Source organism: Lygodium microphyllum, chromosome 23 (assembly GCF_053477565.2).
Source record: "Lygodium microphyllum isolate KBCC chromosome 23, Lygodium_microphyllum_v1.1.10, whole genome shotgun sequence".
Classification (NCBI taxonomy): domain Eukaryota; kingdom Viridiplantae; phylum Streptophyta; class Polypodiopsida; order Schizaeales; family Lygodiaceae; genus Lygodium; species Lygodium microphyllum.
In genome coordinates, this window is record NC_141157.1 from 61,418,506 (window position 1) to 61,562,684 (window position 144,179).

At 41.3% G+C, this 144,179-nt stretch overlaps 1 protein-coding gene across 1 annotated transcript; it reads left to right on the forward strand.

Moving 5' to 3' along the window:
• The first annotated feature begins 12,584 nt into the window (after nt 1-12,584).
• LOC148016245 (ACT domain-containing protein ACR11-like) lies at nt 12,585-76,934 on the forward strand. The gene is made up of 10 exons (XM_087664114.1): nt 12,585-13,037; nt 27,725-27,779; nt 27,860-27,985; nt 29,508-29,602; nt 30,281-30,365; nt 30,484-30,540; nt 31,257-31,312; nt 76,176-76,281; nt 76,389-76,457; nt 76,538-76,934. Exons 1-10 carry the CDS (start codon nt 12,835-12,837, stop codon nt 76,598-76,600), a joined length of 915 nt encoding a protein of 304 aa, XP_087520240.1. The 5' UTR covers nt 12,585-12,834; the 3' UTR covers nt 76,601-76,934.
• Nucleotides 76,935-144,179: the final 67,245 nt, after the last annotated feature.

A 144,179-nucleotide genomic window follows, 5' to 3' on the forward strand; every position in this document is an offset into this window, starting at 1 on the left:
TCAGCACCTTCATCAATCAAGGCGTCGAAAGAATACACCGCTCCTGCTGCAACTGTGATCCGCACGTATGCCGGTGCCACTACTTCTTCGTCCTGATCTGTCAGGTCAGTTACAGTAGCCATGTGGACGTTCAGTGGGGGTTCTAGCATGGGTGGCTCGTGCAACGGATGTGAAGGAGGATAGTATTTCTTAATCCGGCTGCCATTAAAAAAGCCTATTCCCTCACCGTCAAGTGTCTCCAACTCGACATTTCCGGTCCTACCGATTACGTGTACCCTGAAAGGCCCTAGCCCCCGAAACTTCAACTTTTGTTTATGTCCTTTTACCGAGTACAGCAGAACAAGGTCCCCTTGTTCGAAATCTCGCTGCGTGACATGCTTGTCAAACCACATCTTTCGTCGAGCCTTTTCGCAAATCAGAGAGTGAGTGGCAAGGAGTCGGGTCTCCGTTAAGCGCTCAAGTTCTACTAAGCGATTAGTCCAAGCCTCTCTTCCCTCCCAACGTTCTTGGACTGCTAGCCTCAAACTAGGGATGAAGAATTCTACAGGCAGAATGGCTTCAGTTCCGTAAGTCAGCCTAAAGGGCGTCTGTCATATAGCCGTTTTATAAGCTGTGCAATAGACCCACGAGGCCGCCATTAGCTTGTTATCCCAGTCACTTCTTGAAGTAGACACAACTTTGGTAAGCGCATTGACCAGGATTTTGTTCGTGGATTCGGCTTGGCCATTAGCCTAAGGGTAATAGGGAGAGGACTTCCGATGAATTATTAGGAAAGTAGAGAGCAAGTGGGCAATCACTTCATTAATGAAGTGTGTGCCTCGGTCGCTTACTAGTTCGATTGGACAACCAAACCGTGAAATGACCTGCTCCCACAAGAACTTTGTAGTGGTCCTAGCATCGTTCTTCCTCGTGGCTCATGCCTCTGCCCATTTTGTTAAATAGTCGGTTGCCACTCTAATGTATCGAGCTTGGGAATATTGTGCTGCAGGGCTGACAGGCCCAATAAAATCGATGCCCCATTTTTCAAAGGGTTGTCGGGCTATGACAAGGATACCCAAAGGTAGTATTGTAGTATTATAAGAGAGTTATTATAATTGTTTTAAGCCACAGAGAGAGAGTGTGTGTGTGTGTTTTGATAAAGGTTCAAAGCTATTAATATATATGAGAAGTCCAAATGTATATTGTGGTATTATAAGAGAGAGTTACTAGAATTTCTTAAAGCAACAAAAGGAGAGAGAGAGAGAGAGAGAGAGAGAGAGAGAGAGAGAGAGAGTGTGTGTGTGTGTGTGTGTGTGTGTGTGTGTGTGTGTAAAGATCAATGGCTGTTATGTAGGAAAGGGTCTGAGGTAGTATTCTAAGAGAGAGTGCCAGAAATTTTTGAAGCTAGAGAAGAGGGCCTTAGCTTCAAAAATTTATGGCGCCTCCTTCTTTGGCTTAAATTTTTTTTACTACTTTTGGGCCTCTCCTACATTGATTTGAAAAATGTACCTTTCTATCTAAAGTACTTTTTACATTTCTTTCTCTTCTCTCTTATCAATGATTTTTAAAAAGACACCTCTTTCTTGTCTCTCATCAATAATTGTTTTTGTCTCCTCTCTCTCATCCACAAGTTATTTTTATCTCTCTCTCCTCCCTCTCTTCTCCATTGAATCCTAATATCCTTCCAATTGAAATTCCTTACATTCAAAGTATCTAGAATATATTTTTTATTTTAAAGACTAGGCAAACCATTGATGAATTACTTAGTCAAGGTGGATTAGAGTTTGTATGAGCAATAATATTTAAAGCTATGTCTTTAGTTCTGTAATACACACTAGACAAACCTACCTTGATTTGTCTCTCTATGTGTATGTGTGTGTGCATGCATGCATGCATGCGCGCGTGTGTGTATCTCATTAATCATTAAGAACTTATTTCTATATCTCTCTCTTATTCAAAAACTATTATCACTAAAACACACACACACACACACACTCTCTCTCTCTCTCTCTCTCTCTCTCTCTCTCTCTCTCTCTCTCTCTCTCTCTCTCTCTCTCTCTCTCTCATTAATACATATATATATGTATGTATGCATGTATTTATGTGTGTATATTAGAAGTCCTAACACTCGCACACACACATGTATACACATATGATTAGTTCAAAGAAGAGTCACTATATTTTATAGCCTAAGAACATTAATATTACAATAACATGATGTCAAGTTAGCAAAGACATGCACAATGAGAGATCAAGATAATAGTCACACACACACACACACACACACACACACACACACACATTAGGCATATTGATTGAGCATCAAATTTATACTTATTTTGATCAATCAATACCCCTTCGTGCCACCACAACAAATAATCCACTAATGTGCAAGCTTTAATAATGAGTTTTTATTTTTTAACCAATGTTTAGTGAGGTTGTTAAAGCCATGTATAAATATAAATGTTTAGTGAGTATTTGGGATGGATATAAATGTAGACATGTTTATACACTAACCCATGCTTACCAAAGAGGACTTACACCTCATATTTGGAAAGAGAAGAACTTTCCCAACATCGCCCACAATGTGACTAGCAAAGCAATGACTTTGCTAATTCTTAGAGCAAATGCATTTTATTTTGTTGAGAAAATACAGATATACCTCCCTTGGTTAGGTATTATCGAATTATGATAATCTTTTACTAACATTGTTTGTTAATTTGTGGAACAATAGTACACTTGTTGGAGGTCAATGTAATACAAATCTAGATCTGGATTGCTTGTAGAAATTATTTTATATTGTAAATGAATGAGAGAGAGAGAGAGAGCGCGTGATGCCAGGAGGCATATTCCACGGTGGATTCCGTGCCACGGTGGATTCCGTGAGGTTTTACGGTGGATTCCGTAAACTTAGATGACCGGGGCTCATACACAAAGAGGATTATTTGTGCGAGAAGTTGATGGGGACGCCTGTCCTTTTCGGGCGTTTCATTAATTTAGTGTGTACATGGGTGATTCCATAGCGGGTAATTCCGCAAAATGCATATTAAATTAATAAACGTTTATGAGTTTAGAGTGCGCACTCGTAATAAATTAAGGTTAGGATTTATTTCTAACCAGTTGATTTATTTATGTAGCTGAAGACTGCTAGGTATTCACTTTTGTCGGTTTAATTGTATTATTTTACTAACGATTGTGAATGCTTCAGTTGATGTGTAGAGATAGCAGCAGTGGCGGAGGAAAGCATTGGAGTCTAGCGGGTATTCGACCTTTGGACTATATTTTGATAGGCGCCACGCCTATATTTTGTTATGTCTATTGAGACATCGATTATTGATTATTATTTTGTATGCGCCTATGCGCCTGGATATGTTATTTCTATTTGGACATTGAGATTGGGCGTGCCAGACTCTATGGGCACCGTCCATTAGCTTTATTTTCCTATTTTTGTAGAAAGCAAACTCAAAAGCCAAAAGCTTGTCATATTTTTGTAATTGGGCTATTATTGAGCATGAAGATTGGAAATATACATTAAATACATGCTTTGTGAAGCACTCACACAAGGCATGGGGGAGATTGAACCCAATTTGTCTCTTGCCTCTTGTCGTGCATGCTTTTACATTGTTTTTTGTGCAAAAAGGTAGAGTTCATTGTTCTTGGGGACCTTCAGGGATTCACTACGTGAGCTATCTGCGACCGATCTGCGCACTAGTGGTATCAGAGTGGAGCAGAGATCAAGAGCTTCCAATCGCTACCAATCTCGGGCGAAGGCGGAGCTCCAGGAACAAACGGGCTCTACAGTCAATCTCATCGCGAACCGTCGATACAGGCAGACTTCTGGCGATCAAGAACCCCTGTTTCTACTGTCAGATCGCGAAGGACCAGGCTCTGTAGGCGGAGGACCACTCCCTCATCTCCATAAACAAGTCGTGGATAAACAGTAAGAAGCTCATATCTTTTTCTTCAAAAATCTTAGTCTACAAGCTTAAAGGCTTAAGGAAGTGAAGAAATTTCACAAAATTCGTCAATGAAGTAACTGAGGATGCCCGAAATCTTCGCGACGTCAGCAAACGTATACTCTTGTCCTCCACGAATTGCGCCGTTTCCTGACGATTCTCCCTCCTTAATAAGCCTAAGTCACTAAGCTTATTAAGCTTAAGCTTAATTACTTAAGCTAAGTCACTCAACTCTCTGCAAGTCTGACAAGACAGACAAGTCGGCAAACTCCAGGTCCTGCGCTGCCAAAGTCAAGTTCTACAAGTCAGGTGGAATCAAGTTCTGCAAGTCGGCCTAAGTTCAGCAAGTCAACAATTCTGCAAGTCTGCTAAGTCTACAACTCTGCAAGTCAGACTAAATCAGAACTGACTAGTGCTTAAAACTCATAGAAGACTTGTTCGTATGCAAAAACTCTGAACTAGAAAGTTGTTCGCAGCAAGGTATTCTACCTATCTACAAGTTCGTTGAAGTACTTTCAGCAAACGGATACAGAAATATTGCAGATTTTCTGAAGATATACAAAGAAATACTAAAAAATACATAGCCTTGTAACCCCAAATTTGAGCTACGCTCATCCCGCTAACCTAATTTTGAGTGAGAAAGGTTTGTTGAGTTTTACAGGATGACTACCCCACATATGGATGATCCTATGGCTGAAGACGACCTACCTGAGTCTACCATGGAACAAAAGCTGGATCTAATCATGCTACAATTGGAAGAAGAGCGAAGGGCTAGGCAAGCATTGCAAGCGCAATTGACAAAATTACAAAGAGCGTCTACCGATAAAGAAAAACCTCAAGCTGAAGATTTGATTCGACGTACCATCGACGCCACTCTTGAAGCACAAACCATTCGCAAGGAATCCAAGATAAGTAAACGAAGTTTCAAGTTTCGCACTTTCAATGGTATACGAGAAGGAAAGACTATTTTATCATTCATTAGCCAGTTTGATGACTATTTCCATGAGGAAACTTATCCCGAAAAAGATAAAATCAAGTGTGTTACTAATCATCTGATAGACAGAGCATCACTTTGGTGGACTGTAGTCCGCAAGAGCATAGAATGTCCTGCTACGTGGGACGATTTCAAGAAGAAGTTCATGCAGAATTTCCTTCCACCGCGATTTCATGAGAAGGCTATCAAGCAATGGGATTTACTTCAACAGCGAGATCGTGAGCCTATTCCACAGTATACAGAGCGTTTTTGGAATGCACTCCTACAGCTACGCATACTTGAAGACGTACCACAGATGACACATAAGCGGAAGTATATGTCTGAACTTCTTGGACATTACTACGCTGAAGTGAACATGTTCAAGCCTGCTACCCTTGAAGACGCCATCTCCTTAGCTCACGACACTGAAGATAAGTTACGCGGAAGAGACAGACGACCACAGCAATTCCAAGCCAACGGTAATTATGGATCTAAACAATTCAATTCCAATTTTAGAAGGTTTAATCCAGGTCATTTTTCATCACCATTTTTCTGCAAGAATTGGCCTAAACCACCTGCATTACCATCCACTGTCAATCCAAATCCTAAGCCTATTCCACAAGCAAATCCAAATGTACCCAGACTTCCAGCCATTGCAAATAATGTAACCAAAGCCAAGCCAATAGTATGCTACAAGTGTCACCAGCCAGGGCATCTCGCAGCAAATTGTCATTCAAAGAAGCCACCAGCACATATCAATTACCATGGAGCCATGGACGAAGACGAACATGAGGATATGCCGGATTTTACTAAAGATGAGGATGATCCTACTACTACTTCCGACACTTTACCAGGTATGCCTACTCCACATTCATTGTTGACTACGAAATGTATGGTGCATGGAAAGGAAAGAACTATTTTGCATGATGACGGTAGTACCCATGACTTTATTTCAGCAAAATTAGTAAAGGAATTAAAATTGCATACTGTACCTACGCATTATCGCATAAAAGCTGCATTTTTAGGCACTAGGTACATGGCACACAAGAAGTACAAGATTTAGAAATTCAAATTGGTGCATACATTGAAAGAAGAAATTTCTTAGTAGTCCCATTACAGTCAAGCGACATTATTCTAGGAATGCCATGGAGACACCAGCATAATCCAAATATAGATTATTCCACACACACAATGAATATTAATTTTCAAGGAAAATCTATTACATTATATGGTATGCATGCATCTCATATTTTTCCACTACTTTCGCATACTCAAGCAAAACGTGCACTACGCAAGAATACTAAATCATATCTCATTTGGGTGAATAAATTGCACGCAAAGGAAAATCATATGCACCCTAGGCATAAGGAATTTCTTGCATATTTTAAGGATTGTTTTGCAGAAGACCTACCACCAGGTTTACCACCTTCACGTCCAGAAGACCATAAGATTGATTTAATTCCTGGCACACAACCACCTTGCAAAGCACCATATAGGCACAATCAAACAGAGCAAAAAGAAATCCAGAGTCAAGTTGAAGAATTACTAAATAGAGGCCTAATTCGACCTAGCAGTTCCCCATTTGGTGCACCTGTACTCTTAGTCAAGAAAAAGAATAATACCTATCATATGTGTATTGATTACCGAGCATTAAATAAGATCACTGTAAAGAATAGGTATCCTATACCTAGAGTTGATGACCTTATGGACAAACTGCAAGGATCTTCTATATTTAGTAAAATTGGCCTTAAGTCTGGATATCATCAGGTGAGGCTAGATAGATCCGACATATTTAAGACCGCATTCAGGACACAGTTTGGCCATTACGAATTCTTAGTCATGCCATTCGAATTAACTAATGCACCTGCTACTTTCAGTAGAATGATGAACCGTATCTTTCTGAAATATCAATATTGTGTGATTGTTTTCTTTGATGATATTTTGGTGTTCAGTCAAAGTGAAAAAGAGCATTATGAGAATTTATCATTAGTTTTTCAATTACTGAAAGAAAATCAATTGTTTGCAAATCCTGACAAGAGTGAATTCTTTAAGACATAAATAGAATATTTAGGTCATATTGTATCAAAAGAAGGAATTAAAGTTGATCCTAAGAAAATTGATGCAATATTACATTGGCCTATTCCTAAAAATGTACATGAATTACGCTCATTCCTTGGTCTTGCTAGTTTCTATAGGAAGTTTGTACGTAATTTTTCATTACTTGCTTTACCATTAACCAAACTTCTTAAGAAAGGAATTGTTTATCAATGGACTGAAACTCAGCAGAAATCCTTCGATTTATTGAAATGTGCATTAACTAATGCCCCTGTTTTACAGTTACCTGACTTTAATAGACCATTCTTTCTAGTTGTGACCGATGCTAGCGGATCAGGAATAGGAGCCGTATTAATGCAAGACAACCATCCAATAGCATATTCTAGTTCTAAGCTGAAACGCTCTGAGCTCAAATATTCCACTTATGACAAAGAACTATTAGCAGTTGTACAAGCATTAAAACAATGGAAGCATTATTTAATGGGTTCAGAATTCATGATAAAGACCGACCAGCAAAGCATTAGACATTTACTTAGCCAACCTCAAATTTCTGACTGTCATATCAAATGGGCTTCCTTCATTCAAAGTTTTCATCCTATCATTCAATACCAACCTGGAAAAGAAAATGTAGTTGCTGATGCATTGAGTAGAAGACCTGCAATTCATAATATTTCTATCATATCTTTTGATTCTTTGATTGCTATGAAAGACACATATCACCAGGATATTACTTTTCATTCTAATTGGCAAAATTTAGTTCAAAATAATTTCATTCCTGTTGATTCATTATCATATAATGATGGATTTATGTTCTTTGAAAAGAGACTGTGTGTTACTATTCCATTCTGATCTTTTGTTTTGAATGAAATTCATTGTCCCCCATATCAAGGTCATAGAGGTATCATATCTACATTACGCATGTTAACTGAAGATTTTTATTGGTCGCATATGGATGCAGATGTATCTAATTTCGTTTCTGAATGTTTGATTTGTCAAAGAATAAAGAGACATCATGGTAAACAGTATGGATTATTAATGCCTTTGTCTATTCCATCTAAACCTTGGGAACATATTTCTATGGATTTCATTACTGGTTTACCAAATACTAAATCTAACCATGACATGATTTGGACAATTATAGATAGATTTAGTAAGCAAGCATATTTCATTGCATGTAAGAAAACTTTAACAGCATCACAAGCAGCACAATTATTTTTGAAAACTGTTTTTACTAACCATGGATTGCCAAAAGTGATTATTTCAGATCGAGATTCTAGATTTTGTAATAATTTTTGGATTACACTGTTTGCAAATCTAGACACAAAGATTGATTTCTCATCTGCATTTCATCCAGAAACAAATGGACAAACAGAAGCCACCAATAGCACCATTCTAGATCTTTTATGTGCATACACTATCTCTAAACCTCAGACATGGGATACTCATTTGCATTTATTACAATTTGCATATAACAATACACCACACACATCTACAAAGAAAGCACCTTTTGAAGTTATTTATGGATATAGATTATCTACACCTGTTGCATCTTTGTCTAATAGAATTCACAGTGCTGATGATATTGCCACTATGCATAACAATATTTTTGATGAAGTTAAGGATATGATTGCTAAAGCCCAACAATCATATACCAAACAAGCCAACAAGAAAAGACAAGCTATGAATTTCAAAGTTGATGATTATGTTTGGCTTAGAATAGAAAAGCGTAGACTGCAAAGTGTAGATAGACATCCAGTTGTCAAATTAGCTCCTAGATTCTATGGACCATTTAGAATCATTCATAAGATTAATGATAATGCATTCAAGTTAGAATTGCCATCTCATTGGAAAATTCATAATACATTTCACATTAGTTTATTGAGACCATTTAGAGGCCAATTACCTATCCACCCTGTTTATGAAAACCCACCTTTATTAGAGAAAGAAACCGAAATACTTGAACTAGAAGCCATCATAGACACTGACTACATGATGACTAGAACTGGCCGAAGGTATTCTAGATATCTAGTAAAATTTAAGAACCATCCTGTAGAGGAAGCACAATGGATGCACGCTAGAGACTTAAATGCTTTCCCCACTCTGTTAGCTCCATATTGAGCTAATAGCAATTGAGGTCAATTGCTATCCCACCCCGGGGGTATGATGCCAGGAGGCATATTCCACGGTGGATTCCGTGAGGTTTTACGGTGGATTCCGTAAACTTAGATGACCGGGGCTCATACACAAAGAGGATTCTTTGTGCGAGAAGTTGATGGGGACGCCTGTCCTTTTCGGGCGTTTCATTAATTTAGTGTGTACATGGGTGATTCCATAGCGGGTGATTCCGCAAAATGCATATTAAATTAATAAACGTTTATGAGTTTAGAGTGCGCACTCGTAATAAATTAAGGTTAGGATTTATTTCTAACCAGTTGATTTATTTATGTAGCTGAAGACTGCTAGGTATTCACTTTTGTCGGTTTAATTGTATTATTTTACTAACGATTGTGAATGCTTCAGTTGATGTGTAGAGATAGCAGCAGTGGCGGAGGAAAGCATTGGAGTCTAGCGGGTATTCGACCTTTGGACTATATTTTGATAGGCGCCACGCCTATATTTTGTTATGTCTATTGAGACATCGATTATTGATTATTATTTTGTATGTGCCTATGCACCTGGATATGTTATTTCTATTTGGACATTGAGATTGGGTGTGCCAGACTCTATGGGCATCGTCCATTAGCTTTATTTTCCTATTTTTGTAGAAAGCAAACTCAAAAGCCAAAAGCTTGTCATATTTTTGTAATTGGGCTATTATTGAGCATGAAGATTGGAAATATACATTAAATGCATGCTTTGTGAAGCGCTCACACAAGGCATGGGGGAGATTGAACCCAATTTGTCTCTTGCCTCTTGTCGTGCATGCTTTTACATTGTTTTTTGTGCAAAAAGGTAGAGTTCATTGTTCTTGGGGACCTTCAAGGATTCACTACGTGAGCTATCTGCGACCGATCTGCGCACCAAGAGAGAGAGAGAGAGAGAGAGAGAGAGAGAGAGAGAGAGAGAGAGAGAGAGAGAGAGAGAGAGAGAACTATTCATTGCAACTCATATCACAATCCAATGTAATACACGTTCTATAGATTTGGAGTGCTTATACAAATGTTTCCATATTGCAAGCATGAGAGAGAGAGAGAGAGAGAGAGAGAGAGAGAGAGAGAGAGAGAGAGAGAGAGAGAGAGAGAGAGAGAGAGAGCTAGCTATCAGTAAAGAGAGAACTATTCATTGCAACTCATATCACAATCCAATGTAATACACGTTCTATAGATTTGGAGTGCTTATACAAATGTTTCCATATTGCAAGCATGAGAGAGAGAGAGAGAGAGAGAGAGAGAGAGAGAGAACTATTTGTTGATACACCTTTCGTAATATAGTATAATACAAATTCTATCAATCCAGAATGCTAGCACAAATTATTTTTGGGTTGGGAGAGAGAAAGAGACATAGAGAGAATGAGCTACTTACATGGAGAGAGAGAGAGAGTGTGTGTGTGTGTGTGAGTGAGTGAGTGAGTGAGTGAGTGAGTGAAGGTGGTGGTGAAGGCAATGATGGTGGTGGTGGTAGTAGAGCAAGTGACGGTAGTGGCAGTGGCAGTGGTAGTAGTGGAAGTGAAAGCGGAGGTGGGTACATGTAAGGTTGGAATAAGTGAACTATGTGGAATAAGAATAAAAGGGCTGTTAAAAAAAAAACTTGCTCAAAAAATTCGCTTCTTGCTTTCCCCCCTGGATTACCTTTTCCATTCCTTTTGTGAATTAATCTAATAGCCCCTTTATTAATGTTAATAAGGAGGGAACCAAACCTCATAGCTTCTTTTAGGGAAAAAGTAGGGGTCACACAAGGAAATCATTGAGTTCTTTGTAGAATTCATTAGAGAGGCCATCAAGGATTGTCTTTTTCATTCAATCTAAGAATATAAGGTATAACTGATTTTTAGCTTTGTGAGGTTCTCATCTAAAGTGTCTACAAGGACTTGGATATCACCTTCTTTCTAATTCTAGCAACGTGAGCTTTGGCTTGAGGAGTTTGTGGGTTATGATGGGTAGTGGAACTGAACACATTTGCAAAGTACTCTTTAGCCACAAAAATATTCTCAATATTATCCTATCTAACTTAAGGAGGCAAGAAATTGTATATTCTTCTTCTTCTTATGAATGAGAGCAAACATCTCTTCGGTAGGTTTATGCACTTTTCTTGGCCACCAAATCCCAATGGAAATATGGGTATTATTGGCTTCAGGCTTTTGCATCTCGAAGTTCTAACTTAGCTTGTCTAAGGTCCTCTTGCAACAAATGGATTTTCCTTGATCTATCATAATCTCGTACTAGAGGCAAAGAGCATAATTGGCATCCCTTTCATTTCTTCTTTTAACGATGCTATAATTTTTAGTTTTTCTTATGAGCTCCTAGGCATTTCTAATAGCATGGCATCATGCTTGGGCTAGCTAGGAATTTCTTGGAAAGACCACCTCATTCCTAACAATGTTAATCTTTAATAAAGAGGGATCTATGTGAAATCACCATGATTTAGTAGTCTTATCGTAGATAGAGAGAGAGACAATTAAATAAATATGGTTTACTAAACTTTGCACTAGACATTTATAAAGCTCGATAGCAAACTAGTGAATATATAAGCTCTATCGAACCTTGCATTTGTCAGAATTTTCCCTTGTTGAGTATTGGCCCATGCAAACCCACTATAGTTGCTAACATCAATAAGGACTTGAAAAACTTTGCAATTATTGCAAGTGTCTATTTCCTTACTTACAACTATTAGAGCCTTGTTTAAATTCCTATATAGGATAATAGGGCACTAGAGGTTTAGGAGAGAGTTCCAAATATTATATTAGCTAATAGCACTGTTGACAACATAGATAGAAATGGTTGCAAAATTTTCTTCTAAGTTGATATGGGCAGTCATTTGATGATTCTCAAGATCTTTACATAAATGAGAAACAAGCGATGAAACTCTATTGTTCACAATAATAGCTACCCCACTAGTCCTATCATCATCAATGCAATACCAAGTAAATTTCATAAAAATAAGATTCAAAATCTTATTGAAGATATCATCAATTGCTAACAACACTTGTAGACAAAGAAAGTTCTTCATTCACCCCTTGATCACTTTTGTCCTATTATGGTCATCGGCCTGTATACGTTGAACAAAGATTACTTTGATAGTCTTAATCATGATTAATTCTTTTTATGGAAGCTGTGACCACTGCTACGCCGATTTCAACTCTCTTCATATGCCTCTCAGTGAAGGATGTCCATTGTCGTGGTTGTATTGTTGTGGAAGTGGTGACCTCCCAAAACCACATTTTGCTAGTAATATGGGATTCGAACGTGCAACTGAAATATTCTTTTTGAAGCTAAAGTTTGGGACGTAGGTATTATGTAGCTTCAGGTTTCTTTTGCAAATTGGCGTGACGTGGAAAGCGTGGCGGAATCAGGCACACAGTATTAAGGCGGATTTGAATCGCAGCTAGAATCCGGACATGCTTTGTATCACCCGCTTCAGATAAGACACTTTTGCATTTTGCTCGATTTTCCTCTCTGCCGGGGGGGACGAGCCCCGACGCGGGGAGAGAGACTGCGTGTGGTGTCCCTTTGGAGAGAGAAAAACAAAATCTCTAAAGAAAAGGGGAAATATCTGTATAAGTAAATGGGAGCTTGAATGGAAGCTTCCATGGAATCATTGCCTGAGCCTCCCGATTCGTGAGCCGCTTCTTCAGAGGCTGTTTGAGAGAAGAAGAAGGCGAGAGCCACAGAGAGAGAGAGAGAGAGAGAGAGAGAGAGAGAGAGGTAGTTGGATATGTTTCAGGGTTCCTCCAGCCTCTGTGCGGATATGGCTTCCATGATGGGGGCTTTCCGGTTGTCTGCTGCACCTATGGAGGCTCCATTTGCTGGCTGCATGACTTTGCATCGTCTCATTCTCTCTCCAGGCTGCAGACGTGCTTCAGACAGCGACTCGTTGGCAGGTTTTCACAAAGAAATGGCATCTTTCTCCCAGAGAAGGTATCTATATGATCCTTTGCCACGCTATTGTGGCATAATTTTGCCCGTTTGTGCACTCATTGCTGCGTGATTGACTCAATTTTCCGATTGGTAGATCACGTTCTTTGAATTTATTGTCCGAGTACATACCTTTACTGCAATAAAGGTTGGCTCTAATCAGATTGTGGATAGGCAATGTCAATTATTGTTATTATGATGTGGAAATGGCATGAAATTGAAGTGCTAGGGATATGTACTCTCCTGTGATGGCTGATGGCTGACACGATGCATCCATTATACTTCTCACTGTCACAAACTAAGATTTAGTGATAAATTAGGATTGAAAGATCACCTGGCTGAGGTGCTCTCTTCTTCTGGATCGATCAATTTATTGGAAATTATCATCCCTGTCTGTATTCCACACATGTAAAGGCCACAGTATATGTAAGCTGTTATTTGGGCTGTATTTTGGTGTTCATACGCTGACTGTCCCAATGTTACGTGTCTCATATTCTCCTGTTATCACAAAAGCTCTTCTACCTGTGTGCCATAAATTGTGTACGCACCAGTATGTTCCAGAATGCTTACATTGAAAAACTTGGACTTTAGAAATTTTGCTTTTCAAAGTAGGTCACGTGTGTTGGACTGGAATACAGTAGACAAAGCTAGAACTTTAGGTGTCACCCCCATCAAAATGGGGCAACAAGGAATCAGTTGCAGTGTGTCTCCCATCTGGTGCCATTTTTGCAGACCTTTGCACTTGGTGTGACTGACTCTTGTCCTCTCATCTGCATTCATTGGGTCGATGATGCCAAGATGAATGCTGCTCATCTTTGGCATGTAAAGAAATGCTAGGGCAAACACAAAGGATTACAAGTGTATGACACCACGATAAACACTATGTGATGAATACTCAAATGAAGCGAGGTTTTATATAGATGAAGATGATAATTTTCGCAGACCTCTGCACTTGGTGTGACTGACTCTTGTTGTCTCATCTGCATTCATTTGGTCGATGATGCCAAGATCAATGCTTCTCATCTTTGGTATGTAAAGAAATGCTAGGGCAAACACAAAGGAATGCATGTGTATGACAACACGATAGACACTATGTGATGAATACTCAAATGAAGTGAGGGTTTATATAGATGAAGATGATACAAGGGGCCTCGAAGCTCTGTGTCTAGAGGACCGCCCTGGGCAGAGGTGAGCTGGGAGTGGGGTGGGAGACATTGAGAACAGCTGTAAGAGTGTTTCGTACTTGAGATGGATCCTCAAATGCAAAAGCAGCAGTCCACTGTGTAGGCTGATGACTTGGGCAGCCGTCGAAGGAGCAAAACACAGTTTACTGGGATGTCAAAGATGACTTCAGGCTTCAAAGATATGGGTTATGCTGGCTAGATAGCAGCTCCGTGAATAGACAGATGATCAAGAAGACAATGACATCAGCTGCCAAGGCTTTGGAAAATGCAGGCTGTCTCCAAAGATGATGGCAACATGGTAGATCAATAAGGCTAGACTATAGGACAGCAGGCGATGACCTCTACGCTGATGGCAAGAACTTCAGACTGACGATGACAGCTCTTAAGGGCAGCAAACAGGCTGGGTGGCACCTCCAATACTTGGATGCCGCTCCTTTAGGTTGCAATAGCTCTTGATGAAAGTGTGGAAGGCTAGAGAAGTAATGAGTGGGTGATGGGTAAATAAAGCTGTCCAACAGCCTGTGGCTCTTGTGGGAGCGGGCTGAGGGAGGCGCATCGTCCACCGGAGATGGATCCCCAGTGCAGTGACCACCACTTGGAGCAGAGGTGGATGAATAAAAGTGCCGAAAACACAGATATGACTGGCTGTAAATGCAAGCACAAATCAGGGTGATGCCGGAAATGGATGGACAGCAGAACATAGTCATCTTTGGGGCTGAAACTGGTAAGTGCAGCAATGTAACTGCCTAAAGATGATGGCAGCTGATCACTGGTAGTTGTGGGAGGCTGGGTGATAGTTGTAGACCATGTAGCAGCAATCATCGGGGGCTGGACAGCCAGCTGAAGAGGATTGATGGTGGCTGAAACCTTCAAGACAAAGATGGGGCTGAATGGTGGGCAGCTTGTCTATTTATAGATGTAGAATATTCTCCCAAATTAGGGTTTTGCATGTGGGACACAAAAACTCTTTAGAATTGCTCCCCCCCTTTAATGAAACTTCAGGTAATTTACATGTTTGGGGCTGTTTTAAAGAGTAATTAGTATGGAATGAAATGGAACGAGAGGGACTGGAGAAAAAGCTTAAGCCCATTTTTCCGTAAGGTATCCTGTGCGAAAACAACTAAGATATTGGACAAAGGGTGCATGATAGTTGCCTACTGGCCTACCAAGACTATAGACTCTAGAGACAATGATTATCTTACCAAGGGAGTCCAAGTGGTCACACTAAAGAGACCAAGGCATTGGACAAAGAGTGCTTGTTAGCTGCCTAGTAGCCTATGAGGATTTGCAAAGGTGGATGGAATCACATTGAACTTCTTTCTTCTTTTTTTTGGGGTGGGTTGTTTGAAGAGAAGACATGGTTTGCGACCTCTTAAGTAACTATGCAGGGTGAAGAAGTATGGTGATGTGGTGTTAAAGAACCATTGGTGGAGACATCTTAGGATCTGCCTAGGTGTGCTTTGCATAATGAGATGCATAGAGTAGTGCACTACAGGATGAGAATGTGCATGCAACAGGTGGTGCCACTTGGATGGTGTCCATCATGAAAAAATTGTTCACTTGCCCAAGTGCCCTTGATTGATGATGATTATGCAATAAAAAGGGAAGATACAATAGGACAGGGAGGTTGATGTCGAAGACAAGTGCTGAAACCTGTAGAATACCAAGAAGTGTAGGAACTCTCTCTGAACCTTGGATATTGAGGCTAGAGGAAGAAGAGTATTGAGAAACCACTTTTTCCTTGTATCTACCTGAGTTATGGTTTCACATTGAGAGCCCCAAAAAAGGCTGGTGCCCTCATTCTGGGCACTTTATCAATGGGCGCTCTTTGAGTGGTAGACCACCCTAGATAGCTGAGGCCTATATACAGGCCACCTCTCCATTCATTCCATACGTTTCTTTTTCATTCATTTGACACTCTCTCCATCCACTAACATCCTTCTTTTTTCTCTCTAGCCTCTCCCTTGCTGTTGACACCCCTTGAGGAAGACATTGTGGTCCAAGGCTTGTGGCTGGCTTACACCATCTTCACCCTTTGCTTCAAATGTTGTGTTTCTTATTATCAGGCTTTCCATTTGGAGCTCTCCCAACCTGGCGTCAACATCCGTGACATTGGCATTAGCTCCCTCCTCTTTCAGGCGTTACTCAGCATTTGCATGTGGCAGTCTGGAGGTCTTCTCCTAGCTTGGTGTCATAATCTCTAGCTTGGCATCAACATTCTCCATCTAGTCGTCAGTCTCCACACAATTGGTGTCATCCGCATCTTTCTAGGCATTTGTGTTTGCAGCGTGAGGACACTCCACACATTTAGCGTCAGCATCTTCATCCGGGTGTCAGGATCTAGGTTGCTCTCCTTGCATTTGATAGCTCCTACATATCCATGCATTTGCATTTTGCAGGATGGCTTATTTCTTGGCGCCAGAGGATTGCGCTTCGCTCCCTCGATAGGTGGTGATCATCTTTTTCCTCCTTGATAACATCAGAGGACTACACTTTGTCCCTCGTTAATTATCCTTCATCTTCTAGTGATTACTTTGATAGCCCATTGCCTAGAGGGTTGTGTTTTGCTCCCTTCATCGCGTAGATTCCCCATAGTGTTGCCACCTGATTTAGACAGGGCAATGTAGTCATCTTCTGAGCTTTGGCTCTGTTGTAACAACTTTTCTTAGGCATTTGCATTTGCAGTGTGGGGACACTCCACACATCTGGTGTCAGCATCTTCATCGAGATGTCAACATTTGGGTTGCTCTCTCTACGTTTGATAGCTCCTACACATCCAGGCATTTGTGTTTTGCTATGTGGCTCATCTCTTGGCGTTAGAGGACTGCGCTTTACTCCCTCAATAGGTGGTGATCATCTTCTTCCTCCTTGACAACATCAAAGGGCTACACTTCGCTCCCTTGACAACTATCTTTTACCTCCTAGTGATTACTTTGATAGCCCACTGCTTGGAGGGCTGTGTTTTGCTCTTCACTGTGCAGATTCCCCATAGTGTTGCCACCTGATTTAGATAGGACAATGTAGTCATCTTTTGAGCTTTGGTTCTGTTGTATCAGCTTTTCTTAGGCATTTGCGTTTGCAATGTGGGGACACTTCACACATTTGGTGTCAACATCTTCATCCAAGTGTTAGCATCTGGGTTGCTCTTCCTGTGTTTGATAGCTCCTACACATCTAGACATTTGCGTCTTATAGCATGGCTTATTTCTTGGTGTTAAAGGATTGTGTTTCGCTCCCTTGATAGGTGGTGATCATCTTCTTCTTCCTTGACAACATCATTGGACTACGCTTCACTCCTTCGATAGATATCCTTTATCTTCTAGTGATTAGTTTGATAGCCCACTGCTTGGAGGGTTGCGTTTTGCTCCCTTTACCATGCAGATTCCCCATAGTGTTGCCGCCTGATTTAGACAAGACAATGTAATCATGTTCTGAGCTTCGATTGTGCTGTATCAACTTTTCTTCACATAGTATGATTCAATGTTTCATTATCTTGCTCTTTTGTGGTTTTGAGTTCCTCTTCTCTCTCAGTGTTTGCCGAGAACCATGATGAGAGATGAAGATGAGGGTGAAGCATCTTGACTAGAAGAGCAAGGTAGAAGTTGATGCCCTAATAGCATCAAAAGAAATATTGCAAGATCGGTGTTAGGAGGGGAAGCCTCCATGGTGGTAGAAGAGTAAATCTCCTAGGAAAGATGAAACCATGAAAGAAACGGTGCATATGCCATGTCTTTAGCCAAGGAAGGATTGATTCAAACTTGTACGTTAGCCCTACACTGAAATAGAAAACCCTACAAGATATCAGAATTTGCAATACAAAGGTTACCAATGAGATTCCCCAAAGTAAAACAAAACAAAAAAGCAAAGCTAAATGAAAGGTTTACAATGAGTGTGTGTGTATTAGTGAATGTATGGAAGACTAAAGAAGGAATAAGCAAGGATATGGCTACCATCGTGTTCTTCCATTAATAGGTGGCTGCCAATGAAAAGCATGACAAGGTGGGAAAGTGTGCCTAGGGTCGGGTGCAAGGGAAGATCTTAGAATGAATGCAAAGAGTGCAATGGGAGAGGAACCAGTAAACCAATTAGCTAATCCTTTAGGGGTAGTGAAAGATAAGGTTGTTGAGATTGCCCATGTGCCACTTATCCAGTGGCAACTATGCCAGAAGGAGCAGATGGGTAGAAGTGAGAGGCATAGCCCTAGGGGATTGTCCAATAAAAGTTTAGGGAGTTGTAGTGGTTTGTTGTGGTTTCTTAGGTGGGATATGGTGGGCCTTGGTATATCCCAAACACCTTCTTCTCCGGTTCCAGTGATGTCTTATCAAGCTTCTCCATCATTGAAGGGCCTGAGACGGCATTATGGACTCTGTGAGGAGGAGGACACTCCACCTTCACCTGATATCACTAACATGACAGAGGAGGACTTTAAGGAGTACTATTGTAACAAGTACGGTGATGTTTACACCCCTCCTGCCAGTTTTGCTACCACATCGCGACCGGTTGGTGAGGTTGGCCACCTCTCCGATCACGGAGGACATAATGACATTTTGAACATCTGGCAATCCATCTTCATCATCTCAGCCGGGTCCAATGCCAAGTTTGTACAATTCTTTTGTGTTGCATGAATCAAAACGCTTGCTTGTTTCTTCTTTTGAGGTACAGGATCCAGATGGCTATGCATATGTGAACTTCAATAGTGGGGGCTCACGAAGCATACGAAATTCAGGTACATCTACATCTTCTATTTCATTTGAGCATATCACACACACTTCTCACTTCCCTCCCATCCCACCCTCTTCTATATCAAACCTTGATAACCTCTCATCATCTTTTCAAAACCTTGGATTACACTCCACATCTGCATCACACACCCTAGGGGTTGGATCTTTTATCTCCACTCCTAGCACCTTTTCCTTTTCCATGGTACTTCGTTAGGGGGAATGCCACCCTTTAACACAGTGCTTCTCACCTTTCAACAAATGAGCACATCCATAACTCCTGGGTCGACTGTAATGGGCATCCCCCTCACTATCCCTAGCTTCACATGTCACATGACCACTCATACGCAGGGGTTTCCATCCTTAGCTTATGGTATGTCTTCATACTCTCCTTGGGTTATACCTACGGAGGGATTTCCATAGTCTTTGCTTCTCGTGTCCCTATCCCACCTCCTTGGGTTTCTCATGTGGCTACCATGCCCATGCCTAGTCAGCCCATTCCTATATATGGATCCACCTTGCACACTACTCGTATGCCTGGTGGGTACTTTGGGGCCCATTCCCAAGTGTACTCCACTTGCAGATTGCTTTGGTTCTACCTGGGCTAGAGACGTGGGGATGCACACCATTCCTTTCACGGTTTCATCATCCTAAGAGTGCTTGCTCTTTTTCTAGCATGGCGGTTTTCCCTCTTGAGGCGGATCGTGCAACATCTCTCTCAATGCTATCATGGCGATTACTTCTACCTTGCTCTTCTAGTGGGGTGCTTGTCCAGTTCATCTTCTTTCATTCCTCAAGGTTCTCAGCACCACATGAAGACCGACATCAGGCTCTTCCTTTTTCGGCATCCATATCCAGGTTGAGAGGGGGTTTCTACCCTGCTTGGTATTCTACAGGCTTCAGCACCTTGTCTTCGACATCGGCTTCTCCCCCCTGTTGTACCTTACCCTTTGCATTGCATGATTTCATCATCTTTGTATTAGGGTGCTTGGGGAAGTGAACAATTTTCCTATGAGGGACACTGTCCAAGTAGCACTTGCTGCATGAGCATTCTTCAGTATGTAGCATACTTTGCATCTCATTGTGCAGATCACCACTTGAGTGGATCCTAAGTTGTTTTCACTGGTGGCAGTTGTCACCACACCACCATCCTCCTTCATCACATGACTACCTCATCACCTATTTTTCCTCGTCATCAACTCCGTGAGTGGATAGGTTAGCTTGGACTGTTTTGTGATGTGTTGGATATACCCTTCCTACTCCTGTCTTTTGGGTCACTTTTACTCAATCGGCCGCATCCCATAAAATTTACTTCACTTCAAAAAAAAAAAAGTGCCATGTGGTTCCATCTGCCTTTGTAGGGCTTGGTAGGCCATTGGGCACCCGATGTGCATCCTTTGTCCGATGCCCTGTCCTCTCTGGGGTGACTACTTGGATTCCCTTGGTAAGATAACCATTGCCTCTGTAGTCTTTGTAGGCCACCGGGCAGCTTACGTGCACCCTTTGTTCGATGCCCTGACTGCTCTAGGGTGGGACGCCTTGGGGTAAATAAACATCACAATGGCTGGCCTAACCTTTCGGCTTAGTTTTGGGCCTGAGAGGGGGTGTTGAGCTAATACATGCATTACTTGTTGATTAGCCTCTTAAGCAGTCCCAAAACACACTAAAAAATGCTCTTTTAGAGTAAAACCCTAAAACAAGGAGCGGTTCGAGAGAGTTCAGTGGGAACCCTAAAACGGGGAGTGGTTCGAGAGAGTTTAGTGGAAACCCTAATTTTTGGGGCACCCTTTCACATCTATAAATAGACAGGCTGCCCCCATTTAGCCTCATTCCGTCCGTGTAGGTTTCACTCTCTCCAGTACAGATTTCAGCCATCAATCTACCTCCACGTGGCTGTCCAGCTCTAGCGACTGCTAGCACCTCTCCCTCCAGCCTCGCAGTGCCCTGGCGCCTTCTTCTAGCTGTCGCCCACTGTCTGGCGCCATGTCCTAGGCTGCATTTGGCCTCTAGCTGCTATCGCTAGCATCTCCAACATCAGGCAACATCCTATAGCCTGCGTTTGCATCCTTTTGGAGCCGCATGGTGTCATCTTCCCACTCTCCAACTGTTGCCTCCGTCTGTGGCTGCCCTTGGTGTCAACGTTTTGCAGTTTCCTCTCTCTTCACTCTCCGATTGGTGGTCATAGACTTGGGATCCGTCTCCAGTGGACGTCACACTCCGACATTGATTTGCCCTTGAGCACAATATACACTCTTACATTCATTTACAACATTCATTCACTTCAGAGTTGTGTTCTCTCTCTCCTTTCTTTTGTTTGTGTTTGAGTTTCGAGTTTTGCGTTTAGGGTTTGAGTTTTGAGTTTTGCGTTTAGGGTTCGAGATTTGCCCTCTATGTCCGTGTCCGTCTCTTTGTGTTTCTGTTGTGGTCGTACACTGTGTGTGTCCTTAGTGCAAACCCTAGCAGTTTTCTTCACGCTAGGAGCAGAGATGGAAGTCCAAACTCCTAGTATGTTGGATACAGAAGTGGAGTGCAATCCTAGAATAATAAATGCAAAAGAAAGAGATTTGGGAGATGTGGGTGGAACGGGAGGGAAGTGTGAAAGAGAAGTGCTAACTCCATGTTCAAAGATATATTTCTAGGTATAGCTATAGATGTATATATGCGTCTATATCCTCCTTGATTCAAATTGAGATGCTGAAAATTATCTGGATTTTGCACACCAAAAGGAGAAATTGAGAGATGGTTGTGAACTCGACACTAGGCTTGGTTGAGATGAAGAAGATGGTTCATTGGTCGTTGCAAATGCTGTACGTCCTCCTTGATCGGGAGAGGTGGCGAGCCTCACCAACTAGTTTGGATGTAGGAGAAGAGCTAGTAGGAGAAAGGTAATTTACACTAAGCACATGAATTCTTCAAACTCCTCATCTGTCACATGAAGCCAAGAAAAGGAGAAAAAAGCGAAGGTGAAGCATTGTCTTCCTCGTTGAGTCCATAATACTTCCTCAGGGCCTCGAGCGATGGAGAATCCTGATAAGACATACAAGGATCCCAAGGAGGAGGAGTTTGAGACATTGTGGAATGGTTAAGTGTTGTCTAGGTATCTTGCTCAAAACCAAGCCTCCACAATACCACAAGATACTCTTTAAAAGAGTACTGGCTTTGATACCGTGTGAAGATATGCTAGGGTTTGCACATAGAGAACACAAAATGTATGAACAAGATTGAAACACAATAACTTAGACAATATTGCAATAAATGCGAACCCTAAAATAAAATGCAAAACTCAAAACACAAAATGCAAAAACCCAAACTCAAACAGAGAAGAGAGAGAACTCTAAAGTGAATGAATGAATGCTGTAAATGAAGGAAAGAATATACAAGATGCTCAAGGGTAGAGCCATCCAATAGCTGATGGCTCTTGTGGGAGTAGGTTGAGGGAGGTGTTGGTGTGTGTCATCCACTGGAGACCAATGGTGAGTGTAGTAACCACCAATCGGCGTAGAGACTGATGAAGAAAAGTGCTGAAAACTCAAAAACGACTTGTTGTAGATGCAAAGGGAAATCGGGTCGATACTGGAGATAGAAGGGTAGTAGGATGGAAACCAAAATGGAGTAGTCTCTGGGGCTGGAATTGGTAAGCAACAATGTAACTGCTTTGAAGATGATGGCAACATATCATTGGTAGTAGTGGGAGGCTGGGTGATAGGTGTAGACCATGCAGGGCTGGACAGCTAGTGGAAGAGAGCTAATGGCTGAAACTTGCAAGGCTAGGTTGGGGCTGAATGGTGGGCAGTGTGTCTATTTATAGATGTAGAATATCCTCCTAAATTAGGATTTTGCATGTGGGACATAAAAACTCTAGAACTACTCTCCGTTTAATGAAACTTTTGGTAATTTACATGTTTTGGGGTTGTTTTAAAGAGCTAATCAATATGCAATGATTTATTAGCTCAACAAGCACGGGCACATGCTCCCTCTCTCCAATAGGACTTGCAAGTAACTAAGTATGTTGACCATGATTGAGGAGGACGAATTAGTGGCCAATAAATAATCCACAATCAATAAAAAGGCAGTCGATTGAATAATAATAAGATAATCAGGTTAGCTAGCATATAATGATCAAAAGCTCATAAATTAGGTGCTAGAAAAACAATGCAAAAATAGTCTTTTGTGTTTTGGCCCCTAAATCCTACTTAGATTAACTCATGAGATGACTAATCTACTAACATCCTCTCTTAGATCATGGGTGATGTGATACGATGACTCATCATGATTAGTCCATGCAATAAAGTCCGTTAGAATAGGACCATGGATACCCAAGTATTGGGTGATTAAGCCACCACCAAGGTGCCTCGAAGAAAACTGGATGTTGATGTTGATCACACCGGTGTGTGAAAATGGAGAAGAATCATAGTGGCTCTCACATTTTGTCAACAATGCCTCGTAGTATACATGGCTATCGTGTTTGCAATGCCTTTCAGCATATGTGACCATGGATTCCTCACCTTTGGCTAGATCATTGAAGTGTCCCCTCATGTGAGCTTAGACTAGAAGCCAATCCCACTCTCTTGTCAAGAAACAACCCATCATGAACCTGGATGTCAATCGCAGCTCCAGGATTTCAAAACCTGCTAGAATTCAGTTGATATGGAAGGGATGTCCCTCTTTGGATACTTTGCACTTGTATACTTGTATAGATAAGGCTCATTTGCCCCACCTCACCACCCCCTCTCACTCCCTCTTTGACATTAGAGAGTCAAGAGGGATGACTGCATTACTAGTACTAGAAAGAAGGAGAGGGAGGGGCAACTAGCCTCTTCTCCTTCTCCGAGAACAAGGACCCCTTCCACGCCTTGGTTAGAGGATGTGAGTCCAAGTCGGAGGAGGAGGATGATTCACTGAAAGAATCCATATCTTGCTTCTTCTTCTTCTTCTTGTTCTTCTTTTGTGAAGCCGCTAATGTCCCTTCTTACCATAATGTTAGCCTTATAGTCCTTGCGCAAGTGTCCCTTCTTACCATTGTGATAGAATTGGGCCTTTGACTTCTTCCTTTCACCCCTCTTTGAAGTTGTGAAGGCCTCATCATGACCACCATGTCGAGATAGGAACCTCCCTTGTAATCTCTGACATCTCATGCTTAAGTAACATCAAGGACATATGTGTGAAACTGATAGGTGTTGATTAGATTTGGGCTTGTAAAGCATTGACTACTCTATCAAACTCTGGAGGGATCTTAAATAGAGCATAGTCCCCATGAGATGAGCCTCTAGAAACCTGGATTGCATGTGCTGAAGTTGATCTAGTACTTGTGTAACACGAAGCAAGAAAGATTGAATAGTATTTTTAGGCTCAAACTTCATTTGTTGGAGCTGGCCATAGAGGGTCGTTGCACACATAGTCAATGGATTCTCCCATATTGCTGAAGCTGTTTTGAAGGATGTAACTGCCGGTAGAACCTCTTTAGGATTGCATCGGAGAAGAGTGGAATATGTACGAGCATCATCGGAATCCCATGTATGCACAATTTCCTCATGGTTGTTAGGGTCCTAATAAACTAAAAGAGGAGTGGGAGGCTGGGGCTGCTCAATAGCTTGTGAAACAATGTACCATAATTGCTTTTGCACAAACCATATTTTCATGACAACACTCCATGTGAGATGGTTAGGGCCATGAGGTTTATCATAAGTGGAGTAGCATGGAGGTGCCATTTGGAGAGCATAGGATGAGAAGATACATCAAAGAAGTGGATGAGAGAGAGAGTACAGCTAGAATACACACAAACTACACTTGGCACGAGTTCACATGCAGTCCAAAGACAGCTGATCACAAAATGACTGCTGAATACAGAAAAACCTGATAAAAAACAGTCAAAGAGTTTGGGAAATTTAATCCCCCAAATTGCAGGAATAACAGAACTGAAATGTAGTTGTTGGACAGCCAAAATGCAGACAGTAGGAGCATGAAATGCATCGACAAATACTGTTGAGCTGAAAATACATTACATTCTAATTAGCTCTTTAAAACAGCCCCAAAACATGTATATTACCAAAAGTTTCGTTAAACAGGGAGTGGTTCAAGAGAGTTTCTAAGTCTAGCTTGCAAAACCCTAATTTTGGGAGGAACCTTTTGCATCTATAAAAAGATAGGCTGCTCACCATTCAGCCCCATCCTTGTTTTGCATGTTTCAACCATCAGCTCTCTTCACTAGTTGTCGAGCCTTGAGCAATTGCTACTACGTGGTCTGTTGCTAAAGCCTAGCCTCCCACTGTTGTCGGTGATCAGCTGTCATCATCTTTAGTAGGTCGTTTTTGTGTTCCAACACTTCTCTTCATTAGCCTGTGTTTTGATTGGTGGCTATTGCACTCGGGATCCTTCTTTGGTGGATGAAACACATTGACACCTCCCTTGGCCACTCCCACTGGAGCCACTTGTGGTTGGACAGCTCTACTCTCGAGCTTCTTGTACATTCTTTACTTCAATTGTAGCATTGATTCATTCACTTTAGAGTTCTCTTTTTTCCCTATTTGTGTTTGTGTTTTTGTGTTTTGAGTTGTAGTGTTTGAGTTTTGTAGTGTACTATTTGAGTTCGTGTATTTCAGTTGTACTTTCTGTGTTTCTTAGTGTAAACCTCAGTATATAAAGATATGGTATCAGAGCTGGTGCTCTTGTTAAGTGTTATAAGGACATGTATTTTTGAAACCTTACTTAACATATGGATTAATTTTTAATCACATGGTTGTTGCACATGTGAGGTGTAACTGGGGTTAGAGTAAATTTACGAGCTCGAGGCCTGAGGAAATCATAGGATGTCAAAGGCAAAAGTTGCTATAAGTTATGTTGCATAGTCTACAGGTACTTGGTGTATTTGGTGCTAGTTGTTGGTCTAGATCATTCATTTGGCCATAAGTGTCAATTGGTGATACTAGAGAAGTGGTGTTTAATGGTACTTAACATCAATTTGATGGTCAAAGATGTCGTAAAGATACCCGGGAATGGAATTTGCCTCGCCAATTCAATTATTGGCCAATCAGATTATTGTTTAGGGCACCGAAATAATTATTAGATTAATTTTCAGCATTTAAAGACTAAAAATTAATATTTAATTACAGATAATGTTGGAAAAACCATTTAAGAAGATTGCCACTTGTCAAAAATGCCTATGCAAGACTGAAAAACGTCTTTAGAGGTTGGAGTGGCATTTTTAGTATATTCAACTTGCAAGAGAGAGGGAGAAGATGTTGCTGGTCTGATTTGCAGCCATTGGAGGACCTTCTGAGGCAGCCAAGGGTAGAAGAAGTCCAATCAACAGCAGGTGACAGCATCTACAAGCTGTTGAGATAGGGCAATAGCAGTAAATGACTGATTTTTTTTAGTTCTTTGCATGTACAAGCTGTTGAGACAGAGCAACAAGAGTAAATGATAGATTTTCTTCAGTTCTCCGTGAAGAAAGTCTGAATTTTCTCTCTCCTCAGCATTCTCTCTCATCTCCCAGCCTTTTTATAGGCTTGCTCTGAAGATTACAACATTGAGATCACCATAGGCTGAGAAATTTCAGATTTTTATGTTATAAACCCTAATTTGTAACAGAAATTAGGATTTAGTAGTAGCCTCGGGAAATGTGCTCTGAAGATTACAACATTGAGATCACCAGAGGCTGAGAAATTTCAGATTTTTCTGATATAAACCCTAATTTGTAACAAAAATTAGGATTTAGCAGTAGCCTCGGGAAATGTGCCAGAAATTGGAAGCTATGACTTACAAGACTTGGATTCAATAGGGCTGAAGCTGTTTTTAGCCTATTCAAGTGGAGGAATCGGCAAACCATTGAATTTGGGGCATTTTCCATCTCTATCAAAGCAGGTGAAGGCCAATTTATTGCCCGAATCAAGGGACAAATTAGACTAAAGACTTGCTGGTCATTTTGGACAACAAGGGAAGTTGGAACACCGAAAGGGATTGGGAGAATCCCATTGTACATCAACTTCTTTTTCAATTAAGTTAAATAAATACCAAAAGGGGCGCTAGTTTTGGGGCCAACAAGGTGTCCAATGTCCAAGATTATATGGTAAAGTGTGCATTTCAGTTTTGTAAATTTGTTAAGTGCTGTAAATAGTGCTTAATCAGGTTATTTACCACCCTATCTGAGGAGAAAGGCTGGTTTCAAATGCTACCCCTTGCAGGCGATTGGTTAGGTGCATGCTCATTGTTACTCTTTGCTAATTGTTGTGAGCCTCGTCATTGGGGTAATGACAAATGTTGTTGGGGCTCAGCCCTTGGGCCTTTGTTAGTTCATTATTCATTTCATTCATTGTTTGATTTTTGGTTCTCATTGTCTTTTTGGATTTTCCTTGTTGGGTGTCCATCCATCTATTTCTAGGCAGCCTGCCATTTTGCAACTAGCTTAGTTTATGCTGCACTGTTTAGTCAACATGTCTTCCTTCCTCACATCATACATGGTTGTGTTTGTGCACTTTTTGATTCAGCTTGTTCATGCAGCAATTTGCTTCCTTGTGCTGTCATTCTGACAGAAACAAGCAAATCCAAGGTCATTTATAAATTTTCTGTCTTAGTAACAATGTCTCAGACTTTTAATTCTCTTGCTTTGGTGTTCATATTTTAATGTTCAAGTTTCTTATGTGGTTCTGGGCAAATTTATCTTTGGTCCATGTGAGTAGCCAGTTTGTTTTCAAGTTACTAAGAAGAGTTTTCCAATAAAAAAGGGAAACTAATGCATTTTGAAATGACATAGTTCTAAGGGATATGTTTTGATAAGCTCTTTATGTGGCTAGATGGTTCTCACAAGCTGTTAGTGATACAGCGAACACTCTTCAACCTGATTTGCAGGTATGCTTCATTCCCAGTTCAAGGCATTTCTAGTCTAGTCTTCTTTCATTTTCTTGCCTTACAAATAATTACTTTAACAGAATCCAGAGATAACAGATGACAGTGAAGTGCCAACACCAATAGTTGTGATAGACCAAGAGGCAGATCCTGATGCTACAGTTGTTGAACTTAGTTTCGGAGATCGACTTGGAGCGCTCCTAGACACTGTATGCTATTTAACCTGTATGAAGTCTTTTTTGACTGGAACTTGTTTGTATTTGCTCTTCAATCTCAGCGTATGCTTTCATACATGGATAAAGTCTTATTGATTTGATATGGTCTATTTAACTTTGCTATGCAATGCAGGCCAAAATTCAAGCAGTTAATATAAGTCTGTACATACCCTGGAGCTCAAATTTCATGGGTGCGTTAAAAAATTGGTGGGTGATGCAGTGATATTACACTGCAGAGGCGTAGGCTCACCCACTCTGCACCCTGAGGTTTGAACAAAGTGGCTTGTCCCTACAAATCTTTGCACATGTGGCATGCTATCAACTGGGGATCAGGTCTCTGATTGTAGTGAAAGTTGTCATAAGCTGGCCACAGGTGGTGTAATGGGCCCTTATGCTGTTTGGATCACCTCATCTCCCTAGTGATAGTTCACTGTGGTCGATGCCCCTGGTAGTGCACAACTTAGCAACTACCAAAACATTAAGAGTGGCCAGTCTGGGGGATGCCTTTTCTTTGCTTGTGTTTATTGTGTCTTCTTTTGGGTTTCATGTGCTTGAGAATTTTACTCCAGTGGAATTTTCTGCTCAAGTGTTTTTTCTTTGTTATTCTTGGTCATGTAGTTTATTATTGCTTTTCTTACAAAGACTCTGGAGTTCAATTTGTGGAGGTTCATAGGTGCCATAATCTTGATTTTTTATTTATGGTTCAAGATTGCAAGCATCATGGTAAGAATCGTACCTATATAATCAATATTTAGGAGGAGATGTCAACATCAAAACTGCTTGAAACTAGGACCTGTGGTGTTTAGGGCCTGCCAAGGTTTAAGGAGCTTATCGGCAAAACCCTTGTGTAGAGGTCCATTAGGGTGGGTTTGAGCTGAATACAATGATGAGGAAGTGTGCTGGAGCACTGAGAAGATATAATATATGGTCACCTCTGGTGGTAGGCCTTAACAGTTGACCCCTCTGCTGTTGGTTTAACTGCTCTTTAAGAATCCAGTTTCTTTTACATTGAAGTCTAGGGTTGGATTGAATATTCAAGGATGATTGATAAACATACTCTATGACATTCCAAGGTTTGGCCCTCAAGATGTTAGTTTCTTCCTGTTCATGTTGTCAGTTCAGCCACACCTCACATTGATACAAGGCAAGAACTGGATTGAGGATCTATGATCCTAAGGATTGAATGTGACAAATTCCGTCTGGTCAAGAAGCAGTGCAACCCTAACAGGGAGTCCTCCTTGAAAGGGCAAGGGCTGCATATACTGCAAAGAGGGTTGAGAGAACATAGCTACAGCTACTCATGATGCTGGGGAACTTCAACACACAAAACGATGGTTAAGAGTTCTAGTCCTAATCAGTAGGCTGCTACTCTGGAGTCTTCTCCCTGCCTTTTTCTCAAGATTGTCTATCAAAAGGAATTCTAATACTCCTGTTTCTTCTCCGGTTTAAAGTACAATATATATTCAAGTATTGGATTGGTGATTCAACATGTTGATGTATTTTTGCATGTTTACAGATGCAAGCCCTGAAGGAGTTGGGCTTGAATGTTGTCAGTAGTAGAATCTCAGTTGAGGGGCCAGTAACTCGCAAACGCTTTGCCATTACTCAAGTGTGAGGTTTCTTAACCCAAAATTTCTATTCCATTCACTATTCTAGTGGTTTTACTGGTTTCTTTGCATCATTTGGTATTCCTATTCACTGGTTTACATAGGCTATGTAATATTTACTAGGTGACATATATGTAACATTTACGTAGGCATAGAGAATATTTAGGCACATTGGGAATGGTAGCTTTGTCCCCTCTACGTCTCTGTTCCATGTGACAATATGGTCACAGGGAATGGTAATTCTTGGACCTTCCCATTTCCTGTCCCACATGGCTGTGACCATTTCCTCGTAACTCTTCCCTAGAGTCTGTTTATACGTCTTAGTATTGTACATTGAAGATCTGAATCTGAGTCATGTATTGTATGCTATGCTCATGATTTATTGGTTTGTTTACCTGCATCATCTATTAGTCATATTCGTTGTTCATTTTCTTGTACCATCTATTAATATTACTTACTTAGAGACTGCTAATACCTCTTATCATTGTACTTTGAAATCTGAATGTGGTCAAAATATCATATCAAAGTGGACTAAATACATTTTCTCTGGGAGCATATACTAAGATTGAATGGATTTGATTGTTTTCTTGGGATTTTTGGGAGTACCTAGCTGCTGTGCCATTTATGATACTTATTGATGAATAACTTGATGAAATACTTTTTCTTTTTTGCAATCTTTCAGAAACACGGGTCGCAAGATTGAAGATCCTGAGTTGCTGGAAGCAATACGACTAACTATTATAAGTAACATGCTGGAGTATCATCCTGTATGGAAAGCATTCAATAGTGCTGCTGTCGTTTGTGGTTGTGCTTAATGTGAACCCCATTCAGCTGTCACATGGGAAAGGCAACTTTCTAGCAGCTTTACATTGTTCCTGCATGCAGGAATCAAGCGCTTATCTTGCCCTGGGCAATGCTTTTGGTGTCAAAGCTCCAACACAGGTTAAACACACACTTTAATTGTTGGAAACTATTCATTACAGTTTCAGGATGGAGCATTGCCTGGCATGTGGCCTTGCAAGCTAGTTAACTACATTTGCGAATCTCTTCAAAAATTCTCTTTCCTTTCTTTAGATCTCACTTACCTCTATACCCTTTTCTGTACATGTTGTGCCTGTTCTGATATTCTTCTTAAATGCATTTGTGAAATTCCTTCAGTCATTTGTGCCTTTCTTCAGACCCTCCATATTTCCATACCCTTCTCTGTACATTCTTTAAATAATGTTTTTTCTTTACACTTGTGAATCTCTTCAATCTTTTACTTGCCTTCCTCTAGACCTTTCTTACTTCTATGCCTTTCTAGATACAGGGATGAAAGTCTCTCAAAACACAAGAAGCAAATCTGTTTTTGTGTGCAGATCTGGATATTGATTCTGTTACTTGTTTTATACTGTTTATGTTTGCTTGCTCTTTCGAGTTCCTATTTGGTGTGGTCCTTGTTTGAATGCCACTTTGTTCCTAGAGACCCCTCTAATGAAGCAGATTTAACATTCTTGTTGTATTCTGTGTTGGGTCTTGTTTTTGATGCGAATGGATGTGTCATGATTGGAATCCTCCAGTGATCATCAGAGGCACTTTGATTTATTTAAATTTGCGGTATACTTGGCTCAAGTTATTTCATGAGATTTGCTGAAAGATTCGGTCATTTGAGTCTGCAGTTGGATGTGGACATTGCGACGCACATTGAAATAACTGATGAGGGGAGCAACCGAAGGTAAACAGGATTCCTGGTACAGTGTCTTTTTGACTTTTAGATAGGCATCTTTTTTGCATAGTTTCTCGAACTGTTTAGTTGGTCTGTCTCAAGTGGATTCTGCTATACATGAGTGATGCCTTCTGCACTATTTGCTAAAAACAGAGTACAGTTACCAATCAAAGGCATGATACACAGGCTTATTGGCAGCAACAAGTTCCTTTGTATGTGTACATTCAAGTATTGCTGCCAACCTGGAAATTATGTAAATAGATAACTGGAGCATTCATTTTGACCAATGAGGTGGGGCTGGGAGGTAGTTTCTCTGCTTCATCGGTGGACCAAGGGGAAACAGTGTTTTAAAAAAAAACTAATTGAGTGGTATCGCATATTGTAAGCCTGCTTCAAGTGGTGGCATAGAATGTGGAATAGGCATATTGCTCTATTTCATGCTTCATTCCTTTCAAGATTTAGTTGTATTCCCACCTTCTCAAGCATTCCTAATGTCCTATACCTCATTTCAAGGCTCTCACTTGGCTCTACCTTCATGTCGCCCAGTGTTTTCATCCTTTTCTGTTCCTGTTTCTCACTCATCAATACATTATACACGTCATCTTAAGTGCTGATTCATATCTGTACTCTTTATTCGACATTGAGGCTTGAGATGGCAGGAAATTTTACAGCAGCTTTCATTTCAACCCCTTTTTTTGCATCGACTCATTGTTTCATGTGAGCACACAAGTCATTCCCTTCTTAGGAGGTAAACTAGGCGGGCATGCCAGTTTAATAGGCATCTGGACTGCAGTTAAGGGCATGAATGTTAAAACTTGAATGTTTTAACTACAATATTTGCTGCAGTTGAATCATTTTGTGAAACTTTGGAGTAGCAGTTTCATGCTAATCATAATTCTACTTTCATGATTTGATTTATCTTTTTCTCAAGGAGCCTAATCAAGTTTATGCACATGAGTTAGAACACTCAATTGCTTTACCCATGAAAATAGTTGCATGCTAATGACTGCACATAGGAGGGCCACAAATGCTTGGTACAGCCAAGTGAGGCTTAGATTGTTCACTTTAAAGTGAAGTCTCTACTTTCTCTCAGTGATTGGATATTCACATTTAAACTTGACCTACAGACCCTATCTTATATGTATATATACACATGCACACAGTCTTTTTGCATGCATGCATGCACATGTGCAGTCTTTTTTTTCTTATCCTCTTTGCCTTTGGGGGTGATACCTTGTCTTATTGGAAGGAAACCCAAAAGGGGTGAAAACCCACCATACAATATAGAAAGTTAAACATTACAATATCTTCCTCACATTGAAGGGCAAGGATAGAAAGTAAAAGATAATACAAAAGCTTGCTTTCGTCAAGGGAGTAGGAAGTGTGGACTTTCTGATTTAGGAACTTTACAATGGTGATGAGCTTTTGGCAGGAAGTACTAATTAATCATGAAATATAAAAGAACATTCCTAGAATGAGGAGGTTGATACAATATAGAAAAACAACCGTATGCACTTTGCCCTCTTTGTAATAGAACCAGCCTGAACCAACATGTTGTATGCATGCTTTATTATGGCCGATTGATGATAAAACACAATCACATTTGACACACAAGGAAGGTTCATAAAGCTCTTTTGTCCATGAGAAATAAACAATAGCATTGGTTGCACATTTTTAGTTTGAGCTACATCAAGTACTATCGACAACTACAGAGATGGCTCTAGAGTCGATGCTACAAACAACAAGATCTCCTACATTGGCGTCCCTTCCTATACATTTGATAATTCATGGTGTCTATCAAAATCACGATGAACTTGAAACTATATTGGGCCCACTTGTTTTAGTTGATCATCTTTCAATTTGTCCACAGAATGAAAGTAACCCTCTCTCTCACAAATCATGCAAAGGATGAGCATGCATCGCATGCATAAACTATGCAATAAAAATAACTGCTTATGAGATGATAGTAGGAAGAGGGAAAATCAACCTTTCTCCATTGTTGATTAGTAGTACATTAATATGGCTTTATTATTGTTCTTGAAATGGTACAAGAGCTCAAGAAGAAGGTGCTGTAATGAATTTAGGGGTTCGCTGTTCCATAAAATAGCAGTGAAAGAAGAGTGAATATTTGTTAGCCAGTCATTTCCTGGACAGTGCGGACTTTAGTGTCACGTCAGCACCTGCAGTCGAACAGTTTACTGCATTCAGACTGCTGCAGTTATTTCCTATTTTTTCGGCTATTTATAGTCAGTTTTGTGGCACACTTCAGCATTCATTATTTCAGATTCTGATCTTGAGATCTGTTGGCTGAGACAGATTGTGCTTGGGCTGACGGAGATTGAGGTCATCAAGTCGGAGACATACGTAGATATTTCCTCTGCCCCCTTGTGTATTTCTGCACTCTTATACTACATACTACACCGCATATTTTCTGCGTTTACATTGTCTCATTTTCTCTCTCTCTCTCTTCTCTTTGTGTTCACTCTCTCTCAGTCTTTGTCCTATGCTTCTGCATCTCTGCACTTTGACATGGTATCAGAGCAGTGAAGATGGACTGACTGAGGGTTGAACCTATCTGAAGAGGAGATTTCAGTGCGACACAAGGCTGCGTTTCTAGGATTCGAGGGCGAGCGGGAGGGCTGCATATCGGATCAAGGCTGAAGCGAGCGTGGGCGTGTGGGATAGGAGTCTAATTGGTGAATTTGCTATAGGTTTTTGCTATTCGAAGGGGAGGAAGGCTGCGTTTGAGGCCTTCCATTGCAGATTTTACCTTTTCATCGCCTCCGACGCGGGTGAAGAAGGTTTGGGCAGCGGAGGAATTAGTCCTAGAAGGTTGCGTTTTCACAATCAGAGGGGGTTGCTTTTGCGTTTGTGTAGGTATTGTAGGTTAACATGTCTACAGAGACTGATTTGGATTTCTAGGCGATCATGGACAGGAAGGTGCTTGTCTTACCGGCTCTTCCATCTGATCAAAAGCTTGGTGGTGACAATTACCACATTTGGCGGGTGATGATGTTGGCCATTTTAGAGTCTTATGATTTGGCGGAAGTGGTGATGGAGGAGATTAAGAGGGATGAGTCCAAACTCTCTTCCAATGCTCGTACGGAGTTGACCAAGGCCTAGTCTCATTGGGACAAATTGAATGCCAGGATTTGATCTTTTCTGTTTCTGTCTTGCACCATAGCCGTGATAGCTCACATCGAGCACTTGACGGTGGCTTGTGAGATATGGTTGGAGCTCGACCAGATGTATAACCGGATGACCTTGATGAAGAGGGTTTCTTTGGAGGTGCAAATGCAGACTTTGTCCGTGAATAAGTCTTCTTTGCTTCGGGAACACATCAACAAGCTTCGGCAGCTTCAAATGCAGGTTCAAAATGCGGAGAAGCCTATTTTCTCCGAAGACATGGTGATCACTTTACTATCCCAATTGCCGCCACGATTCAGTACTTTTTATTTCGCTCTTATTGCGTCAAGGCGGGAGTGGACTCTTTGGTGAGAAGAGTTGGTTCCTATGGTGTTGGACTAGGAGGAACAATTGAAGGGACAGAATGTTTCCAAATCGGAGGCATTGGTTGGTCAAGCCTCTTCGAAGAAGGGGAAGGACCAAAAGAAGAAGAAGAAGGATAACAAATCCAAGAAGGACAAGGAGAAGGAATTGACTTGCCATATTTGTGGAAAGACCGGTCACTGGAAGAAGGATTGCCTTGACAAAGACAAGAAGGATACCAAGAAGAAGGATACGAACGATTCTGGAGCGGTGGCTGCATCCTCATCAGCTGCTTTTCTACACTTAACAGTCATTGAAGACTCTCCATTGAAGACTTCTGATGCTGCGATGACAGCTCCCCATGCTCGAGAGTGGATCATGGACAGTGGTGCCTTCCGGCACATGACTCCTTTTGTTGGTGTTGCACATTTGCGACCTTTGCGTGGGCAGATTTTCATTGGAGACAGCTCTTCTGTGTCTATTGCTGCGCGGGGTAAGATGTAGCAGATAGACGTGGTGGTATCCACACCTCTGAGGTGTTGCATGTGCCAGGATTGGGGTATCATTTACTTTCGGTCCATAAGATTTGTGCTCTTGGCCTCTTGGTGGAGTTTGACAGTGATACTGTTTGAGTCCTTGATCATGGAGGGATTGAGGAAGGTTCCCTCTGTAGGGTATGAGGAGAATGGCGTCTACAAATTGAAGTCTTCTTCAACTCTTACTTCTCTTCTTCTTACTTCTCAGACACAGTCCGAGCTATGGCATGCTTGGTTTGGCCATCTGAACTACGAGTACCTTCGGAAGGTGTCGCTCGAGTCGTTTGTCGGAGCCTTGCTGGACATAGTGGTGAGCCATCAACCATGTGTCTCTTGCATTCGTGGGAAACTGCATTGGGGTGCGATTTTCAACAAAGCTTCTAGGCAGTCTACTTCACCCATAGAGCTTGTATCTATGGATCTTTGTGGTCTAATGAGGATCGAGTCCCTTAAGGGGAGCTTGTACTTCATGTTGATCGTAGATGATTACAGTAGGATGACTTGGGCCTATTTCTTGGCTTTGAAGTTGAAGGCTTTCTCTCACTTCAAGGATTGGCTTCTCTTTGAGGAGAACTGTTCTGGCCAGCGACTGAAGACCTTGTGTTCAGACAAGGGAGGTGAATTTATGTCTAATGAGTTTGCTCGTTTTTGTGCAGATAGGGGCATTCACCAGGAGTTTGCTAACACCAACACTCCCCAAGAGAATAGCATTTTGGAGCGGAAGAACCGAAGTGTGATCGAGATGGCACGCACCATGATGGAGCACTGACAGACACCTTAGTTTCTATGGGTTGAGCGAGTAGCTACCGCAGTTCACATCCTCTATTGATCTCCTACTTCGGCTATTGATAGGATGGCACCTTTTGAGGCTTACTTCGGGACTAAGCTTGATGTTTCTTATTTTAGGATCTTTGGGTGTGACGCTTATGTGCACATTCCGAAGACGCAGCGTGATAAGTTTGAGGTGGCTTTCCGACGACAGGTTTTTGTTGGTGGCTGTAGCTCCCAATCCCAAGGTTATCGTTTGTTTGATCCCATAAAGCGGGATGTCTACACGAGCGAAGATGTGCGGTTTATGGAAGTTCTGGCCACAGAGGGGAGTGAGGAGCACCCCATCCTTGGAGATCCAGGGGAGAGTTGGGCTCCCGCGACAGTTCCTTTGGAGCTAGAGGCTGTCGATGGAGATTCTTCTTCTGATTCAGAGTCTTCTCTTCCATCGGCAAACCCTGAGGAGCTTTCGCTGATGGATGTTCTTGAGTCTTCAGCAGATGGAGACGACAGGGAGAGGTTTGTCCTCCTTCTCGTTGGGCCCGTGACACACTCCGAGATTCAGGGATTGAGGAGGTCCCTGAGGAGTGGGAACCACATGATGGACCGCGGAGGTCACAGAGGAACCGGGCACATTCTTCGGAGCTTGTTTGCTCCAACTATTGTTTGCTGACCCGTGTTATGCAGGATCGAGAGCCCACTTCAGTGAAGGAGGCTTTGCAGTCTAATCATTGGCGGAAGGCCATGGAAGCCGAGTTGAAGGCTATTGTGAGGAATGGCACTTAGTCTCTTGTGCCTCTTCCCTCTCACAAGAAGGTGATTGGTGTTAAGTGGGTCTTCAAGACCAAGTACCTTAGCGATGGTTCTTTGGACAAGCACAAGGCTCGTGTTGTTACTAAGGTTTTGCTTAGTCCCCCGGCATTGATGTCCATGATACTTTTGCCTCCATTGCTCGTATGGCGACTATTCGAGCTGTTCTTGCCTTGGTTGGCCATAGGAGATGGCCTGTTTATCAGTTGGATGTGAAGTCGGCCTTTCTGAATGGTGACTTGCAGTAGGAGATCTATGTTGAGCAGCCTCTTGGCTTTGGATCCTCGGATGGGAAAGTTTACAGGTTGAAGAAGGCCTTGTATGGCCTTAAGCAGGCTCCGCGTGCATGGAACGAGAAGATTGACTGGTTTCTTCACTCGAAGTTGGGATATCGGTGCTCCAAGGCCGATCTGCAACTTTATGTGCACACTTCCGAGGTTGGTCGTGTGTTGTTTGTGTTATGTGTTGATGATTTGATTTTGATAGGGGATCATGCACAGAAGGTCCGAGAGACCAAGACAACTTTACATTAGGCATTCGAGATGACGGATTTGGGGCTTCTTCATTTCTTCTTGGGTCATGAGATTTATTAGTCTCAGAGGGGGATTTTCATCTCTTAGCAGAGGTATATTTAGGAGCTCTTAGTGACTTTTGAGATGGAGACTCAACATTCGTGTTGATATTTGTTTTGCTATGGGTCTTTTGGCAGGGTTTATGACGGAACCCAAACAGGTGCATTGGCAAGCTGCCCTGCGGATTCTTCGGTATTTGAGGAGGACCTCTGACTTAGGGATTTCTTATCCCGCAGGTTCAAATCTAGTTCTTGCAGGTTGGAGTGACTCGGATAGGGCTGGCGATGTGGACCACCGACGGTCTACTACAGGCTACTGTTTTACGTTTGGTAGAGGTGTTATCTCTTGGAGTAGCAAGAAGCAGCCCACGGTAGCCCTTTCTTCTATTGAGGTGGAGTATCGGGCTGCGTCTTCCACCCATGTGAGGTTGTATGGCTTCGGAGATTGTTGGAGGAGCTTGGCTTTCCTCGGCCTCGTCTAGGCTCTTCTGCGGTGCGACAATGAGAGTTGCATTGCCTTGGTATGGAATCCAATATTCCATACTCGGACGAAGCACATTGAGATCCATTATCACTTCATTCGGGAGAAGCTTCTAGATGGGACCATTGATGTGGAGTATTGCAAGACGGAGGATAATCTTGCAGATTTGTTTACGAAGGCGCTTCCCCAGGCTCTTCTTCGGCAGCATTCCAGATCCCTCAGTCTTTTGACCCATCCAGGATTTGAGAGGGTGTGTTAGCCAGTCATTTCTTGGACAGTGCGGACATCAGTGTTATGTTAGCACATGCAGTCGGACAGTTTTGTGGCACACTTCAGCATTCATTATTTCAAATTCTGATCTTGAGATCTGTTGGCTGAGACAGATTGTACTCGGGCTGATGGAGATCAAGGTCATCAAGTCGGAGACATGCGCATATTTTTCCTCTGCCCCCTTCTGTTTTTTTGCACTCTTATACATCATACTACACTGCAGATTTTTTGCGTTTACACTGTCACCTTTTCTCTTTTTTTTTCCGTAAAAGGTAATTGTATTAATTACAAAAAAGGTACAAGTTTACATGATTACAAGATACACGATGGCTCTACCCCATCGTGTGTACACACTGACTCTCTATAAGAACCAGACGACCAAAGAGTTACAAAGTCATGGCAAAGACACAGAGGAAATTGCCATATGCCAGGGACGTAAGTCCTCCCGAGAGAGCATGTCAGAGTGGCGGAGAAGATCTATTTGCCAATACAAGAGACCTTTAAGCCTAGCAATATGCCGCTGAACATTATAGGCGGAATCAAAAAGAAAAGCATTCCGGATGGTCCAATTGTGCCAACAGCCCCAATATTGAAGAAAGTGAAACAAGATCTTCATATGTGGCTGTGTCGGTGTGGGATATTTGGGTTGCACAAAAACCCAATCAAACGGACATAGTGAGAAACCAACCACTGCTCGCCAAACGGCTGACAAGAATGACCAGATTTTCTTAGCGAGGGGGCAAGAAATAAAACAATGACGGGCGGATTCCACACTGGTGGTGCAAAAGAAACAATTGTCGTTGGAGATTCGACGCTTGGAAAGAGCTGAAGCAAGCGGAAGACCACCAATCATCACCCTCCAAAGAAAGACCTTGTATTTGAAGGGTGTGTTGTTCAACCAGCCCTCCATCACAGTTGCCCTCCACCATGACCGGGATTTATGCAATCCCCATAGAGTATTAGCTTTAGTAACCAGCCATTGATGATCTTTAATCAGAAGATGATACACTTGGTTAGTTGAATCCTTTTCTAAATTCAGCCGGCCTGCAAAGTCCCAGTCCTACAAGGGACGATCCAAAGCAAGGGCAGGAAAAGGTTGTCTGCTTTGGAGCACCATCAAAAGCTGCTCCCATAAATGCCTGTATCCACGAGGGATCTTGAAAAGCCTCCTGGCTGTACGAAACGATATCAACACATTGCGACTGGCAAGGGTGGCATCCGCGATTGAAGTTAAACCCAAATGTGCTGTGCGGTTGAATTTTGGTTGAAGCACATGTTTACCTTCCCACGAAAGTAACCACGAGACTGCCAACAATTCCAATTGAAAAGAATTAGTAGCTAAGCGATCCTCCGCTGGATGCCACTGAGCCTTCCGGAGGACCAATCTCCAGGAATATACCAAATGGGCAAGTAGAGATGAAGAAGAACTAGAGAACCGAGAATCGGCATTAAGAACATGCCACCAGGAACTCCAGATTTGGGTATTACCATGCAGAAGTCCGTGATCCTCAAGAAAATAGCGGGCTATAATGACCCATGGATGATGATCCGAGCACATGGCGCGAAAAAGAGACGAGCGGAGTGCAAGCATATGAGTTTGGGCATCTAAAATAGCCCCTCCACCCATGCGTTTGGGGGTGTACGCATGCGACCAAGAAATCCAGGAAATGCCTGCATGCAAGGAATCCTTCTTCCATAACATGAAACGAATAGACTGAGTAGTGGCATTCAGTGTAGTAGTAGTCCAGGGCAGCAATGGCAAGAAGTATGTGAGCATTGGCAACATAATTGTCTGGGCTACTTTGAGCCGAACATGGAAGGGCCAGGCTTGAGACTTCCAATACTGAAACTTAGCCGCCAGTTTCTGTGAGATCCACTGTAGTAGCTGCTTTGGGGGAACATCAACACCCAAAGGGTACCCAAGATGCCTGAAAATGGAGCCACGGGGAACAACCATTCCCTGCCAGTCCAATGATCGCAAATCCGACTCCGTGCAGCTGAGAATGGCTGATTTCAAAGCGTTGATGCGAAGACTGGAAGCCTGACCAAAGAGAGCCCAAACATCTAATGCTTTGCGAAGGTTATCCTTGTCCGCACGCAGAATCATAAAGCTGTCATTAGCCAAGGATTGACTAATGAAGTGCTGTCCAGAGGGAAGCGATAATCCAGCCAATTGAGAAGAAGCTGCCATATGAGATAACATCGAAAGAACTGGATGAGTCGCAAGGGCAAAGAAGAGAGGACTCAAAGGGCACCCTTGTCTGACAGAGCGGGCAAGGACAAATGGCTTGGTAACGCCTCCATTCAGCATGACTCGCGAAGACGTTGCAGCACTGATAGTGTAGATATGACGAGACATCCGAGCACCAAAGCCCATAGTAGATATAAGTCTGCAATGAAAGACCAGTCCAGATAATCAAAAGCCTTTTCCAGGTCCAATTGAACTAGTACGACCTCCTGATTAGAATGCCTTGCATAATCAATCGCCAGTTGCGCATTTAATACATTGTGCAGAATGTTTTGGCCCTTAATGAAACCATATTGGAGAGGATGCACAATGGCAGGAAGATGCTTATGGAGCCGATTTGCCATTACTTTGGAAAAGATTTTATACATAGAACCCATCAAAGAAATTGGGCGCCAATGTTGCAATATAGACGGCGAAGGAACTTTTGGAAGCAGTTTAATAAGACCTTCTTTCCATGAGGAAGGCATGATCCTCGTTTCCCACACCTGCTGAAACAAAGCCGTCAATGGTTTCGCGAGTTGGGTGGAAAAAAATCTCAAAGAACTCATTGGTGAGACCATCCCAGCTAGGACTTTTATCCTTAGGCAAGTGTAACAGAACATCCATAACCTCCGCCTCATAAATATCTGCCTCCAGAGTAGCTTGCATGTCCTGCGGAACCTAATTGTGGACCAGATCATAAAAAATTGAACGACATGAGTAATTTGGCCTGAAGGTGGAGAAGTGGAACCAAGAAGGTCGAGGAAGTAATTCCTACACATATTCACAATAGTCTGCGGATCAAGGACCATTTGACCTTCTGCATCTTGGAGCCTAGTCATATTCTCTTGAGCAGGAGAGGCATGGAGAGCTCGAAAGAACTTATGAGTCTGACAAGCACTATCTTGCAAAGTCTCTGTCAGATGTTGCAATTTGACTTGCTGATAAGATTTCAATTGAAACTCTTTGATAAAATCAGCCACACGCATTGCCAGTGACAGCAAAAATACATAATCTGGAGTGTCCACCAGCAAAGAACGAACCAAAGCCAGCATGTTCTCCGCTTCTTGTTGATGCCGCCAACAAAGAGAGGCATGATGGATCCCATACTGCCGAGCAACCCGCTGCACATTAGAGAGCAATTGTTCAAACGAAGTAGTGCCCCGAGATGAGATGTCCAATAAGAATCGATCAATCAATTGTTGCATATAGCCCTGAAAGATTGCATGCTTCAAATAAGACGAGTTGAAACGCAAAGGGAGTCTATCCAGAAATTGCTTGAAAGGTGCAATGGGTTGTGTAAGCAGCTCAAGCTGTAGAGGGAAATGGTCCGACAAGGCATATTGCTGCAACACTTTCATTTCGAGCATCTCAGGAAGGAAATCATCATTCTGCATGATGTATATGCGGTCTAACCGCGACCATGTTGTTGCATACTGGGCAGAATGGAAAGTAAACCTTGTAGAAGAAGGGTGTAGCCAAGACCAGAGATCTTGCTTAAGAACGGCAAGAGCCAACTCATGCCACATACGACTTTCCGGCGCATCCATTATAGAATGTTCCGATGTGGACTGTGAAGAATGTACACACATATTAAAATCCCCCCATCAAAAAACCCGGTCTGCCAAGGAAGTCTGCAAAGTATGCCAAAGCTCCCGGCGAGATAAAGGATCATTCAGAGCATAGAGGCCAAGTAACCATAAGATCTCTCCTTCGAATAAAACTTTAATCACCACAAAGCGGCCATGTACATCATTTCTAATAAGAGCAGGCTGATATTTTTCATGTATAATCATCAGCACACCAAAATACTGCTTGGCATGTGTCCTTGCATAGAACAAACGAAAGCCATGGCGATCCACAAATTTTCTTGCTTCATCGTGACTCTTGTGCTCAACAGTACACAAGACATCCCACTGATTCTCATGCAATATAGTCCACATGGCATGTTGCTTGTGGTGAGAACAAATTCCTCGCACATTCCACGTAGCTATCTTCATGTGTAATCAAAAGAAAATCAGGTACGAGGCACAACTTGCCTCGATTTGATCTTTTCTACGAGAATGTCCAGGACTCCCTCATCCAAAAAATTAGCTAACACGGCAAAAGAGTTCTGATGACCAGATTTGGAGGTAGGCGGCATATCCGTTGTCTTGGGGATGGAACGGGGATAACGACGATCCCATGGGGTAATGACGTTACCTCTAGTATTAAAAGCCAGTTTAGCAGGTGGACCTTTTGGACCATCTGAATACACTCTCCTAGTGGGCTATTGACGGGGAGCAGAGGAAACCATAGTAGGAGCAGAGTGCTCTGAAGACAACATTTCTTTCCTGTGCTTATAAGTACTCATGGAATTTGATGAGGCAGTAGGCACAGTATCCACCATGCCAGCAACAAGCTTGTTGCCTTTTTTTGCGCGTACATCTACCCAGTTATTACCACGGGAATCCAAACCCAAAACCTGTTGTTTATCTTTATCCAAAACTTTAAGTGGCTGGGTGGCATCTTGCAACGGAGCATCATACACCATATCTTCCATGGGCAGCGCAACATACTCAGCATCTGAATTGTGGTGCTTCTTTGGGCATTCAGCCATAAAATGCCCCAATTTTCCACACAAAAAGCAATGTCTTGCAAAGTTGCCCCATTTTAAACGAAAATGTAAAGGATGCATGCCAGATCAATTAATACGTAACCAAGCAGGCCTTTTCCTGGCAGTGTTCCATAACATGCACAAACGGTTACGATTCATGCCTTAGGCTTGGGGGGACCAGAACAGTGCCCACAGCGGCCATGGCGTCCTTTAACAGTTGCCAATAGACAGCCGGACAGTTTTCCACTTCAACCCACACAGGGCATTTACGTTGCAGCAGGCGCTGAAAATCTGCCATTGGGCGCCATGGCACAACACGGACCAAACGGCGATCAAAGAACAATGGTAGTTTAGACAGGAGAGCAGCACGGTGCGGCACCTCAAAAATACCTCGGGGCCCAACAAAAATCTCTTCAACACATTCCCCTTGTAGTAGACTGTGCAGTCACTGGCGAATACGGGAAAGCAGTGGGATTCTACTAGTGAAGAAGACTATCACAACACGTTCATAAAACACTGAAAAGGAGCACAAGACATTTTTCGGGTCCATAGTGGCTTCCAGAACATCTTCCGTTGCAGAGTCAGAAAAGACTTCCTGATTATGTTGAACATAATCGCCAAGCAGAGTGTTGGCAAACTCCAGCAAATGCTCCCAGTCAACATCCTGAGAGTCCACAGGATCAGAAGCAACCTGAGCATAGGAACGATCCTGATGATCCATTGTCTCTTCCGAGGTATGCTTGGTGCGTTTGTCCGCAGGCTGGAAGTCAGGAGCAGGGGGCATCTTCTCTGTGCACGGAACTATATCCTCTGGTTACTCGGTATCAGAGTCCGGACCAAGAGCTGCCACCGTTTGGTCTATAAAAGCCAGATCCAGACCAGCCATATTGTATCACTACGTTGCCGGTCAGAGGCCGAGTGAAGAGCTCACGGGAGGCAGAAACATGCATGCCTCTATCTCTGTCTCTCAGGCAAAACGGACCCTGCACTGAACTGACGAAGGGGCTTAGGAAGCGTGCGCGCAGAAACATACGGCCGCTGTGCAGAGAGGGTACGTCCATAGGCAGAGAAGGTCTGGTTCCCTTACTGGCTCACGCTCTCGCACTCGCTGTGTGGCAACCTAGGTGTGACGGGCCGCTTCCCCTTGGTGGCAGAAAAGGGTCGAATTAGGGCGGACAACTGTGCGGGGCCAAAGCTGGGCAGGACAAAGGCGATTAGTAGGGCGGCAGGCCAGCACGGCGGGCAATGGGCGTAGGAGGGAAGGACCAGGGCGACGGAACAGGCGTACATCCAGGCGGCAGGAGGGACAAGCAGCAGGGCAGGCGGCAAGGGGCGATGGCAGAGACAGACGCCAGGCTAGTGAAGGGCACGTGACAGGCAGCGGGCCCCGTGGCACAGGCCCAAGCAAGGGTATGTGACCTCGATAGCGGCAGGGCCAGACACGTTAGGAAAATCTCAGGCGGCGGCGCGTTTCCAGATCCTCTGTCCCTGTCGCTCTCGCTCTCTCGCTTTGTGTGCACGTTCGAACCTGGGTCGAGGCGCTGCCCTAGACGAGCAGAAGGTGCAGGGAAGATCGCGGCAGCAGGAAACGTCCCGTCACGAGCAGAGTCGCCGTCGCCTCCAGACTTCGTCCGCTATCATCTTCTCTCTCTCTCTTCTCTCTATGTTCAGTCTCTCTCAGTCTTTGTCCTACACTTCCGCATCGTTGCACTCTGACAATATTAAGGTATTTGGTGATGATGAAGTAGAGGATGATAATGTAGATTGTTGAGACCAAATATTGGCTTTCTTCAGTTGCTGTACATGATTTTACAAGAAGGAAAATTAATATAGAAGGAAAAAAAGTGAGCTCTATTTGTAGGAGAAATGGAGACTTGGTAGAAGGAGGGAAAGTGAACTAGCACAAAACAAGTCCATGTACATGTCATGAGGTGTGACAAGTGGTGAGACATTTGAAAGCTTGTGTGATAAGTGTCTTGACACTTGTCTCTTCTCGATGGCCTTTCTTTTTGGGCTTAGAATTATCGAGAATAGAAACAATCAAATTTAGTAAGCATTGCTAGTACACAAACTTACTATGTTTAGAATGTCATCCCTATTTTTTGGAGCTAGCATTTTCAGGTCAATCCAAGGCTCCAAAAATTTAAGAGCCTCCTAAAATTTAGATCTCTCTCATTATATGTATCATGTGAAAGCTCTTTCTGAGTAGATTACAAAAATAACATTAGAATCCTTGTATGAGTTTTCTATGCAAAGATATATGCATTCTAAACTTTCAGCATACATATATACATTGTAAAAACTTTTCATGATCATGCGATCTTGTTGATATCAGAATCCTCATATGAGTTTTCTATGCAAAGGTACGTGCATTCTAAACTTTCAACATAACTTTCAACATACATATGCACAATGTAAAAAATTCTCATGATCATGCTATCTTGTTGATTGTAAATGTTTATTTTGGTGGTGATCTAACCTACACTTCAAGGCATTAACCCTTTTTTGTTACATGGGTCAGATGCTCATATGCTTGAGTTTCAATTACAGATGCTGAATTGAGTCCTATCGATCTCCGTCAGCCCGAGCACAGTTTGTCTCAGCCAACAGATCTCAAGATCAGAATCTGAAAATGAATGACTGCTGGAGTGTGCGACAAACCGGCTATAAATAGCCAAAAAGAAAAGGCATAATAATGACTAGGTCGGTTGCATTAAATGCAGCCGCATTAAATGCAGCCGATTGGACCGACTGCACTGTCCGATTGCAGGCTGATGTGGCACCTTGCGCTGATCTGCTGTCCACCGTCTGTCCAGGAAATGATTGTCTAACACCCAAAAAGAAACAATGTCCACTAATAGATTGCTTAGTGTATGCATCACTAGCCGATTCTGAATCACTGTAAGCTTGTAAGTGCAAGTCTCCCTCCTTGGGAAATAATAATGCATGTGATTGAGTACCTTGCAAATATCTGAAGATTTGCTTAATAGCTTGCCAATATATGGTCCCTGGGTTGTGCATATATGTGCTCACTCAAGGTACTGCATAATGAATGCCAGGGTGCATATTGGAAAGGTAAATAAGACAGCCAACAATGTGGATTGTAAATTGCAATGTCATACAACTCTTCACCATCATGCATAGGCTCCATAGGAGTGCACATAGCAATATCAAGCAACTCTTCACCATCATGCATAGTTAGCTTTAAGCTTGGTTCCATAGGAGTGAAAACAGGTTTGCAATCTTGCGTATTAAACCTATGTAATAGCTTATCCATATACTAATTGAAACCAATCTTCCTTCTTGGATAGGGCAATAAATAACTTAATTAAGCACTTAATTATAGCAATCAACAAATTCACAAAACTGAAATGCACACTTTACCATACAATCTTGAATATTGGATAGCTTGTTGGTCCCAAAACTGGCGCCCAATGTCCAAGATTGTATGGTAAAGTGTGCATTTTAGTTTTGGTTTCATGGTTGCATTGTTATCTAGTTCAGTTAGGATACTTGGCTTTCACCATGTTTAGTACATGTGATGCATATGGTAGTCATTACATGATAATAGGCCAACGACCTCAAGGATGCAGTGGATGTTAAAGGCAAAAGTTGTGATAAGTTATGCCAATAGGGCTTGGGGGTCAGTTGGTGCTAGCTTTGACCTTAGACAATTGTTTGACCAATAAGTGTCAATGGTGATACTAGGGACTAGCATTAATTAATTAAGTAATCAATTAATGTTAGCTTTGACCTTAGACAGTTGTTTTGCCAATAAGTGTCAATGGCAATACTAGGGACTAGCATTAATTAATTAATTAATGCCAATGCAAGGGCCAACAGAGGTTGGGGACCTCTTGAGGTTGCAAATGGTCCAACCAATTTAATTATGGTTGGGCACATTTAATTTTGGGTAAGGTTAGAAGGGTTGAAATTAATTTTCGGGATTATTCAATTTTGAAAACTAATTAAATGGTTGGATAATGCTGAAAAATGGGTTCAGAAGATTGCGGCTTGGTAAAAATGCCCATGCAAATTTGGAAAACGTTTTTGGGGTTTGGGTCTTAGCCATTCAGTTAGTTTACAGCTTGGGAGAGAGAGAGAGAGAGAGGGAGTTGTTGGTTCACTTTCTGATTAGAGAACAACAATTTGTTGCAGAAGACAGCCATTTGGGGCCTCAGCAGGTAGAGAACAGCAAGGAGACACCTTCTAGGGGCTGGCAACAACATTGCTGATTAGATGACAACATTTTGGAGGTGCTTGGCAGCAGAGGTGACTGCATTAAATGCAGACATATTTTAGGGTTTTCTCGTGAAGAAAATAAGATTTCTCTCTCATCTTGGGTTTCTCTGACCTTCAGTAATTTCTCAAAAGATTTCAACATTTCTCAACCATTCGCAGTAGATCTTAGCAAATTGGTTGGACAATTGGATGATATCTGTTGTAAATCCTACATTTTTGCAGAAATTAGGGTTTGATAGCCACTTTGGGACCCGTGCCAACAGGAGAAGGCTTCGCACAATGAAATCAGCAACTAAAATTTGTGGAATTGACAGAATAAGACTTCTCTCTTATCTTGGGTTTCTCTCACCTTCAGTAATTTCTCAAAAGATCTGAGCATTTCTCAGCCATTCTAAGTAGATCTTAGCAAATTTGGTGGATAATAGAATGATTTCTGCTATAAACCCTGAATTTCTGTAGAAATTAGGGTTTGACAGCCACCTTGGGATCCATGCTAACAAGAGAAGGTTTCACACACTGAAGTCAACACTGAAATTTGTGGAATTGATAGGGATTTTAAATGCTAGGCCATCCATTGTGAATCCGGGCAACATTTGGTCAGTTGGTGGTTCCATTTGTGCAAGTCTTGGGTAAAAATCAAGGGGCAATTAGCCCAAATTTCTTGCTGATTGTATATACAACAAGGGGCTTTTGGGTCAACAAAGGAGATTGTGAAATCTCAACTTGTACATTGTCCTTTAGCAAGTTAAAGAAATATTGAAAGGGGCGCCATTTTTGGGGCCAACCAAGTGTCTATTGTCCAAGATTGTTAAGGTAATATGTGCATTTCAGTTTATGCTTGGTTATTAATTGTTGTAGTTAATTGCTTGATTAGGTTTTTCCACCCTATCGAAGAGAAGTTTGGTTTTATTATGAATATGACATGTTGATACCATTCTGATTTTGGATGAATTGAATTCCCCAAATAAGTAGGCAACCCATATCTGACTTCGCAAATGCATGTCTTAATTCAGCCTTAAAATTTGCAAAATTTCCCTTTGTAGTCTAGTGAACATTATGTCATTTGCATAAAGAATGATGATCAACAAAGCCTCCCTCTCTTAATGTATAGAGAGGGAGTAGTCGGACTTTTTTTGAACCCTTTGCTAGCCAAATGAGCATCAATTTTAGAGTACCACATGAGTAGTGTGTTTGAGACCATAGAGAGCCTTATGCAATTTGCACATCATGTGGCATATGCTCTTTCTCCTTAACCACAAAATCTTGGAGGTTGTGACACATAAACATCCTCATACAAGTCCCATTCAAAAATGCTATCTTAATGTCCAACTAATATACTTTCCAGCCATAGCAATCACACATCTTACCACACTCATATGAGATGTACGAGAAAAAGTTTCTCATAATATATGCCCTTCTTCTGTGCATAGGCTTTTGCTATCAATCGTGTGTTGTACCTGTCAATAGTGCCATCAGCCTTGCATTTGAGTTTAAAAACCCATTTTGTGCTGATGGCCCTTTTACCAGGTGGTAAATCCACAAAATCCCATGTAGAGTTAGTAGCAATAGATTCTAACTTATTCTGTATGGCGTGGATCCAATGTACATCTTTTCGAGCTTCATCCAAGGAAGTAGGCTTATCATCATCCAATAGGTTGCTCATAAACACATGCTCATCACAATCATCTACTTCTGTAAAATCAGCCAAATGGGCCACCCTTGCATCATGTGCTGCATGCCTAGTAGCCCTTCTAGTAAGAAACATCCATTTTACTCTCCTAGAGAGTGCATAGCAGCCATCTAGGGACTGTTTTGGTTGCATTTACAACAGCCCTTTCATGCTGTATTGCATCTTCCATTGCATGTGGCAAACCATTATGAAAACATTATTGTTCGGGAGCATGTGCTGCAGCAACAACTTCTTGTATTATGTTTGTCTTGCCATTTACAGCAGACACGAACTCCAAAGAAAGTAGCAAAAGATCCTAAGAGACATCACGAATGTCATGGGTGGCTGGCATTTGAAATTGATAATGTGAAAATGCAGCATTTTCAGCACATATGACATCCTTGGTGACAAAAACTTTCTTCGTGGGTAGGTCATACATTTCCCTTGCTCTCTAAACTGTAGTCAATAAATATGCATTTTTCACCCTTGTCATCAAGCTTTCTATGAAGCTCTTTCGGAACATGTGCATAGGCTATGCATCCAAACACTCGAAAGTAGTCAACTTTGGGCTCTTGCCATGCCAAGCTTCAAACGGTGTGATGATCTTTAGTGTCTTAGTGAGTGCATGATTTAACACATGATATGGACATTGAAGGCTTTCTAGCCAGAACTTATGAGGCAGCCCCTTGCTTTTCAATATACAACGAGTCATTTGCAAAGTGCTCGATTTTTCCTTTCAGCAACACCATTTTGCTGAGGTATCATTCTAACATTGGCTTGATATGTAATGCCATGGTCTAGTAAGTATGCCTCAAAAGCACAAGACATGTACTCCTCCCCTCTACCCGTGCGAAGTGTTTGCACTTTCAAGCTAGTTTCAGCCTCAACTTTGCAACAAGATGTTTAAAATACTTAAATATATCAGATTTTTCCTTCAGCCCATACACCCATGTATATCAAGAATAGTCATTAATAAATGTCACAAAGTAAAGATGACCCCCAAGTGCACGTTTTCTCATGGGATCACAAACATCAGAGCGAATAAGCTACATTTTCCGGATAGCACACACTACACCATCCTTGAAAGGAAACTTGTGTATTTTTCCCGAAATACATTCCTCACATGTTGAGTAAAATAGTAGTAACTGCAAGAGCATCATGAGACTGTCTACCATAGGTATTCAATAACAAGAGACCCTAATACAAGGTGCCAGATAGCTTGAGTGTGTAATCTATCCCTTTGTCTTTGACAATGCATTTGTTATCCTCAAAGATGACTTGAAAGCCATGCTTATTAAAAGTGGAGTTAGATAACAAGTTCTTTGTAATGCCAGGTACAAACAAGACATCTAGAAGCATGAAATCAAAACCATTTGCAGCAGCAATAGTGACTGTAGCAATGCCACATACATCATAATTGTTGTTGCTGTTCGCACATGTAACACACTTTCGAGCAGGGGCTGAATGCAAAGAGGTAAACAAACACTTCCTAGATGTGATGTGCTTTTATGTCCCACTATTACAATACCATGTATGTTGCATTTCATCACTATTAAATGCTGAATTAGTCATCAAAGAATCAAAATTGCATGTAAGAAATGCATCTTCCTCCACAGAGTTGGTTGAAGAACCATTATCAGTAGATTTGTTGGCTAATGTCTCATGAACAACCAAATCAATGTCCTTCGTCTTTGGCCAATCTCTTCATGCATTCATCAATATAGTGCGTGCTGGCCAAAGATGATTGATTTGGCCAACAAGCACTATATTGATTTGTTGGTCTGTGCGTTGGAGGTCGAATCGAGAAAAAGCCCCAAATTTTAGACACCTCAAGTAGCGTGCACAATATCACGGATGTGCCATGATTAAGTGTACAAATTAATTCTTGCTCGTGCCATATAAATCCACACCCCATGCGAACATACCCTTAACAGGACAATCTCGAGCAAACCATGCGAACCTACCCTTGCCATGTTATCATAGAACCTTCTAGAAGATGTGCCATGTCATTATCTGTATCATTGATGATGTCATCATGGAACATTCTAAAAGATCTTTAGTCACTCTCCAACACCTATAAAAGGAGGGGCTCGCCATAGAGCTTCTCAGTCTTGCCAATTCGAGTATTGGGAGCTCAAGGAGTCGAGATCTTGAAGTAAGTAACTTCGAGTTCCAGTTCTAGTTCTTATCCACTCATGGTATCTAGTCTTGTCTAGTCTTTCATTATACTTTTTGTTGTCTTGTCACCTTGTAATCTTGTAGTACGAGATCTTGTCTACTACTATGTTGTATCTTGTTCATTCCGCCAAGGAGGATCTTGTAATTGTGATATCTTGTATCCATGCCTACGGTCCCGGGTTGTGGGAATTTTCGGATCCTGTTAAGTTATCATTGTACCTTGTGCTCCTATGTGGAATTATCTTGTAACAAATCTTACATCTAGTCTAGTCTCTCGAGCACAGTGTAGTGCTTCCATACCAGTTTGGCAAGACTACTTTCTAGCCTTATTGAGCACCACGGAGATGACCCTTGAAAGAATCTTGGCCTTCCTTCAAAACCTTCAATAGCAAATTCAAGACTTGAATAAATGACATCACAACTTCAAATAGAACACCCTATGCATCTACGCCTTGTGCTTCAAGAGATGCGAGACTAGATTCGAGACTTGCAGAACAACTTAGGAAGTAATTAGATGATTCATCAATATAGTGCCTGTTGATTTGTTGGTATGTGCATTGGAGGCCGAATCGACAAAAAGCCCCAAATTTTAGACACCTCAAGTAGCGTGCACAATATCACGGACGTGCCATGATTAAGTATACAAATTAATTCTTGCTCGTGCCATATAAATCCACACCCTATGCGAACACACCCTTAACAGGACATTCTTGAGCAAACCATGCGAACCTACCCTTGCCATGTTATCATAGAACCTTCTAGAAGACGTGCCATGTCATCGTCTGCACCATCGATGATGTCATCATGGAACATTCTAGAAGACCTTTAGCCACTCTCCAACACCTATAAAAGGAGGGGCTCGCCATAGAGCTCCTTAGTCTTGCCAATTCCAGTCTTGGGAGCTCAAGGAGTCGAGATCTTCAAGTAAGTAACTTTGAGTTCCAGTTCTAGTTCTTGTCCACTCATGGTATCTAGTCTTGTCTAGTTTTCCATTGTAGTCCTGTTGTCTTGTTACCTTGTAATCTTGTAGTATGAGATCTTGTCTACTACTATGTTGTATCTTGTTCATCTCGCCAAGGGGGATCTTGTAATTGTGATATCTTGTATCCATACCTACGGTCTCGGGTTGCGAGAATTTTCGTATCTTGTTAAGTTATCATTGTACCTTGTGCACCTACGTGGAATCATCTTGTAACAAATCTTGCATCTAGTCTAGTCTCTCAAGCATAGTCTAGTGCTTACATACCAGTTTGGCAAGACTACTTTCTAGCCTTATTGAGCACCATGGAGATGACCCTTGAAAGAATCTTGGCCTTCCTTCAAAACCTCCAATAGCAAATTCAAGACTTGAATGAACGACATTACATCTTCAAATAGAACACCCTATGCATCTAGGCCCTATGCTTTAAGAGATGCAAGACTAGATTCAAGACTTGCAGAACAACAGAGAAAGTGATTAGATGATTTCGCATGTTTATCCAACCCCAACAAGAGAATCCAAGATCAACATGCTAGAGAAGTCCAATGGTGACCGTTCGAAGTTCAAGGGATTCCTGCTATCCGCATGCAACTGGATAGGCATCCAGATGATGCTTGCAGGGTGGGATTCATTGGGACTTTGCTTGGTGGTCAAGCTTTATCATGGTTTGCTCCCATCTTGGAAAAAAATATGCCAGTGCTTCATAACTATGAGGTATTTCTTTGTGAGCTCACTTTTACATTTTGGAGATATAGACACTGTTGGAGTAGCAGGAAAAAAACTTCGGAAGCTACGACAAGGTAATCGCCCTTCCTTTGCTTATGCATCTGAATTTAGGCAATTAATTTGTGACCTCACTTGGCATGAGGAGTATTTTATCAGCCAATCTAGATGGGGTCTTCAAGATGACATCAAAGACCTCATGCTGACTATGCCCGAGGCAAAAACACGCAACGATTATATCATACAAGCCGTCCAATGTGATAATAGATTGTTCGAGAGGAAGCAAGAAAAGCGAGAAGAATTAAGGCTTCACCAATGGAACCCAACCCCAATGAGAGTGCCAACCAAAGAAGAAACCAAGCCCGAACTGATGCAAATAGATAATACCAAATTCCAGCCCTTGATCCCTCAAGAAAAGCAAAGATGAAGAGAGAATAATCTATGTCTATATTATGGAAACCTTGGACACATCACCCTAAATTGCCCAAATAAGAGGGCAAGAACCCCAAGAGTTGTTGCACACATCCTTGAGTAGGAAAATGAGGATGTTTGGTTGTAAATGAGATCGTACAATTGGACCTTGATATAAGAAAAGGTTTCTTGTTCCCAGCCACATCCATGGGAAGTTTGCTTGTCATAGTCCAGATGATCCTGCCGAGAAAGACCCTTTCCTTGAAAACCTTAGTTGACTTTAGGACCTCCGCATGTTTCATTAATGATGACTTTGTGAATAGATACCAAATTCCGATACTCCAAAAGACCAATCTTGCAACAGCTGAAGTGGTGGATGGAAGACCTTTAGTCTGGAGATATTACCAAGGAAATCGAACTCCTCATGGTAACTCTTGGCGATCATAAATCTTGTGTATGCTTTAATGTCATATCCAATCCTACAAATCCAATCATTCTTGGGATGCCTTGGCTAAAGAAACACAACCCAAAAATTGATTGGATTAAGCAGAAGGTTACATGCCGTGAAAATCAAGGAAAGTTGGTATATCTAGGAGCCAAAGCCTTTATTGTACATAGCAAGGCAGGAACCGACCTATATGATATATCATATACCAGCTCAAGAATCTAGTAAGGATGAGTAAGTTAAGCTACCAAGCTAATATGAAGAATTCCAAGATGCCTTTGAAAAAGGAATGCAGATCTCTTGCCCAAACACAGACCTTATGATTGTGCTATAGAACTATATGAGGCGGCTCAACCACCTTTGGATCCATCTACAGGCTATCCCCTCATGAACTAGCTAAACTACGCAAGAATATTGATGAGAACTTAGCCAAGGGGTTCATTAGGCACTTGAAGTCTCCTGGTGGAGTCCCAATTCTATTCGTGAAGAAGAAAAATGAGTCACTTTGAATGTGTGGATTATCAAGGACTCAACAAGATAACAATTAAGAATATTTACCCTTTGCCGTTGATACCAAAGCTCTTGGAACGCCTTGGAAAAGCCAAGATCTTCACAAAGATTAATCTATGAGGGGCTTACAATCTTGTACGGATTAGAGAAGGAGACAAATGGAAGACAACCTTCCGCACAAGGTATGGTCACTTCGAGTGTATTGTTATGCCATTCTGTCTCACCAATGCTTCTGCAGTGTTTCAATATATGGTGAATGATATCTTCCGAGAGTATTTAGATGATTTTGTAGTTATATACTTGGATGATATCTTGATATTCTCAAAAGATCCAAAGGAGCATGAGCATTGTGTAAAATTAGTTTTGGAAAAGCTCAGAGAAAAAGGACTATATGCAAAACTTGAGAAGTGTTTTTTCCATCAGACAGAAGTGGAATTCTTGTGGTACAATGTCTCCCTGAGAGGAATCTTTATGTACCCCAAGAAGATTAAGACTATTCTTGATTGGTAGACACCCACATGTGTCCGCGATGTCCAATGTTTCCTTGGATTTGCTAACTTCTACAGGATATCTATTAAGGATTACTCAAAGATAGTCACACCACTTACTAGACTCACATGAAATTCAAAGTTCTCATGGACCCCAGAAGCCGAGGTCTTCTAGACCCTGAAAAGCACTTTTACCACTGCCCCAATCCTAGCCGACCTAGATCCTACCAAGCCATTTTCCTAGCATGGAGATGATGGTCATATGCATCCAATGGCATTCCATTCAAGGAAGTTCTCCCCTCTAGAGATAAACTTTGAGATCCATGACAAAGAACTCCTTGCCATTGGAGATGCCTTTGATACTTGGCATCGTCGTCTAGAGGGTGCAGCTCATAAAGTTATCGTCTATACAAATCACAAAAATCTAGAATGCTTTATGACAACCCGCATCCTCAATCGAAAAAAATCCTGTTGGAGTAACTTTTTATCTAGGTTCGACTTTGTCATCACCTATTACCCAAGACGCCAACAATGCCAATCGGATGCTTTATCAAGAAGATCCTACCTAGCACCTAAGAAGGGAGAAGAAGCTTTTGATCAATAATGAGCAATACTACTCAAGCCAGAACACCTTCAGCTAGTAGCTATCTCCAGTTGTCACCATTAGGATCCTACCTTGATCTAGTTAATTCATGAAGCCAATTATCCACAGAATGGTGAACAAATAGAACGGGTAAATCAAGTCTTGGAACAATATCTTTGTTGCACCATCAACTACCGTCAGAATGATTGGTTTGAGCTCTTGCTCTTTGCAAATTTTGCTTATAGTAATAGTATCCATGCATCTACTAAGCAAACTCCTTTCTTTGCAAACTATGGCTAGGATCCAAGGATGGATGTATATCTCTCCAATCAAGTAAAGAACCTTGCCGCTCAAGAGACAAAGCTCAACACCTCGTTGATATACACCAAGAACTCATGTAATAAATCCAAAATGCTCACAATCAATACAAGCACTATGCGGACTAGCATCATCTCCAACATCTAGCATACAAAGTTGGTGATAAAGTATGGTTACTCAGGCATAACCTCAAGAAAACAAGGTGCTCCACCAAGCTAGACCACCAAAGATTTGGGCCCTTCACTATCGTAGCCCAGATCAACCCGGTTGCTTATCGACTTCAACTCCCTAGCACCATGAAGATCCACCCAGGCTTCCATGTTTCCTTGCTCGAGCCGTACCATAGTTTACCACTAAGGGGGTAGAGGTCTAATCAGCCCCAATCCCCCCCCTCCCCCCCAGATTAAAGATCATGAAGAATTGGCAGGTGGTAGGTGCAAGTAGGGAGAAGGACGCTCTTAGGCACTGCGAAGAGGCGGGCCATGGTAGGGAAGGTATAGGCACTGGCGGCACAGGTAGGAGTGCATCTGAGGTATAGATGGCAAGGGCACTCTTGACAATGCAACCCATGTTGGTTGTGCTAACAGCCTCCTTCGATAGGGTGGTAAATAAGCTGATTTAACACTAATTACAACAAGCATAAAATTCACATAAATGGAAAATGCATACTTTACCACTTTAATCTTAGACATTTATCACTTTGTTGGCCCCAAAATTGGCGTTTCTTGCAATATTTTATTGCAAATTGATGGAGTATAACGTGAGATCCTTTGACCTTCTCTGCTAATCCAAGTGTCTTTTGCTATCAAAACTGACCAGCAAGTCTCCAAACCAATTTTCCACTCGGTTTGCTTGGGGATAGGCTTTTACCGTGGTCCTTGAAAGACAAATTCATCCCCAAATTTGATATTGCATGGCTAGTCTCTTGAATCTCCTTGAAATTCCTTAATTTCAATTGTTGGAATTCAAGTCCTAAGCTCTCACTTCTGAGCATGCATCCTAAGGTGGTTGTTAAAACTCTAATTTTTACTGTAAATTAGGGATTACAACAGAGATTGACTGAAATCTCTTTCTCTGATGGCTCAAATTGCTGGAAAATGCTGAGATAACTTGAGAGATGACTAGGGGATGAGAGAGAATGCTGTAGAGAGAGAAATTTTAGAGTTTCATTGCAAGGAATGCTGAAAAACTGGTCCTGCCCTACTCCAACTGCCATGGAAGCTGTCATCTATAGCTTAGGACTACTAGAAAGACTACTACCCCCTCCTGTATGCTATCACTAGCACCAACAGGATCTTGGGCTGCTGTCACTTGCTCTTGGAGGGCTCTAAATTGCTGTCACATGTTGTAGGACTGACCCCTAGTGGCTGCAAATCACATCAACAACCTCTTTTGCTCTTTAACAGTCTTTTTCTCTCTCACAATTTCTGGAATAGACTTCCACTAGCTGCTAAAAACTTTTTTTCCACTTGCATGGGTAAGTTTTGCGAAGTCTTCTAATCCCATTCTCCTGACAGTTGGAGTAGGTGGCTGCATTAAATACAAGTCAAAGCAGGCAGCAGGCAGAATTTAGGGTTTTCTCATAAAGAATCAGATTTTTCTCTCATCTTGGCTTTCTCTCACCTTCTCTAATCCATTCTTTGGAGATCTCAACATTTCTCGATCATTTTGAGTAGATGTCAACCAAATTTGGTGGATAGCAGAGAGATCTCTGCTGTAATCCCTACATTTTTATAGAAATTAGGATTTGGCAGAAACCTCAGCACCTGTGCCAATTGGTAAAGGTATCGTACACAGAATTTAGAACTTGAAATTTGTGTAATTGTCAAGGAATTCGGATATCAACCTATTCATTGTAATTTGGGGCAGCATTTGGCCAATTGGTGGTTCCATTTGTGCAAGTCGTGGGTGAAAAATCAAGGGGCAATTGGCTTGAATTGATTTTTGCTGATTGTTACTACAGTTAAGAGGATTTTTGGGAACAACAAAGGAGATTATGAATCTTAGCTTACAATCATTCCATTAGCAATCAAGGTAAAGAAATATCAAAAGGGGTGCTGGTTTTGGGGCCAACAGGGTGTCCTATGTTTGAGATTATTAAAGTAATTTATACATTTCAAGTTATATTCATTTGTTGATTGCTGTAGTTAAGTGCTTAAACAGGTAATTACTGCCCTTTCTAAGAAGAAAGGAAGGTTGGTTTTAGGCTGGGTGGATTAAGGCAGAGGTGGAGGTGATAGTTTGGACATGCGGCGTTGTTCAGTGTGCAAGTTTGTGATGCTGTGGCGGTGCCGTGGCAAACCGAGTTGGTTAGTAGCTACAAGAGCTAAGTAGCTCACAACTTTTTCTTCTTGCACGAACAGAAGCAGGTGACAATAGGACATTGGGTGGAGTGGCATCGGTTGGTGTTGAATAGAGCAATGGTTCAATGGAACCCGCATGGAAGTTACATTTGATGCCAATTGTGAGAAAAATGCATCAACTATGGAGGAGAGAGAAATGAGATAGTGATAGTGAGCTGAAACAAGAGAGTGGAGTGTACTTAGTGAACTAAATTGAAAATAGCGAGGGTACAACCTAAGTTAGTTCAAGGGTTGACCTAACCAACCCACCACCAATTGACTAGAGTTAAGCTAACTAACTCTAGTCCTTAGTGTCACTACTTTCAAATGTCAAGACACTAGGTATAAATATACACTAAAGTGATGCTTATTAAAGTATCCACATCACATGAATTACATTGTTAACTAACATGCGATTTAACATGGCATGAGGATTATTTTATTAGTCAATTCCATTGGAGATCGGAAGATGATGCTAAAGATTTTTTCCTCACCATTCCAAAAGTGCATACACTTGGTGAATTTATCTCCCAAGCACTTGAATGTGACAACCGCCTATTTGAGAGAAGACAAGAAAGATAGCGAATAGTTGCTTTGAATTCAAGCATGATGAAGACTTTTGAAGATCCATATGTCTAAGAAGATCAAGTATATGAGGCAGAGCCTATGCAAATTGATATGACATGGTTCAAGCCATTAACAGCTCAAGAAAAACAAAGGCGGTGCATTAATGGATTATGCATGTTACAACTAAATATTATCTTGTCAAAGGAAAGATGAGAAATGGTGGTATCACTGCTCTATCACTATGGGGAAATGTCAACGTCCAGTCTTAATAGAGACCATGCAATTGAGCAAAGCTTCGAGAAACCCAAAAGAATGTCTCCTTCTATTTTCAGAACCAATGTTTAGCTTTATGTTATTAATAAAGATTCACTTGGAGGGAAGACAAATAGATGGACAAACTTTTGTTAGGAGACTCTGGAGCCACAACATGCTTCATGGATGAGAAAGTTGCATAGCAACATGGTATACAACTTCTAAGGAAAGTAAAGTTGGTATGTGCAAAAGTAATTGATGGTCAACCTCTCGCTTTAGGAGATGTTAGGTATGAGACTCAACCTATAAAAGCTGCCCTAAGGTCTTGTATCAGATATAGTCTTCAATATCATCCATTGTCCAAATAGTCTCATTGTCATTGGGCTACCTTGGCTAGAATTACATAACCCCAGTATCAATCGGAGATCTAGAAAGGTAGAACCAAGGCTAGCGCAAAGTAATAAAAGGAAGAATTCTCGACCAATATACATTGGGGCAAAGGTGTTTATATGTCAAGCAAAGAAAAATCCATCCTTTTTGATTTATACAATTCGAGTGGAGAAGCCAAAGAATGAAAGCTTGGACACATTCCCAGCTCAATATGTAGAGTTTAAGGGTACATTTGAAAGGAAGAATGACCTTATGATTGTGCAATAGATTTATAAGAAGGAGCTTAATCTTCTTTTGGCCCCATCTATTTGCTATTCCAAGATGAATTAGCAAAGCTCAAGAAATATATTGATGAGAATCTTGCCAAGGGATTTATATGTCATTCAAAATGCCCAATGAGTACTTGAATTCTATACGTGAAGAAAAAAGTCTTCACTAAGATAGATCGTTGTGGCACTTACAATCTTGTTAGGATAAAGGAAGGTGATGAATGGAAGACGGCTTTTCGCACGAGGTATGGTCTCACGAATGCTCCAATCATTTTCCAATATACGATGAATGATAACTTTTGAGAATACTTGGACGACTTTATTGTGATCTATTTGGATGGCATCTTGATCTTTTCCAAGATCCAAGAGGAGCATGAGTATCAGTCAAAATAGTCTTAAATAAATTGCAAGAAGTAGGCTTGTTTGCAAAGCTAGAAAAGTGTTCTTTCCATCAAATTGAAGTTGAGTTTTGGTGGTATGTCATTTCTGAGAAAGGAATTTCTATGGACCCTAAGAAGGTACAAACTATTCTAGAATGGGAGACTCCTTCATTTATTTGAGATATTCAATGCTTTTTGGGATCTACAAATTTTTATCGAATCTTTATTAAATATTTCTTTGATATTGTTGCCTTTCTAACCAACCTAATTGGAAAGGACAAGTTTGTATGGGATTAAAAGGCTGAATAAGCTTTTTAAAGATTAAAGCGAGTCTTCACCTTAGTAACCGTTCTTATCCATGTAGATCCATTGAAGCCCTTTATCATGGAGATAGATGCCTTAGATTTTGCACTTGGATTTGTTCTATCCTAGATTGGTGATGATAATCGAGTTCATCTAGTAGCTTTCCACTTGAGAAAATTCTTTGTTGTAGAAGGTTAACTATGAAATTCACAATAAAGAACTTCTAGCTATTGTGGACTCCTTGGAGACTTGGCGAAACGTTTACTTGTGTGTAATGAGCATTGCATTCATTTGGGGTCATCCTCTCCCTTACAAGTCAAGGTTTGAGGTCTTTTCTTTCATTAAGAAAGAGAAGAGAGGTAATTCTCTCACTAAGAAAGACAAGAGACGTGATCCTCTGGAAGCGAGGAGAGAACTGATTTTCTCTTTCTAAGGTCTAAAAAGACACAAGCTTTTGTGTGGAAGTCAATCTTAAGGTTGAGGCCCAAGGCAATTTAATGAACTCTCTTTTTGAATCATCGCTAAGCAAGATGGAGTGGTTTTCTATCTAAATTTGACTTTGTTATTACCTCTAGGCTTGGTGACCAACAAGGAAAGCCATATGCCTTATCTCAAAGATCTTACTTGGTACCAAAAGAAGGTGATGCAGCCCATGACCAATAGAATTTAGTAACCTTGAAACCTGAGCAACTGAAGTTAAGGGTAGTTATCAAAAAGCCCCAGAAGACTTTGGATTCTTATTAAAGATCAAGAAGGAAATTACAAAAAACTCATTTGCGAAGGATATAAGGAGGTGATTACATCAAGGCCAAGAACAAACTCAAAGGAATCTCTAGAATATTGATGGGCTGCTCTATTATAAAGGACTCCTCTATATTTCTCCTAGTCTTTTATAAGTGGATATACTCAAAAAGAGACATTATCTTTCCTTAGTAGGGTATTTTGGGGTTAACAAGACAGTTGAGCTGGTTTCAAGGGAATTTTGGTGGCCGCAAATGTGGAAACTAGTCAAGGACTTTGTGTGTTCTTGTGACACGTGCAATCCGGCTAAAGTCCCTTGTCATAAACTCATGGCCTTCTTCACCATTACCTATTCCAAGCAAGCCATGGTCATCTTTATCCATGGACTTCATTGTCAAACTACCTTCTCTAGAGGGGATGACTCCATCTTGGTAGTGGTTGATCGATTCACAAAAATGGCACACTTTATCCCAACAACAAAGAGTATCAATGGGAAAGGGATAGCAAGGCTTTTCTTGGAACAGGAATATTGGCACCACGGGTTATGTGATGATATTGTCTATGATTGTGGCCCCCAGTTTATATCTTGGATTTTGAGAAGCCTTTTTAAACTTTTGGGAGTACAAGTGAATCTTTCTTCAGCCAATGACCCATAGAGTGAAGGATAAGTAGAAAGAGTGAATCAAGTCTTGGATACCTTAGATGCACAATCAACTATCATCAAGACTATTGGGTGGATCTATTACCCCTTCCTAACTTTAGATACAATAAATTTTCCCATGCCTCTACTTAATTCACACCATTCTTTGCTAATTATGGTCAACACCTAAGGATAGACAATCATGTAAAATCATAGGAGAAGAATCCAGTTACGATAGACTTTACTCAACATCTCTTTGATATTCATAAAGAGTTGCAAGCACAAATCAAAGAAGCTCAAGAGAAATATAAGAGAAATGTAGATAAGCTTTCCATGCAACACCCATTGCATAAAATTGGAGATCAAGTTTGGCTTCTTCAACGTGATCTACGTTTTCTCGTCCCTTCCAAAAATTGGATTATCAATGACTTGGGCCCTTCAAGATTCTTGGCCAAGTAAATCTAGCCACCTGTCGTCTCTAGCTTTCCTTGTCCATGAAAATCCATCTTGTGTTTTATGTTTCAGTCTTGGAGCCATGTCATACATCCAATATTTTTGGAAGAATACAAAGCCATTGCCTCGAATCATAACTGAAGATCACCAAGAATATGAAGTGTGAAGAAATACCCTAACACAGAAACACAAATAAGACCGTACGACAAAGCATAGATTGATAGAATAACACAGTTAGGGTTAGGGTAACTCAGAGACAATGAACACAGAGAATTAATGAAATGATACGACTATTGAATATACAATACTCATGCAGCAAACACACTATGCAGTGAATGAATACTCTACCTCGAACTCTTGTATCTCAAGGATCAAGGTAAGGGTAATGAGCGAGAGAGTGTGTCGTACTCCAAACACGGATCCCGAATCGCAACAAGGCTGCCTCTGGATGATGAACACGAGCAAACGCAACCAAGGAAGGTTGAATTTGATGTAGACGGTAGTGCTTGAGAGAGAGACTAAAAACATAGGTGAGGAGAGAGAGAGACTAAAAATGCAGGCTGCAAGACAGAGAAAACAGCAAACGCAGACTGCAAGAGAGAGAAAGACTAAAAACGCAGGAAAAACCAGCAGCAGTAGTCAGCATGCTGAAATCGGCTTTGAATAGTGTGTGGTAGGTTGGAAACAGGTGTCAAATTGCTGTAGACAGCAATGGCCAGCTTGGATTGCGATGTCCTCCACGTTTGAGGTGTGGGCTGAAACCAGCCTTCCTTCTTGGATAGGGTGGTGATAACCTGATTTAAGAGTTAATTACAGCAATAAATAAATGCACATAAAATGAAATACACCCTTTATCATAACATTCTTGGACAGTAGACTCCTTGTTGGCCCCAAAATTTGCGCCCCTTGCGGTATTTCTTTAGCTTCATTCAATTGGAAGGAGTACAACTTGAGATTCTTCAATCTCCTCTTGCTAACCAATTGCTCTTGCTGTCATAAATGACTAGCAAGCCTTTTGGGTTATTTACCCCTTGATTCACCCAAGACTTTTTCTCCAATTTGACCCTTGGCTGGCCAAATGTTGCCCCAAATCAATTCGGGATGGGCTGGCTCCTGAAATCCCTTGATTATCTTCAATTATCAGCTGCTGATTTCAGTCCCTTGAGCCTTCAATCTCTAGTAGGGATCCCAAGGTGATTGCTAAACCCTAATTTTTGCTGTAAATTAGGGTTTACTGCAGAAATTACAGATCAGTCCACTAAAAATGGCTGAAATCTCATCCAAATGGCGGAGAGTTGCTGAGAATGGCTGAGCATAGGCTAAAGGAGATGAGAGAATGCTATAAAGAGAGAAAATTTTGAGATTTGTCTCAAAGAATTGATCAAAATCAGCTGCTGCCCTGCTGCACCACTCCCAAACGGATGCACCAACAACAATAGGAGCATCAAAGAGTGTGATCTTTAGGAGAAAGTGCGTCAACAGCAATTGCCAGCTTCCCAAGGTCAAGAATATGCAATCTCCATCACCAAAATGGTCTCCAATGGCTGGGAAATGGCTCCAAGAGCTGGCAGCAACAGTCCAACATCTCTTCCCAACAGCTCCAAAATGAAAAAACGAGATTTCCCTCTCCCTTCAGCCCTATTTAGCCTTTCCTCCACTTTCACGGGAAAGTTTTGCCAAGAGGCAGCTTTCTTAATCCATTAATCCATTTTCAGCAATTTCCAGCCATTTAATTAATTTTAAGAATCAATTAATTCTGAAAATTAATTCAGCCTTTAATCCATACCCAGAAAATTGACCTTGCCCATCCAAAAATTAATTGGCTAGGCCATTTGCAACCCAAAGTGGTCCCATGCATTAATTGATCCTTGGACGAGCATTAATCCATTAATTAATGCCGAGTCCCTAGTGTCACCACTGACACTTAATGGCCAATTAATGGTCCTAGGGGCAAACTAACACCAAAATTCACCTAGAATTTAACAAGTGTAACTTGTTACAACTTTTGCCTTTGACACCAATCTTTTTCACAGGGTCCTTCGGCCTTCAATTGTGAAAAAGTAGCTTGCACCTCACATGTGCATCTTTTAATTGCACATTTGATCAATCCTTTAATCGAATGTCAATTAAACATAAGCAAAGCATCAAATTTTCATGTCCTCGTGATAAACCACCCCCTTGAAATCCTTGCAATCGTCCTTGATTACACTGTAATGTGTCAAAGCAAACAATATTGCACTGGAATTTTCATAAGGCATCATAGTCAACTCAACATTGGCCACTACTAGCTAACTATCTCTTATGCCCACCATTTGCTGAAAATTTCCAGCTAGCATAAACATAGCATAAAGTTGAACAATAGTCCAGAATTGTTGCTAGAAACTCATCGGATGCATCCCAAACTCTTGTTTCTCAACAGTGTTGACTACACAACCATAGTAAAGCATAAACCGAGCCGAAACCATGGCTGAATTGTCAATGGCATTCAGTACACATGCTACTGTCCATAGAACCAGCTGAATACCACTGAAACTAATGATCATACACTGAAAACTAGCACTCGGTAATCAGTCTCTCATAATCATAACTTGATGCAAATGTACAGTTTCAGAGCTGTAGTGAAAACCATATCCATCTGCATACATACAATAGTGACTAGTACATTGAATAGTGACCTCATGGTAGACATACTGTCAACACAGTACCTTGGATGCATATTGAATACATCCGAGATCCACTATACACGAGAGCAGTCCATTTCTGGAGGAGTGGAAGTGCTACCTCCCTCTTGAGTATCAGGTGGTACTCTGGATCCTTGCCCTGCTAAACCTGAAAGAGCCCGATCCAAAGTAGGCTCTAAGTGAAAGGCATCAAGGTAAAGCTGCAACAACTGAGGATGGTCTGCCAAGTCATCCTCTTCCATCCATTTAGCATCCATTGGTGAATAGTTGTGAAACTTCACCCAATAGCTTATGGAAGCTTTACCTTTGACCTTTTCTTTTTATATGCCTAAATCTGCTCAGATACCAATATCTTATTCGGCTCCTCTACATTGGACTGAATTTCAGGAGATACATCCTTAGGCATATTACCATAAAATGGCCTCAACAAGCTCACATGAAAGGCATAGTGTATCCGCTAGTGTAGAGGCAATTTCCATGATAACTAACATCAAACGGAGCATTTGCATGACCAGTACTTATTCCTTGAGCCCCAAAAGCACGATGGGTACCGATGCTTGCTCATATGCGTGATTTTGCACACCAGGCATCATACCGATGCCGCCATACATCAGATTATGTATTCCATGAGCCATATCTGAGTACATTGGGTTATGCAAGCCATGCATTGGTTGCTGAAAATTGTGGGGAGGTGTGCCATACATTCCCACATATGGTCGCTCACCCACCATAGCATGAAAAATTGTGCTACCACCAAAGTAAGCTGGCTGCCCCAAATTCTCATGCAAACCTTGCTGTCCAAAAACTATAGGATTAGCATTTACATCATGAACTTGCATATGCATTTCTTGCCCAACTCGCACCAACTGCTTTTGACCATAAGCATCTTTACGAGCATCTTGAGAAGGCTTTGGCTAGTTCTTTGGTGCATCTGACTGTCCCGAAGTTCTAGAAGAGGATTTTCTCTTCTTGCCCTTGTTGTCCCTCGTAGGAGTGTTCAAAAACTGAGTAAACTGAGGATCTTTTGCCAATTCAGCAAAGATATTGGTTGCTGCTCTCATTCGATTCTTGAATGCAATATCGAATTCCATTTTCCCTTGCTGATCATCATCCTCTTTCTGCATTGAGGGTCCAATATCTTGGCCTTCAACCACATTCTCAGCATGTTGTCCATGATTTGTGCCTTGTCCAAGATCAAGCATTGTGTTTCCTTCTTTCCCATGTGAATGTGCATCATGAGAGGTATCATTACTGCTTGATTGCATCCCACTGTATGAAGACATCTTGCTGTAATTTCTCAGCTAAGTACAAAGATTAGCACTAGCACAAAGCTTTGGCTTGCAATCAAGAGCCTCGAGCCCACCAAATCAAGAGATTTGATGTATCCCGGCAATGGAACCATGAAACCAGCCTTCCTTCTTGGATAGGGTGGTGATAACCTGATTTAAGAGTTAATTACAGCAATAAATAAATGAACATAAAATGAAATACACACTTTGCCATAACATTATTGGACAGTAGACTCCCTATTGGCCCCAAAATTGGTGTCCCTTGCGGTATTTCTTTAGCTTCATTCAATTGGAAGGAGTACAACTTGAGATTTTTCAATCTCCTCTTGCTAACCAAGTGCTCTCGCTGTCATAAATGACCAGCAAGCCTTTTGGGTCATTTGCCCCTTGATTCACCCAGGACTTCTTCTTCTCCCATTTGACCCTTGGCTGGCTAAATGTTGTCCCAAATCAATTCGGGATGGGCTGGATCCCAGGGTGGTTGCTAAACCCTAATTTTTGCTGTAAATTAGGGTTTACTGCAGAAATTACAGATCAGCCCACCAAAAATGGCTGAAATCTCCTTCAAATGGCGGAGAATTGTTGAGAATGGCTGAGCATAGGCTGAAGGAGATGAGAGAATGCCGTAAAGAGAGAAAATTTTGAGATTTGTCGCGAAGAATTGATAAAAATCAGCTGCTGCCTTGCTGTACCAGCCCCAAACGGATGCACCAATAACAATAGGAGCATTAGAGACTGTGATCTTTAGGAAAAAGTGCATCAGCAACAATTGCCAGCTTTCCAAGGTCAAGAACATGCAATCTCCATCACCATAATGGTCTCCAATGGCTCGGAAATGGCTTTAAAAGCAGGCAGCAACAGTCCAACACCTCTTTTTAATACCTCCAAAATGAAAAAACGAGATTTTCCTCTCCCTTCAGCCCTATTTAGCCTTTCCCCCACTTGCATGGGAAAGTTTTGCTAAGTGGCAGCTTTCTTGGTCCATTTTCAGCAATTTTCAGCCATTTAATTAATTTTTAGAACTAATTAATTCTGAAAATTAATTCAGCTCTTAATCCATGCCAGAAAATTGACCTTGCCCATCCAAAAATTAATTGGCTAGGCCATTTGCAATCCAAAGTGGTCCCATGCATTAATTGATCCTTGGACGAGCATTAGTCCATTAATTAATGCCTAGTCCCTAGTGTCACCACTGACACTTAATGACCAATTAATGGTCCTAAGGGAAAACTGACACCAAAATTCACCTAGAATCTAACAAGTGTAACTTGTTACAACTTTTGCCTTTGACACCCATCTTTTTCATAGGATCCTTTGGCCTTCAACTGTGAAAAAGTAGCTTGCACCTCACATGTGGATCTTTTAATTGCACATTTGATTAATCCTTTAATCAAATGTCAATTAAACAGAAGTAAAACATCAAATTTTCATGTCCTCGTGACATGGGCAACAAGCTGAAATACCTGAAATGTGCAAAAACTAGATTAAGGATGAATGGAGAGCAGCATAGCTATTTATATAAAGTTTGGGTCCTCCCAAGTGGGTTTGTGCTTATGGGATACAGACACTCTCTAGTAACGTATTTCTTTTTAAATAAATAAGGTTTCTTCCTTAATTAAGCATGTTTTGGGGCTGTTTAAGTGAAGCTAATGCATTGTTAGCTCAACATGAAGTAGACAAAATCTTGGATTCGAGAATTTCAAGAGGTAGATTACAATATCTTGTCCATTGGAAGGGCTATGATGCAAGTGAATGAATGTGGGAACTGGCTTCACATCTTCAAAGAGCTCCTTTTAAGGTTCGTAAATTTCATCTTCAACACCCAACCAAGCCAAGGCCTATTCAAAAGCATACCGCTGTCCCTCTTGAAACTTAGTACTAGAAGGGAGGGTAATGCAATGGATGCTCAAGCAAGGACAACCCTTGGTTTGTATGTAAGTTTCCATGAAGTTTCTAGAAGATTCCAGAACATTTTAGAACATTCAAGAAAGTACTAGACAATTCTAAGAAGGTTCTAGATAATTCTTTTGAAGGGTACTACAAGAGGCTTATATCAACATTGCTTATATCATTACTTATGTCAATGATGCTTTTGTTATCAATGGTGTCATCATCTAGAAGCTTCCGTTTAATCTCCTCAATTCCAGCATAAATAGGGGTCCTGGGCTACAAACCCTTTAGTCTTACCAACACAAGTTGTGAGGCTTTTGCGAGGTAAGTCCTCTTCCGGGTCTTGTCTTGTTTTGAGTCTTGTCTTGCAATCAAGCCATGCTCTTGTGAGCATTCTCTTGTAATTGAGTTATCTTGCAATCAAGTTCTAGTTCAATTTCTCTTTCAAGTTCTTCTCTTGTAGGTTGTGAGAGCAATCTCCTCACTCTCGAAGAGCAGTTGCCGTGCTCATAACATTGGTTGGAGATGCTCCTAGTTTAAAATATGTGATGTAGTGTAGCTGTAGTTGGAAGGGAGCTAGAGAGCAGCATAAATGGTGTCATCCTAGGCCTTGGTTGTGATCTAGGAAGGAAGGGACGCTAGAAAGCAGATATACAGTAAATAATGTATGTTTAATCACATTAAAAGATGTAAATGAAAAATAAAGGCCAACCACTCATTCCACAGCTACAAGTCAAATTGTGGAGATCTAAAGGCATCATGGCCAGTTCTGATACACTTGGGAAAGAGGGTTAAGATTGCTTTCACTAGTGAGATTGAGATTGGTCTATTAGGATCTGAGCTCTGACACCATAAGTGAGAACACCGGAGCTAACACAGATTATACATAATGTATGAACAGCATGAGTAACAAATATATGCTCAGCGAGATGGAATGAAATGATGACCAAGCAAATGCAGAAGTGAGAAATAAATGAAATGGATGCTCGGGATTCAGAGGAATAGCCAACTGCAATGCTGTTGAAGTGGAAGCTCAAGCTCATGGGATGCAGAAAAGACCACACAAGCCTCCATGACTCCAGGTCCAGGGCTGTGGAGGAGTGAATGATGTCACAAAACAGCTGAAGGAGTGTATTGTACTTGGATAGATCTTGAATGGAACCTGCATTTAGGGTTTGAGCAGCAGTGCTGCTGTGGAAGACAGCAAATTGCAGCAGTTTGGGGGCCTCCGAAGCAAACGACTCTGATTTTTTGAATGTGTCAAAAGATGATGAACTGTTGTAGCAGCAGGAATGGTAAGAGGGCTAAGGATGTCATGAGGGCAATTGAGAGCTGGTGGTGCAAGGTTGGATAAAGCTAGGATTGCATGATAGGTGTGAGATTAAAAGTAGCTTCCCTTGGCTCCCTTTCAATAGAGTTTGGTGGTATGGATGCCCAATAGGAACATTTTAAGGTTTTTTAAAGGGTAATTGTATTAATTACCAGAAATATACAATACAAGCAAATTATATGACTGATTGTACAAGAGTTACAATTGGACCATATAATTGACAATGGGACTGACAAAACCATAGCATACCAAGAAAGCAAATCATAGCTTGGAAGAATGTTTGCAATCTGAATGATGCTAAATTGCCAACGAACAAGCCCTCCTAGATCTGAGTATGCACTCTGCAAATCTTAGTGAAGTTTAATTAAGCCATTAAGTTAATTTCTCATTTTGGTGACCTACCTCTCCCTTGAAACATTGCAAGAAACCTTGATTGCACGTTGAATCTTATGGAGGTGGATTACCAAGCAACGTCTTCTACCACATGCGAATTAGTGTGGCTTTGGTGATTGTTAGGAGAGGCAAGCTGTCCTTAGATTGGTCCTACTATGATGCATTGCGACAATGAGAGTTGCATTGCTTTGGCATAGATTCTTGTATTCCATGCTAGTTCAAAGCACATTGAGATCTAATATGATTTCATTTGGGAGAGGATCTTGTCTTAAATTTGTCTCAAGGAAATAGTACAGACCAAGAGATTTATACTTAAAATCTCTCTCACACATTCTCTCCAATGAAGTTTGCAACACAATTATTCTAACATTTTTAAAAATGGATCACAATTCTAGTTCTAAAAGTCATACACCAAAGAAAAAAGCTTTCAAAAGTCCAAGAAACCAAACAGAAGATCCAAGTTCATACCATCATACTCTCAATCCATGTAGCATCATCAAGATACTCGTCAGTTTTTAAAGAAGCAGACAAGGGAGTGTAACGAATGAAGTTGAGAGGAGAGAGGAGAAGGAACTAAAGAGAGAGAACGAGAGCAAGAAGAAGGGAAAAGAAGACTAGAAGAGGAGAGAGAAAGACAGAAAAGAGGGGAGGAAGGAGGAAGCCATGGAAGTTGAAGATGAAGGTGAAGAGTACAACTTGGTAGATTTGTTTACAAAGGCTCTTCCTCAAACTAATCTTCAACAACACTCTAGATCCTTGAGCCGCAGGCCTAGTCTAGGATATGAAAGGAGATGTTAGAGATTTATTCATCCCTTGGATAGGCATTGGCAGGCATTTGTTGTACAATGACTTCTCTTGGGCGCAGTTACTCATTTCCTATTTATCAGGTTGGATAGCTTGATGCAGTCCGTAGTCCATTTCGAGCTTCACCATGTAGTTGAGTAGGTTTTATGGGATGCACAGGTTTCTAGGTGGCAGCTGTCAGTTCTGCGCAGCATTTATTTTGTTAATTTTTTCAGCGATTGCATTATGGCAGCAGTCAGCCTTTTCAAACTGAGCAATGTGATCAATTTATGCTTTTTCTTCATCCCTATTTATAGTCAGCCTGCTTTGGTCATTCCACTTGTCAGTTTTCAGGTGGAGGGAGATGTTGGCTTGCGGAGATAATGTGACAGCCCATGCATACATCTCCGTCCTTCATTTCAACATTCATCTACTGCAGACTTCTGCATTATACTATCTCTTTTCTCTCTCTCTCTTCTCGTGTTCATTTTCTTTCAATCTTGTCTACACGTTTCTGCATTTGTTGCACTCAGACAGCATGGTGCTTTGTATATACATGCCAAAGGGAGAGCTTGGCATGTAGGGAACATTGGAGATCAAGTACTGGTTTATGTTTTTTCAGATGGGAACTTCTCTTTTCTTGGAAACATGTTGCCATTTACAAGTGGAGGTGGCATCTGCCATTTAGAAGTGTAGGCATGTGCCATGCATGACTAGGCTTCTTTATCATCTAGAATGGACCTGGAGGTACAGCAGAAAAACGAGGACTCTACAAACACAATAGCTACAAATAGAGTCATCTTTGCCCAATGCACAAAGGTTTTAGATTGGAGGCACATGGGTAGGAACACTACAACACTTCCACTCCTATGATTTTACCCAAAGCAACATTATATCATTCTCATCTCTTTAGAGCTTGGGGGGTGATTTCTTGAATTGACCTTGTGTCTTAGTTTGCCCCTTTAAATCTCTTTCAACTATCTTTTGCATTGCCATGAGGTTATCAACTCTAAATTTCCACCCCTTCTCAACTCTAAATTTCCACCCCTTCTCAACTATTCTTGGAGGCCATACTTCTCACATTCCCATCACAAGTTCTCCTACTGTAAACCTACCCTACAAAAGCTCAAGCAATCCTCTACAACTTCCCCATCTTTCTTTCTTTGTTAAAAATCAAGCTTTTCTCGATACACAAGTCCTCTTGACCACATCCCTTTTGCTACATGGATTAAAGATTTGGGGCTAAATTTGGTAGAATTGGACGAAGTTTTATAGCATTGGGAGAAAAATCAGTAGGAGCGAATTTTGGTGGAATTAGGGAAAATATTTTTAAAATTGAGAAATTAAAATCTGAATTTGGTCAAAGAATCAAAATAGGGTGGTGACCAAAAGGTCTTTAGTTCAACTCCTGCATCTGGTACGGTTATTAGGTATAGATGTTACAAAAGGGAGAATTGAGTCGGGTTAGTGGGTTAATAAAAACAAGTGGCTTACCACTAGGGTAGCTTCTTGAATACGAAAAAAAAGAAGATATTAACATCTTTTGAGTTAAAAATTAGCCTATGAGACAAAACCATGTACAATGCTGATCACCACTAGACATCAAAGTTTGACTTGCCAAAAGATGATCAGTGATATACTATGAAACGAAGCTAAGGTAATGTACAAGACAAAATAATGCCCATGAATAGGAGGATCAAGCAGTGCATGTCTAGCTGTGTGGTTCAATTTTACATGGATATCTAGTTCCACCCAATCAGGATTGGTGGGTATAGTATGTCATAAATCCCTGGTGACATAGTACGGGGATAGTATGTGGACTAATTCCTTAGCTCTGTCATGTTCTGCTCGTGTTGTTGGTGGATCTTCCTTATCTCTCTCTAGTGTAGCATATGTATTTGGTATCCTTGTATCCATGCTTGATGTGCTTCTTTGATCTTTTCAACTCTTTGGACTGTGTAGTTGCGGTGTAGTCATTGTTTGGAAGAAATCGGTAAGTTGTGATTGATGTCCCTCTCTTTGTATGGTGCATGCCTCTAGTAATGATGTGTGGAGCCTTGAATCTCGACTAGGAATTGGACCAAGTAGTGGTGGTTTGGAGACTCCATGACCAGTTTGAGGAAGCTGTCTCCTTCAAATAGTGAGGGCTTTCTAGCCCAAACTATGCAATAGATGTAGTGCCCCTTGCTCTCCACCTCATTCTAGCATAATTTGTAGATCTTCTCAACTCTGGGAATGTGAGCTACCCTTTCAATCTCGATCTCAAGCTGATGAGAGGATACCTTAAGTTGGCCAATGGCTACTTGCATCTCATGTGGCATGTATACATCTAGGTATCCAAATCTCTCAATGAAACCATCCATTGTAGTCCTCATAAAGTGGTCCATGTAGTATGATATCTTTGGTGGAAGGGGCTGTCAGGGTGAAATCCATTTATGCTATATATGTAGTTGGTAAAGGACCTGTTACATGACGAACCTCCTCTGTGTGTGTGGGTGTGGGTGGGGGTAAATGAAGGGGGAGTTCGGTTCATATTGTCAGAAGGACATGAAATTTTGATACTTCGATTAGCATTTGGTTTAGTTATTAATCAAATATGCAAATGTGAGAAGCATGTGTCATGCAAATCAAGTATTTCACAATGACGGGCTAAGGATCTTGAGAAGTGAGTGAGTGCCAAATGTAAAAGTTGTATTAAGTTATGCTTGATGGATACTACGTGGTTTCTAGTGTCAAATTTTGGCCTAGAAGATTTTATTAGGCATTATGTCGGTATTGAGATTAGGATCTAAGCATTAATTAATTAATTTAATGCCATTTAGGGGCCAATAAATGCTCAAGAATACTTGGATGATAAATTGGCCTAGACAATTTAATTGTTGGTTGGTAAAATTGTTTTTTTTGAGCAAGAAATATTACTTCAATTATGTTTCAAAGCAACAAATATAAAGTATATTAATTGTTGGCTGTTAAAATTAATTTTTGAGTAAGAAATATAAATTAAATTAATTAATAATTTGACAAATAATCTAACTTTTAAAATTAAAAATTTAAAAATTAATTTAATTGGGCTGAAAAATACATTTAAAGGTTACCACTTGACAATACTTGCCCATGCAAGTGGAGGAAAGGTTACTAGAGGTTGGTAGAACCTCATTCCACCATGGTGGAGGTTGGGAGAGGATGAGAGAGAGTTGCTGCTACAATTTTCAATCCACTGGTGATTAGCCTAGCCATTGGAGAGTGTCAAAGAGTTGCTTGTATTTGGTCAGGAGGCCATTGGAGGCAGGTGACAGCTATAGTTGTCAGGTACGGAAAGTACGGTACGGTACAGTATGATAAAATATGGTACTAAATGGTACCTTAAGATTTTATAAGGTACGGTACGATATTAGTACGAAAAAAAAATTTAACTTCATTATTTTGAACTATAGATGATAGAACAGATGTTAAGAGTCTAAATAGCAATGCTATTGGAGTATATAAGATGAATACGTGAGGGTAACACGCCAAAACCTCTATGGCATATGCCACATGCACAACATGCGCTACAATTTATAAGTACATACATGGGAGTGGATACATCATACATGAATGATTATACAAATAAGAGGCATGTATGCTTGAGAGAGAGACAGAGAGAGATAGAGAGAGAGAGAGAGAGCAGCTACCGATGGTACATTCACTAATTTGTGTACTCTCAGAAGGTACATTAGGCCAAGCTATCCTCTAGCCTAGTTTTATTAGCAATGTGTACTAATGCTTTGGGTTGGGTGGTGCAAAATGACCTGTGAACAAAGGTAAAATCAATAGGATTAAGCTACTTGATGATTCTCAAATGGTGCTGAATTTATTTATTGATGACACTAACATATTGTGAAAAATGATGGGACATCAATTAGAAACATTTGGAACTGCTTGAATACCTTATGTATGGCCTTTGGCTCTAGGATAAATCATAACAAAACATGTATGAGGAGTCTAATCAAGCTTCCACCACCTTTCTTGGTTGATTGATCAAGGCTACAAAATCACCACCACCACCACAACAGCAAGAGTCAACAACCCAAACCACCACCACCAACAACCACGCAAAAAAAGAAAAAAGAAAAAAAAAGGTGCTTGTTTTTTGGTACGATTTCGTACGGTACGGTACGGTATGAACCGTATAGTACGAACCAATTTATACTACGTACAAGTGCAACTATGGTGACAGCCCTTATAGGTTGTCTATAAGCAAGTGAGAGAAATTTTGGGATGCAAGGGCAAACGATCGCATGTGAGGCTCTTGTTAATGGTGGGTTGCAGTCAGTCAGTTAGTCACAGCCGGGCAGCATTAAATTTCAGCCTTTTGGCGATGAAACTTTCAAATTTCTCTCTCTACAGCATTCTCTCTTCCTCTAGCCATTTCTCATCTTCCCTTAGCAAATTCCAAGAATCCCAGCTCTTGGAGGTGGGGATTTTGAAGAATCTCTGCTGTAAGCCCTAATTTTTGCTATAAATTAGGGTTTGACAGCCACCTCAGGAAGTGTGCTAGGGCCTAGTACTTGAAATTCTGCAGCTGAAATTTGGGGATTTCAGAGAATTTTAAGAGGCCAGTGAGGCAACATTAAATTTGAGGCAGAATTTGTCTTCCAAGGAGAAAATTGAAGGCCGACCCCCAAGCAAACCAAGGGGTAAATTGGTTTTAAGGCTTGTTGGTTGCTATGGACAACAATATATATTGAAGATTGAAGGAGAACGGGCTGGATCTCAGTCCACTTCAACATTTAGCAATACAAGTTAAAGAAATGTTGCAAGAGGTGCCAATTTTGGGACTAACCGGGTCTTCAATGTCCAAGATTAAGTCGTAACATCTGCATTTTCAGTTTATGTGAAATTTGTGCTTGCTGTAATTAGTGCTTAATCAGGTTATTTACCACCCTATCCGAAAAGAAAGGCTGGTTTCACATACAAAATGGAAAATTAAGTTTTTAATTGTTTTTGATGATGAATCGCTAGATCTCAAGTGACTTGTTCTTTGGGAAGATGGTGGTGTTGTCCCATGTGGTCCCTTTTTCTCACAGCTTCCCCATTGTAAACATCCGGAATAATGGGTGGCATTTTTGAAGAACAAGATGCATCAAGTCAGCATGCCTTTTAAGCATTTTGCCCCATAAGCATGTGATTGATTATGCTTCCTAACAAAAGACACAAAAAAGACCACGAAGATGGAATTTTGCAACTACTAATGTCATTTCTGTTATCTGTTCAGGCTCTGAGCAACATTGTCCATTGGATGTTTGGTAGACTATTGCTCTTCTTGGTTTAATTAAAGCATCTAAAGCCAAGTTTCTAGGATTATTAGGTTCCCCTGATCAATCTGCTTCACTAATCAAGTTTCTGTTTGGCTTCCTCTCATGATGAGAAACAGAGCATGTACAATAGACCTTTGCTATTCCAAAACACGTCCTCTTTTTGCTTAGTTTAAATACCTCTGAAAATTGTGAATTGTCGAATAATGCCATCACCAAGGCTTTTACACGTATTTGTAAACTTAATGAAAAACTCATGATGAAAAGTAGCTTTTCCATCTCGTAGCTGAGAACAATTAAACAGTTTCCAAAGACAACAAACACTCATGATGGAAAGTGGAAGCTTTTCCATCTACTAGCTGAAAACAATTAAACAGTCTGTGAAGGTGAGTTTGGGACATTTACCTTTTATGATGGCCAGTTATGTAGACCTTTCGTTTTTATTGCATGATTTTCAAGTTATCAGTGAAGCATTAGATTCACAAGTGGGAAATTGGTTTGTGACACTTCAAGAGAACACCATCTTGTACAGTCAAATGCCAATGGCCACGTTTCTGAAGTACTGTGAATTCCCATTGCAGCTTGCTCTACATCGAGACGGCTGACCGGCCTGGCTTGCTACGGGAGATAGTAAAAGTGATAACCGATATTAATGTTTTATTTGAGTATGGAGAATTTGATACTGAAGTAAGTCCTTTGTATGGTGTTGAAAACCTAAATGTTGTTCACCATGAAGATTGATGTAGTGCTGGGAATAGCTTAAAACTCGTTTGTTTGTAACTTTCCATGTGTAGGGTTTGCTGGCAAAGGCCAAGTTTCATGTTAACTATCGCGGAGCAGCCTTGACCAAACCCTTGAAACAAGTAACAATCCCAATCCAAGGATGTTGAGTGCCTTTTTAGGTTAATGTTTCTTTAACTGGGGCTAACTTGTGTTTTTACAGGTTCTAACCAATTGCCTGCATTATTACCTGAGGAGACCCGAAACAAACGAGGACAGCTATTGACTGTACCTGTCTAATTTATGTAGTATGAGTAGCAACTTGGTTAAGGATATGTTAAGCAGGCCTGTATTCTTTTGATGAAAGCAGAATGACTGGTCATGGGTTTCTGAAATATTCAATGTGTTACATAAATCTTTGGAAAGTTTAAGTGGCTCAAAAAACAACATTTGTAACATCTTATAAATTCTTCAGGGGACACAGATAGCTATTGGTGTAAAGATGTATCTAGGTTCTAGTTTATGCAGGATTTCTCGTTAAGGAAAATGTTTAGCAGAACTCCTTTTCCAAATTGTAGAGACTTCAAAGTAACAATGCATGATTCAGAATTAAAATTTAAGCTGTAAGTGCTTTCCCAAGTTTATAAGATACATCCATAAGTTTTTGTTGTTTTTAATGCAGTGGAAAATGCCAATGGGAACTTCAAAAAATCTAATTCTTACACTAGGAAGCCAACATTTTTGGTGCCATAAACATGCATGTGCAGTGTGTCTCATAGTGTGGTTAATTGTCATTTCTCTAAGAAGGAAAAGAAGAGTGCTTGTTCTTGATCAACATAGAATGGGACTGTTGTGTCATTTAGATCAAGTTCATTTATGTACACCTCTTGGAAGAGTTGCATGTGTTGGTTATTGACTGGTAGAAAAATGGTGGCTGGAAGAGTGGTTTGTCAAAGGCTTTGGAAAAACATGATGTTCTGGAGTGTTACGTTGGAGCTCTTTTTTAGGCTAGATGGTCAATATCTCAAGTAACTCATCTTATTTGGCGAGGGTTCTAGGTTTGGAGCATTGTGTGGGAATGGACAAGCTAAGCAAAATGGGGGACTATACATGAAATCATGTCAATTGTTCAACATTTTTGTGGATGTGATGTTTCAGCCATGTCAAAAAATCCAAAGAGTATGCTGTGTAGGCAAAATTGTAGTTTGTTGATGACATTTGAAGGAATACAAGGAAACAAAATATAGCATTAGCCCACAAACGTTCAAACATTCAATATTTTGATACAAGAGGTACGGATGTTCTAAGAGAATCTTAGCAAATCTATGCTGATGAGTATTTGATCTTGTAGAAAGTAAATAAAGGAAGAGATTAGTGTGACAATAGTATTAACCAAGGATTCAGTGAAACATTGCTAAGTAGACACCTTGCTTGTAAGGTAGCTTAGCTCTCTAATTTTTTGATGGTTTACCATTCTATCATCTTTATGGTATGTGAACAAGCCAAATCTCATATGCATGTTCTTGATCCAAGAACAATAATAATTAGCCAATGGACAATGATTGTAGGTAATTAAGTCATGCAAACTTTGGTTCATATTGGTAGGTTTATTTGCAAAATCTAGTCATTTAATCTATTACTACGAGAAACATGAGGCTTTGACCTAAATTGTCAAAATAGAAGGATGATTTTGTTCCATGAAAATCACTTATAGCATGTTCGGCTGTGTACTTTGTGTCTTGATTGTAAGGTTACTAGTATTCTCTGAGGACTATATCGAGCTTTGTAAGTACTTGCTATAGGCAAAAGCTTCTAGCCAATGTCTTGATGCAAAGGGGTTGCTTGATTTGGTTGGTTTGGGGCTTGCCTTCAAAGGTAGGACCATTGTGTGATTTGATGAGGGAAAGTGCGCATAAAAGGGAATCGGTTTTGTGCTTACTCATTAGGTGGAAAGTAGATATATGGTATTACTTGATGGTTGAGATAGTATCATCATGGGTTGATTTTGAGTTCATAATTTAGGTCAACTTGGAAAACAGAGAGGAATGGATTTTTATTAGAAATGTAGACTTGGATTTAAAGTTTTCAAGTTGTTGAGGGAGTTGAAATTAAGATGAAGTGGAAATTTTATGGTTAAAGTAACAAAATGATAGGATTAGAATGTCTTAAAAGTAGACATTGTTATGGCTTATTTATGTAAGTTTTGTAGCAAATAAAATTGGAGATATAGCTAGCAATGATAAGGTTGTCTAATGCTTTATTATGTAGTTTTGAACAAATTTTTTGGGTCCATATGTGTTTCTCTAGGAGAAATAATAAATTTTTTGTGCATTTAGATGTGACACTAGTCTCCTTTATATTCAACAGTTTGTTACAGTTTGTGTCTAGAATTTCATAGTCATGCAACCTTTTTCTAACATTTAAAGTTGGTGGTGTGAGTTGGTCAACCACATTTGAATCACTGAAGTAGAACTTTACATGATGGGGAGTAAGTAACCCTGCCAAATGCAAATGTATATAAGAGTTACCTATTACCCAAATTGTTACTTTTGTACTTTTATGGGGTGGTTCTTTTGTGGAATTTTTAATTTCATTTAAGAAAGGATTGTAGTAGAAAAAAGGGGAAAAAAAGTTGCATGAATATTCTTCAAGATGCCTTGACAGTGTATAAGATAAGCCTTTCCATGGCATTTGTCGTAGTTTAGAAACCACTTCCCAATGTCCACAAATTCTTTTCATTGATAGTTGTCAAGGAGATGAGTGCCACAATGGCTCTCCATAGTCATAAATAGTAGATACAAAAGAGAGCGAGCGAAAAAGGTAGAGTTGCATGGCATCTAGATGTAGAGTAATAGTAATGATGTATTATTCTCTTAAGGAAAATTTGAAAAAGTTTGTCATAAAGAGGGATTGTAGCAAGGCAATCATGCTTTGACAAGATAATGCACTTGATTATGTTAAGGCAAGTGAGAGCTCATTGTATAGTAGGTCTTGGAAAGATCTCACTTTGTGTGAGGGATAGTAAAACAAAGTACAATCTTATGTTACATGTGCAAATGTTTGGCATCTATTTGTCAAAATTGTTATTCAACGGTTGAGTATGAGGCCTAGTCGGAATGTTTCCTATGTGGAACATTTTAGTTGCAATTGTTGTTTGATTATAGAAGAGATTTAATGCTTGCAATAAAGAATGTAAGTCACATTTGGCTCAAATTTTAGTACACTTAACACATGGACTGATGTGCAATGATTGACTAAAATTTTGTATTAATGTTTGTGCTTACCATAGTTTTTTGGTATGTATGACTTTCTCTTACATCATTTGATCAATTCAGACAATTGATGTAACCACTTTTTATTAGAGGAAGGAGGGGAGATGTTACCATATGACATGCGAGACTCTATGAGAACTAGGATCAATGAATAAGAGTCACGAATGCATCATAAGGAAGCTAGAAGCCTTGCAAAAGCGACAACTCGTCTTGTGGGACTCGATGATCCATGTGGCCTTACATTCAATATTTGAATCCATGAGCATCTTGCTCTCACCACAATCACCTACTTGTGGAAATTTTAGTCTTTTACCACACACCTCACATCAAGGGGTTACAACTTTTGCATAGGTTATGCTTTTTAATTAAGTTACTATTTTTGAGATATGGACCATGAGTCCTTTACTTCAAGATGCATGTTAATTCTTAGGCCATTAATCCCATCACTTTTTGATTCTCTCACCCATGTGAGAGTGTGAGGGGGGACTTTAGTTTTGGAGATTAGGTTCAATCACTATTTCAGTCTACCAACATGTTGTAACTTGGTTAGCTAGTTTCTTGCTAGATGCTTATGTATGGTTGATAACTCTCTACAACCCTTTGATTGTGAGGTTTTTAAAAAAGCAATGCATTGATTATAATGCCATATTTTTCTCTTCCTCTTTCCTTCCCTCTTCTTCTTGTTTCTCATATTCCTCTATCCTTTTCATTCTGTAAATGTCATCACACACACACACACACACACACACACACACACAAACACACACACACTCTCTCTCTCTCTCTCTCTCTCTCTCTCTCTCTCTCTCTCTCTCTCTCTCTCTCTCTCTCTCTCTCTCTCTCTCTCTCTCTCTCTCTCTCTCTCTCTCTCTCATCCTCATCCCTACCCCTAAGCATCTTCTTTTGCTTCACCACCACCCTCTTTAACCTTCTTCCCTCTCCCTCTCCGTCCTTGTTTGTATCCCCACTCTTGTCCTCTTCCTCTTTCTATACCCTCCTCTATTGCATCAACTTATTCTCCTTTCTCTATTTGGAGGGATCAATACATAGGGCTCCTATACAACACTTGCATTTAAGGAGTATATTTGAAATCCCTTACATACATATTTTTCATATTAGGATCAAATGGAGTAGGTAGAATTGTCACACATATAGAATTGTTGATTTCCCATTTTGCTCATTCCAAGGATTTGGAGAATAATCAATGAGACATGTGGGAGTGAATTGATTTGAAATCTTGTGATCCTATTTGCCTCCCCAAACAAGAAGTGTTGGATTCTACTAGAACATTATGTATACCTTTCTACAACAATCTTGTTTCAAGAGAAATTTTCTTTTCATATTATATTCCATTATATGTTTTTCAATGTGAAAGGTGAGAAGGATCGAAGCTTACTTGGAAGAGCTATGGTGGGAGAGCAAGAGCAAGAAAGAGAGAGAGACCAAATGGGAATTCCAACATTCACAATGTGTGACCAGGACTTCCTTTATTCAAATTGTCACTAAAAGAATAAATAATAAAGTGACGGTGATGGGCGCTCGCTACCTGGAGTGTGCAGTGGCGAGTACTGTCAGTGTAGTAATACACGGGTGGCTAGGCAGAGGCGCCTTTACCCCCAACAACCTCCCACTTAAAGGCGAATCTGTCCTAGTGAGGAGTGAAAGAAAAAGAAAAGATAGTATAATGCACATATGTACAACAAGATGAGGAAAAACGTCATCTCATGCAATGCCCATCAATCTCCTGAGGAAGGCAAAGCGCTTTAGTAGTGAGGCTTTTTGTGAGTAGATTGACAGGATTTTCGTCAGTGGAGTTCTTAACAAGGTCAACAGACTTGTCCTCTCCACAACCCCACGTATGAAGTGATACCTCACCTCAATGTGTTTAGTCTTTGCATGGAAGATTGGATTCTTGCCTAGTTGAATAGCACTCACATAATTTGAATGCACTGTACGTATAGAATCAATCCCAAGGTCATGAACCAAACGGCCCAACCATATGGCCTCCTTGCAAGTATGAGTGGCTTTCTTGGTATGCCCATTAAGCAATGAGCCATCCACATAAAATACCAAAATAAGCAATGAGCCATCATGGGCATACCAAGCAATGATCCGTATATCATCCACATAAAATACCAAAATAAGCAATGAGCCATCATGGGCTTTCTTCATGTAAAGACACGGATCCATAGCAGTCCTGTTGTAGCCTTGTAACTGTATAAAGGCATCAAACTTATGATACCACTCCCTAGGTGCCTTCTTCAAGCCATAAAGTCTTTTCTTCAACTTGCACACTAGGTGCTCCCTGCCAGGTTTTGCAAAGCCCTTGGATTGCTCCATGTAAATCTCATCATGCAAATTCCCATGCAAGAATGCAGTCTTGATATCCATATGATACATGTCCAAGTCAAGCTGCGTGACTAAGGCCAGAAGCAAGTGTAGGGTGGTCAACTTAACCGTAAGAGAAAAAACTTAATCAAAGTCAACTCCATGCTCCTGTTTAAAACCCTTATCAACAAATCTTGCCTTATAAGCCGGCTTGGGGTGTCCAGGGATACCTTTTAGCTTGTACACCCGTTTGTATGGCAGAGTCTTCTTGCCAGCAGGCAAGGAAACCAAATTCCAAGTCATATTTTTATGCAGGGAGTCCATCTCAGACTGCATAGCCCTCTCCTAAGAATGAGTGTCACCCATGCGCATACCCTCATCATAGATGAGAGGCTCTCTTGCATCTGTAACCAAGAAAAAATGCATTGAGGACTCAAATCGATCAGGTGGACACGTAGCTCTAGTAGACCATCTCACTGCAGGCTCTGTTGCATGTCTAGCATCTTGTCCAACACCTTGTCCATGTATACCAATTGCTGCTCCAGGCTGTCCAATTGGTTGTGTAGGAGGACGTGGCTCCTCCTAGAATATAACCCTTGTATCTCTACCACCTTCTTAGGCTGCCTATGCATCTTGTCTTCATGGAAGTCTACATTATGGCTGCGGATGACCTTCCACGCTTGCAGATCCTAGAGGCAATAACCCATCTCGCTTGCATCTCCATAGCCAAGGAAAATGCATTTGACACTCTTAGGATTTAACTTAGTCCACTTGTCCTTAGGCACATGGAAAAATGTCTCACATCCAAAGACACGTAGATGCGCATAAGACGAAGGTTTCTGAGTCCATACCTCCTCTCCAACCTGAAAATCCAAACCACTAGAAGGTGATTTATTGATGATATGCACAGCTGTACTGACTGCTCAGCCCAAAAGCTCTATGGTAGGCATGCATGGCTAAGCATACTGTGTACATGCTCCTAGATGATTCTATTTATCCGCTCAGCCAAACCATTCTGAGGTGGGGTATAGGGGGTGGTCAACTGACACTTAATATCCCTCTCGTCACATAGCTGCTCAAAGGTACGTTCCATATATTCTCTTCCATTGTCAGTCCTAAGGCATTTCAGCGTATGCCTAGTCTGGTTCTCAACCAATGCAAGCCATCTCTAAAACGCAACCAAGACATTTGACTTAAGCTTAATGGGGTAAGCCCAGAATTTATGCGAAAAATCGTCAATGAACGTTAGAAAATACTTTGCACCACCCATAGATTGACATGGTACGAGTCCACAGACATCTGAATGTACCAATGCGAGGGGTTCACTTATGCGTATCCTACCAGACTTCTTATGCGTATTCCTAATATGTTTGCCATAAAGACAATGCTCACATGAATCAAAACATGTATAGTCAAGGGGCGGTAAGTACTGCAAACGAGAAATCATTTTCATTTCCTTCAAGGACATATGGCCCAAACAGGCATGCCAAAGAGATGCATGTGGGATGGAATTGACTGACAAAACATGGTCAATAAAGGACCCATCAATTACAAGAGAATAGAGGCTACTAGCCTTGGCACCTCTAGTAAGCACAAGTCTGCTATGGGTGATATTCGAGGTAGAATCCCCAAATGAAACATGAAATCCAGCATCATCAAGCTGCCATGCAGACATAAGACTGCGTGTAAGCACATATACATGACGTACATCCTGTAACAAAAAAGTATTGCAAGTTGAGAACTGCAACTCTACATCCTCAATGCCATCAATAGTAAGTGACCTGTCATCACCCAAGCGAATTGAACGAGAGATAGTGCGGTAGGAGTGAAACCATTCACGGCATGGTGTAACATGAATGAAGCACAAGAATCCGAAAGCCAGCACTGCGCATACATAGAGTGAACCTCGATCAATGGCGTAATATCACAAGAACTTGCTGCAAGTATGTACCACACTCCATTGGAGTCATTAGTCTGCATGCTATTTATCTCCTCGATTTTCACACTGGATTTCGTAGGCATAATGCTGTGATCAGAGGACTTTTCCTGTACTTTGTCTTTCCCCTTCTCTTTGTGCTTCTCATTGCGCAACTCATGACACTGTGGGCATATATGACTCTTCTTGTCGCAATGATGACATGTCACATTAGCATTTCTCCCATGAGACTTGCTGCGTGACTTACCATGCAACTTAGACCTAGACTTCTGCGAGTCTTTGCCACGACCATTCCCACAGTCATTCTTTCCATTAAAATATCTACCTCTAATAGTCAAAGCATGCAACACACGAGAGGCATCCAAGTTCTTACGGTTGATCTCTTCCTGTAAAAGAGCACTTTCTACATTAGGCAAGTTCAAAATAGTAGCAGGAGCACATAAGGCAGTGCAGAATACATTCCATGACTCACTTAGAGTCCCAAGAAAAAACAATGAAGTAACCTCATCATGAAAGGTAATACCCTACGAAGTCAAGTTCTTGAGAATAGCATGGAAGTGGCTCAAATGAGCGGACATTGTCATATTCTCCTTTATGCACAGGTCCATAAGCATGGAAGTGACTTTTCTTGTCATAGAGGTTCTTAATTTTATCCCAAAGCTGCCAAGCACTTTGTGCTTCCTTAACCACATTGTAGTGCATCTGTTCAATGAGAGATAAGATGAGGGTGGACTTGCATAACTCATCAAGATCATCCCATTCATCATCACTCATAGTTTCAGGTTGCTCGCCATGCATCCTTAGTGGCTTGATATGAGATTTTTGCACTAATACCTACCAAACTTGGCTCTTCCAATAGGCATAATTCGTACCATTAAGCTTAGTGATGTTAAAGATAGCACTGTCAGTGGAAGAAGATGCCATATTGCAATCCAAAATGGTACAGACAGTTCAAAATTACTTGTTGTTTTCCATTGTAAAAAACCAAAATTACCACCAAAACCAATGCAAAATGACCACGAACTGATAGCTAATGATGCTGCCCACCACCAAGTACCATCAAAAGTACATAAAATCAGGATGATTTAGCATGAAAATTCCACGTCAGTCCATGCATAACTGTGTGTTGTAATAAATAACAGCCAGGTATAATGAGAGCAACAAACTATAGGCAAAATGAATGCACAAAGGCAACCACTGGCTATTAAAGCATAACTAGCATCAAGCGGGCATAAATCAACATGCGACAGTCATACAGATATCGAGCAAACACCCAAGCATGTCAAACGAATCCTCAGTAAATTGCCACACCCCTTGTGTAGTAATAGGACAAAGTGTACACAACACTAGTAATGCCTGACACAAAGAGGTGTATGCTAAGGGAGTGCAAAGCCCAAGTCAGCCCAAATACATATGTGAGGACCATCGCATATCAACCATGCAACATCCAAGTGAAGATCCTAGTCTCAAGTATCTGAATACTCAAGTATCATAAACCACTTGCTCAATGTCTGTCTAGCGTATCAAGATGCTCCCATTGGCACAAAAGCCATAAATAGCAAGCAAAGAAGCTCAACAAGGGCATATGATAGCACTAGTGCTAGAAGATCCAAGATCAAACATCAATAAGACCTCATGAGCATATAGGCCATAGCATCCATAGACATCAAGTACATCCAAACTGTAACTCTGGCAAGCCAAGAAATAGCCAAAGTAAGCTCTGAGCAATAAAATGTCAAGAGGAAGCCAAGCTCAGTAGCATCCAACTCCAAACAATGTAACATGCATATAGTAGTGGCATAGGCTAAGCATGTCAAGACGGTCAGACATAAGAAAAGTACATGCTAGAAGTATAGTAGAGATGAAGATCCAAATGCTACGTAAAGCGAGCTCAAGCTCAACCAATGATACGAGAGAAAATCCAAGCTCTATGTCGATCCCCAAGAGTCACTACATCAATGTATACATCCAAGATAGAGGCCGAATGCAATAGGCATATCCAAACATAAACAAAAGAGCTTCAGTCCTAAATATTCTAGCAGCAAATAAATGTCCAAAACTAAGTAAATAGTGGCTCAATCCAAGATCAAAACCATAGGCATACTTCCCCATATGTATAGGCACCAACCGGGCATAATTGGGCATCAAATAACTATGTAGCACGAGCATAAAGTGTAATGACAGAGGGTTGCCCTATTTTGGGCTTCCTGTGGACTATGTCAAAAAGTCAATGATTGAGTAAATTCAGCCCCAAAAGCATCTCACATCATAGGCATACATTCCCCTAGCATTCGGGGCGCATTTGGGACCAACCGAGCAACCAATGTCAGTGACAACCAAGCATAAACATAAAGTGTTGATGTAACACTGTTTGTGGCTACCTGTGGATTGTGAAAAACAATCATGGATTGAGGCAAACCAGTCCACAAATAAATGCCAATGATAACCACCAATGTCGAGCATCAAGGGGGTGTTTTCAAGTGCCAAATGATGTGTTTTCAAGCTGTCAATGAGTGCCAAGGGAGGGCTAAAGTAAAATATGAATTTTTTGCAGGTCTTCAAGTTGTCCCAAACTGATCTGGGACCTGTGGAAGGGCTGGGCAAGGTCAAGGCAAGGTTGGGAGAGTAGTCAAGGACCCCCATGAGATTCCTCTTGAAGGGCAAAGCCATCGATAGAGAGTAGGCATCACAAGAAGCAAGAGGACATGATTGTCTTGCTTCACAAAACCTATGGATTGAAATAAAATAACAAAAGAGAGCTCCAATACCTCTGAAGGAATGCCTTGAGGGTGCCCAAATGGGCCGGGTAGGTGCTCAGGAAGTTGTGGAGTGACGGGAGCTCGGGAGAGTCGGCTATGGCTGCCGAGAAGGAGACCTAATGAGTGTAGGTAATCGATAGGAAGTTAAAGGAGTCATGAACCAAGTCGGAATACTCGATCAACCATGCTCTGATACCAGCTAAAAGGTGAGAAGGATCGAAGCTTGCTTGGAAGAGCTATGGCGGGAGAGTGAGAGCAAGAAAGAGAGAGAGACCAAATGGGAACTCCAACAGTCACAATGTGTGACCGGGCCTTCCTTTATTCAAATTTTCACTAAAAGAATAAATAATAAAGTGATGGTGATGGGTGCCCACCACCTGGAGTGTGCAGTGGCGGGTACTGTCAGTGTAATAGTACACGGGTGGCTAGGCAGAGGCGCCTTTATCCCCAAAACAATGAACTTATCAAATCTCTCTCTCTCTCTCTCTCTCTCTCTCTCTTTCTCTCTCTAAGATTTCTAGATAATCGAGACTAAAGGCCAAATCATGACTACACATGGGATATGTTTGACTATAGTGGTGAGATGGTTTCACATTCATATATGATTCTCAAGACATGGAATTGTGTATGCTTTACCTCATTTGCAAATTTGGCCAATAGTAGACGTTACTTTGTCTTCGTGTTTTCTTATGCCTTTGACTTACAAGACATTAGTATTAGTTACTTTTTTAAATTTCTCACTCACTCTCTTTTAGACTTGCAACTATGCCTAATACTTCAAAGCATACCCTATACCAATTGGTGGTTCCACAATAGAGAGTCACCTTAGACAAAGTCATCGAGAGATATTGACCACCCTGTCTATGACCCATCGATTCACATAATTACTAATAGTAACAATGGAGGATAATATAGAAAATATTGGCATGCCATAAAGTATCTCTACCTTGATGCTTCAACCTATCCATGTTAGATAGTCTGATGAGGGATATTTTGGGATGATAGTGATTCCCATATTACATGTACATAGTATTAGACCCCTAGTGGTTTCTTACTATTTTAGTATTTTTAGTTATTTTTGTTGTTTCCTAAAGAAGTGTTTCCTTTTTGGATTATGGTTTCTTCATTCTACCTATGAAACATCACAATCCCTTGAAACTTAGATGCATCTATTTTTGTCTCATAGGTCAATTTGGCATTATCTGGATGTTAATATAACTCTCTCTCTCTCTCTCTCTCATTGCCTCAAACAATCCTGAATCTTTGGATAGTCCCAACTCTTCAAATAGTCCTAGCTCTTCAAACAATTAGCTCTCTCTCCTTCAATAGTCTAAACTCTTTGAGCAACTTTCACATCTCCTTTCTACTTGAATTGTCTGGTTCATTAGTGTTGGCTCCTCTCTTGTCAAACAATTAATGAGTCACAAGTCATTTCTCTATACTTTTTGGTAGTTTATGAATATACTAGTAAGTTCATAGTGAGATGTTCACATTATATTTTTCCCCTCAATAAAACTCCATTTTTGTGTGCAAGCAACAATAATTTTCTAATATTTATTATGTTCTAATAGTGAGATGTACCCAAATACTATATTAGTAGTCTTGGCATCATTACCCAAGCCAAATCAAGAAATGAGCCATTGGGAGGAAAACATGTATCAATGATTTGGTAACTTGGAAGCTAAGAATGTAGTTTTGAATGTCACTTGTGAAAGTGCTTAGCTACTTGGTGGAGCTGCAATGAACATTGGCAACAAAGGTGGCTAGAGTTAATAAGAGGATTGAAGATGATGTTAAAGAAAAAGAGACTACATGCAAGAGGATACGGTATAAAGGAGAAACTTAAACAAGAAAGGAAGCATATAAGCAAGAGTTAACAGACACTATCGTTTGAATGGTTAATGAAGCTACATTGTGAAAGAGATTGCATTCCATGCACATTTAGCAGGCCTCCTTGACTAATGTCACCAAAAAGTTACATAAGAAACTAGATGATGAAGATTGCCAAGGGTGTTCAAGGTCATAGTACCTAGACACCAAACAAAGTTCAAAATTGAGAGAGAGGATCTAGTATGCAAGAGAAAAATAAGCACATTGGAGCACATCTAAGATTAACACACCATTGAAACACTCTTAGCTTTTTTAATATGAGAAAAATTAAATTGTACTCTCATTGGAGACTAGTGAGAAGGAGATGCTAAATGGGTTTGGTTGGTTGCCTTTGAGAATGATGAAACTAGTTCATAAGGCCAAGTTGGTAGTGACTTCCTTGTGAATTAGGCATTGTGTCAACAATGGCCAAATGAAGGAATTGGATGGGTCAAGTGCCCTTTGTTGTGAGTATTTGATTTTAGGCCTTAAGTAGGCCTATTGGCAAATAATTCATTAGCAAGAATTAGAAGTGGTGTTGGGCGTGACCAAACAAAGGAGTTGTTGGATATGTGCAATGCCCTTGTATATGTGGTGGTATCTTATACTACTATCGTCTAGATGGAAAAACCATGGATAGTGCTTTTTGTTTCTTTTGAGTAGAGAGTCAAGTGGCATGGCCCTACAATAGCATATTGTTCATCACACCTTATAGTCAATCATGCTACCCAATAAAACTAGTTATTTTTCCTTGATTCTAGTCCAAAACAACATATGATTAATTAGAATAAAGATGGCTTATATTGAGTATTAATAATATGTGTGTAATTACTATTGTGAATGCCAAGGTTATGCATCTTAGTTTTATCTACATACGTTGTTGTCTTTGATGTTAAATGTGGTTGGTCATCTTGACATGATAATGTATGGCTAGCTATAACATTGATGTGATATTTGTTTATGCATGCTATGCTCATTGTTGTTACAGGCGCAACATTGTTTTTGCGTGTGTAGCATAGTGTTGGCTATGATGTAATATAGCTAGTGGAGCCCCAAGAGGAACACCAAGAAAATAGGGAAACTATTGCAAAAAAATCTATCTTGTCATGCCAACAAGCATGTTCTTCATACTTTAATCAACCACAAGAAGAAAAAGAATACCAAGAACCACCAATCTTCACGCATAATCATAAAGTGAATCTCCACGATGAATTTATCACAACAAATCTTCAACATATTCTTCATAGAAACTATCAAAGAACCAAAATAACACCAAGGAATGATCAACTTTGAATGGAAATCATCACATAGTATTCATATTTCATTATCTTCATAGTCCTCATAGTCTTCCTTTTAATCTCTCTCATGCACACACAATGTTTCTTCATAGAAATTGACCATCTCTCATACACTATCTCTCTCACATATGCTCTCTCTCAATAGTACATTAGAATAACAAAGAATAGCACTCAACAATTCTCTCTTGGTCGTGAATACACCTCCTAAGAGGTATGCTTGATACGAAGGTTCACCATAGATACTACAGTGACCCTTGGGAGCTCACTATTGTCATTGTCTAATTCAAGTATTCATCAACTACTTCTTCTGTATCTTTGGAGCTTCCATTCATCTCTTTCCAAGATCAGAAAACATCCCCAAGAAAAACATTCATCAAATAGAACTCTTATAGAAACAAACATAAAAAAACAGAAGATTTACAAAAGCTCTATAGAACACTTCATAGAAGGTCAATAGAAGGCATAAAAATCATTCAATTCAAACTAAAATGAATTCAATCCATCGAAAAACCTTTAACATAATCTCAATAAATCTCTAAATAATTTGTCCACCACTACCATCTCAACCTCTCAAACATAAATAAAACATACCAAAACAGACCGATCAGAACCAAATAGACACACCATAGAACCAATCACAACATCACAACTCAGCTAAAAACCATCATAAGCTTCTCAAGCCTACTCAATCCATTTCAATATACTTCAAAATGCTTCCAAACCATCCAAAAACCAATCAATCAACCATAAAATCAAACAAAAATGACCCAAAAATCTAATAAAAACTAGTTAACAATATAGTCATTTCAACATTCGACATATCTCCACACTTAATAAGGGAGCGTCTTTGTGACCTTGGAAATAGAGAATTAAAGATCTTATTACTAGCTAAAATGCTACATTTGTATTGCTTCACCAATCCTTGAACACTACCACGACCCCAACATATCTTCTTCAAATAAATCTAGATAAAAAAACATATATATGAAAGGAAATCCATAAAATCATTATAAATTATTTCAATAATAATTAAACAAATATAATCAAGCCATTAAAAGACATAAGAGTTTTTACTACATCTTAGCATATATTTGTCCAAGAGATCTTTTACTTCAACCACCATCCACCTTTGAACATATTCAGCTTCAAGTTCATCTCCACATGACAAGGATAAAAAACACACCTCATCTCACATAGACATAAGAGAATATAGAATTCACATATACGCTACAATGATGTAGCATGAGTGGCACATGTTCTCAAAAAATGGAGAGAAAAAAGAAGGATATTTTTCATTAAAAAGAAAGATACAATAAAAAACTACTCCATTGCTATGTAGGACAAAAAATATTTACTCTTGAACTTCACACTAAGCTTGAGATGTTCCAAGGCTTTGCTCTCATCTACAAAATATATAGACATGTTTTGAAGAAACTAAAGAGAACACATCCTTTTCAAAAAGATAATGAATCTAGTAGAAAAAGCCTATGCAAAGTAGCATAACACATCCATATGAGCCACTGTTACATCCTCATTAGGATTAATATGCAAATTGGGTATTGTCTTTTGAGTATTCAGATTGGACTATCAATGCATGAAGGCAAGATACCAATAAAAACGAGTTGCAAGATGTATAGAGGTATCCTCAGATTGAGCATGCACTCAAGTAAATTAAAGATATGAGTTTAAATATGGTGAGGGACTCTTCGAAGACCTAGGAATGAGAGGCCAATTAAACATTAGTCCAGCCAAAGAATCATGTAACATCTTGCTAGTCAATGTAAGATATCACTATCATATCCAGGTGTATCCATCACAAATTGTGGAGAAAGATTGATATATTTAGTAGGTGGAGGTACTAGAATAATAGGAGAACATTGCAAAGGCGAGTAAGATAAATCATAAAAGGATGATAATTGAAGGGACAGTGAGGATGGCAACAGAGGAAAAGATAATAAAAATGCTTGAAGGGACTCTCCTTTGAAAAGACAAAGGGAATAGGTCGAACAATAGGAGGTTTAGAAGGAATAGGAGAAGATGTAGGATCTTCAATTTATGGATACCTAGCTAGTAAAAATATGAATTTGAGGACAGTTTGTAGAAGTGAACAATAAGATATGAATGGTATCTAGATTAGAGTTGATAGTGGAAATATAAAAAGGTAGGCAATAGGAAATGATGGAATAGGAAATGAGATCATTGGGATCATATGGATAAATAGAACAATAGAATTTGAAAGTTTGGAAGAATTCATTTGTGAACAAAGGATGATATGAAATATGTGTTAATACTTGAGAGTGTAAAGGCTAGGTATCAGACTTATGAAAAATAGCTTGTCAACGGCATAGAACCATGACACCATCTTTAAAGGAGAATTCCAAGCATGTCCTTTGCCTATTCATTTTTATTATGGAAGTGTCTGAGGTTGTCGGAATCGCCACTGGCAAACACAAGCGCAAGCAAAGACAATTCCCAATGAGGTTGTGCCAAACCAAGTTGTTCACAACTCAGAAATAGGCTATTATTTTCATATCACCACATAAAATAATAAGTTTTTTTTTGAAAGTAAGTACATAAAATGTTAGCTTTTGCATTTACACTTACACGAGATGTTAGTTTCATTTAGAGAGTATCTTAATACTGTTGAGATATCGAGCTCCACTTGTGATATGCCATGGTGACTGTTGTGCATTTATGTCACCGACTTGTCAGTTGCAGATGCGGTTGGTACACCGCCCATGAATAATAGCTAGATGACATCTATCCTTATCTACTCTAGTTCGTGGCTCAATTAGTATGCCACCTTAGTTAGTTGAGTTTGGTTTGAGACCCATATATAGGGTTCTTCTATTTCTATGTACTTGAGTTCTTTTTGGCTTACACAACTAAGAAGAGGAAAACTGTTTTCAGCCTCCACCTTTGTGTGTATTCCCCCATTGTGCAAGCAAGAAAGCTACAAGTGAGACTCCTTCCTTCTCTCCCACAATCTTGATATGGTATCAGAGCCTTGTTCGTGGTAAGGAGCTCAAGAAAGCAAACCAAGTTCGCCGTGTTCTGGTAAGAGGAGCAATGTTGCTTTCATTTTCTGTTTTGGGAGCAGATCTCTGCAGGTAGCACAGCCGGAAAGTATATGAGTGCATTGTCTCAGGTTGAGACACCCTTCGCGGTGAAGCAAGAGGGTAGTATATGCTGCGGGCAAGGGCTTTAGCCTTCGGCGACCTTGTTTTTTTTATTTGAGGCCATTTCGGGGTCGGAAATTGCAAGAGTGCATTGTCTCAGGTTGAGATGCCCTTCGCGGTGAAGCAACAAGGTAGTATTTGCTGCGGGTAAGGGGTTTAGCCCTTGATGACCCTGTTTTTTTGATTTGAGGCCATTTTGGGGCCTGTTTTGGAGGCGGAATTTTTCTGCACGCACTCAGAAAAAGGCCCTGTTTTATGCTATGTGACCACTGTTCTACAAGTCGGTGAAAAGTTACTGTAGAAATTGCATCGTATGCTTGTGCGCAGAGACATTGGGAGTTATAGAATCATCCTTCTTGCCTGTTGATGCAAAATCGTCACTAGGAAGTGACTGTGTGGTCAAGTATCACTTTCGTCAGTTTTGCAGATTTGCCCTTGTGAGGTTGAAGCTGTGTTTTTTGCAGTGACAGAATTTTTTGCAGCGTTCTGTAATGGCATCTGATTCTCTTTCACAGATTGTCACTGAAAAGCTTGACAAGAACAACTTCCAAGCATGGAAGTTTAGAATGACGAATTTTCTTATGGGAAAAGGATATTGGGAATTTGTTGTAGGAAATGAAGAAGAACCAGTTCTTCCTGATGTTCCCAATCAACAGCAAATGCAGCCATTTAAAGTATGGCACAAGTGCAGAAGAAAGCAATGAAGTGTGGTATGTTGACTCAGGTGCATCAAACCACATGACAGGTCATGCAGAATGGATGTAGGATGCAAGAAAAATGGAAAAACCAGGATTTGTGGAGACTGGTGATGATACTGCACATCGTATTGTGTAGATTGAAAAAATTCATTTGTCTATGCAGGATGGGAAAAAGAAATACATGTCAAATGTATTTCATGTCCCGAATATCACCAAGAATCTGGTTTCTGTTGGTCAAATAGTTGAGCAGGGCTTGCAGGTTAGATTTAATCCTCATGGATGCTTTGTTGAGGATATGAAAAATAAAGGTCGCTTGATAGCAAAAGGAAAGAAGAAGGACATAATGTTTACATTGGATACAGACATGCCTGAATTGAGTGCAGCAATGTTTGCACATGGGACCGGTGTAATTGCAGATATTGATATTTGGCATAAACGCATTGGTCATGTTAATGTACAGCGACTTAAATCAATGCAAGCCAAAGATATTGTTGCATGATTGTCTAAATTTAAGGTTGCAAAAATGCACAAGGTATGTGAAGCCTGTCAGTTTGGAAAACAGGCAAGGAAACCATTTCCTAGACATGTTCAAGAGAGTAAGAAGCCATTGGAATTAATCCACTCTGATGTGTGGACTACTAAATCTGCATCTCTTGGAGGCTGCCATTATTTTGTCACTTTTATTGATGACTATAGCAAAAAAATTTGGGTGTATTTTATGAAAAAGAAAAGTGAAGTTTTTGGGCATTTTAAAACTCTTAAAGCTATGGTTGAAAAAGAAACAGGCCTGCAAATAAAATGCCTAAGGTCAGATGGAGGGGGAGAGTACCTCTCAAATGAGTTTGCAAGGTTCCTACATGAGCATGGCATAAAGCAGCAATATTCATGCAGTCATATCCCACAACAAAATGGAATTGCAGAAAGGAAAAACATGCATATTGGAGAGGTATCTCGTGCCATGCTCAATGAAAAAGACCTGCCAGATTTTTATTGGGCTAAGGCAGTTGCTACAACAGTCTACATAATGAACATGACTCCCAATGCAGCAATACATAGAATGACTCTAGAGGAGAGGTATATTGGTAGGAAACCAGACATTTCTCATTTGAAATTTTTTGGTTGCATTGCCTATGTTCATGTGCCAGATGAGTTGAGATCCAAGTTGGATCCAAAAGCTGAGAAGTGTATCTTTATTGGTTACTCTTTGCAGCAGAAAGGGTATAGATGCTATAACCCTTCTACTCGTAAGTTTACAGTGAGCAGAGATGTTGTTTTTGATGAGATGAGTAGCTGGTATAAACCAGTAAATGTGATTGATAATGTAGATGCACAAAATGGTAATGCTACACAGAATTCACAGCAGCAATCACAAGATATTAGTGGACTTGGAGCGTCCTCTAGCAGTGGTTCACATTGTTTGCCATGGACAGGCAGATTGAGATCAGGAGAATCTTCTCAAAGTAATGCAGATAGTGGTATGCAAGTATCACGAAAAGGAAAAGAGAAGGTAGATCAGCCCATGTTTGATGTGAATGCAGGTCACTCTTATGTGGATGGTGAATCGAGTGGCTCTAAATAGAGCATTGATGATGAGTTGGGTATTCCTTCTATTGTTACACATGGAGTAAGGAAGACCAGGGATGTTTTGAGAGCACCTGGAAGTGAGCCTACTTTGCGTAGGTCTACCACAGCTAGGTATCCTGTGGATAGGCTAAAATATGATGGATTTACAGCCATTCACTATGCATATATAGTCAAAGTGATACAGGAACTAGAACCCACTTCTTTTGAGCAAGCCATGGGAAAAGAAAAATGGGAGAAAGCTATGGATGAAGAAATGGATGCCTTGGAAGAAAATGCTACATGGGAGTTGGTACCTTTGCCTAAAGATAAGAATCCAATTGGCTGTAAGTGGGTTTATAAGGTGAAGCACAACGTAGATGGTTCTGTGAACAGATACAAGGCAAGATTAGTAGTCAAGGGGTATGCACAAACATATGGCATTGACTATCAAGAAACATTCAGTCCGGTTGCAAGGATGGTAATCGTAAGAGCAGTCATTGCTATGGCTGCATCAAAGGGATGGTCTTTACATCAGATGGATGTAAAGAATGCCTTCTTGCAAGAAGAGGTCTATATGGAGCAGCCACCAGGTTATGTGCATGCTGTTCATCCTGAGTTTGTTTGCAGGTTGAAGAAAGCCTTGTATGGCTTGAAGCAAGCACCTAGAGCATGGTCTGACAAGATAGGACAGTATCTTGTCACTATTGGCTTTCAGATTTCCAAGGCAGATTTCTCACTTTATGTGAGAAAAACAGAGAAAGGTATTATGCTACTTATCATTTATGTTGATGATTTGATTATCACAGGTGATAGTGATGAAGATATCCTTCATGTGAAAATGCTATTGAAGCAAAAGTTTGAGATGAAGGATTTGGGAGAGCTGCATTATTTCTTGGGCATTGAGGTGATTAGATCACCAAGTGGGATATGGCTCTTGCAGAGGCAGTATGGATTGGACATGCTGTCCAAATATGGGATGACAGGATGTAAGCCTATTTCAGTTCCTTTGGAGCAGAATGTGAAGTTGAGCACAGATGCAGGTGAGCTTCTCGAAGACCCTACTATGTACATACGCATAGTAGGAAGTTTGATTTATATGACAATTACCAGGCCAAATTTGAGCTATGTTGTTGGATTGGTAAGTCAGTTTATGCAGGCTCCAAGGAAACCGCATTTGGATGTGGCTAGATGCATACTCAGGTATGTGAAGTCCACATTGCAATATGGACTACTTTATGAGACTGGGGTTCAGATACAGTTATATGGATACACTGATGCTGATTGGGCTGGTAGTATTTCTGATAGACGATCTACCAATGGATATGTGTTCTCTTTTGGGAGTGCTACAATCACTTGGAGCAGTAAGAAACAGCCTACAGTTACCTTGTCGAGCACAGAGGCTGAGTACAAGGGTGCAGCAATGGTTGCATGTGAGGTAGCTTGGTTGCATAAGCTACTTTATGATATGCATTAGCCTACAGATGGGCCAGTTGTCATTTATTGTGACAACATGAGCAGTATACACTTGGCAAATAACCCAGTCTATCATGCTAGAACAAAGCACATTGAGTTGCATTATCACTATGTGCGGGAGAGGGTTGATCTAGTTTATGTCAGCACAGACGATCAGGTAGCTGACATATTTATGAAGGCATTGGGCGCAGAGAAGCTGCGCAAGTTCAAAGACCTGCTTGGTGTGCACGAATTGGGATTGAGCTCGAGGGGGAGTGTTGAGATATCGAGCTCCACTCGTGATATGCCAAGGTGACCGTTGTGCATTTATGTCACCGACTTATCAGTTGCAGATGCGGTTGGTACACTACCGATGAATAATAGCTAGATGATAGCTATCCTTATCTACTCTAGTTCGTGGCTCAGTTAGTATGCCACCTTAGTTAGTTGAGTTTGGTTTGAGACCCATATATAGGGTTCTTCTATTTTTATGTACTTGAGTTCTTTTTGGCTTACACAACTAAGAAGAGGAAAACTGTTTTCAGCCTCCACCTTTGTGTGTATTCCCCCATTGTGTAAGCAAGAAAGCTACAAGTGAGACTCCTTCCTTCTCTCCCACAATCTTGACAAATACACGTCCAAATGGTTAACTGCTACCTAGATTTGTAGATAGATTAATCAAGATTATAATTCATAAAATCATGATGGAAACAGTTGCAGGAGGTTATTGCATGAAATGAGTAAAGGATGTTATGCGTTCTCGAGATTAGTAAAATAACTCGATATATTTATTGTCAAAATTTTATTTTTTTATTTTTTTAATTTGAGTAAAAGAAAATGAACCATGGTCCTCCTATCTCGCGTGCGAGCTCGGGGTAGGGTAAAAAGATTTGTGTTGTCGAGACAAATGGAAATGGGGTGAGCATAGGTGGCCGCACGCGACACGTTGAACTTGACAACGTGTGTCTACTAGAGGCAAAATCCAAGCATTTGCACAAACATGTAGGGACGAGGGGACCAAAAATTCATGAATTAAAAAAATTCAAGCATTGAATTGATGTGTAAGAAAAAGGAAAAGGGGACATGATGATAGGGGGAAGGGACTGGAAAGCATGAATGATACATCGAGCATAAAAAATAGGTGTTACATGGAAAAATGGTAAAAAATGCACTTGAAAACACGATAAAAAATTAACAATGTTTTTTTTTTTGGGTCAGAATGGAGTGCAGTAAAAAGGAAAAATGTGCGATTTGAGAAGATGAACATGGTTCCGATGACAAATGTATGTTCACATGGAAAAATAATAAAAACACCAACAAAAAATAGAAGAATATAAAAATTAAAAATGGCAAAGCCATGTGTTAGATTAACAGGTGATAAAAAGGAGAAATGTCTAGGGGAAGGGAAGGATTAGGACGATGAGGACAAATAGTAGGTCTGATGTGAAAAAGGCACTCACGAACCATCACTCAAAACAAAGGGTGGTAAAAGGAAAAAGTGTATAGTTCGAAGGGATGAATACGGATGTAATGTGAAATTTTAGGTTTAGTGAGCATAGAGCATGTTCACAAGGAAATACGTTTGCAAAACGTAAAAGTGTTCAAAAAATAAACAACAAATGAATCGTGAGTCGAAAATAGGGGACTATAAAAGGAAAAAAATTATACTTCAAGGGGACAAACACGGTTGTGACATGAAAGTGCATTTTCGATGAAGCAAGGGTGTGGTCACATGGAAAGACGAGAAGAAAGAAATTGCCAGATGGGAAAAGGAAGACCCTATGTATGGGGTGGAACAAAATGGGTGGGTGGGGAAGGGATCCCAACAGGGTATAGAAGAGACATTGCATCAGTGAACGATTAGATACTGGCATTTTCATGAGTGCATACATAAGAGATATGCAAAGACGTGTCCTCACTCTTAAAAACTTTTTGGACTGATTTTGTAAATCAATAGGGCCTAACTCCTGACAATCGACTGAACCCTTGCGTCCCTACACTTAAGACATGACACAGATATATAAACACGAGGTAGAGTTAGAAACACTTGGCTCGTTTAGTAGATAGTCGATATGGACATGCATTGATACGCTTGGTATCAGAGTCGTCTCTAGTAGGAGGTACCGTAGCTCACCACAACATGCGTCAATCATTGCAAGAATTATGTAGCAGTATCCAGTGGGTAACATTGTCGATGAAGTCCACCAGTTTTGAAGACACAAAATACAACACTTAGTTCAATAGCCACTCATGTGGGAATGGTAGATCAAGTGCTTGCCCCATAGCTTATGTCACTTAGAGAAGAATTGAAGGGAATCCATATCTTACACACGGTTAAGAAATTGATAGAATTGAGGGAGGCTCAGAGGAAATATACCAATGTGCACAATTACTGGTGCATCCATGCATCTAACCCATTTGGCAGCATAAGTGTTAGAAGGAAGGCGAGGGAGTGCAGTACACAAAACAAAGTGACATGTTTTACTGTGATGATGTAGAGGCCCATCTCATGTGTGCAAATGAAAACATGAATGCACATGATCACTGGATGTTGTAACGTCTCTCCATCCTCACCTCTTTGTTAAATGAAACTTCTCCCCTCTATCGCATGTTGTGTTGATAGATATAGGAGGGAAACCTAATGTCTCACACCCATTGATGTAATCTTGACTGCCACACTTGTGTAGAGGTTTGTATGCCTTGTGAAATATTGATGGTATAGTTGTGTAGCCCATCATGTGCAGGCATATAGTGCAAGAAGGAAGGCCAGGGAGCCTTATAGTGCCATGCATAGGAACATATCATGCTTCGTGCATTGGGAGGCCCAACCTATGCATGCAACGTTCCATTCACAAATCTTACCTCTCATTTGAGTTGAAAGAAAAAAAGCTAGTCACTCACCCCATCCTTTGTCTCACCCTTTGTTGATGAATACAGAGGGCAACCCATACTCACATCCCCATTCTATTAGGATGAAAGCTCACATCACTCAAGGAGTTGCCCATGAAGATTGACTTCATCTTGTCGATGATTCCAAATAGTGTATATTGATGAAGAGATGTACTAAGGGAGGTAGTTGACAAATCAAAAATTTGAATTACATGGAGGATATTTCGTCTGCTATAGGAGTTAGACGCTTTCTGGAATCATAGGACACAACACACAAAGGGAGGTAGCTTTGGAATTGCATCTTGAAGGTTGTGATGGAGGCTTCAACTATTCTAGACTGTGAGATGCCAACACCTTTTCCACAGCTAACTTCCTACCCAAGGGTGTTTGCCACAGTTTCTTGGAGCAAGGCCTGTTATGACAAGGAATTTCTTCCTTTTCTCCCATAACAATTTATTAGTTTTTTTTCTTTGTTTTGTTTTTTTTCCCTATAATAAAAATCCAAGTGTTTAAAACCAACCCTGCCACATTTGCTGGATTGGAAGGAAAGGAAAGAGAATAGGGATATGAACTAAAATAGAAGGTACAATAGAAATAATTCATTTCGTCAACACAATCCACATGAGGATGACTATCAAAAGCAGCATAAGAAACAATGCCAAAGGGAAAAATGGGCTATTGGTTGTGATTGCCAAGATTCTTAGAGATGAACACATGCGTTTTTGAATTTACGCGCCTCGAGACGCCCTGTTCTCTTCGCGCCCTTTCATCCCGACATCCAGGTTATAGTGCAATCTAGATCTCATCTCTTGTAGCACATCTCCATAACACTTCATCTTTACCTTTCTTGTATAAAGCACTACCTAGCAAGGTGTAGAGGGTTGATTCCAATAGAAGCTTCTTTTTCTATTTGTTGGAGATGCCAGGAGGATACTATTGTGTAGCCAAGATATTGGCAATGTTTGCATACCATGGAGCCACAGTCTCTACTCGAAACAAAGCTAGATCAGGAAGGTTAGTATCGTCTTGCTCCCCTTTGTCACTCTGAGGGATTTACGATAGATGATTAGGGAGGACATGGGAACAACCAAGCTTAATGACCACTTCAAAATCAAACTCTTGGAATAGAAGGAGCAAATCTCATCATTTTTTCCTTGACGTTTGTCTTATTCATCAGGGAGGGTAGAGCTTGATGATCCACATAAAACTTAAAGTGCATCAACAGTAGGTAGTGTTGAAACTTCTCTAGGGCAAACACCATTACAAGATACTCTAACTCAATCACTATATAGTTTCTCTCTCTATCAATGAATGTTTGGCTTGTATAATAAACGGGTAGATTTAGCTTTGAGGAGCCTTTTTGGCAAAGGACTACACCTAAGACTTCTATAGATGCATCACTGTGTACATGAAACTGTGTCCAATCAGGAGGTTGCAAGATGGGTACTTTAATCAGACATTGCTTTAGAATATTAAAGGATCATCTTCTAGGATCTGTAGTATTTCTTAAAATTTTCAAGAGATTATGAATTCTTCTTTGACTACACCCTTTCTCTTTTAAAATTCAACTCTTCAAATGTGTTGGACCTAGAGCTCTTCAATACCACAAAAACAACTATGTAATCCATTTTGCAAGATTCTTTCAATCCAAGAAAACCACTTATGGAGAAAGTGGGGTGATTTTGATGGTGGATAGTAGTTTTGTAGAGATAGGGACTATTTTCGCTATAGTTTAAAGCAATATCCACTATGTAAAAGCTTTATCCATGAAGTGAAAGATCATATAGATGCATGGGATGATGAATGAAGGAGGAGAAGTCATAGATGCAAGTGAATATTGGTTTATCAAGGTTGAGCTCTAATACTAATGCTAACCTCTTTGATCAAGCTTAATCATGGGGTTTGGCCTTCAGCCTTCGGGCAATCGGCCACGTGCCATTCAGGCTTCGAGCTTCGGCTCACCTGAATGAAGGCCTTCGGGCTTTGGAATTCGGCCACCTTCGGGCCATCTAGCCATTCGGATCTTAGCATTCGGGCTTCGGCGGTTTGGCCCCTCCGAATTCGGGATTTGGCCATTCAATGTTTGAACGGTCAAATCGACCTGCCAAACCCAGCCATTTGGCTCAACTCGACTTCGGCCCTCGGACTTGGCCATTCAGCCTTCGGCCCCTAGCCGAACAAGACATTCGGACTTCGGCGGTTTGGACGCCGATTCAAATATTCGGACCCTGTCATTCGGTCCAAATTTGGTTGAAAGCATTTTTGATATTATTTTAATAATTTAAGCCCAGACCCGCATTGCCGACACTAGTGCGACCTTGTAGGTGCAAGAAAATCATAGAAAACTTAGCAGTCGCAACCGCAGACCAGACATCAAACCCCCACACACTTGAGAGAAGCAGCAGAGACCTAGATTTCAACCAGACAGTCGTGTGCTGACCTCATACCCAGTGGCCAAGAGCTGAAGGTAGCATTGTCATCGCACTTGAGTGCCGCAATCGAGCACACACAGTAGGCCACATTGGTTGTGCATTGAAAGAGCAGAAAGCCTGATTTCACACTGAACGCACAGACACCACATTGAGTGTACATAATTTGAGGATTGGTTATAATAACAAGGAATACACTCGTACATAATCATTCAAGGAACCCACCAATAGGAGTGAACCCCAAGACTTAGTAGACAAACAGGGTTAGGACCTAGGAGGACGTTAAGTGGACATGAGGATCCAGAAGATGACAACATAGAGGATCACGCGCTGCTAGAACTACTTGAACTGATCGACGGCCTCGTGGAATTGGAGGCAGAAACAATGTCAGGATCAAGAGGCTACCGAGAAGAGGACCGGCTAGACATAGGAGAATTCCCAGTCTCAGTACTATAGGAACTAGTCCATGACTACGATTTACTCACTAGGACCGTGATCCAGGGCAGACTTGCAGAAGAAGGGGTAACAAGCCTCGAAGAAGAGAGAAGAGTAATCAGGAGAGAGCTAGAAGGAATAATTGCCTACAACCGCGAGCAAAGGGCTAGAAAGCTGCAGCAAGACGTAGATATGTACGAGGCCAGAAGGGTGCTAGACCTAGCTGGGGCAGCCAAGTCTGGACCGAATGAAGAGAGGGAATGGGCATCAGAGGCTGACATGACATTGAGTGAACTTGTAGCCAAGCGACTCATGGACAATACGTCCGTTGAGCAGAGTGCCACATCCCTAGCCACCGCACTACTCTCAGGATTGGGAGTCATGCAAGGGGCTAAAGGGCAGGCTAGAATCCCTGTCGTAGCAAAACAACTAGCGAAGTATGAGCCTAGCAGTGACCCATACAGCTTTATGGAGCAGTTCGAGCAAGTATGCAAGGCAAATGGTCTTATTGACATTGCACAAGGCTCTCAAGCTTTTGGCCTGTGCTTAGGCGATAAGGGGAGAATCTGGTATTCTAGCCTCAATGACGCAGAACGTACAAACTTTGCCTGCCTTGAGGACCTCTTCATCAAGAGATTCTCGGAGGCAGGGTATTCTGACAACCTCATTGTCCAGTTGATAAATAGCCAACTGCCCGATTCTAGGGTTCGGGTGTCCGAGCGCGTCGGGGTCGGCGCACTTCCGATGATGAAAATGGTGCCAAATCTAACATTTTGCTGATGATTAGCTATTCTAGGTTGTTAAATACACACAAGGGCATGCCAGGGAAGAGATTTGTATACATGTAGCACCCCCGAAGTGTGATCAAAGGGTGTCCGCTCCTCTCCTGTGCCTGTAGCTCTCTCTCACTCTCTCTTGCTTTCTCTCAACTAAGTCAGAATGCAACTGAGCTCTTCTTCCCTTACCCTAGCCTTACATAGCATTGCCCAACCACTCTCTAACCTTAGAGCCTTTCCCCATTGCGATTTCCCCCTAAAAAATGTGACTTTTGCCTTCTTTTTCTTATTGCAACCAAATTTACAGCAGCAAAAACCCTACCCTTTCAGTTTCGGATCTTAATCCCAGCCTACCTAATGCTAACAAAAAATCACAAAACCAAGCATAAGTTGTATTTACTACTCAAGAACTCATAAAAAAACTCAAAATACTTACTTGTTTCAATGATTAAACCTCCTAAATCTCCTATCTATCTCAAGCACCGTTTCAGGCGAAGGCCCCACTCCTATGCTCGATTTGATGTGCGTGGCACTCAAGGCTCAATTCCGTCTGTCCCGGTAATGGAACCAAAATGAAAGGGAGCTATAAGCTCTACCCTGAGACCTACGAACCACTTATCAATCAAGCGTTTCAAGCCGAGCGGCCATGGCTACCTCTCACATAGCCGACACGCCATGCCTACCTTACGGGTGCAGTGAGCTTACCTTGATGCTCGATTGAGTACCCTCCTCTCTCTTGCACACCGGTAGCTCCACGATCCTTGATGCTAGCTCAAGCAACCTCAATCCCTCTCCCATGAGCTCCATCCTCCATAGCCAGGCGCGCAAGAGAAGAGAAGAGAAGAAGAGAAGAGGAGATGGTGAAGAGATTCACCCTCTTGATTCCTCACTCCCACACACTCACTCCCTCACACTCTCACACTCCCTCTCTCAAGAGCACACACAAGCAAGAAGAGAAGAAGAGAAGAAGAAGAGAGCCACTTTTTACCACATACAAGAATGAGCTTTTCATTCACTTTTGAACTTTATATACATGCCCTCCCTTTTTTTGGGCGATCATCCCCTTTTTTACAAGGCCGGCCATTGTCCTAAGCCCATTTCTCATTTCCCACCATTCTAATTTATCCTATTCCCAACTTATGCATACAATTTGCATAGGAGCAAGCCTCGCACTCTTTTACAAGGATTTGGGAGTGCTTCCACACTTAATGGTGCGCCTTTTACTCTTTTACTATCTCGGGGTGACACTGAGACTTTCTGGGGGTCGTGTCCGAATATTTAAATTTTTCGGGGTTTGGTTACTGGTCAAGGCGCCTTTTTCTTCTTTTATCCTGTGCCTTTTTGCTATTTCCTTTTTTTTTCATTTTCCCACTCCTCTGTGCTGCGCTAAATACGGCAAACAGTGGCTGCAACATACTCGGCCTCTATGGTAGAAAGGGCCATGCATTTTTGCACCCTAGACATCCAAGAAACAGCACCTCTAGCATAGGTGAATACATAATCGGAAATGGACTTCCTACTATCTGCATGTCCTGCATAATCAGAGTCAATGTACCCCACGACTTCTATATCCTGGCTGCCATAGCATATGTACATATCTGCAGTGCCCTTCAGGTACCTCATGATACCCTTCATGGCATCACAATGCTTCTTGCTAGGTGTAGCCATATATAGCGTGCCACAACACCAATTGCAAAGGCAATATCTGGACGAGTGGCGATCATGGCATACATAAGACTACCCATCACTGCGGATGCATAGGGAATCTTGGCCATCTCGGCCCTCTGCTCATCTATTTGCAGACAATCATCTTGTGATACCTTCACATAAGGAGGCAATTGACATCCAATAGGCTTTATGTCCTGCATGCGAAAGCGCTCAAGGACTTTATGAACATACTCCCTCTGTGACAAGTAGAGGAGTCCTTGATGTCTGTCGTGTCTAATGTGCATACCAAGTATGTGAGAGGCATGTCCCAGATCTTTCATCTCAAAGCTCTTTTTGAGCTGAGCCTTAAGAGCATCTAGATCACCATGAGCTTTCCTTGCTATCAACATATCATCCACATAGAGTACAAAAATCAATAAAGAACCATTACGAGCTTTCTTCGTGTAAAGACATGGATCCATAGCACTCTTATTGTAGCCCTGTGACTGCATAAAGGCATCAAACTTATGATACCACTCCCTAGGTGCCTGTTTCAATCCATAAAGACTTTTCTTCAATTTGCACACTAGGTGCTCCCTGCCAGGTTCTGCAAAGCCCTTAGGCTACTCCATATAAATCTCATCATGCAAGTCCCCATATAAGAAAGCCATCTTGACATCCATTTGGTATAAATCCAAGTCAAGCTAAGAAACCAAAGCCAAGACTAAGTGCAAGGTGGTCATCTTAACGACAGGAGAAAAGATCTCATCAATGTCCACACCATGCTCCTACTTAAAACCCTTTGCTACCAATCTAGCCTTGTATACCGGCTTGGGGTGTCCAGGGGTACTTTTCAGCTTGTACACCCACTTGCATGGCAAAGCCTTCTTGCCCTTAGGCAAGGAAACCAAATCCCAAGTCTCATTATTATGCAAGGAGTCTATCTCAGACTGCATAGTCCTCTCCCAAGAGTGACTGTCACCCCTGTGCATAGCCTCATCATAAGTGAAAGGCTCTCCTGCATATGTAACCAAGACATAATGCATCGAGGGCTAAAATCTATCAAGTGGACATCTGTCTCTAGTAGACCATCTCATGGCAGGCTCTACTACCTGCCCAGCTACCTGTCCAACACCTTGACCATGAGCATCTGCTGTAGCTATAGGCTGTCCAACTGGCTGTGCGAGAGCTCTCGGCTCCTCCTGAAATATGACCCTACAGATCTCAACAACTCTCTCAGACTACCTATGCATCTTGTCTTCATCATGAAAGACTACATCATGACTGCGGATGACTTTCCATGCATGCGGATCCCTGAGACAGTAACCCATCTCGCCTGCATCCCCATAACCAAGGAAAATGCATTTGACACTCTTAGGATCTAGCTTACTTCTCTTGTCTCTAGGCACATGGCAAAATGTCTCACATCCAAAGACACGAAGATGCGCATAAGAGGGAGGTTTTTCAGTCCATACCTCCTCGGCAATCTAGAAATCCAAACCACTAGAAGGTGATCTGTTTATGATATGCATAGTTGTACTAACTGCCTCAGCCCAAAATCTCTATGGTAGGCTTGTGTGGCTAAGCATACTATGTACACGCTCCTGGATGGTTCTATTCATTCGCTCAGCCAAACCATTCTAGGAGGGGTGTAGGGGGCGGTCAACTGATGCTTAATATCCCTCTCATCACATAACTGCTCAAAAGCACGTGAGACATACTCACCCCCATTATCTGTCCTTAGGCATTTTAGCCTATACCCAGACTGGTTCTCAACCAATGCAAGCCATCTCTGAAACACAGCCAAGACATCGGATTTCAGCTTAATGGGATAAGCCCAAACTTTTCGTGAAAAATCATCTATGAAAATAACAAAATACTTGGCACCACCCATAGAGTGACAAGGCATGAGCCCATAGACATCCGAATGTACCATTGCCAAGGTCTCACTCATGCATGGCCTACCAAACTTCTTATGCATAGACCTAGTCTATCTGCCATAAGACAATGCTCACATCAATCAAAACATGCATAATCAAGGGGTGGTAAGTACTACAAACTAGAAAGAAATTTCATTCCCTTCAAAGACATATGGCCCAAATGGGCATGTCAAAGAGATACATGTGGGATAGAACCCACAGACAAAACATGATCAAGGGAAGAAGCGGATACAATGAAGGGATAGAGGCTGCCACCCTTGGTACCTCTTGCAATCACAAGTTTGCCATGAGTGATCTTCCATGCAGAGTCTCCAAAAGATACATGATAACCTGCATCATCAAGCTGTCCAGCTGACATGAGACTGCATGTCAAAGTAGGTACATGACGTACATCCTACATAACAAAACTGCTGCTTGAAGGAAATTGTAGCCTAACATCACCAATGCCCACAATATCAAGAGAGTTGTCATCACCCAAGCGCACAGAACCCGAAATAGTATGGTATGAATGAAACCACTCTTGGCAAGGTGTCACATGAAAGGACGCACCTGAGTCCAAGAGCCAACACTGTGCATACATAGAGTGTATCTCTGCCATCTACAAAGCACTAGAAGAAGCTGCAAGGATATAATCATCATCAACATCCTCAGGCTGCATAACATTGATCTCTTCAATTTTAACACTGGACTTTACACGCACTATGCTATGATCAGAAGACTTATCTTGCACTTTGTCTTTCCCCGTATCTTTGCACCTTTCATTGCACAGTTCATGGCATTGTGACCTAATATGGCCCTTTTTTCCACAATGGTGACAAGTAACATCTGCATTCCTACCACGGGATTTGCTAGTGACTTCCCACGAGACTTGGACTAAGATTTTTGAGAATCTTGTCCGGCCACTACCACTGCCATGCTTTCCATATCCATCATTCATGCCTCTAACTATCATACCATGTGACACACGAGAGGCATCCAAATTCTTACGATTAACTTCTTCCTCTGCAGAAGAGTACTCTCAACATCAGATAATTTCAAGGTAGCAGTAGAGGCACATAATGCAGTGCGGAATACATCCCATGACTCATTAAGAGTACCAAGCAAGAAAAGAGGAGCGACATCCTCTACAAAAGTGATGTCTTACAAAGTCAAGTTCTTGAGTATAGCATGGAATTAGCTCAAGTGAGCAAACATAGTCACATTCTCCTTCATGTGCAGATCCATAAGCTGTTTCAGCCAATATATCTGACTAGTTGGACTTTTCTTGTTATAGAGATTCTTGATTTTATCTCACAACTGCCATGCACTTTGTTCTTCCTCAAATACATTGTAATGAACCTGTTTTGTGAGAGATAATACAATAGTGGACTTGCATAACTCATCAAGCTCAAGCCATTCCTCATCTGGCATAGTTGTAGGCAGATGCCTGCTCAACCTCAAAGGTTTGATCTGCGATTTCTGCACCAACACCTACCAAATCTGGCTCTTCCAATAAGAGTAATTCGTACCATCAAGCTTAGTGATGTTGAAAATAGCATGATCAATGGATGAACTCGCCATAATGCAGGCTGGAAGACTATAAACAATTTAAAACTATTTGATATTTACTGCAGAAAATGACCAAAAAATCACCGAAATCGAGAGAAAAATGGCGAGAAAAGTGTAACCAAAGTTGCTGTCCACCAAGTACTAGTGAAAGTACATTTCAGCATGAAAAATCCATGTTAGTCCGGAGTTATATGCTTGCTGTAATAAATGACAACATGGTATTGTGAGAGACAATTGCTGACCAAATCACTGTACCAAGTCAATAAATGATAGCCAAGACATGACCAAATCACTGTACCAAGTCAATGAATGACAGCCAAGACATGACTAGCCATAAATGGGCATAAATCAGCACCAAACAATATCAAGACCATGAGCAAACACCCAAAGTCACCAAAGCATCCGTTAGTGAGTAGGCATACCCCTTGGGCAGTAGGGCAAAGTATACATAACACTGGCAAGACCTGACACCAGTAGGTGTATGCTCACTAGAGTGCAAAGCCCAAGCTCAGGTCAAAAGCAATTCCAAGATATCAGTGCATGAACCATGAAACATGTAAGTGTAAGAGATCCCAAAATCTCAAGTATTTGCAAAATTCTCAAATAGTATAAACCTCCTACTCAATGTCAGTCAAGCATACAAGATGCTCCCACTGGCTCAAAAGGTGGTTAAACGACCTCAATAGCTCAATCAAACCAAGTCAAAGTACCAAAGACAGGTAACCAAGACAATGCCTCAATAGCATCCAAGGTCGTAATGGAAAAAGCCAAGTCATAATGGAAAAATCCAAGTCAATGTCCAACTGCTCAAGGGAATACTAAAATGAATGTCGAGACAAGCTCAAACAACTGCCATCCATAGCCAAAGCATAAAGCATTCACCAAGACATCATAACCCATATTGGGTAGCCTAGGCATAAACCATGTCATAGATGAAATGCCAGCTGCAAAGAAGTGGCAGTCAAACCAAAATCGAGCTCTAATATCAGCTCAAAAGCATTCTGGAGCATAAACAAGACATGTGGCATAGTGCAAATATATCATGACATCATACCGAGTGGCTGAGAGCACCCCGTGACCAATAGGCATAACCCAACTATAGCATAAATAACTTCAGCCCTGAAGTTTCCAGCAGTATATAACCTCTGTAAACTAAGCAAATCAGTGCTCAATCCAAGCTCAAATCCATAGACATATATTCCCGTATGTATAGACACCAACGGGGCATAATCAGGCATCAAATGCCAAGACCTATAAGCATAAAATTGAAGCAATAGGTGGCTGCCCTATTTTGGACAGATCTGGGATTGTTCAAAACAGTCAATGGCTGAGCTAAATCAACTCCAAATGCATCTCACATAAGAGGCATAACATCCACAAGTGAATCGGTATCAATAGACATCAGTAGAAGCATCACATAAGCCATAGGCATACAAATACATGCTGTCTCAGGCCTGAAATCTATTGTAGAATATTATGTCATCAGAATTTGGCAAATCCAACATCATTTTCACATCTAGAGCATGCCAAAACCCCAACTTAGACTCTGACATTGCTTGAATCGGGTTCCTAATGCCTGAGATATGACAAAAAGAGTGATTTTTGGGCCAGATTTTGAAACAGGAGCAAAAAAAAGGTGAGCTAGCTGGGGAAGCCTACTGTCCCACGTGTCAACAATGGGGCCCAAAATAGGCACAAATGGGGGACAAAGAAAGCCTACACCAAGCCTCAACAAGCCTTGATAGGTTGGAAGCAAGATCCAGGTGAAGGAAGCTCCAAGAGGTGTGAGCTATGGCTATCCACAACCTGTGAAAACCTTGTTTACCTAGACCTGTGGACTGAGATAAATCTCTAAAATAATGAATCAATACCTCAATGTCAATGCCCTGATGGTGTCTCAATAGGCCGGGAAGAAGCTTGGGAAGGCAGGGAGTGATGGGAGCTCAAGAGAATGAGCTATGGCTGCCGGGAAGGAGACCCAATGCGAGTGGCGAGTCGATGGAAAGTTGAGAATGCCACGAGTCAAGCTCAAGAGTCGGGAAGCCATGCTCTGATACTAGTTGAAAGGAGAGAAGGATTGAAGCTTGCACTCCAGAGCTATGGCGGGAGAGCAAGAACAAGAAAGAGAGAGACAAGAAATGGGAACTCCAACAGTCACAATGTGTGACCGGGCCTTCTTTTATTCAAACTGTCGCTAAAAGAATAAAGAATAAAGTGATGGTGACGGGCGCTCGCCACCTGCACTGTGTAGTGGCAGTGACTGTAAATATAGTAATACACGGGCGGCTAGATAGAGGCACATTTATCCCCAATAGTATTGAAGACTTAAAGTAAAGACTGAGGTGATAATGATACTAATGAGCTCTAAAGGGACACTGTAGTGTCTCCGGTACCTCCTCAAACCAAGCATACCTCTTGAGAGGTGTACTCATAGCCAAGAGAGAATTATTGAGTGTTATTCTATTTTATTAGATGAGAATTAGGATGCATGAGTGATTGAGAGCATGTGAGAGAGAGAGATTGAGAAAAAGAGCCATTTTTCTATGCCAAAGCATTGTATCTATGAGAGATAGTGAGAGATTGAAGGAAGAAGCCTATGAATCATGAATAGTAAAGCTTAAGTGATCAATTCCATTCAAGATTGAGTATATTTTTATATTTTCTTGGTCATTGATGCATAACAATGAAGATATATTGAAGATTTGTTGTGATAATATGTGGGAGATTCATTATGTGATGTTTTATAGAGAATTCATGTTCTTGGTATTATTTTTCTTCCTATGGTTTCCTTTTGTGTACTTGAGAGTGAGATGAATGTGCTTTAGTGTGTGTGGGTTTGGATATGCGTGTCTAGTGTAAGCTATAAGGTGGTTGCACCGTGAGGTGTGAAGATGTGTCACACAAGTGGCATGCTATGATTCCACCCCTCTCCTACCACTTCCCACAGTTGTATCTACTTAACAGCTTAGACATCAGTTGTGATAAGGAAGAAGGAAGAGTCTATATGTGTAAGTCAATGGTTGGCATGGTGTGTTGGTGTGCCTATCAAGTAGCATATTTGTGAGACAGTGTGAAGTGTTTGTTAGTGAGCCGTGTGTAGCATGCTCCTAGTTATGTGTATGTGTAGTGGGTGTATGTATGTGTCACGCATATACAACACACCAAGATACCTCCCGTGTCTACCCCTCCCATAGTCATCCCTACTAAGCAAGTTAGAGGTGGGTTGGAGAGACAGAGAAGTTTCTAGGTGTGTGTGCCTTTGTGTTCAAGAGGGATGTGGGCAAGGTGTCCTTAATGTGTGTTACACATGCGACATGCCGTCTCTTGTCAATAGACCTCATAGTTATCCCTACTAAGCAGGTTGGAGGTGGCTCATTTGCACTACTCTATCATGAAAAAAATCTTATCATCATTGCAAAGATCATTGATGGACACTTGAATACAGCCTAAAATATGACTAGTTGGATTGGTGAGATCTATGTAGCTACAATCCTCATATGTAAAAATAAGATCTAATCTTGAGAAATTTCCAATCAAACAATAGTAAGATATAAAATAAAGACAAACCATAGCTTCACTTTTTACCATAAATGCTAGAATTTATGACCCTATCCCCCCCCCCACCCCAAATGAACAACAAAGACTAGCAAGGTTCCTAGCTTGTAAGAGTAACAAGTGAAGGATGAGGAAACATCTCACTTCAATAAACAAAAAAAGAAAAATCATGTACAAACAATGTCCTATGACAATTAGATAGAGGGTGAAGAAGAGGGAAGGGTGGACAATCACCAATTGTAAAAGTTGGGGTTATACTTCAATTTAGAAAACACATCAAGGTCAAATGGCTGCATAGCTAGGTCGCACAAATAAGGGGTGATATTTGTGAGCAAACAAGGACCAACAAAGCAACTGTCCATGTGTAGTTTCTCCTTAGTAAGTATCTTGTTAAATAATGGATAATACCATAAATTGGATCTAGAATGATGTCTTGGAGTGAGACATTGGAGTGAAACACAGGGTCAAATCAAAGAGTGTTGATGGCTTGCTATTACTTGGTAGTAGTCATAAGGCCATTGCCAACATGGACAATCTAAAGTCGATGACCATAGCATTGATGTAAGAAAGAACTAGAAGTGGTTAATGTGGCATTAACTTTAGCAAGCTTAGCCTCATCATCACATGTGGTCATTGAAGCATGCGGCGAAGAGATGAAACGGGAGAACTGGAGATGCTTTTGGGGAAGAGTCTTGACATTTTTATCCTGAAGGAGAGTCATGGAAGAGATATTCATTCTCCTCTTGGGTAGGAAATTCATCATATAGAAATTTCGAGTGCCACATTATTTGCAAGGCCAAGATGAATCATGGCAATGATTTTGGCAAAAATGGTAAGCATGGAATCAAATTGGAATAACCAACTAGCTTTTGAAGAGTTATCCTTCAAGGCCAAGTTTGTAGTTATACTACTAAAAGAGCAGTAGGCAAGCAAAGGTTTTAGATGAGAAGGTAGATCTAGGAGTAATAGAGATAATGTATGGATGAGTTTGGACTATTCCCCATATGCATGGTGAATTTTAGCTTGTGCTATTTGATCCAACTAGTGAATTGTTTGAGAGGGAGTAAAGGAGGTTTCCTCTATTGATATTGAGTTCTCAAGCAAGGTTTTTGGGGGAGAATTGGTATGAGGGTCCTAGCCTTGAGAATAGGCAAAAGATATAGAATGTGGGTCATGCCAGTATTTGAACAAAATACTCCTTAGAAATTGGTCGCTCAAGCTTGGTTAAAAAGTTTTAAAAGCCCATTAGACATGAGATGGTTCAGCTAGGGGTGATGATGTGAAAGGTTTCCCCACTTATAGGAATCTTGGTGTTTGGATTTTTGGCTTGGGGTGCTAACTTAGGAAAAGCATGAGATAAAGGAATAGATGGGGGTTTGCCTTGTTCTAAGATTCAAATGTACACATCACCCTTGTAGTATCCCTGACCTCTAAGCGAGAACAGGTCCCCAACAAAAGGAAATTTTGAGCTTTGGAAGAGGCTTGCAACTTTTGATTGGCTTTATTGCATTGACTTTGAGAGCTTCTAGGGTTGCAACTTTTGGAGGAGGCTTGCAACTTTTGATTGGCTTTATTGCATTGACTTTGAGGGCTTCCAGGGTTGAGGTGAGACTTTTGATAAAAAGTGAGGCTAGCATTGAAAATGAGTAGACTTGTAAGGTTTGGCTTTTGAGGCTCAAGTACAAGAGGTGTCTAATGATGCTAGTCCTAGAGCAGTTGGAAAACTAGTGAGCCAATGGATTGAGAGGGGGTGGGATGAGTAGTTGGCATTGAGAGGGGATGGGATGAGTAGTTGGCATTTACCCCTTATATATATTCCCCTTGCTAAAAGTAAAGACAACCTAGGTGTAAAATATTACACGGCGCAGCGAACAGAATCTGAGAAAGAGATAGAGAGTACACAACAGATAAGAGGAGAGTCAGTAAATTCTTTAACTCCAAACAACTGATACAAAGATGGCTCTGTCCACCCATGCGCTTCCACTGTGTGAAGCTTAGATGGCGATCTAGACAGAAGATAGGTGAAGAGCTTAAGGCTCGCTGGAACAACAACTCTGACTGGGTGAAAGATGAGTGAGTGATGCTGCGAAGGGGTTTAGCTTTTATAGCCTACGAAGGTCGTTAGGTCGGCCTGCTGACCGACCTACCATATGAGCCTCCACTAGTCGGCCAGGGAATATTCCAGGGAATATTTCCTTTACCATATCGCAACTCGATGCAATGCGCCTCGAGTTGCTACCAGCTTAACCACTCTGTCTAACCCAAAGATTAGACCCACAATGGTCACCTTTTTGCCATTCGGTCACATAGACCTCATCTGATATACAAGTCAGGACTCCACCAATGTCCGGGCTCACACTTGGCTTCTCCTCATAATGGGGGCCTTGCAACTTTGAGCACCATGGATCATTGGTAGCACCTAATGAGGGTGGGGCATTGATCATATCTAACACCCCCCTCAATGTCCACCCATAGGTGAACTATCTCCTTGGCCCAATGCCGAGTCTCTGAAGATGAACTTGAAGCAAATCCTTCGTAAGTGCTTTGGTGAAGATATCTGCTCCATTCTCCTCTGTTGGACAGTAGACCAATTCCACTATCCCATCCTCCATCAAATCACGCACATAGTGATACTGATCTCTATATGTTTGGTGCGTGCATGAAACACTGGATTTTTGGCAATGGCGATGCAACTCTGATTGTCACATCTCATCACAGTTGGTTCTTCATCCTGCACTCCCATATGCCATAGAATCCTTCTCAACCATACGGCCTCACATGCAGCAAAACAAGCTGCCTTGTACTCTGCTTCGGTAGAAGACAATGCCACTGTTGGTTGCTTCTTACTAATCCAAGAGAAAATTCCTGAACCCAAAGAGAAACAATAACCAAAAACTGACTTCCTAGAATCAATGTCTCCTGCCCAATCTGAGTCACAGTTCCCCACAAGAGAAGTTCCGAAACTGTATGTGATACCATAGTCAAGAGTTTTCTTCAAGTATCTGAGCACCCGCATCCCAGCCTTCCAATGACTCTCATGAGGTTTGTTTGAGAACCTGCTCAAAACACCAACAGCAAAACTGATATCTGGTCTAGTGTTACACAAGTAGATCAAACTGTCGACCAACCTCCTATACCTCCCAATGTCTGCTAGTGCTGATGTATCCTCGACGGATAACTTTGCATTCACCTCCATAGGTGTAGCTATCTCCTTGCACTCGGTCATGCCAAATGCCTTCAAGATCTTCCATGCATACTTCTTCTGAGAGATGAAGATCTTTCCTGGCTCTTGCCAGACTTCAATCCCCAAACAATAGTGCAGCAAGCCCAAGTCTGTCATTTCAAACTCAGAACTCAAAGCCTTTCGAGTTTGGTTGATCATATCTTCATAGTCACCTGTAATAAGAAGGTCGTCCACATATAGGACAATCACTACAGACTTTTTACCATCCCTGTAAACATACAAGTTAGCATCTGAGGCACATCTTTTGAAGTTTAGGTTTAAAAAGAACCTATCTATCCGCTGGTACCATGCTCTGGGGGCTTGTTTCAGCCCATACAATGCCTTCTTTAGTTTACACACTTTGTTCTCAGAATGGGGGGCCTCAAACCCTGGTGGCTGAGCCATGTACACCTCCTCCTTGAGGTCACCATTTAAGAACGGTGACTTAACATCCATTTGGTATACTGGCCACTTCTCATGGGTAGCCACTGCAAGTACCGTGCGAATAGTGGTCATTCTGGCAGTTGGGGCAAATGACTCTTGAAAATCAAACCCTTCAACTTGTGAAAATCCTTGGGCAACCAGTCTAGCTTTGTACTTTTCTAAGGTACCATCAGCCTTGTACTTTACCTTCCAGATCCACTTGGTGCCAATAACCTTCCGCTTTGATGGTCGATCCACTAGCTCCCAAGTGTCATTCTTCATTATGCTGTCATACTCCGCCTGCATAGCAGCCTTCCATGATGGATCTGCAAGTGCTTCTTCTAAGTCAGTTGGCTCCTTTACTTCTCTCATAATCTCAACCATCAAGGCCATATTGACTATGTGAGCAGAAGCCCTCCTTTGCTCCTCTATTCTCTGAGACCTCCTTGGTCCGTCTGCCTTCTCCTCAACAGATGCAGGCATAGGATTATTGTGGTCATAGAGCTGCTTCACCCAGCGCGGCAATGGCTTTTCCGGTGGGGTGATGTCAGGTTGGTGAACTTTTTCCTCATCATCTAAAGATGATGCTTCCTCCTCCTTAAGGATAGGGATAGCTCTCGGGATAGGTTCATAGTGGACTACTTCTTCGCTTGATGATAAAGTGGAAGAACTTGCCTTCTCCTCCTCCACTGTATGCGGCTCCTCCTTGAACACCACATCACGGCTCGCGATGATCTTCTTTGCCTCTTGGTCATATAATTTGTAAGCCTTCTGCTCATCACTATAACCCAAGAAGATACATTTTCTGCTTTTTGGTTGTAACTTGTTTCTCTTCTCATCTGGAACATGTGCATAACATTCACATCCAAAAATTCTGAAATGTGAGACAGATGGTTTCTTACCAGTGTAAGCCTCATGAGGTGTTTTTCCCTTGAGAGCCTTTGTATAGCTTCGATTTAGAATGTAGACTGCAGTATTAACAGCTTCAGCCCAAAAATGGTTAGACAATCCCTTGCCCTTTAGCATGCATCTTGCCATCTCCACAATGGTGCGATTCCTGCATTCCACAACACCGTTCTGTTGAGGTGTGTGAGGCGTCATCAATTGACGCTTGATCCCTTTGCTCTTGCAAAAGCCTTCAAACTCCTTTGAGTTGAACTCACCACCACCATCTGTTCTAAATTTCTTTACACTTTTCCATGTTTCATTCTCAACAAGTATTAGCCATTCTTTAAACTTACCAAAAGCTTGAGCCTTATCACGAAGGAAGTACACCCACATCTTCCTATTGTAGTCGTCGACAATCAACATAAAATAAGAAGATCCCCCCAAGGCCTGTATAGGCATCTTACCACACAAGTCAGCATGCACCAACTCTAGAGGAGCCTATGCTCTATTCTTGCTTTCTTGTGGAAATGCCTTTCTCTGTTGCTTGCCCATCATACAAGCTTCACATGGTTCCTTCAATTCAGTTATTGTAGGTAGGTGAGCAACCATACCTTGCTTTTGCATCTCCTTCAATACTGCAAATCCGATGTGTCCAAACCTTTCATGCCAAAGCTTACTTGTGCCCACTCCAGCGGTGGCTGTAAGAGCACTTAGCTCATACAGGTTGTTCCTTCTTTCTCCTTTGCCAACAATTGTGCCAGCACTATCAATAATTTCTGCACTTGTCTTCTTGAACCTCACTTCATGACCAAGATCAGTTATGGCAGCAACGGATAATAGATTTCTCCTGATTTCGGGAACATACAACACATTTGAAAGATTTTTGACTTCACCATTTGCAGCAAAAAAAGAAATAGTACCTATGCCCGCAGCAGGGCATTTAACATCATTTCCAACCGTCACAGTGATGGATTCTTGTAGAGGCTGCATAGAACTGTATAGACCTTTCTTGTTGGTCATGTGACGGGAGGCCCCACTATCCAACACCCAAGAGTCAGTGGTAGATTCTTCTTGCGCCGAGGAGCACACTTCCTCAATGGTCGCCATGAATAATTCCAACTCTGCTTCAGCCGTATTGGCTGTCTCTTTCCCTTTACTTTTAAGGGTACCATTCTTTTCATCTGCCTTCTTGACACGACAATCTGCAATTGCATGTCCTTTCTTCTTACAGTAGAAGCACTCTCCTTGAAACTTCTTCTTGCCGCCCTTCTTCTTTTTGTCACCATCATTTTTGGTGGAGGAAACACCTTTGCCTTTTGCATTGGCAGAGAATGCAGCATCTCCATTGTTGCTTCCTTCTCGGGCTTTCAGCCTCAACTCCTCCTCCATTAATAATGCACAAAACTCCTCAAAAGTCAAAGCTTGAGGTCTCACCTGAGTATTAAGGGCAGTTACTAGTCCATCAAACTTTTGTGGACAAATCCGAAGACACCTCCGAGCTAGCTCTTCGCTAGTCTTTTGTATCCCAACACCAGCCATCTGGTCGCGCAGATTCTTAATCCGAGTGATGAATGCTTCAACTGTCTCTCCTTCAGCAAACTTCTTCGCTGCTAGTTGATTCTCCAAGTTTTGAATCCTTGTTTGGTTTCGTGTTTCATACTGACTCCTTAGTACATTCCAAGCTTTTGACGCTTTGGTTGTATGCTGAATCAAAGTCAAAACACTGTCAGAACAGCTTGTAACTAAGGCACACAATGCATCTGCATTCCTTCGTTTCCAAGATCATAGAAGATGTGCATTCGGAGGAATCATCACACTAGGATTTGATGGGTCGGGGGTAGGCTATGGTTCTGCGTCAGTCCCCAGCACAGTCTCCAGAAGCTCATAAGAATCAAGGATAGTTGTAATTTTGAACTTCCACAAGGTGTAGTTTGTACCATCTAACTTGCCTTCGCTGAAGGTTGGTGGACAAATCCTCAGTGTTTGAATAGCCGATACAGCAGCACCACCTCCTGCACCGCTTCCTGATGCGCTAGAACCGCTTCCCGGAGTCGATATAGTTTCTCTTTGCTGTTGAAGCCTTTGCCTCTTGCACGCTCTCCGATCTCTAGAGCCCCCTGGGCTCTGATACCATGTAAAATATTACACGGCGCAGCGAACAGAATCTGAGAAAGAGATAGAGAGTACACAACAGATAAGAGGAGAATCAGTAAATTCTTTAACTCCAAACAACTGATACAAAGATGGCTCTGTCCACCCGTGCGCTTCCACTGTGTGAAGCTTAGATGGCGATCTAGACAGAAGATAGGTGAAGAGCTTAAGGCTCGCTGGAACAACAACTCTGACTGGGTGAAAGATGAGTGAGTGATGCTGCGAAGGGGTTTAGCTTTTATAGCCTGCGAAGGTCGTTAGGTCGGCCTACTGACCGACCTACCATATGAGCCTCCACTAGTCGGCCAGGGAATATTCCCTTTACCATACCGCAACTCGATGCAATGCGCCTCGAGTTGCTACCAGCTTAACCACTCTGTCTAACCCAAAGATTAGACCCACAATGGTCACCTTTTTGCCATTCGGTCACATAGACCTCATCTGATATACAAGGCAGGACTCCACCAATGTCCGGGCTCACACTTGGCTTCTCCTCATAATGGGGGCCTTACAACTTTGAGCACCATGGATCATTGGTAGTACCTAATGAGGGTGGGGCATTGATCATATCTAACACTAGGCACTAGGGAGGTGTAGGTTAATGCACTAATCAACATAGTTGATATTTCATGGAGCCGAATACCTAAAGTGTTGTACTAAGAGAAGTGCCTTCCCCACATCTTCTTTGTTTAGGAGAATATAAAAAAGGAGGGGGAGGCTCTCAGTCTCAACAATAAGCAAGAGCTTATGTTGAGGGCAATGGCGCCTCCGCCTAGCCGCAAGTGTATTACTACAATGACAATACCCACCACTACACACTGCAGGTGGTGGGCGCCCATCATAGTCACGTATTCTTTATTCTTTTAGTGACAGTTTGAATAAAGGAAGGCCTGGCCACACATTGTGGTTGTTGGAGTTCCCACTTTGAGTTTCACTCTCTCTCTTGCTCTTGCTCTCCATCCGCAATAACTCTCACCGCCAAGCTTCTTCCTCCTGGGTTCCACTTCCCTTTCAACTAGTATAAGAGAAAAGGCATTGGAGCTTACCCAGTATTATCTTCAGCCCGGATTTGAAGAGCTTCAACCCGAGCTTCAATGGCAACCATGGCACCTTCATTTGCAGGTATGCTTTGATCTCTCGCCTCCTCCCCAATATTTCAACCTTCCATTGGCACTTTGCATGGTTGAATCAAAGCCCCTTCAACATTTCCAAGTGCCCCAAAGCACTGTTGAAGAACCCCCAACCCTTAGGAGTAGCCAGCGCAAAATGCGGTACATTTTTAGGGGGTTGGGCTGATCTCTTCCTAGCATTTCTAGCTCCTTCCCCAGCTTCTCGGCACTATTGGCAACCTTCCTGATCATTGTTGGACTCCCTGACATTAGTTCTTGGCTCCCGATGATCGATTAGACTGCTTTTACCTTCAGCCATTGCTATATACACAGTCCCAGGACTGCCAAAATAGGGCAACACTTGACATTTACTGTTTGATGCTTCTTGGCATTGCCTGTTTGATGCATATTGATGCCCAGTGATGCCCGAATGTTATGGGATGCTATGACTATGATTTGGGATTGATTTGGAGAAGATTTGGGCATTGATTGAGCTTCATTTGATGGCAAATATGCTGTTGTAATACAGTGGATTGAAGCTCATTTACTTGGTGTATGCATTGGTTCTTGGATCCGGGGTGCTTACCGAAGACTTGAATTATCATACCGATATATTTAGAGATTGTCAAATGCTTCTTTTTGGTTCTGGAATGCTTTTGAGCTTGGATTAGGCTTTGACTTGGTCATCATTCCCTAGAATTTGGCTTCAATTGGCATGCTTTGGACCGGTTTATGCCTATTGTCACTGCTTGACATTTAGGCTTCTTGCATTTATGCTTTGGTCAGATGTGGATGCCACTTGGTTTGCCCATGATTGATAGTCACTTGGAGCTTTATCTTCAAATGTATTTGAGCATTTTGGGCCTACTGGGCATTACATTTGGTTGTCAGTTACATGCTATTTGAGTGCTTTTAGGCTTATGCTCTATGGGTCTGAGATAGCTTGGGATTTATGCTTCGGATGTACCCTACTGGGATTTGGCATGTCTGATGCTATGTACTCGATCTATTAGAGCATTGCTTGCTCTATTTGCATCTAAATTTACTTTCAATGAAAGCCTCTTATTATATTCTGATGTACACAAATTCTTACTTCCACTTGAGCTTGAACTTGTGGGATAGTTACATGCATTTGCTCTCTTGAGAGCTTTATGTCTGCAGTTAGTCTGTAGTGGGCTGATTTGATACGCCTATTGGGGCAAGCACCTATCTCTATCACAGGTTTGTCAGTTTTTTATGCATCTTGGATGGTTATGTATTGAGCTTCTTGCTCTATCAATTGTGCTTGTGCTTGGTCTCTTCTCTTACCCCTAAACCCATTACATGCATGACTTCTAGACCTATGAGATGTCTCTTGCCTGACAGGTTATTGGTTTGACAGTTCTTGGTACCTTCTTGCCCCTTGACACTCACTGTTTGATGTATCTTGCTATCTGGCAGTTGCAGTGACATATGTATCAATGATTGCTTCACTTTAGGACAGTTTTACATACTACTGTCATTTATTCTAGCAAGCTGAAATCTGCAGATTTTGAGCACCTGTATGAGGGTAATGCTTACTATTTGATGTTATCTTAGTCATATTTGGTGGACAGGTGGTTCTCTTGGTGATATCCACTCTTTCAACCAATTTTAGTAGTGGTTTTAGTGCATTTTCTGCTAATTACAGCAACCTGCAATTTTGTCTTTTTGCTTTGATTTGGGATAGTATGGCCGGTCATCTCAAAGACACCGCTCTCTTTAACATTGCCAAGTTGGATGGTACCAAGTATGGGTATTGGAAGTCCCAAATATGGCAGGTTTTGGTGCAGAAGTTGCAAATTAAATCCTTGCGTTTCAAGGGTGTTAAACCCGAGGATATGGATGATGATGTTTGGATGCAAGTTGATGTGCTATGCAAGTCTACCATTATCGTATCACTCTCAGAAGAGGTTCATCATAATGTTGTTGAAGATGAGCATTAGAGTGCATGGGATTTATGGGAGAAGATTCAGGAGCTTTATGCACAGCGGATTTCTGCGTCATGGATGTATTGGTTGAAGCAGTTAATGGATCTTTGCATGAAGGAGAGGGCATCCCTATCATCTCATTTCAATCAGTTTCATGCTATCATGAAGAATGTGTCATCACAGGGTATTGAGTTCAAAGACAACTTGCACCCATTGTTTTTGCTTGGCACCTTGCCTGAATCATGGGATGTCTTACGTACTGCCATCTACATGAACAAGCTTGATGGGCTGAAAATCAAAGATATTGAGAGTGCTTTATTGATTGAGGAAATCAACAGGAAAAACAATGATGCTTCCCACTCTTCACATGCATTGACCGTTAGAGGTGGTAGACATGGCAGGCATGATAATGATCATAAGGGCTTAGAAGTCCAGGTCCAAGTCATGTGGTCACAGTAAGTCTCGTGGATGGAATTCTAATCTTACCTATCATTATTGTGGGAAAGCAAGACATATTAGGCCGCAGTGCCATAAGATGTGCGATGATAAGAGCAAGGAAAAGGGAAAAGAGAAAGTGTAGGAAAAGTCTTCCGAGCGCAGTATTGTACCTGCAAAGTCCAATGTGAAGATAGAAGAGGTTAATGCCATGCAGGCCACTGATTTAGATGAAGATTACATACTTGCAGCTTCTTCATCTAATGCCTTATAGGCTTCTAAGATACAGTCTATGTATGCCCAGTGCTGGCTTTTGGATTCGAGTGTGTCATTTCATGTGACACCCTGTAGAGATTGGTTTCATACCTATCGTACCATCTCTGGTTCTGTGCGTCTTGGTGATGACAGGTCTCTTAACATTGTGGGCATTGGATATGTTAGGCTGTAGTTTCCTTCTGGCAGTTCTTTTATCTTGCATGATGTACGCCATGTACCTGCGTTGACTCGCAGCCTTATGTCAATTGGACAGCTTGATGATGCAAGGTATTTTGTGTCTTTTGGAGACTCTGCATGGAAGGTTACTCGTGGTAGGCTTGTGCTTGCAAGAGGTGCCAAGTCTAGCAGTCTCTATCCCTAACTTGTATCTAGAGCTACCTTGGATCATGTTTTTCTCTGGTTCTATCCCTCATGTATCCCTTTGGCATGCTCATTTGGGACATATGTCCCTCAAAGGAATGAAAATGCTCCATGCCTTTGACTCTTCGCATTTTGATCCTTGTGATCATTGTTTGTATGGAAGGTAGACTAGGAATATGCATAAAAAGTCTGGTAAGAAACGCATGGGTGAGCCCTTGGCTCTTGTGCACTCAGATGTATGTGGACCCATGCCCTGGGGCAAAGTATTTTGTTACTTTCATAGATTATTACTCACGTAAGGTTTGGGCTTATCCCATTAAGCAAAAATCCGATGTCTTGGACACATTTCAGTGTTGGCTTGCATTAGCATAGAGCCAGTCTAACAATAGGCTAAAATGCCTAAGATCAGATAATGGGGGTGAGTATGTATTACATGCTTTTGAGCAATTTTGTGATGAGCGAGATATTAAGTGTTAGTTGACTGCCCCTTACACCCCTCCCCAAAATGGTATAGCTGAGTGCATGAATAGAACCATTCAAGAAAGGGTATGTAGCATGCTTAGCCAGGCTGGCTTACTGCGACACTTTTGGGTAGAGATAGTTACTACCATAGTGCATCTCATTAACAGATCACCTAGCAGTGGCATTGACTTTTAGGTTGTAGAGGAGGTATGGGCAAGAAAGTCCCCCTCTTATGATCATTTGCGTGTCTTTGGATGTGAGGCATTCTGCCATGTGCCCAAGGAAAAATGCAATAAGATGGATCCTAAAAGTGTCAAATGTATTTTCATTGGCTATGGAGATGTAGAAGAGATGGGTTACCGTCTATGGGATCCGCAGGCACGCAGAAAGTGATCCGCAGCCATGATGTCATCTTTCATGAGGACAAAATGCATATGCAGCCCGAGAAAGTGGTTGAGGTATGCAGAGTTATCTTTCAAGAGGAGCCACCTGCTCCCGTATCCACGGCCAGCTAGACAACGTGTAGCATCACTTGATGCTCCTCATAGCCCTGATGTTAGATAGGATGTTGGTTAGGTAGCAAAGCCTAGGTTGAGGCATTCTACTAGAGATAGACGACCTCTTGACCGTTTTACGTCCTCTATGGATTATGTACTAGTCACTGATGCATGAGAGCCTCTCACTTATGATGAGGCTATGCACAGGGGTGATTATCACTCTTGGGAGAGGGCTATGTAGTCTGAGCTTGACTCATTGCATAAGAATCAGAATTGGGATTTGGTTTCCTTGCCTCAAGTTAAGAAGACTTTGCCATGCAAGTGGGCGCACAAGCTGAAAAGTACCCCTGGACACCCCAAGTCGGCATACAAGGCTCGATTGGTTGCTAAGGGTTTTAAGCAGGAGCATGGTGTTGACTTTGATGAAGTCTTTTCTCCTGTGGTCAAGATGACCACCCTATGCTTAGTCTTGGCCTTGGTTGCACAGCTTGACCTGGACTTGTACCAGATGGATGTCAAGATAGCTTTTTTACATGGGGACTTGCATGATGAGATTTACATGGAGCAGCTTAAGGGCTTTATAGACCCTTGTAGGGAACACCTAATGTGCAACCTAAAGAAGAGTCTATATGGCTTGAAGCAGGCACCTAGGGAATGATACCATAAGTTTGATGCATTCATGTAGTCACAGGGCTATAACCGCAGTGCTATGGATCCGTGCTTGTACACGAAGAAAGCCCGTGACGGTTCTTTACTGATTTTGGTACTCTTTGTGGATGACATGCTTTTAGCAGGGATAGCTCATGAGGAGCTAGATGCTCTTAAGGCTCAGCTCAAGAAGAGATTTGAGATGAAACATTTGGGATAAGTCTCTTATATACTTGGTATGCTCACTACGCGCGATAGATCTCAGGGACTACTCTATCTGTCACAGAGGGAGTACATTCATAAAGTCCTTGAGCACTTCCGTATGCATGATGTTAAGCCTATTGGCTGTCCATTACCTTCTCATGTGAAGGTTTCACAAGCCGATTGTCCGCAGACAGATGAGTAGAGGGCTGAGATGGCCAAGATTCCCTATGCATCATCCGTGGGCAGTCTTATGTATGCCATGATAGCCACTTGTCCAGATATTGCTTTTGCAGTTGGGGTTGTGGGATGTTATATGGCTACACCTAGCAAGCAACATTGGGATGCCGTGAAGGGTATCATGAGGTACCTGAAGGGCATAGCAGATATGTGTCTTTACTATGGCAGCCAGGATACAAGAGCCGTGGGGTACACTAACCCTGATTATGTAGGACATGCAGATAGTAGGAAGTTCACTTTTGGCTATGTGTTCACTTATGCTAGGGGGCTATCTCTTGGATGTCCAGGGTGCAGAAGTGTATGGTCCTTTCTACTATAGAGGCCGAGTATATTGCAGCCATAGAGGCTTGTAAGGAGGCTATCTAGTTAGGCTCTTTGATTGCAGACCTTGATATGAAAAATGCTATGTCTACACCGCATTCAGATTCTATGAGTGCCATTCAGTTGGCCAAGAATCCGGTCTTCCATGCGAAGACGAAACATATTGAGGTGAGGTATCACTTCATTCACGAGGTCATTGAGGACAGTTTTGTTGACCTTGTCAAGATTCTGACTGAGCAAAATCCTGCAGACTTGCTTAGAAGAGACTCACTACAGAGCGCTTTGCCTTCCTCAGGAGATTGATGGGCGTTGGATGAGATGACGTCGTTTTTTCCTCATCCTATTGTACATGTGTATATGTTGTACTATCTTTTCTTTTTCTCTCTCACTGGAGTAGATTCACCTTTAAGTGAGAGGTTGTTGGGAGTAAAGGCTCCTCTGCCTAGCCGCCCGTGTATTACTACACTTTACTACACTAACAGTACCCGCCACTGCACACTACAGGTGGCGGGCGCCTGTCACAGTCACTTATTCTTTATTCTTTTAGTGACAGTTTGAATAAAGGAAGGCCCAGCCATACATTGTGGTTGTTGGAGTTCCCACTTTGAGTTTCACTCTTCTCTCTTGCTCTTGCTGTGCCTCTGTGCCATAGCTCTCACCGCCAAGCTTCTTCCTCCTGGTTTCCACTTCCCTCTTAGCTTATATTTTCCTAACAATGATTATGGTTGGCCACCATAGGGATTACTTTTAGTGTGAGTGGGTGTCAAAATGGGTTGGCCTAACTACATGGAGAGATGGTATAGGGAAGTTACTTATTGTCATCTTCACCAATGAGTACATCAACAATGACTTGCATAGTAGCAATCGATTGGATTCAAAGAAAAACTGAAGGAACAATAGGGATATCCTTTGGGTTCACTAAAGAGATAGAAACAACTTGTACAATAAAAAATGAATAGGAGTGCTAAATGGAGTAAGCTTAATCCTAAGTCTAATTAGTGTAGCTTTCTTGGATATGGAGATGCCAAAGAAATGGGATGTTGCTTATGGGATCATGAGTCTTGTGATGAAGGTACTTGCTCCCCCTCTCTCTTCTACAATCAGACAAAATCCCCGTCCAAATCCTCCAAGCTCTTCCTCTCTTCTTTTCCATCACACAAAAGCTTTCTAAAATCCATCCAACTTCTCTTTGTCTTCCCCACATGGTGGGAAGCTTTGCTAGATTTTTTTGTATTTATTACATGGCTCCCAAGATACACAAAGGTGTTGTACTGCTTGAAGTCTTTGAAGTTGTCCCCAAACCCGTCCAACCTACAGACCCAATCATTGCACTGCAATCCGAACTTGTAATCATACCCCATAACATCAATTATTGGCCTATTAAGAATAATCAAGTTTGATGAAGGAAAACAAAAGCGCTATTTGTTTTTAATCCTTAAATGTATCTCAAAGCATTTTATAGATTATTTAATCAAGGTATATGCTTAATTCATCGTAATTGAAAAAAGAAGCTCAAGGCATTAGAAAAGTAGGTAGGAAGAGTCTTTTGCTTCATAAATTGTGTATGTTAGAATTACTCAAATTTACTACTAGGAAATAGGGAAACATTCTAAACTCATGGTATGCTTTTAGGAAAGGATACGGGAATGGATGAAGGGGTAGACTCTATGCATTATATATGTTAAAGAGGTATATTAAAAATGATGTTTGTACTATTATGTCTAATTTTGGATTTGAGAATGATGAGATATTATCTTATGAGTCCATATTTAGGATGTTGGGATCCCCAACCTAACACTCCTTAGCACTTTGTGGAGTGTTTAAAAACTTGCAGGTGGGGAGCCTAAGCTCCCAAGGGAGGTAGGTATTTATTTTGTTTTGATTACTCAAGTACTTGAGAGGAAAAAGGGGTGATTGATAATTGTCCTTATTATGTAAATGGCTCCTAAGGCTTAGGGACGCTTAGAGAGGCTCTAAGCTAGTAAATTCCATGTTCATCACAGACACTGAGATTGTGATCACATACTACCCAATCTTGCAAGATTGGAAGGTCCTATCCTAGGCTCAATAGTTTTTTTTGGAGAAATATGATTTTGTACCATTCAACAGAATGAAGGTTTTGATTACTATTATAAAAGAACGTATTTGATTTTCGAATTTTTTGTTATGTGCTAAAGATTGAGTTTAACAAATCCTATTCAAAGAAATAATAAAATTTTTAAATGTTCTCACAGTATGGTAGTATACTCTACTAATTAGATAATCAAAACAAACCCAATCGAGGAAAGTGGGAGCTCTGATCTCAATGATCAAACACATGTGGCTGGGTGGATCTAGATAAATTAGGTAATTTTCCATCACTAGATAGAGCTAATTAGATCGCCATGCCCATATGTCAATAGAACTAGTTTTACATCTAGCACCATTTTAGGAGACCAAAGCTAACATTTTATCTTATGGAAAAGGAGATTGAATTACACTCTCCCCCATCTCTCACTCACTTTAAACCAAGTGCGGTGTTAACCTTACTCTCACCTTTTACTGATTACAAAGTAATCTTTCTTAGGTGGATGCTAGATTGCTATTAGGGGTCCCTTGTTGACTCCCATGCTCAACTAAGCTTGATGCTTTCCATGGGGAGATTGGGTGGTGTTGTGCATAGACATGAATTTCAATCAACTACTAGAGGATTATTCTAGGCCTAATGGAGGAGGCACCTCATAAAAAGGTTGAAATGGCTAGGGTTTTATATTCATCTACAATTAGTAGCTTGATGTATGCCATGGTTGCAACATGTCCCAACATTGCATATGTAGTAGAAGTGGTTCGTACGTATAATATGGAAAACCCCAACAAGAAGCATTGGGACGTGTTTAAGAGTATCATGAGATACTTGAATGGCACCAAATCTATGTGTGTACACTTTGGAAGGAAGGATGCAGCTATTCATGGATATAGATGCTACTTTTATAGGGAGTGTAGACTCTAGGATGTCTACTATAGGTTTTGCCTTTACTTTTACAAGTGATGCAATCCTTTGAATCTCTTGATTGTGCAATCATATATAGATATATTTTTTGGTAATGCTAAGTATGTTGCAGTCCACTAAGGCTTGTAAGGAAGCATATATCTTACTCATCTAGTAGGAGACTTGGGTATTGTAAGAGATGTACCTACATTGCACTGCGATAGTCAAAGTGCCATTTGATGGGTACAAAACCATGTATTTCATTCAAAAATAAAGCATATTGAGGTAAATTATTACTTTATCTGGTAGTTTCTTGAGGAAAAGTGCATCAAGCATGTCAAGTTCCATATAGATGAGAATCCTACATATCTTCTCATGAAGAGTTTACCTTTTGAGTACTTTGCATACTATAGAGTATTGATGGGCATTGGTAGCGTCTTTACATTCTTCTTATAGTCCTATAAAGACACATTGGCCTTTAAGTGGGAGGTTATTGGGGTGAATACCAATGGCCAATAACCAAGTACGTACCCCTTGTATAAGTACAGATTATGTAGCCATGTATAATTGAAGATAACAAAAAATAAGCTTACCATTTATTTTATCCACAGAACTCTTATGTGTTTCTCACTCTTTCTATTAACCCTTTTGCACTTCATAGCTTCAATCTCACATTCCATCATTATTTCCCTCTCATATCTATGTAAGAGTTGCTGCATCCACAAGGGGGTGATCCTATTGCTCTATCACACCTTTGAATGTGATCCCTCACTAACATTCCATGGTTAGCATTGTTCCTATGGATGTATATCAACTATCCTTCCATAGGTTCACCTATAGATACCTTGTTACAACTTCTCCTTCCTCTAAATGATAAGTTTTAATTGACTTCTCATGAACCACTAGCATCACCGCAATCTAAAAACTTCATCAGACCATTCAATGGATAAGAACAATGGGCTATGTATAGAAAGAGTAATGATGTAGTCAATGTGAGATGATGGCTCATGCTTACTAGGAATTCCTTGTTGAATATCAATAATTGCAATAATCTATCCCCATCATAATGAAATTTCAAAAGGGTATCGAGACCTTTTAGCCCATGGGATAAGATTCCATGTGGTTATTGGAGTAGAGGATCATGTCAATTTGGAATATAATCACCTTATGAGCCCAACTAGTAGGATGATTTCTAACATGATTTATGTACATGTTACATGCTAAAGGTAGCACCTTCCTTTTGTCATAAGTTCTAATAATAGTATATCCATGTATGTATGAGGTTTCCATGTTGAGAAAATGTGTAGCAAGAGAGATAAAATGCCATGTATCAAAGTAGGAGAAATCATTATCAATGAAATCAAACTCAATAGGGACCCTTCGTAGATACTGAAAATGGAGCCGGATTATTTTGAAGGAATATTGTAGGGTTAGGTATATTAACAAGGATAAGGTTCTTAAAGTACCTGAAAGTATGGGAGAAGTGTTTTAAGATGTCATATCTAGTGCTTTTAGTAAGTTTGATATAAAATTTCTATTCAAAATATGCAAGGTACAAGTTACACCATAAAGGAGAACATGTGAAGCCCATTGGAATACCTCTTTTGTATCACTTTATAATGCCATCAAGAGAAATATAGGTAATGCAAATGACCCATGCATAAAGATGCATACAACATTCTTTGGTGAATGAGGTATTTATTCCATGTGACGATCTCCATATAGTATTCTTTATTGAGATGGTTTTTGCATGTTTGAATTGGAAAGCCATGTGGATGATGTTATTAATGATACAAATGAGACTATCATTACCCTTGTGGGAGATGTTTTCATAACATTTCTTTATATCAATTGAGCATACATTAAATATTTCTTAGGGTAGATTGTGAACACTTATTGTCCTAACTCCATTGTCTACAAGGATTAAATGATGTACCGGAACTAAGTGCAACCTTGTTATTAAATTTTTCCCAATTTTCTTTGAAAGAGTCCATGCAACATGTAAGGATGCCCACAAGAATAGTGATATATTGAGACTATAGTAGTAAGAAGCATTTGTAAACCATCTAAATTTCTTTTTGTGGGCTTTAAATATGCCCATAAGATATGGAAGCTTCACCTCAACTAGCATGGGGAGGCCATGTGGATGACGACTCCCTTGTGATGACACTTGAGAGCCTCATTGAGATTTGGCAATATTGGTAATGCTGGCACCTTTATTGCTATTGAAGCACATATTGATGAGGCAAACACCATCTCTTTTCATGTTCCCAAGTATACCTTGTGCATTATGGTTAATCATTAGAATCTTTGTCATAGTCAAAACCATTAGAATCTTTGTCGTAGTCAAAACCATTTTCCTAAAGTATACAGAGACTACTGTAATATCTCCCCCTGACCCCCGTACTTCCCCCCCATGGAAACCCCCCCTTTTTAAATTTTATTAACTTTAATTCAAAATTTTTATCCCTTTCCCTCTCCTCGCCGACAGTATATCGGGGAGAGAGAGAGGGGGAGTGAAGTGGGAGAAGGGGGCATGCAGCCCCCCAAATGGCGAGGGATGCCATCTCCTCCCCCATAAGCCATCTCCCCTCCCTTCTATAAAGGCCCCCTCATCCAGCTCGAGGCAGCAAGTATTTTCGCCCCTCCGACTGCAGCAGGCATCACCCCCAGGCCTTGATGACAGCATTCCCCCCCTCCGCCCTAGTGATCACGCCCCCTGGGCTTCTGTTGAGAAAACTCTCACCCCCCCTCCACTTGCAACAGGAACAACTGCGCCCACCTGGGCTCTCGGCAAAGAAACCCCCCTTGTGGCCATCGACTAAACCCCCCCCCCCCCCTCGGGCCGACTAGAGAAGCCCCCCAGCTGTGTTCAGTGAAGGAAGAAGAGGGAGAGAGAGAAAGGAGAAGGAAGAAGGAGGGAGAGAGGGAAGAGAAGAAGAGAAGCAGAATAAGAAGAAGAAGAAGAAGAAGAAGGAGAAAAAGAGAAGAAGGGGAAGGAGTGAGAGAGAGAAGAAGGAGGAGAAGAAGAAGAAGAAGAGGGAGAGAGAGAAGGAGAAAGAAGGAGAAGAAGAGGGAAGAAGAAGAAGAAGAGGAAGAAGGAGGGAGAGAGGGAAGGAGAAGAAGAGAGAGAGAGAGAGAGAGAGAGAGAGAGAGAGAGAGAGAGAGAGAGAGAGAGAGAGAGAGAGAGAGAGAGAGAGAGAGAGAGAGAGAGAGAGAGAGAGAGAGAGAGAGAGAATAGGGAGAGAGAAGAGAAGAAGAATGAGAAGAAGAGGGAGCGAGAGGAGAAGAAGAAGGAGGAGAAGAAGAGGGAGAGAGAAGAGAAGAAGAAGGAGAAGAAGAGGGAGAGAGAGGAGAAGAATAAGGAGAAGAAGAGAGAGAGAAGAGAGAGAAGGAGAAGAAGAGAAGAAGAAGAAGAAGAAGAAGGAGGAGGAGGAGGAGGAGGAGAAGAGAGAGAGAGAGAGAGAGAGAGAGAGAGAGAGAGAGAGAGAGAGAGAGAGAGAGAGAGAGAGAGAGAGAGAGAGAGAGAGAGAGAGAGAGAGAGAGAGAAGAGGGAGAGAGAGGAGAAGAAGAAGGAGAAGAAGAGGGAGAAGAAGAGGGAGAGAAGAGAGAGAAGGAGAAGAGGAGGAGAAGAAGAAGAAGCTGAGAAAGAAGAGAACTCAAAGAGAAATCAGAAGGCCAAACACAAAGACTCGTTCACATCCATCAAGAAATCCCCTCGAAAATGGTGTCCTCTAACCCTCCCGCTATTCTTATTGCTTATTGTTCATGATTTTCTTCCATACTTAAAGTGCATGATTATGAAAAGTCAAGTGCATGAGTTGCATGAAATATTGACAAGCCTAGTACATGAAATATTGTTGCACGAAATAATGCGAATATGGGATGATTGCATGGGAGTCAAGTGGACAAATAGAATGGATCCTGCATGAATTGACGCACATGAAATGATAAGGTTTTCATAAATTTTTACATAAAATGATAGATCTTCACGTAGCGCAATGCTTAAATTAACCAATAAAAATCATGATTTGCATCCGTGATTAAAGAAAACACATGAAATGATAGTCTCTATTCACAGGATGCATTTGCACTAATGCATGGAAACTTAAGCCATACAAGTACCTGCACATTAGGGTTAGTTACTCATTGACTAAATGTGAAAGGATTTAAAGATTTTAGATTGTATTAATGCATTTAGAATTCCAAGTGCGAGTAAGATGAGTCTGATTGGAAAATTCTGCATAGTACCGCACTAGGAGAGGTGAAAGGGACGCATGTATCTAGACTGTATCTTGAAGGCCTAGATGGAAGTCTTGCATTGCCAAGTATGTTAACTGAACTTGGTTAGAGGAAGATGAGTAAAGAACTCGAAGAATAAAATACCCTTGGTTGGGTTGCGAATAAGGCATGTCTATTGCCTTGGTTGACTAGTTAATGCTTTGGGTTAGGGTAAAGAGACCATAAGGTAAAACCCAAGGGAAAGAGAAAGTTAACCTACCAAGAACATTTGCTTGCATAATCTTGTTTAATATTATTGGAATCTCGCCAAGTCGTGAATGATCCAGGATCGGATGTTGGGAGCATCCGGGAAAAAGGAATCTCACCTTAGCAGTTGGTCATACAAACAGCCTCCGAAATGTTTGTGTTTGTACACTTAGGTAAATTATTTGATCTTCTTTGTTTAAGGAACTAATTCAAGGAAAATCATTTAATGCTTTAGGTTAAAAGCCTGGAGGGAGAGGCAAGAGCAGTTACCTCCGACTGTCTGCCTGGCCCTATCCAAGGGGGTTGTTAACCGCGCCGGGTATATGGACCTAACCCGCCATGAGAGGTCTCTCTGTGGCTGTTGCTTGGAGCGAGAGGACGCTTGGGTGCCAGGAGAGGCTCTGGCTATAAATCCCTTGCCTTCGGATCCCGCACAAGAGGCCAACGTGACTCGAGATGGGATCTGGAGGCCCGTGTACTAGTCTACGGACAGAACTTGGAGCAGCAATCTTGTAGATTGCTGGGATAGCCTTCAGGCATGATACTTGATGTATTCCGGGATACAGAAGGATTATTTCTACGGAGGCAGAAAGGGACACTTAATTCTCCTGTGTATGGGCGGGAAACAAACATTAATCTGAAGATAAGTTAAGGAAGTGTTTGATCTTTTTTTATCTTGTCTTCGTGTCTGTGCCCTAAATTCTGTAAAGGAACCTGCGATTAACGGGTTAATTAAGGAAGTTGCTTTTATGTGTCAAACATAATGTGGTAGGTAATTAGATAACTAAAACAACCCCCGAGGGAAGCATAGTGGATGTGACCAATAGTCTATCTTACAGAAGGCTGGACTTGGTTAGCCGAGAGCTTTCCTCAAAGGGAATGTTAACGAGGAATATTAGGAAAATTCGAACGACAACCTTAGACAATGTTGGTTAGTGCCTTGATTCATACTATTTTAGGGGACCGAAATGGGACTATGCCCTACAAGCAAAGAGGTCAAACGATGCATCCCTCTTGTTTCCCATTCTCTTTGAACCAAGTGCGGCATGAGTCTGCTTTGGCCCAGTTGTGTCTGTGCAAAGTGAGGCAGTTGTAGACCGACGCTAGAAGGCTGCTAGAAAGACCCAATTACAAGGAACCCGGACTTTAGGTCGATCCTAATGGGAATGGCCAAATAAGTTCCGTTGCGAGGCAGACTCGAGAGACCCTAGTTGGCAAACCCCATGTCATTCCTTCGGAGTGCCGGGCGGCGTCTTCTAGATTGATCTCTCAATGGGCTGCTTAGACATATCTCGCAATTTGAGGGGCGGGCACATTACAGTTGGTATCAGAGCAACATAATGATACATGATTGATTGATGTTCGGTTCATAGATATATCTTAAACAGAAATAACCTAAGCGGTATGGCTTGATTGTTAGGCACCTTCTGCACCCACGAATGCTAACATGAAAGAGAATAAGTTCCTTCTCAATAAAATTAAGCCACTCGAGTTTGATGGCAAGGGAAGGACTGTTCAAGCTGACGCCGAGATCTGGATTGAGTCCATGGAGGACTATTTTGAGCAGCAGAAACTGCACCTGCTAACCAAGTCATGTTCGCCAAACTTAAGCTTACAGGTGAAGCGAGACTTTGGTGGAAACAATGGTGTAGAGACCACACGATCTTGGAGGGGACAGTCACTTGGGATAAGCTTAAGGAAGCTGTACGGGGGAGGTATCTACCACCTCCCTACCACACACAATAGATGAATGAATTCTATGACTTGAAGCATCTAGGATTATCCCTTGAAGCATATTTTTCGAAGTTCGTTTCACTCATAAAGTATGCACCCCCAATGGATATGACACAACAGGTGTCAAAATTCTGTGTTGGGTTGAATCCACCCATAAACACCCGATGGGAATCAATGCACCCAACGGACTTGCAAAACGCATTGCTCTGAGCAAATCCAATCGTCCAAGAACTTAAATCGAGCAATTGTAGCAAAGATGACTATGGAGATCAGGATAAGAGATGCCATACGTTCGGAGAGATAGGGCACATCCGTAGGAGATGCCCCTACCATCAATGCTTCCATTGTATGGAGCTAGGACACATCCAAGCAAACTGCCTTGATCTAAGTCCAGAAGACTTTGACCTCCAAGAAAACGAAGCTACACAGGTGCAGTCTATGGATATATAGACGAATCAGATGAAGATGAAGATCTAGAGCCCACTAAACCTTATTGGGAGGACTGAAATTCCTAGAAGCTTAATCGACATGTAACTTAATTGAGAATAAATCCTACTCTTGTACCTATGTTCAATTCAAATAATATGAATGCACTACCTGAAACATTAAGAGTAGCCCACTAAACCTTATTGGGAGGACTAAAATTCCTAGAACCTTAATCGACATGTAACTTAATTGAGAATAAATCCTACTCTTGTACCTATGTTCAATTCAAATAATATGAATGCACTACTTGAAACATTAAGAGTAGCGCAGCGGATGCATGGTGGGTCTTAACCCACAAGTCATAAGCCCATTAGTGCTTGTCTTTCCCAGTTCTCTCGAGATGAGGACATCTCTATTCCTCTAAGAGGGAGAGGATGTAATATCTCCCCCCGACCCCCGTACTTTTTCCCCTATGGAACCCCCCCTTTTTAAATTGTATTAACTTTAATTCAATTTTTTTTATCCCTCTCCCTCTCCCTCTTCTCGCCAACAGTACGTCGGGGAGAGAGAGAGAGGGAGTGAAGTGGGAGAAGGGGGAACATGCAGCCCCCCACATGGTGGGGAACGCCATCTCCTCCCCCATAAGCCATCTCCCCTCCCTTCTATAAAGGCCCCCTCCTCTAGCTTGAGGCAGCAAGCCTTCCCCCCCTTCGACTGCAGCAGGTGCCGCCCCCAAGCCATGACGACAGCATTCCCCTCCCTCCGCCCTGGTGATCACGCCCCTTGGGCTTCCATTGGGAAAACTCTCCCCCTCCCCCTCCACTTGCGGCAGTAGCAACTACGTCCACCTGGGCTCTCGGTAGAGAAAACCCCCCTGTGGGCTGTCGGTCTGAAACCCCTCACCTTGGTTGTGTGACCAGAGAAGCCCCCCTGCCGTGTTTAGTGAAGGAAGAAGAGGGAGAGATAGAAACGAGGAGGAAGAAGGAGAGAGAAAGGGAAGAGAAGAAGAAGAATGTTGAGTGTTGAAATGACTTGTTTTTTGGCTCATTTTTATTGTTTTTGAGAGTTGAATGGTTGATTTTATGAGATGATTGATTGGTTTGGAAGTGGTTTGAGAGTGTTTTGGATGATATTGATTATGTTTTGGAAGTTCATGATGTTTATTAGTGGAGATATGAGGTTTTGTGATGTTTTGATAGGTTCTGATTGGTTCTGTATACCTTCTGTATAGCTTCTGTTTTGTTCTAATTGTCTTCTGTAAGGAGGGATGGAATATTGATTGATGAAGATTGAGATATTGTGAAAGCTTATTGAATGGTTTTTGAGAGTTTGGAATGGTTTGAGTATGAGTTATGTGGTTTTGATGACCTTCTGTAACCTTCTGTAGGTCTTCTGTAGAGCTTCTGTCTCTGTTCTGTTCTGTACTGTAGCTGTTCTGATATTGCTCTGTGACTGTTCTGTATGCTTCTGTATGTATTTTGATGGATGAGAGTGTAGCTTGGAAAAGTTTTCTAGCCTTGGAAAGAGGTGAATACAAGTGCAAAAGAGCTAAAAGAAGTGAAAGAAGTAGCTGCTGAAGACTCAAGTGAAGACTAGAGTGAAGTGATAGTAGTGAGCTATGAAAAGACACTGTAGTGGCTCTGGTGACTCTTCATATCAGACATACCTCTTGGGAGGGGTATCCACGACCTAAGAAGGATTTTTGAGAGTGATTTTTGAGAGATTGTAGTGAGGATATGATGTATTATTGATAGAGAGAGAGAGAGTCAGAGATAGTCAATTCTACTGAAACAGAGTGATTGTATATGAGAGATTGAGAGAGAAGACTATGAAGATATTGAAGATGAATACTATGTGATGTATTTCCATTCAAAGATGGTGTCTTCCTTTGCTTTCTTTGTGATATTGATGGATTTTACGAAGATATTGAAGAATATGGTTAATCCTATCAAATCTGTGGGAGATCTATATGATGCTGCATGAAGATTTGTTGTGCCTGGTGTTTTTTAATTCATTGTGATCATATGAAACATAATAAACAAGCTTGTTGATGTTACAAGATAGATTTTCTTGCAAGAGACGCGTCTTAACGTGCCTCGGTCGCGTCCGCGTGCCTCGTCCCAACATCCGGGCGCCTTTTCAATCCTGTCACGGTAAATTTTTTTACCCCACCCCGCGCACGCACGCTGGATGGGGGTACACCTCCTTTTTGGGTTCTCACCCTTACCCCTACCCCGCCCACTACCCCTAACCCTTACCCCTACCCCTAACCCCTACCCCTACCCCGCCCTACCCCTAACCCCTACCCCTACCCCGCCCACTACCCCTAACCCTTACCCCTACCCCGCCCATTGCCCTTACCCCTATCCCATCCCTTGGGTACCCCCTACCCCCCAGGCCCCTGCCCATCCCCTCCAACCCTTTTCCACCCCCCGCCCTTTCCTATCCTACCCCTACCCTGATCCCTCCCCACCCTAACCGCCTCCCTCTCTCCCTCTCCCTTCTCCTTGTCGTGCCCTATCTCCCTCCTCTTCTTCTTCATCCCTGCTCCTCTCCTCCCTCCCTCCTCTCCCACCTACCCTCCTCCTCTTTCTCCCCTGCTCTCCTGCCTCTCGTCAGGCCGCCCTCGCCAGTGCCTCCCACCGTGTGGCCTTGTACCACGCCCGTCCTCGCCAGTGCCACGGTCACCACCACTGGCCGCCCGCCCCGTCACTTGTCTGTGCCCTAAATTCTGTAAAAGAACTTGTGATTAACGGGTTAATTAAGGAATCTGCTTTTATTTGTCAAACATAATGTGGTAGGTAATTAGATAACTAAAATAACCCCCAAGGGAAGCATGGTGGATGTGACCAATGGTCTATCCTATGGAAGGGTGGTCTCGGTTAGCCGAGAGCTTTCCTCAAAGGAAATGTTAATGAGGAATATTAGGAAAATTCGAACGATGACCTTAGACAATGTTGGTTAGTGCCCTGATTCATACCGTTTTAGGGGACCGAAATGGGACTATGCACTCTACGAGCAAAGAGGTGGAACGATGCATCCCTCTCGTTTCCCATTCTCTTTGAACCAAGTGCGGCATGAGTTTGCTTTGGCCTAGTTGTGTCTGTGCAAAGTGGGGCAGTTGTAGACCAACGCTAGAAGGCTACTAGAAAGACCCGATTACAAGGAACCCGGACTTCAGGTCGATCCTAGTGGGAACGACCAGATAAGTTCCGTTGCGAGATAGACTCGAGAGACCCTAGTTGGCAAACCCCATGTCATTCCTTGGGAGTGTCAGGCGGTGTCTTCTAGATTGATGGGCTGCTAAGACATGTCTCGCAATTTGAGGGGCGGGCACGTTACAACTACTAATGCCATAACAGCATCATGAGCCTAAAAAACTATCCATTTGAAGAACAATATCATGGAATCCCATAGGTTCTTTGCTTGGAAGATTGAATAAATGTTATGCATAACATATTAGAGGGAATTCTCAAACCAAAGTATGGAGTTATTCATGTATTCCAACCAATCTCATTGATGCATTTATTAAAGGGGTAGAGATAGTTGAGACCTATACAAGGACTTTCCATCATGGCTATTGTCACTACGTTTAGTGGACTTAGTAGAGACACAGATGCAATCAAGGGAGCTACAATGACTATGTTCAAATAGCCACATATTAAGGGGTTCATTGAGAATAGGGGTGCATGATAGTGATGGCATAGCATCTTGTGCTAAAGTAGAGAACTCTTTTTCTACCTTAGAAATATCACCCTCCCCTAATAGCAATGTCCACATTTTAGTAGGAATTAGGGATGTTAATGTGAATACACCATATGCCCATGATGGCTAGTACCCACCTGCTTGGAGATAGATTTCTAGTAAAAAGCATGGAGGAACAAAGGCATCAACATAAGAGGCATGCTCATCCCCTTTGATCCATTTGGGGGTTTCCTGAGTGGTGTTTAATAACTCATCATCTATTTTAAAATATTCAATAGGTAGTAATGGTTTTCTTTTTCTATGTCATAGGGAGAAGGAATAAGAACTTCAAGCATCCTCCTTGGCTTCAGGTTTCATGATGCACTTTGATGATTCCATACATAAGTTAAGATTTCACTCATCTTCCTTAATCATACAATCCAAATCACCTAATAGTGTTTTTAACATGGAGATAGCATTGCCTAGGTTAGACAAAGAAATATTAAAGCTTCAACTAGTTAGATGTATCCAATTGTAAAGCAAGAGATTCTATGAGCTCAAGTTCTACTTGATTACAACCATATCAATGTGATAATAGCCTAATGGATGCCAAATGAACTAATGCATGCCTTGTATGAAAAGAGAAGGAGGTGGCGAGTGGTCCCCATATCCCATTAGGAAAAAAATGAACTCACAAATGGGCCTTTTAGCCCCCCCTCTCTCCTCCTTAAAACAAGGAAACGAGGAGAGAAGAATAATAAAATAATATTCCTCTCTCTCCACTTTTGCAATCTTTTTTTGCCTTTTTTATATTATCTACAAAGATATACTCAAATTTCTTCTTTCTCCTCATTCAACAAGTCTTTTTCAACCAAATTTTATATTAAAAAAGGAGTTAGTTACGAGAGTGTGGTGATTTGTTTTCAATGCAAAATGATTAGTAGATACGAGATATGAGGTAATTGATTTTTTAATCGAGAACAAGGAAAATGAAAATTTGAAAGTTTATTTAAAGATATTTTGGGGATTTTTTATATCCTAGCTTTTGGTCAAAAAACAAAGCAACTGGTCAAATTTCGTGTTTTTTAGAGATATTTTTGGAGGCAAAATAGAAATATCTAAAATATGAAAAGTCTTGGACATCCCTACCCTCTGAGCTATTTCCCACCATATCTATACTCTCTCATGGCTCTATTGTGACCTCTTCTCTGTGTTTATGCAACCTTCATTAACAGAGTGAATCACTTACACCCTCCTTTTCCTTGGCACCTTTGTGTGCCTCTCTGTGCATCTCCACTCTATCTCTTGTGGCAACCAAGTAGGCTCCCCGTTTCTATTAGTAGTAAAATGAATACAAGAAAGAAGGAGCTACATATTGAGGTAGAGATTGAATATGCCCCATTATTCAAAAGAACCTAGCATACTAGTGTCAACCCTCAGGTTTTGCAGAGTTACAGGCAAATGGGATTGAAACATGTGGATTTGTGGGTTGATGGGGGAATCTACCCAATTTACCCCTTAAACAATAGACCTCCAACTTTCTCAGGAATCACAAATTTGTTGAAGTATGTGTGCGAGGGTGAAAATGGGTTACTTGGTTAGGCATTCAAAGTATTTACAACTTGTAAAGAAACCATTAAAAATTGCCATGATGTGATCGCTGCACATCAACTTCATATACAATAGCTCATAGGACAAGTGCTACAACTGAATGACACTATAATTCAACAAAACAATCAAATTATTTCAATGCAAGACACTATCCATGACATTGGTATCTCATATGAGGAGGCAAAGGTACAATTGGATGACTTGAGAAAGATCAACAGCAAGCTAACACAGGAGCGCAAATGAAAGAAGAAGCCAATCAATGAGTTAATTGTGAATAGTGGCCAGTGGAAGCGACGTATCAAAGCATGTAAGGTAGCTCAGAAAGAGAACCTAGGTGAGGGTGAGGTTGGATCGTGTATTAGTAGATTATTGAAGGCAAGTACATGGGAAAATGCTTTGAGCAATTGTAAGTTTAAGGTTGTGAAGGAAAAGATGATTGAGTGCACATTAAAAGATGTGTCAAATGAGTTCTCAGCTGTGGATGCACAATCTATTTGTGAAGGGCTGGCATTAGCACAACGACTTACTCAAAGATATTCAAAGGTGTGAAGGCTAGGTTTGGTCGTGTGCTGAAGAGAAATAGAATCATGCCTCTTCCTCAACCTTCAAAGTTAATAGAGGCCCAACGGCAACTTAATACAAAGGTTTTGGATTTGATAGGAGATCCCATGCATGTTCAATGTGTGGAAACACTAAAGGTTGGGACCAAAAATGCATATGAGGTGAAGTTCACCAAACTCAATAATTACTATTTAGATTTAAACAAGATGCAATCGGCAATGGTAATGTACTACAATATGTCTGTTGAGGAATGTAATGGTAAATTGTAAATTGTTATAAAATTAGATGAAAGTGATGTCGTCAAAGGAGTAAAGCTTGAAAGAGTTAGTGTAACTCTGATGAATAAAGCTTTACAATTCAACAAGAACAACCCATGGAACTTTAGTGTTCAATCTGAGCGCCATGTGTGGTGACTCGTTGCATTTGAAGTTCCTAAGGAAACATTTGAGGTGTTGCAGCTATTATTTATGCACACAAGCATTCCAAGCATCATCGATCGTCAGGAACATGGTGAGATGCTCTCAGTTAAAGGGTATGGTCAATACTTGGTTGAATGGCATCTTGCAAGAGACTTGAAAACTTTAAAATGCATGTGTGGAATCTCCAATGGTGCAAATACAAAGAAACTCTTGCAAAAGAGAGCAAATGAAAGTGCTGATGAATCGGCTGCAGACCTGATAGAATCATGTCGTGTCACTAAAAGAGTGCGTTATGAAGCCTCAAGTGCCAAAGAAAACCATGCCAAGTGGCTAGAAACAAGGCTTCAACAAGACAGCAAATGTATTCGAAAAGAGCTAAGATAGTAAGATGAACAATGTGAGTCAGTGTGAATGCAATTCATAGTTTAAGAGAGAAAGAGAGAGTGTGCATCTATGTGAATGAGTCTAACAGTTTAGGGTTATATAAAAGAGGGTTTCACTTTCTATCTTATTTATTGAGTTCTCACATCTCTTGTGCAGGAAAGATGGCTAGGTCTAAGGTAGTTGCAAATAAGCTTCCGCTCAGAGGCCCATATCGTGTTCAGCCCCTTGGAGCATCTACTAACTCAGATGCACCCCCTTCTCAACATAATCCACCTTCCTCAAGTCGCCCTCACAAGGGTCCTCCTCAGCATCCCCACAAGAAACACAAGTGGAAGACAAGTACAATGGCCTTGAGAGAAATTAGAAGATGTCAACGCTCTTTTGATCTCATCATTCCGAAGGCGAGATTCTCGAGACTTGTTCGTGAGATTGTGCAAGACCTCTATTGCACAGAAAGCAGGAGCTGGTTTTTGGCACAAGGTCAGGATAGACCTGATCACTTCACAAAAGAATGTCTTCATGCTCTACAGTGTGCTGTAGAGGCCTTTTTAGTTGACTTGATGATTGATGCTCAACGTTGTGCAATACATACGAAGCGCATCACTATAACTCCCAAGGACTTCCAACTTGTAAGAAATCTTCAAGCAGTGAAGGATACATTCGTTCCAATGGAATGAACACAGTTTGCAATGTTATCTTTTTTGGCGTAGTGTTATCCTCGTGCATTGGACATATGACTATGTCCCAGTGCAAAACTATTGTATACGCCCTTAAAATATGAATTCAAATTTTACACTTGTCCTTCGCTTTCAACTTTGACTGTGCATCTTCGCTGTATTTTCAATTCTTACTTACAATTTTTATTAGCTCTGTCAATTTCAATAGGAATAACATGCAAAAATTTGCCATTACTTGTTGTAGACTTTACTCCTAATGCCTCTGTATAGTCTATGTGGTGCGAAGTTTCTAAGGGCCATAGTCGCGATGTTGATTTCTCAATTATCAATCCATCAATAATTTTGGTGTGGAATAATTTTTTAAATACTAAACTGTATCGGAATGCGACGAAACTTCACACGCGCACTCGTTAGGTGGCCAATAGCCCTTTAAAAAAAAAGTGCCTGCAGACCCCTGGTCAGAAGTCTGGCGTCTGGAGCCAAAAGTGCTTGCAAACCCTTGGTTCGAAGTCTGGCATCTGAGCCACTTTCCTACCTAGGGGTTTGCATACACTTTTTTTTCAAAAAAAAAAAGACTCTTGACCACCTAACGAGTGCGCGTGTGAAGCTTCATCGCATTCCGATACAAAGTTATGGATTTACGATCACACGATGGACAGTGCGTATGAAGCTACATTAACCCAGTCTTGGGGTTTAAATGGGTTAAAAGTTCATTCTTCTTCTCATTTTCACATCTTTATTTCTTTGCTTCCTCCATTTTCACATCCCCAACCTCTGTCTCTTCTCCGTCTTGCCCTTCCTTGAGCTTGCATAGCATGCACCAAGCAAGCATGTCATCGTTTTGGCCTCGGGAAGACATCACGCCAAGGCCCGCCACCTGGAGCACAAGGTGGGGCCTCCTCTAGTGCAACAACAGGTGCTCCCCGTAGAAAACAAGGACCACCATAGAACAAGAGGAGATGAAAACCGGGTGCTGTCGCCCTTCGAGAGATAAGGAGAATCCAACATGGATACAAGCTTCTCATCCCAAAAAGTTCTTTTCATAAAGTTGTTCAAGAAGTCATGCAAGACTTGGAGCTGAAAGGGATGGGAAGATTTTGGGCACGAGTGCGAGATGGCCCACCAGTAGGAAGGTGGATTGTTGTAGCCATGGAGGCCCTACAAACCACTGCAGAGGGGTTTCTCATCGACTTGTTCGATGATACACAGCTTGGATTCATCCATGCAAAGCGTGTCACAATCACAGATAAAGGCATGAACTTTATCATTCGGCTTCGACACGACAAGGGGACTCTGCCATAGTTTACTAGATTAATGATGCAAGGTTTGTAATGAGTGTTACAGCGCCATAACATCTTGAAACTCCAAAAAAATTTGTATACTCTGCCACATTGGAATATTTATTTATATATACATAATATCTTATGCGATGTGTATTGAATTCAAATAATTGAGTAAAGTTGTTTTGTTTTGTTTCTTGAAACGCATGACTCTTAATTTTTGTTTAACATACAAACGCATCAAAAGTAGTAATACGTATGGATACAAGTTACGTTATTGCTTATGCACAATTGCAAGTACAGTACTACGTATTGAATTATGTTAATATATGTGGATGCGTCATTCACGTACCACACATTATCGTCACACTTACACAATCGCAAGTGCAGTACTACGCGCGTTGAATTATATTAACGTATGCAAATGCGTCATTCACGTACTACACATTATCGTCACACTTATACAAACCACACATTTATTTAATAAATATTTATTTGTAAGAACAAAGTAAAGTGTCTTATATTTATCAAGAAAAATACATGTGATGGGGCTGTTAGTGATGGTAGATACAAAAAGCCGTTAGCCAACAAGAACTCTCAATTTTTCCTTGGCCGCTTTTCATTGGTGAAGAGGAGGGGCCAGCTTCCGATGAAAATATAAGTTCCTTCTTTGCTTCAAAAATGATGCGCTCTAGCTCTTTCTCCAGGAGAAGTGGATCTAACACTTTAGCGAGGTCGCCTAATGTCGCAAGCACACACATTGCTCCACCCTGCGTTTGGTCAAACAAGTAAAGAAGCTTTAACCACTTGATTAGCACCACCTTCTCCAAGCTAGATGTCACAGGTATCACTTGAAAAGGTCCAAACTTGGTCAAAG

What these genes read in the sequence shown, in the direction of transcription:
- LOC148016245 (XM_087664114.1), top strand. Translation starts at nt 12,835, where the DNA reads ATGTTTCAGGGTTCCTCCAGCCTCTGTGCGGATATGGCTTCCATGATG. An exon ending in CTCTTCAACCTGATTTGCAG is followed by an intron (nt 27,780 to 27,859) that starts GTATGCTTCATT and finishes TTACTTTAACAG; the next exon opens with AATCCAGAGATAACAGATGA. An exon ending in TTGGAGCGCTCCTAGACACT is followed by an intron (nt 27,986 to 29,507) that starts GTATGCTATTTA and finishes GCATGTTTACAG; the next exon opens with ATGCAAGCCCTGAAGGAGTT.